Genomic DNA, 144,179 nt, shown 5'->3' with positions numbered 1-144,179 from the left:
AGGTTTTGGCGAGCCTTTTGTGCTAGGATGGGCATTGATTTGTCTTTTTCCTCGGCTTTCCATCCTCAGACAAATGGCCAAACTGAACGAACCAATCAGACCTTGGAAACATATCTGAGATGCTTTGTTTCTGCTGATCAGGATGATTGGGTGTCCTTTTTGCCTTTGGCTGAGTTCGTCCTTAATAATCGGGCCAGCTCGGCTACTTTGGTTTCGCCGTTTTTCTGCAATTCTGGTTTCCATCCTCGTTTTTCTTCAGGGCAGGTTGAGTCTTCGGACTGTCCTGGTGTGGATACTGTGGTGGATAGGTTGCAGCAGATTTGGACTCATGTAGTGGACAATTTGACATTGTCCCAGGAGAAGGCTCAACATTTCGCTAACCGCAGGCGCTGTGTGGGTCCCCGACTTCGTGTTGGGGATTTGGTTTGGTTGTCGTCTCGTTATATTCCTATGAAGGTTTCCTCTCCTAAGTTTAAGCCTCGTTTCATTGGTCCGTATAGGATTTCTGAGGTTCTTAATCCTGTGTCGTTTCGTTTGACCCTTCCAGCTTCTTTTTCCATCCATAATGTATTCCATAGGTCATTGTTGCGGAGATACGTGGCACCTGTGGTTCCATCCGTTGATCCTCCTGCCCCGGTTTTGGTTGAGGGGGAGTTGGAGTATGTGGTGGAGAAGATTTTGGATTCTCGTATTTCGAGACGGAAACTCCAGTACCTGGTTAAGTGGAAGGGTTATGGTCAGGAAGATAATTCCTGGGTCTTTGCCTCTGATGTTCATGCTGCTGATCTGGTTTGTGCCTTTCATTTGGCCCATCCTGGTCGGCCTGGGGGCTCTGGTGAGAGTTCGGTGACCCCTCCTCAAGGGGGGGGGTACTGTTGTGAATTCTGTGGTCAAGCTCCCTCCTGTGGTCATGAGTGGTACTTCGGCTGGTTCTGTCCTTGATCTTCCTCTGGTGGATGTGAGTGGGGCTGCGGTTTCTGAGTTTCCTTCCTCAGGTGACGAGGTTAAGTCGTTAGGTGCTGCTCTATTTAACTCCACCTAGTTCTTTGTTCCTTGCCTCCAGTCAATGTTCCAGTATTGGTCTTGCTCTCTCCTGGATCGTTCTTGTGACCTGTCTTCCCTGCATAAGCTAAGTTCTGCTTGTGTTTCTTTTGTTTGCTATTTTTTCTGTCCAGCTTGCTATATTGGTTTGTCTTGCTTGCTGGAAGCTCTGGGACGCAGAGGGAGCACCTCCGTACCATTTGTCGGTGCGGAGGGTCTTTTTGCGCCCTCTGCGTGGTTGTTTGTAGGTTTTTGTGCTGACTGCAAAGCTATCTTTCCTATCCTCGGTCTATTCAGTAAGTCGGGCCTCACTTTGCTAAAATCTATTTCATCTCTGTGTTTGTATTTTCATCTTTACTCACAGTCATTATATGTGGGGGGCTGCCTTTTCCTTTGGGGAATTTCTCTGAGGCAAGGTAGGCTTATTTTTCTATCTTCAGGGCTAGCTAGTTTCTCAGGCTGTGCCAAGGTGCCTAGGTCTGGTCAGGAGCGCTCCACGGCTACTTCTAGTGTGGTGTGATAGGATTAGGGATTGCGGTCAGCAGAGTTCCCACGTCTCAGAGCTCGTCCTATGTTATTAGTAACTTTCAGGTCATTTTGTGTGCTCTTTACCACCAGGTCCATTGCGGTTCTAAATCACCAGTCCATAACAGTCTCTATCACGACCCGAGCTCTATGTGCCAACTGTGCCTCCTGGGTATTAGGGCAGACAGGTGATGTGTAATCCAGCTGTCCTGCTGGTTTCTGCTGTGCCTCCTAGAGTCTGACACAACCTCGGTCTTCTGGCTACCTGAATCTGTGCTCGGCCAGAGAGGTACCCCAAACACTGCTATGCTCCCCTGGTGTCTCTCTCCTGTGCTTCCTTTTCCTGCACGCTCACTAAACACTGCTCTTCTTTTCTTGCTTTCTCAATCCTGGAGCTGCAGCACCTCCGGCTGTACGGCCCCAAACACGTCTCTCTGCCTCAGACTGCTCCAGTCTGCTGTCTGGCACTAACTAACTCAAACTCTCTTTCCCTCCAGACCAGAATGTATTTATAGGGGAGTTCCCCCTATACCATGTTTAGTTTTTCCCTTCTGGCCTGGAGTGTGAACATGTTGTATATACATAATATTTTTAAGGTTGCTGCTTGTTAGGAGTTGCTGGAAACAGGGCAAGTAAAAAAGGTTGTGAAGGTTATGGCTATGTGCCCACGTTGCGGATTTAGCTGCGGATTCGCAGCGGATTTGGCTCTTCGGATCTGCAGCAGTTTTCCATGCGGTGTACAGTACCATGTAAACCTATGGAAAACCAAATCCGCTGTGCACATGCTGCGGAAAATACCACGCAGAAAAGCAGCAGTTTATTTTCCGCAGCATGTCAATTCTTTGTGCGGAATCTGCAGCATTTTTACACCTATTCCATTATAGGAATCCGCAGGTGTAAAAGCGCAGGCGAAATCCGCACAAAATCTACACAAAATCTGCAGAAAACCCGCAGGGAATCCGCAGGTAGAACGCAGGTCATTTTACCTGCGGATTCTGCAGAATCCTCGCGAGAAAAATCTGCAATGGAATCTGCAACATGTGCACATACCCTTATGATCTAACTTGTCAACTCTCCAGGAACATCTGAGAGACTCCTGGAAGTAGAGGAGCAACCCCACCGCATGCGCCAGTCACAGACTGCAGGAGACAAGGAGGAGGAACACATCACCACAAGTGATGAGCGAACGTGTTATCTGAGCATGCTCGTGTGCTAACCGAGTGTCTTCAGCATGCTCGAAAACTATGTTCGAGTCCCTGCGGCTGCATGTCTCACAGCTATTTGTCGAGCCGCAGCAAGACATGCAGTCGCGGGGACTCGAACATATTATTAGAGCAATTTTAATCAATGTCCCAAAATATACAAAATGGCACTTCTGAATGACAAATACAACTCAAAAGGGGCAGTAAATTATGCCACCACCTAAATGAAGTGAACCATCAATATTAAAATTAATTATTTTTTATTAAAAAGAATTCAAAAATTGTATAAAAAGGCTTACGGACCTCACCTGGGAGAGGGACCCTCTATTGCCTCCAAGCCAGCCGGACCACAGCTACTCCTGCACTTGGTACCCTGGACTGAGGCTGACTGCTACCATCAGTAAACCAGGTAAAGACCGCAAACCTGTTTCCTGGTTCTTTAATATACCATTCACCACACCATCTGTGCCATATACCTTGGAAGCCCTGGGAACCCCGTTTCACCTCTGGTAAGCGTCACCGTCTTGCTGCATAACATCACCCCAGAGGACCCCTTTAAGCAGCGTCGGTCCCTACTGACCGAATACCACAGGTGGAGTCACGAACAAACTTTATTCACCAATCCCCTAAAGACATTTCCCTTTAATTGAGCGCTCAGGGACACGGACCGGGTCACAGCCACCGTGACATCTCCTTTAAGTATCGGACCCGGTACCGAGTACCCCACGGCCCTAGCGGGCGACTCACATCCATTTACCTAAAGCATAATGAATATAACACAGAGCCTCCATACTGCCCCCTATGAGTTGTTGTTGATATTTAGAGATGACATGTTGGCGGTATCTAACATATACAGGAACTTTTACAGCATATTCATCCGAGCTAGTGTTAGAAAACGGCTGTGTCATTTCTACTGTGCCACCTTCCATAATTACTAATGGCAGGCGCGGAAGTGAAGAATGCAATGAGCAATGACATCCAGCTGCAGCTCTATAAGAAAGCTGTCATGTATAATTCAGCGGGCTCCTGGGCTGCACTTTCCTGGCAGGGAAGGTAAATGTCCCTTATGAAATATTTATCCGGCAGCGTTTGTCAGCAGTTTATTATGACCAATAATTAGGATATGGAGTCATTGGTCACTGATCGTTCTCCTGCTTCATGTCACCCTGAACACAAAGCTTCAGGTTTATAGAACATTGACCATATTACAAAATAATCACATTTCAATTTGTCAATCATTCTGAGCTTGTGATCACTCATCCCCCACCAGTGCCAGTGTAACAGAGATGCTAAGTGATATGGCTCTGGAGTACAGACCAGTGTTGTTGGTCTACTATACGGTTAACTATGAAAAGGTAACGTGGCACGGGGCGGTAGCCTAGGGCAATGTACTAATTTTTCACACTCCAGCATGCTACAAAAGATGGGAGTCATGGATGGATGTATGGACTTTATCTATGGTGGCGTCACACCCTTGCAGGCTGCATGATGCCGGTAACTTTGGCTGGCCAGGGCCAGACCTTAAAAAGTTCAATGATGGAGACCACCACTTAAAAAAAGAACAGTCTTTTACTGAACAATAACTTTGTGTGAATTGCATACAACAGATCCCGAGTGCATAATTTCATGACATTTTCTCTTAAATCATGGAACATCTTCATACACATTTTCTCTATCCTTTCTTATTCAGTCCTCTGTCTTCACCACCACCCAGCACATTACTTCAGCAACTTCCCTAGTCAACAATAATGGTATTACAGTCAGTGAGAGTACTGTACTTCAACCCATGGTTCTACGTCCTTTTCCTCTTAGGGAAGCTACTTGGCCACTATGGCCATTACTGAGCTTCTCTCAGCTTCTCTGCTGGCCGAAGCCATGGAACTACCAGCCGGGGCACTCTCTTCGTCTCATGATCCCTTCTCTGTTCCATTGTTGCGGAGAGCCATAAGATCAAATACTTAATTAACTTCAAGACATAAGAGATTGAGAGAAGCAATCCATAATGTGTATTGTTTAACCTTACATAAGCTTTCTCAGATCAAAGTGAGACACTAAAGATGGCTGCCATTTCCTGTATCAGAGCCATGTGCTGGTATCCAAAATGACGCCCACCCTGATGACCTCATGGATCCATCCACAGTGACGCCCACCTTGATGACCTCTTGGACTAACCCACTCTGATGACCTCATGGATCCACCCATGGACTTTCTCATTGCCCAACCCACTAACCAATGGAATGCATCTGATCACTCCCATTTTAAAGCTAACCGAGCCCCCCTTACAGGGGTTATATAAATCTGTGTCCTGACAATAAAGCACATTGGAGCTGAGCCATAGATTGATCAAGGAGAATTTACATCTGACTGTGTGTGTCATATGTTATTTCTTTAGTGCGCACCTGATCAATATCCATTAGGCCAGGAGTAGGCAACTAAGTGAACATTTATTAATTGTTCAACCTAACATATTTGGCCGCCCAACCTGGGGCCAGCAGAGGAAGAGCCCTGAACCCTGAGGACCGGCGAGTGGAATGGCGGGACACGCTGAATACCCCGAACCTGGAGACTGATCACCTCCTTATCAGAACACGGTAAGTCTGCTGATTTTTATAATCTGTAGTCTTTACCTGTGTCCTTCGGGTTATCCTGTGCAGATTGCCTGACCGTGTCCGGTTTTCATGGTATCTGTAAGACAGCAGAAGGGTCTCTCCGCTCGCTGCTGGTCATTTAATTGCAAGAACCGTCACATGTTTTAGTTGCCTACTGCCTGTTACGTGTTGTGAAGAGGGGAGATGACTGGTAGTTAAGAGAGCAAGTGAATTTTTCAGCGTTTAAAAAAAAAAATTATTGTCTGTGGTACAGTACACGGTTGTCGCCTGTGATACGATTTTCAGTTCTGTATAGGAGAGACTAGGACCTGCAGTGAACTGACTCGGCCTAGGAGGGGCCCATTAACTTGGAGTGAGATGACTCAGTTCAGCGCCTAATAAATTGTGTAGCAGCCCATTAACTTGGAGTGAGATGACTCAGTTTGAGCCAAATAAATTTAGCTTTGCCTTGTGACTTCGAGTGAATTGACTCAGCACGGGGCCTGGTAATTTAGGAATAATTTGATTAAGTAGGGAATAATTGGTTTGTAAAGTACGGAACATGGAATTCAGACAGGGACCACGTGACAAGAAGGAATAGGAACTGAGTGCTGCAGACTCAGTTGTCTTTAGAATCTCAGGTTTGAGTCATCTCCCCCGTCTTATTGTTTGTTTGGTGTTTGTTATCTTGATAGAGATATAGATATCTATAGAAAGATGGAGAAATTAATGCAGTTCTGCCGTATTGGCACTAAGCCAAATTCAGATGGCAAGTTAGACCCGTGTACATTAGTAGCGACTCGTGAAGGGAAGAGTCATGTTAAACAATGTAAAAAGCTTAGAGAAAAAAAAAAAAAAAAAAGGGTATCCTAGAAGATAATGGATTGTTGTCTACTGCTATGGCATGGGAAAGAGTCTTTGAAAGTTTGTATAGAGAAAATTGGGTAGAAGAGGAAAGGAATAAAAAGAAAAGAGTTTTGAGTTGTGTATTACAAAAACATATCCTGTGAGCGGCCACCACCATATAATGGTGGCCCAGAGCCATGTGCTTACTCTGATGGCAGCCATTTTGTGTATGGCAAATGTGTTAATTCTGATGGCAGCCATTTTGTGTATGGCAAATGTGTTAATTCTGATGGCAGCCATTTTGTGTATGGCAAATGTGTTAATACTGGCAGCAGCCATTTTGTGGATGGCAAATATAATGCTGACAGTAGCCATTTTGTGGATGGCAAATGTGTTAATACTGGCAGCAGCCATTTTGTGGATGGCAAATATAATGCTGGCAGTAGCCATTTTGTGGATGGCAAATGTGTTAATGCTGGCAGCAGCCATTTTGTGGATGGCAAATGTGTTAATGCTGACAGCAGCCATTTTGTGGATGGCAAATGTGTTAATGCTGGTGGCAGCCATTTTGTGGATGGAAAATGTAATTCTGATAGAAGCCATTCTATGGATGGGCCATGTGCTTATTCTGATGGCAGCAGCCATTTTGTGGATGGAAAATGTAATTCTGATAGCAGCCATTTTGTGGATGGCAAATGTGCTAATTCTAATAGCAGCCATTTTGTGGATGGCAAATGTGATAATGCTGGCAGCAGCCATTTTGTGGATGGCAAATGTGTTAATGCTGGCAGCAGCCATTTTTTGGATGGAAAATGTAATTCTAATAGCAGCCATTTTGTTGATGACAAATGTGTTAATGCTGACGGCGGCCATTTTGTGGATGGCAAATGTAATTTTGGCAGCGGCCATTTTGTGGATGGCAAATGTGCTGCTCCTGGTGGTGAACATCTTAGTCTAAGGCTACACACCACATCACTAATTCCTTGTTACCCAGTAATGACCACTAATGGCTAATACCATATTCCTTCGGGAAGTGAACAGGCTTTACCCATGTTTCCCGTCTCAGTGGTTTCCAATGGGGCACTGACCCTTTCCCCTATCACTCCTGTCGTCAATCCAGTTATCCTCCCACCTGGATCGTCCCCGGCACCGACCCTTTCTACTGTCACTTCCACTGCCAATTTAGCCGCACACCCACATGAGATGCTCCAAGCAACTGCCTCTCCTCCCAATGCTTCCACTACAACAGCACTTTCATGCAGTCTACCTAACCCTATACCCGGTACCTCACAGGCTCTCTCGCAGCCAAGCGCACACCTGTATGGGACGGTGGCAACTGTATCAAGGGGGGGCTCAATCTGGGAGGGGGATACCAATAGCACAGGAAGCACAAAGGAGAGGGAATATTGGCAAGCTATTTTTGAAAAAGAACTTCCTGAGGGACCCTTGTTAGTGGTGGGAAAGGGTGACCTAATGACAATGGAAACGGACACTATTGTTAATGCTGCCAATTCTCGGCTAGGCTACGTTCACATTAGCGTTGTGCGCCGCTGCGTCGGCGACGCAACGCACAACGCACGCAAAAACGCACCAAAACGCACGCAAAAACGCTGCGTTTTGTGACGCATGCGTCGTTTTTTGCCGAAATTTGGACTCAAGAAAAATGCAACTTGTTGCGCTTTCTTGGTCCGACGCTTGCGGCAAAAAAGACGCATGCGTCGCACAACGCAACAAACAAAAACGCATGCATCCCCCATGTTAAATATAGGGGCGCATGACGCATGCGTCGCCGCTGCGTCGCCCGACGCAAACCAGCATAACGCTAGTGTGAACGTAGCCTTAGAGCACAATGGAGGTGTAGCTAGAGCTATAGTGGAAGCAGTAGGGGCGACTATTCAAGCTGACAGTCAAATCATTGTTGAGTCAGGTGTTCAGATAACTGTTGGGGACATAGCGGTGACTAAATCTGGCAATCTTCCGTGTATAATAATCATACACGCTGTAACCCCTACTTTTGACCCTATTCATCCAGACGTTAGTGCTCAACAACTTTGTGCAGCAATAACTCACATTTTAGAGTATGCGAATATTAGTGAGCAAATTGAGACCTTGACAATTCCCGCCATTGGTGTTGGCATTTTTGGTTTCCCTGTTCATGCATGTACAAGGGAAATCGTTGGAATTATAATAAACAAGTGTAGCCCCTCAGGCATTTGCTTCCTCTCTGAAGTCAGGTTAATTAGTTATGAGAACAGGTCTGTTAAAGCTTTTAAGACTGCCTGCGTCACCTACGACGGAGAAGGTGGTCAACATCTACACGGATTCAAGATATGCTTTCAGAGTGGCTCATGACTTCGGCAGTATCTGGGCAGCCAGAGGATACCTAACGTCCAGTGGAACTCCTGTAAAACATGCTGCTACCATACAAGAACTTGTGGCCGCTCTAGATCTACTTTCGGAGGTTGCAGTGATCAAGATCAAAGCTCACGGAAGGTTGGATTCTCCAGAAGCAAGGGGGAACTTCTTTGCTGACAAAACAGCAAAAACCTATGCTGCGGGTCCATTTGGGAAAGAGAAAGCAGCGGTGTACGTGTCACAAGACACTGAAGAAGGGACTAAAGGCTCTCTTATGAGGATTATTCATCTACATCAAGAAAAGACATCGGATGATGAAAAGAAGTCATGGCAAGAAGGAGGAGCTAAAAGGATGAAGATGAAGTCTGGAGGGTGAACTCTTGTAAATTAGGTAATTGTCCTTACTATAAGAACTGTCAGTAACACATGTACAAGTTTTATCATCCATTCCAGATCCAGATTCCAGTGAAGGTACCCATGCTTTCCAACCTGGTGACTACGTGCTGGTAAAGAAGTTCATCAGAAAGACATCCCTGGAGTCGAGATTTGAGGGTTCCTACCAAGTGCTCCTGACTACTCCTACTTCGGTCAGGATTGCTGAGAGCCTCCTGGATCCATCTTATTATTATTATGATTATTTATTGTTATTGCGCCATTTAATCCATCTCTCACATTGCAAACTTGTTAGACAGTTAGGGACAGAGTAGGATCTGACCTGCTTGTCAAAATCCAGCTACAAAGGGAGGTTTTCCACAAGGGAAAACTTGTCTCAAACTGGTGAAAACTCCAATTCCCCCCTCCCGGGCGAGACGGTCAGATCTAGGATGTGTTACATCAGGGTGAGTCACATATGTATTTTATGTAACCATGGAGATGGGAGATTGGAGAGTAATAGATTCAGCAGGTAGGAAAGTCCTGAGGACATGGGTAGCGCGCTCCGATATACCTCCCGATATATCCATAATTGGTCACACATTCTCTGGTGTCAATAGCATCCATATTGTCATGAAACCTCTGATGTCATAGTGACACTTAACACTGGTGGGTTAGGGAACCACGGTGGGATCAAGAAAAAAAAAAAGGTTAATAAAGTATTTAGGGGGGACTGTTGAGGAGAGCCATAATATCAAATACTTAATTAACCTCAAGACATAAGAGATTGAGAGAAGCAACCCATAGCGTGTATTGTTTAACCTTACATAAGCTTTCTCAGATCAAAGTGAGACACTAAAGATCGCTGCCATTTCCTGTATCAGAGCCATGTGCTGGTATCCAAGATGACGCCCACCCTGATGACCTCATGGATCCATCCACAGTGACGCCCACCTTGATGACCTCATGGACCAACCCACTCTGATCACCTCATGGATCCACCCATGGACTTGCTCATTGCCCAACCCACTAACCAATGGAATGCATCCGATCACTCCCATTTTAAAGCTAACCGAGTTATATAAATCTGTGTCCTTACTAAATAAAGCTTCTTGGAGCTGAGCCACAGATTGATCAAGGAGAATTTACATCTGACTGTGTGTCATATGTTATTTCTTTAATGCGCACCTGATCAATATCCATTAGGCCAGGAGTAGGCAACTAAGTGAACATTTATTAATTCTTTAGCCTAACACCATCTGGACTCGGGTACTCAGTATTGCGTCACGCTAGGTTTCCTGCCCTAGATACCATCTTCATAGAATCACTAACACCTTCTTTCACTTTCTCTTCCTTCTTTCCTGGATCTCGCTATCCTTTTCCTCAGTCTCCACTCACTCTTGGGATAACCATGTCATGAGTTTACTTATTAGACCATATGTCTGCTTCTAGGGACAGGGACACAGTCCATTAGAGACAATTCATCCTGGAATGGGCTCTGTCCTTAACGGAGGATGTAGGACTGTCTAGTAGCTTCAACTCCTTCCAATCCAGCAGGGAAAAGTACAATGAGTGCAACAAAACTAGGGAGGGAAACAATTCAGCCCTCTAGGGAGGGAAACAATTTAGCCCTCCTCGCCCACCAAGTCACTAAAGTTTCGAAATTTTGGACCATAAGTCCCCTGGACTTCGGCTCCTTGGAACCTCCAACTATTCTAGACATTGTGGTGCAAAGGGAGCAATGTAAGCCTTTCCAACTCCCGACTCATTCTGCATCTGCTCTTTCTGGCTCCTCCTCTGTGGAACTTGGAGACGATCTCTCTCCCCCTTCTGAGTCCTATTTCCTCAAGTAATTTCGGGGGCTCCTGATTCACAGGCAAAGGCCACGGCCCCCTTCACCACCTGGCCCACAGCAGACCACCAAGAAGCCAATGATTTCTCCTGTCTTGTCTCCTACACAACAGACGCACCTGCATCCTAATGGTGTCATCAGCCTGAAAGTCTAGTTCCTGTGTGGACTGTGGCACCAATTCCTCAATAGGCTGCATACTTTCTTAATCTTCCTTGACAGTTTCTGGTGAGGGACACAGGGTGGCCACTCAAGTATCTAGACACTCCCTTCTGGACTAGCTAGCTCTTCGCGCCCTTTCGTGTCTTCTTCTCTCATAATGGATGCCCATAATGGGTGGGACCGTCTTGTGGTACTGCGCCACTAACCGCCATTTTTGTGTTCAGCACCATTTTAGACCACATCTTGGTTGCCATCCTCCATGTAACTTGAGTCTTTCCCGCATTACTTAGTTCTTCTGGTTGCTAGACTCAATCCTGCCAACTACACCAAGTGGAACGTGGCATGGGGCAGCAGCGGTGGGTCAGGTACTTGTCTTTTACACCCCAACACGCTACATGTAGATGAAGATGGGGTCCTGGCGGGTGTATGGCCTTTAGCTATGGGGGCCCCATGCCCTGGCCGGCCACATGATGCCGGTCACTTTAGCTGGCCAGGACTAGGTCTTACAAAGTTCAAAGAGGAAGAGCACCACTTAAAAAGGAACTGTCTTTTACTGAACAATAACTTGGTAGGAATTATATACAACAGATAGCAGGGGCATTACTTCATGAAAGTTTCTCTTAAAACATGGAAAATCTTCATACACATTTTCTCTATCTATCCTTATAAGTCGCCCAGGCATTTTTTTGGAGTATTTTGCCATTGTTTTTGCTAAAAAAAAAAAAACAAAACAAAAAAAAAAAGCAATAATGATTTCTTCATTTTACATTGGAGTGAAAAAAAAAAATTACCAGAAAACGACAGTAAATAAAAGATATCACAAAAGCCATGAGAAAATTTTCCGAAAAAAAAAACAAAAAACTTGAAAAACGTCAAAAAGTCAACACAAAAAAACACTTCAGGGAAAAAAATGTCAGAATTTTCTGAAGCGTCTTCTGCTTGAAAAACTTATAGCTTTATTTTTTGTTTGTCCATTTTTATCTGTTTTTGATTTTTTTCCTCCATACTCATCATGCTCAAAGTTTGGCATTTTTTTAATGTGGTATCCCAAATGTTTTATTACAGGAAAAAAACATGTTAAAATAAAAAAAAAAAAAAACTCAAACGGGACAAAAATTTTTTTTGCAAGGTAAAATTACACGGCGAAAACCAACTGTATAATAAAAGAACAAGCGTGAGTGCTCAGCGTTGGACGAGATCACCTCTGGCTGGAGAGCAGCGTGCCCTACTTCTCTGTCCTGAGATAAAGGGAGAATTAACCTTTCCGTGTTTGTATTACTTGGAGTGAGACCAATATTTATCTCCTCGGAGAGAGACAAAGTTAAAACAATTTTCTGTGTTGCAGAACTTCAGGGAGAACTGGTTTATATCTGAGCTGTTATGTTCCTGAGTGGAAATATATAAACTGCACCGTATCCAGCAGAGAAAATACATTTATACGCGTATTTCTGAAACTCTGGAGCGTACACAACTGGTACAAAGTCTGCAATTTACAGCAACGTCCTGGTGACGCTGAGACATAGCCACCATACAGGGTGACTCCAGTCACAGTTAAAGGGAACCTGTCGTCTAAACAAAATGCTGTTTACATGCACAGAGCGACCTGTCAGTCAATGCGTTGGGGAGTAATTATAGCGGTGTAGTGATCAGTGATTGTAACCGCACCCTGCATGTTCCCCATGGCTGCAACTGTGTGGCTGCAGGGAGGATATGATTTCATTTTTTCCATGTAGCCGTTGTTTCAGAACATGTTTAAAATGCCATTTACACGTATATTACCACTATGTCTACAGGTAAATTGCATTTTTTTAAATCTGGCATATTCCTGTCAATAGTGCAGTGTTGGGGAACCTACAGATGTAATTTTCATTGGCCAGCGGGCAGATTCCCAAGGCCCCCAGTGCATCAGTGGCCGGTCCCGTTTGGCTGGCCACCTGCCCTTTAATTCCTCTCTAAACTGCGACCACTGGTACGCAGGATTCACTATTGAACGCTGCAGCATATGCAAAGAATCCATTGTTGGTGGAGTTAGTACGCCCTGTGCTCCCGACCCTCTGATGGTGAAGCCAGCAGCTGCAGCATCTCCTTTGTGACGCAGGCACCAGTCCCACTGCCTCCTATGTGATGCATGTGAAGGAAGGACCAGGGGGTGCTAGTGTAATAGCCATGGCCGACAGTCAGGTACGGACTGGGACTGAAATTCAGCCCTGGCATTTGAAACTGCACAGGCCCTGTCACTGTCACCAAGCACCAGATGGGATATATTACTAATATTACCCTGGATGGAGGAAAGCAAGATTTACTACAAGACCAATATATCTAATGATACCCGTGGCCTGCTGGGGTGAGTGACGGAGTCAGCAACTTTATGCTTCGTCGCAACTCTTAACAGTATGGGTAACTTGAGAACACTGATTCTGTTAACAATGTAGCAGACAAGGCAGCCCACAACCAGACAGGCCCTTCTGGCATTTGCCAGAATTGCCAAATGGCCAGTCCGGCCCTGCCGACAGTAATCCTTTTATGACTCCCTGGTCCCTTCCCCATAAAAGTTCACAATTCTCTGCTTGCGTTACCTCTATGCTGGCTTTCTGCATCATCTGGACTTGCCCGGGATGGGGATGGTTTCCTCACAGACGGCTCTGGAATAAAAGGGACACACTCCGGGTTAACTTCAACAATAACTTCTTTTCTTAACACAGCTTGATCAATTAGAGGCACTTCGGGTAACGCGTACAACACATCCTTCTCTGTCCCTACCCTGTCCTTTCCTTCTTTGCATTCAGCCTTAGGTCAGACCGCTTCTGTTGGTCCCGCAGAGTCGATTCCGTTCAGAATTCGTATCTCACATGGGGGAGTCATATACTGTTTCGCACCGGTTCTGCTGCCCAGGCAAAGATCTGCCACATGTCTTGTGTAGTGACCGTACTGACCTGTCTTCTTTCTCTATAGGGACAGATTTCCCTCAGCTGCATCCGCAGCACTTCTGTTCTCTTTTTCTCCTAGAGGAATCCTTTCTTTGTAACTGTTCTAGGCACAGCGACTTCTGGCTAGGCAGCCCTGTGAGCTGCACGGGCGCTCAGGCCCTGACTCCAACTAACTAAAAGTAGAACGCTCTCACTAACTTATGCACTGTGTCCCTCCTACTCTAACTACATACTACAGTGCCCCCCTCTAGTGGCCAACTAGGGACACTATGCCTCGGACACTAAACTGGGCCCAGGGACAAACTTTCCCTAACAACTGTGTAGATATGGCATACACATTATGCATGGAGTAATACACAGGACGTGTAGCAATACTCTGATACACGATGGTAATATACTTTATGTGTAGCAGTACCACCGTGTACGAACACGATAGTCATAGTTACATTCTTAAAGGGGTTGGGGAGAAAAGGGAACATCATGCATTTCACATCCCCTACATTTTCCCCTTCTTTAAACATGGTTGTCCCCAACCATTACAAAACTTTAATATAAATGTAAAACATCATAAATCAACAGAGATAACTCAACATGAGTCATGTCCATAACATTTTGAGGGGAGGGAAGATGACCCCCTTCCTTTAAATGTGGTACTCCTGTACTGCGTAACACAGTTCACTGGAGAGTCCTGCTTCTCCAGCAAAATGGGCACAACGGGTGCAAAAAAAAAAAAAAAAAAGAGTCCATAGGCTCTATATGTTTTTTTTTAATCTGGTTCGCAGTCCTCAAGAACAAAACAGACAAACATCAATGTACACAAGTCCTTGTGACCTCCTTTGGTCACCTAACTCCCTTTTTCACTGGGAAAACTACAGGTGGCCTCTCTTCAGTCCCGACATGACGTGGAACAGTCCCTTTAAAACATGGTACAAAAGCACCACAAACGTAACAGTTCAGTCTCTTCAACGGCACGCGCCTCGCGCCGCTCCAATAACATCAGGTTCCCTTTCCCGGTATCGGTTCTGGGGTGACTCTGCGGCCGCAGCAGTCACAGGTTGCCTCGGAGATATAATATTGAAATAAGGTGCACAAATCTAATAAACACAATTGAAGGGAGGTGCAAAAAAGCCGGTAGTAAATGGCAATATATAAAAAGGAAGGACAGAAAAGCACTACCGTAATGCCTGTACACTACACCACACAAATATAATATAAGAAAAATAACAAGCTTTATTTGGCATACAATAACAAAAGAGTATACAACATAAGTAAAACCATATGGGAACCCCACTCATAGACCCCCCACAATAGACCATATAAACATATATATTTTCGGCATCCTATATATCTTTATATGGTCTTTTGTGGGGGGTCTATGAGTGGGGTTCCCATATGGTTTTACTTATGTTTTATGCTCTTTTGTTATTGTATGCCAAATAAAGCTTGTTATTTTTCTTATATTATATTTGTGTGGTGTAGTGTGCAGGCATTACGGTAGTGCTTTTCTGTCCTTTCTTTTTATAGGTTGCCTCGGAGAGGCAGGGGTGGCAGAAACATCACGGCACTCGACCGTGCCGAGCTCAAGTCCGCATACTGTGCTATCTCTTGTGAGGTGCATAGGGCCACCGCCACTGCAAAATAGCCCCAAGGACAACGCTCTTTGAGAAAGGAGACCCAGTCCCCTTCTTCCAGCAGCCTTCCAAATTTTACCAAGGCCGCATTTACATAGATCTTGTGATGGGTCCCGACCTCGCGTATGAAGCCATAGCCCTGTCCTGTTTTAACATAGGTGAGCTGGCCATAAGTGCGGCGACCAGCCATAGTGCCACCTCCTGGCTGATGCAATTCAGCCCACACTTCCTTCTCTCTTTTTTCTTTTTCTGCTCCACGACCCCAGCGATCCAGGCCTGTTGGTCGGGGGAAGGAAAGGGACACCCTCCGAGATGAGCAGGACCCGCAGCTCCCTGGGGCGCCTGGTGACACATGGCACACCTCCCCTCTAGCACCCGGCGAGCTGTGGTGCGGCTCTGGACCTCCGACTCCCTGCGGACAGACAGGGACAGGACCCCGGGAACAGGTGACGTGGTAGAGGGCTTGCTTTCTTGGGACGCCGGTCGAGGCTCACTCATCGCCTCGCGTTGTCGCTGTCCAGGTCCGTCGATGGTGTCACTGCTGTCTTCTTCCACGGAGGTGGTGTGGACTGATCTCTCTGAAGGTAGTTCCGGCTCCGGCCTTGCTTCCAGTTCAGGCTCCTCTGGAGTCGTTGCTGGTTCCGGTATCCGCTGAGTTAACAACTTTGGTTCCGGGGTGACGAGGTTTCTCCTCCTGGCACCGCAACGCTGGCTCCGCTCGCGATGTCTCTGGCCTGTGGGACGATGTGGACTCTGCCGGCTTCCGACTCCTTGCTGTAGAACTCTCCGGGCGCTGGTAAGTGGGGTGCTTTGCGATTTCTTCCCACTGTCTGGCGGGCTGGGTTCTTATGTCCTCCTGCTGCCACCTCTTTCCAAAGCGACCTAGGCCGCCACAGCTGCACGTAAGATCCTCTTTTGGGCCTCACCTGTTCCAAGGTGGGGTCGCTTCCTGTCATTCCTCCCATTCCTTCTCAAGTAGTCTCAGTGGGGGTGGGTGTAAATTTCTTCGGCGCATCCTCCGGAGGCGTCGCTCAAAGGATTTTCACGCTGTTTCAGTGCAGACACACCCACGGAGGGTACAAGCATAGCAACAGTCCTTTTTGGTGCCACTCACCGCCATCTTGGTGGCCATCTTGGCTGGATCAGTCCTTAACAAATTCTCAGTCACATCCAAGTTTTCCACCATCTTCAGGGCATCCGTTCCTCCTGAACTTGCGGCGTTAGTCACATCAATCACAGTCTCTCTCTTCTCCGTGCTGGCTTAACCGCCATATGAGGCAGTGAGATCCTGACGACTATGCCAAGTGTAGGGAGGGCCAGGGGGTGCTAGTGTAATAGCCATGGCCAACAGTAATCCTTGTATGACTCACTGGTCCCTTCCCCATAAAAGTTCACAATTCTCTGCTGCGTTACCTCTATGCTGGCTTTCTGCATCATCTGGACTTGCCCGGTACGGGGGTGGTTTTCTCACAGACGGCTCCGGAATAAAAGAGACACACTCCAGGTTATCTTCAACAGTACCTTCTTTACTTAGCACAGCTTGATCAATTACAGGCACTTCGGGTAACGCGTACAGCACATCCTTCTCTGTTGTGAATTCCGCTCTTGGGCTCCCTCCGGTGGTTGTAAGTAGCATTTTTGTGAGTTCTGCTCTTGGGCTCCCTCCTGTGGTTTTGAGTGGTATGGCTGCTTCTTGGATTTAGCTTCAGCAGCTGTTTTCACTGATCATCTTTCTGGCTCGGCTATATTAGTCTGGCCTTTTCCCTCATTCAATGCCAGTTGTCAATTGTTCCTGCCTGGAGTCATTGCTCTTAGGACTTTCCTGACACTCTGACCAGTTCATCAAAGCTAAGACCTTGCTTGTCCTTTTGCGGTTCTCTTGTTGTGGACTTTGTTGTTCGGCGCTTTCTTTGTTTTTGTTCATTTGTCCAGCTTTTCAGTATGGATCTATTCAGCTAAGCTGGAAGCTCTGGGCAGCAGAGTTTGCCCTCCACACCTTTAGTCAGGTGTGGAGATTTTTGCATTTCTCTGCGGTGGACTTTTTCTAGTTTTTATTACTGACCGCACAGCGTTCTGTCCTGTACTATTTGCTATCTAGCTAGAAGTGGCCTCCTGTGCTAAATCTTGTTTCATACTACGTATGTCATTTCCTTCTCCTCTCACAGTCATTATTTGTGGGGGGCTAATCTATCCTTTGGGGATTTTCTCTGAGGCAAGATAGTTTTCCTGCTGCTATCTTTAGGGGTAGTTAGCTCTTAGGCTGTGACGAGATGCCTAGGGAGAGTTAGGAGCATTCCACGGCTACTTTTAGTGTTGTGTTGAGCTTAGGGACTGCGGTCAGTATAGTTGCCACCTGCTCAGAGCTAGACGTATGTCGCTCCTTAATCACCAGATCATAACACTTCTCTGTCCCTGCTCTGTCCTTTCCTTCTTTGCATTCAGCCCCAAGTCGGACCACTTCTGTCGGTCCCGCAGAATCGATTCCATCCGGAATTCTTGCCTCAGATGGTGGAGTCCTATACTGTTTCTCCCCGGTTCTAAGTACTGCCGCCCAGACAAAGATCTGCCACATCTCATGTGTAGTGACAGTGTTGACCTGTTTTCTTTCTCTATAGAGACAGATTTCCTTTAGCTGCACTTCTTTTCTCTTTTCCTCCTAGAGGAATCCTTTCTTTGTAACTGTTCTATGCTGGGCCCCTTCTTAAACATTGCGGGGCACAGCGACTTCTGGCCAGGCAGCCCTGTGAGCTGCACGGAGGCTCAGGTCCTGACTGACTCCAACTAACTAAAAGCAGGAAGCTCTCACTAGCTTATGCACTGTGCCCCTCCTACACTAACTACATACTTACAGTGCCCCCCTCTAGTGGCCAACTATGGACACTACGCCCCTGACACTAAACTAGGCCCGGAGACAAACTTTCCCTAACAACTGTGTAGATATGGCATACACATTATGCATGGAGTAATACACAGGAGGTGTAGCAATACTCTGATACACGGTGGCAATACACTTTGTGTGTAGCAGTACCAACATGTACGAACACAATAGTCATAGTTACATTCTTAAAGGGGTTGGGGAGAAAAGGGAACATCATGCATTTCACATCCCCAACACATACACCAGCTCCACTGCCTCCTATGTGATGATAAACCAGCACCATTGTCTCCTACGTGATGTCTATACACCAGCAGCACTGTTTACTATGTGACGTAAACAATGGGGAAAATAAGTATTTGATACACTGCCGATTTTGCAAGTTGGTGGGAGAAACATCATAATTTTGGGGTGCTTTTCTGCAAAGGGCACAGGCTAACTGCACCGTATTGAAGGGAGGATGGATGGGGTCATGTGTAGCAAGATTTTGGCCAACAACCTCCTTCCCTCAACAAGAGCATTGAAGATGGGTCATGGTTGGGTCTTCCAGATGACAATGACCTGAAACACACAGCCACGGCAACTAAGGAGTGGCTCCATAAGAAGCATTTCAGACTCCTGGAGTCTCCAGACCTGAACCCAATAGAAAATCTTTGGAGGGAGATGAAACTAAGTGTTGCCCAGTGACAGCCCCAAAACCTGGACGATCTGGAGAAGATCTGTATGGAGGAGTGGGCCAAAATCCCTGCTGCAGTGTGTGCACACTTGGTCAAGAACTACAGGAAACATCTGACCTCTATAATTGCAAACAAAGGTTTCTGTACCAAATATTAAGTTCTGTTTTTCTATTGTGTCAAATACTTATTTCATGCAATAAAATGCAAATTAATTATGTAAAAATAATACAATGTGATTTTCAGGATAATTTTTAAGATTCTGTCTCTCACAGGCGAAGTGTACCTACGATAAAAATTATAGATCTCTCCATTCTTTGTAGGTGGAAAAACTTGCAAAAACGGCAGTGTATAAAATACTTATTTTCTTCAATGTATATACACCAGCCCTACTGTCTCCTATGTGGTATATATACACCAACCCCAATGTCTCCTATGTAAAGTATGTGGAGCGCCCCCAAGGGCTAGGGGTACTCGGTACTGGGGCCTTTGGTTCTCAGGGGGATGTCACGGTGGCTGACCCGGTCTGTGGCCCTTGGGACGTCCGTGTAAAAGGGAAAGGTCTTTAAAGGGATATGTTCATGACGCCACCTGTGGTAGTTGGTCAGGACGACCGACGCTGCTTTAAGGGGTCCGCTGGGGTCATGTTATGGCAGCTAGATGGTATACCTTCCCACAGGTGAGGTATGTCCCCAGGGCTTCCCAGTGAGTAGATGGTGGATGGTGTGAGGCGCAGTGAAGAACGAGGACACAAAGTTGCAGTCTCTTTACCTTTTACTGAAGTCTTCAGCATCCACAGTCCAGAGCACCAGATCACAGGGCAGGCAGAGTCTGGCCGGTTTGGAGGCAAATCCAGAGTCCCCTTATCCAGGTGGAAATCAGTAGCCTTCCTCTAGCGCCTTGGTGTTGTAGTACCTTACTGCTAAACCTATCATAGGGTCCTCACAGATGTTGTAGATGTTATCGATGTTATCTCTCTCTCTGTCCCCCAGATGGATAGGACAAACCCGTATGACCGGTGGCTTGAGGCTTTTTACAGGGACTCTATCATGCCCCGGCCTCTCGTGGGTGCCACCTTGCCTCCTGGGTATGGGGCGGATCAGTAACTTGCAATTAGCTGTCCTGCCAGTCTCTGGAGCAAGGCATAAAAGACTGCTGCTCCCTCGGTGTTCCGGCTACCGGGATCATGCGCCTCAAAAGGAGGCAGCCTGTGCAGGGCAGAACTCCTTCTTGTATCCACTCCTTTGCTATGACTTCTTCTCACTCTCTACAGTACAGTTCTCTTTTCATGTCCGTTCTTAGGAACTGCCACACTTAGGGCAGGCGCAGCTCCGTGACACTCTGTCTAGGCCTCTGACAGGCTCCCACCCCTGTCAGGGACCAACTACCTGAGCGAAGCTCAGCCAGCAACTGCCTAACTTCCTCTCCAGGCCACCAGTTCTACCTAAGTGTGAAGAGTGCCCTAATAAATAGGAGCATAGCTCCCCCTAGTGGACTGGAGTATCAAATGTGTTATATGTCTGTGGTACCTGGTAAAGAGATCACTTTTATTGCCTCCAAACGTAACATCACTCCCCCTAGAGGAAAATGGCATTACTGCAACGACCAGGAACCTGGGGCACTGCACTCCAACCCCCCCCCCCCCCCCCCCCGTTAAATCCAGTACTCCTGGACTGGGAAAAGAAAACAACAATTCAGTAGCAAAGGACATGCAATTTTTAAAATGCCATAAAACAAGTTAATTTAACTGGTACTTCCCTTTATGGGAGGTGAGGACGCTTGAATGTTACATGATAAAACATATTTACATTGTGAGCTCACTTTTAGAAATGGAACAATTTAACAACACTACAGTAACTATCTATGAAGTGCAAGTACCCACACGGGTATACTATCTATTAAGTGCAAAGGCAAACGTTCTATCTTTATTCAAGTGCAAATTTGTAACCAATTATTCCTATTCTTCTTCAAATGCAGATCAATCTATCAATCCCCCACGGGCTCGCTGTATTTTTCTTCAATTTTATTCAAAGTGCATCATATCAGACTATCTAACTTCAACTCTATAATATCAGCTACATACTATCGGCTATGTAAAACACAATTCTAATCTCAACTTTAATCTGGCAAAGTGCAATAATTGAACATTCCCTTTAAGGCGAACTCAAGTCTTTTCTGAGGTAGTGCAAAGTATCAATCACAACAAGATTAGCAACAGTCTCTGTTGGAGGCAGTCTCTGTAAAAGCCTCCTGTTGTAAAACCAGTAGGAAGCACCCTTAAGAAAGTGCAAATTATTTACAAGCAGTTCAGGAATCATTCACCGTCCATGATTCTACAGTTCTTTAACGGAAACCAAAGCAACTTGTGCAAAAACAAAACACAGGATCCCTTTAACAGGGGACCCCTTTTAGAAATAACCCTGATCGGGTTCAGAACTTGGAATCCTCCTTGAACTGAAGACCCCTTTAAGACATAACCCTAGACGGGTTTTAAAGCAGGAAATGGCAAGCAGTTAACTATGTACAATCAGTGGCAGATTCACAAATTACTGGAACAGTTCTGGCGATAGCACTGACGGGGGCAGCCCTCTTGGATACGAACGATTGCCCGGCATCACATATAGTGCATCTGCACTCTGAATTGGGGTCTGCGTGCTCACAGTTATTTGCTCCACCAGGGCACCAGCACATCTGGAACACAGAACGACAGGTGCTCTTTCAGGAGCGGCTGCTGTGTCTCTCACCTGGCCAGATGAGGACGGTGTTGGGCACTGTGGAGCCTCCGATGATAACGGCTCCAAGTCTCGAGGTGACGATCTTCCTTCATCCAGTTCACGTTTATATACATGGAGGGCATACCATCCTTTGTCTCCCCAGTGCCTGGTGTAGGTGACACGATCACCAGGGTAGAGATCCCTACCAGGGTGGCCCTCCATCAAGTGCACCTCCACATCTCGCCTGTTCACAAAGACCTCAGGGTAGAGGTCTGGCTCCTTAATGAAACCCCAGCCAGTATCAAGGCGGAACACCACTACAGTCCCGCACCTCCGTGGGCCCCGATCTCTATGGCCCATTTTGCGGGCCCAGGCTTTGGCCTGCAGGTCCCGTTCATGCGCAGCCTGGCGCTTAAGATGTTTCTTCCTCTCCCACTCCTCACGCTGCAGGGCCAACTGCCGGTGGTACAGTATTCCTGCTGGGTGATGATCTCAATGCTCTCTCCCGCCTGCTGAGCCTCCCCAGGGAACCCGATCAGATCGGTGGTGGTATGGGTCCATCTGAAGGTCACCCACTCTCCCTGGATGTCCACAGTCTGCTTAGTGGGTTGCAGCGGGGCATCGGAGGTTCTCAGGGTCTCCCAGGGCCTTTCCCACTCTAGGCGGCTACACACCCGGCCGGGTGGTGGTGGTGGAGGGGAGCCGACTGGCACTAGCGGGGCAGTGTCCTCAGCTACCGGGGCAGGGTCTGCAGGCTTATCTGCGGCCACGGCATCTCTGGTGCTGGTTTCTTCCACTGCATGCGGCGGCTCCGTCGGATGGCTGCGCTGCTGCTCTTGGACGCTGGCAGCTGCACGGTACGAAGACTTCCGGAGCTGGCGGCACAGCTCCTCCACTTTCGTGCCGAGAACCTCCGGGTTCATACATTTCAGCTTCCGAATGGGGGACAGCACTGCGGGTATTATCCCCCTCCTCCTGGTGACCTCCGCTCGCCATCTTGCCAACCAGGGTAGTGTCTGCTTCCTCCTCCGGTTCCTGCTCCTCTTCTTCTGGAGGGCGGTTCCTTCTTCCTCCACCATCCCATACTAGGAGGCGGATTCCTTTGGTTGATGGGCATACTTTCCTGACGTAGTAGTATCTGTGGGGGACAGCTTCCATCTTTGCGCCGTTCTTCGAGGCTACGCCCACGATGACACGCCCCACTCCTCCTGCATGCCGCATGCCGCTATAATGGCAGCGGTTTTGGCGGGAATTTTTGGCGGTCTTTGGTAATACACAGTCCTTGAGTAAATCACAGTTCAAGCACAATTCTGTCACAGTCTCTAGGCACACATGACCCGATTTTCAGGCTTAAGTTGATTCTGTTTGTGACTCCAAAAGATTGGAGAGCCCCAAGGGCAGTGGGGTACTCGGTACTGGGTCCTTTGGTTCTCAGGGGGATGTCACGGTGGCTGACCCGGTCCGTGGCCCTTGGGATGTCCGTGTAAAAGGGGAAGGTCTTTAAAGGAATATGTTTGTGACGTCACCTGTGGTATTCGGTCAGGGTGACTGACGCTGCTTTAAGTGGTCCGCTGGGGTGATGTTATGGCAGCTAGATGGTATGCCTTCCCACAGGTGAAGTATGTCCCCAGGGCTTCCCAGTGTGAAGATGATGGATTGTGAGAGGCGCAGTGAAGAACGAAGACACAAGGTTGCAGTCTCTTTACCTTTTACTGAAGGCTTCAGCATCCATAGTCCAGAGCACCAGATCACAGGGCAGGCGGAGTCCGGCCGGTTTGGAGGCAAATCCAGAGTCCCCTTATCCAGGTGGAAATCAGTAGCCTTCCACTAGCACCTGGGTGTTGTAGTACCTTAATGCTAAGCCTCTCATAAAGTCCTCACAGATGTTGTAGATGTTATCGATGTTATCTCTCTCTCTGTCCCCCAGATGGATAGGAAAAACCCGTATGACCAGTGGCTTGAGGCTTTTTACAGGGACTCTATCATGCCCCGGCCTCTCGTGGGTGCCACCTTGCCTCCTGGGTATGGGGCGGATCAGTAACTTGCAATTAGCTGTCCTGCCGGTCTCTGGAGCAAGGCATAAAGGACTGTTGCTCCCTCGGTGTTCCAGCTACCGGGATCCTGCGCCTCAGAAGGAGGCAGCCTGTGCAGGGCAGAACTCCTTCCTTCCATTTGATATCAGGACCCGTAGAAGCGCAGTTGCACGAAATGGCCGCCGTCCTTCTGTTCCACGTTCTCCCTTCAGTTACCTGCACATGTTCTGATTAAAGGATTGTTGATTTCAGGACCAGTGAGTGCACTTCTATTTTTTCTTCGTTTGGAGAACTCCTTCTTGTATCCACTCCTTTGCTATGACTTCTTCTCACTCTCTACAGTACAGTTCTCTTCTCGTGTCCTTTCTTAGGAACTGCCGCACTTAGGGCAGGCGCTGCTCCGTGACCCTCTGTCTAGGCCTCTGACAGGCTCCCACCCCTGTCAGGGACCAACTACCTGAGCAAAGCTCAGCCAGCAACTGCCTAACTTCCTCTCCAGGCCACCAGTTTTACCTAAGTGTGAAGAGTGCCCTAATAAATAGGAGCATAGCTCCCCCTAGTGGACTGGAGTCTGAAATATGTTGTATGTTTGTGGTACCTGGCAAAGAGATCTCCTTTATTGCCTGAAAATATAACATCACTCCCCCCTAGCGTCGGTCCCCCCAATTGACCGAACTCCACAGGTGGCGTCACAACAAACTTTGAACATTTAACCCCCTTTAACGTTGATGCCCAGGGTCACAGACCGGGTCACAGCCACCGTGACATCTCCCTTTGCATCACTTATACCCGGCACCATGGAGAAAGGGTATACTACACCCTTCATGTAAAACGATGCCATGGACATCCTGATCATACCCGTGTAGCAACTGAAAAGCAGATCCAGGCTACACGAACTTTGGAACTTGAACATTCATCTAATGAGTCACCTGCTGACCCCTGTGTTCATGGACTTCCCCAGTCAGGAAGCTGTGCACACCAGGACCTGCCCTGGAAAAAGCTGAAGTAAAAGGACATTCACCTAAGTGAAATAACTGTTATACATATGTTGTTTTGATGCTTGTTTCCTTGCAGTATTTATGGACAAAATGTTCTCTGGAAACTGATTTTATAAATAGTTGGCACCTGTTAAGATGCACCCTGGTTCTGCCCACTTGCCGGCATGGGTAGGACCTTGTTTGCCTTGCTTACCTTGTTTCTTTACAGACTCAAAGCAGGACTGAATACATACGTGTACCTGTTTTGCTTTTCAGGACTGGAGCAAAGCTACCTGGAGCAGAAGAGACCAGGATTGGTCAATGCGCCTTGTTCCTTTTTAAGTTTGCACTTTAACCTGTGTGCACTTGTAATAAAAAGTTATTTTAATGTTATGTCATGCAACGTTCAAGAACTGTACCTTCCATAAAGGGATGCTGAAGTTAACCTGTTTCACATGTTGACATGCATGTCTCAAAAATTGTCTTTAACAAGTAATGTCAGTCATTCTTTTCCCAGTCCGGGAGTACTGGTGTTAACGGGGGAAGGGGGGGGGGAAGGTGGGGGGAAAGGGGAGCGCAGCACCCCAGGTTACCAGTTGCTGCAGTGATGTTGCTTTTCCTTCGGGGAAGGTAATGTCATGCTCAGAGGTAAAAAAAAGTTCTCTTCACCAGGTAAGGCACACACATACAGCACATTCTGAATCCAGGCCAGGAGGGGAGCTCAGCACCCGGATTAAGGGGAGCTTCCCTAGGCTTTATGTGTCCTGACCTGGAGGAGGAGTTAGTTAGTTGGTCCTGGAAGACCAAGCAGAGCAAGTCTAGGAGAGACACAGTGCAGACAGAGAGGCCTGGCATCCACGAGGGAGCTGCAGCCTCTGGAAGGAGGAAGAACTTAAAGGGTTGTTGTATGTGGAGTACTCAGAAGGGAAGGAGCACAGGAGAGGAACAGAGCTCAGAGGGGAACTGTGGCAGGGTACCCTCAGAGCTGAAGTGCAGTAGCCGGAAACCAGGAGCCTGAGGCTTTTGTGGGACTGTAGGACACAGAGCAGAACCAGAGGGCACGACACTATACGTTACCTGCCCGCACCACGCCTGAGACGCAGCAGCAACTAAGGAGCCCGGGGCATGTTAGAGTCCCTGTAAAAAGGCTCAAGCTGACCGTCGTGCAGGTACCTGTCCCAGGACAGGGGGGAACAGGAGGACCCTGTAGGAAGCTTCAGGCAGCAGGGACCTCACCGTGAAAGGCGCTAGTTGGAAAGGCTCACAGACCTCTACTGGTACAGAACTCTCACTTGCCTCTGAGCCGGCCGAACCACCATCACCTGTGCCGGTGCCCTGGACTGTGGCCTGTCACCAACAAGTACACCAGGTAAAGTCTTATAAACTGTCTCCTCCATTTATTCACCGGCTTTACCATCTACGCCACACACACACACCATAGGACCCCTGGGGACCACACTTCACCTGTGGGAAGTGTAACATCTGGGCTGCCGCAACATCCCCCAGGGGACCCCTCTAATGCAGCGTCGGTCCCCCCTATTGACCGAACTCCACAGGTGGCGTCACGACAAACTTTGAACATTTAACCCCCTTAAACGTTGATACCCAGGGCCACGGACCGGGTCGCAGCCACCGTGACATCCCCCTTTGCGACCGGACCCGGACCGAGTACGCCACTGCCCTGTGGGCGCATCGTATACACAAGTTCCAGTGTCCTTCATGTTATGTTTATACAGAAGTTCCAATGTCTACTATGTTATGAATATACACCAACTCCTATGTAAATATATATGCAGCAGTTTAGGTGTCTTCTGTGTGATGTATATACAGCAGTCTTGGTGTCTCCTATGTGATGTATATAGCAATCTCAGTGTCTCCTATGAGAGATATATGGAGCGACCCCATGGGGCCGTGGGGTCCTCGGTACCGGGCCCTTAGGTTCACAGGGGGATGTCACGGTGGCTGACCCGGTCCGTGGCCCTTGGGACGTCCGTGTAAAAGGGAAAGGTCTTTAAAGGGGAAATGTTCATGATGCCACCTGTGGTATTCGGTCAGGGTGACCGACGCTGCTTTAAGGGGTCCACTGGGGTGATGTTATGGCAGCTAGATGGTATACCTTCCCACTGGCGAAGTGTATCCCCAGGGCTTCCCAGTGTGTAGATGATGGATTGTGAGAGGCGCAGTGAAGAACGAGGACACAAGGTTGCAGTCTCTTTACCTTTACTGAAGACTTCAGCATCCACAGTCCAGAGCACCAGATCACAGGGCAAGTAGTGTCCGGCCGGTTTGGAGGCAAGTCCAGATTTCCCTTGTCCAGGTGGAAATCAGTAGCCTTCCTCTAGCGCCGTAGTATTGTAGTCCCTTACTGCTAAGCTTCTCATAAGGTCCTCACAGATGTTGTAGATGTTATGTCTCTCTCTATTTTTCTGTCCCCCAGATGGATAGGGATTACCCGTATGACCGGTGGCTTGAGGTGATTTATAGGGACTCTATCATGCCCTAGCCTCTAAGGGGTGCCACCTTGCCTCCTGGGTGTAGGGCGGACAGGTAACGTGAAATTAGCTATCCTGCCGGTCTCTGGAGCAAAGCATAAAGGGTCGTTGCTCGCTCGGTGTTCCGGCTACCGGGATTCTGCGCCTCAGAAGGAGGCAGCCTGTGTAGGGCTGATCCCCTTCTAGTATCCACTCCTTTGCTATGACTTCTTTTGCATGCTCGCTGCAATACAGTTCTCCTTCAGTGTCTCTTTCTGGGAGCTGCAGCTCTCAGGGCATGCACTGCTCCGTGTCCTTCTTCTTCGATCTCTGACAGGATCCCACCCCTGCCAGGGACAAACTACCTGAGTGAAGCTCAGCCAGCAGCTAAGTAACTTTCCCTACAGGTCACCAGTTTTACCAAAGTGTGCGGAGTGACCTAATAAATAGGAGCAGAGCTCCCCCTTGTGGCCTGGAGTGTGAAATGTGTTGCATGTTTGTGATACCTGGATGCAGTTGTCCTTCTTTGCCTCCAAACGTAACATCATTCTCCCCTTGAGGAGAATGACATTACTGCAACGACCAGGACCCTGGGGCGCTGCGCATATATACTGCAGACTCAGTGACTCCTATTTTATGTATACAGCAGTCTTGGTGTGTCCTATGGAGGGCCGGCTTTAGACAAAGTGGGGCCCTGGGCAAAAATGTAAAGTGAGGCCCCAACTTCTAACACATAGCGCAATCACACATAAAAATTTACATGCACTGAGTTCAGGCGATTAACCCCTTCAAGATATATGAGGTATATATATCATATGTTGTGTCTCCCCCTTTGATGCAGGCTCTGGTGCTGAGCCCGCATCTTTTCCAGCACATGACAGCTGATTTCATCAGTTGACATGTGCCTTTAGCAGCCACAGGTGGAATAGCCACAAAACAACCAAGGACTTCGGGTTTGGGACTGGTCATGCAAGTATAAGGGACTTCGGGTTCACGACTGGCCATGCAAGGACCAAGGACTTCGGGTTCAGGACAGGTCACGCAAGTACCATGGACTTTGGGTCCAGGACACTGACCACACAAGGACCAGGGACTTTGGGTTCAGGACAGGTCATGCAAGGACTTCGAGTTCAGGACACTGGCCATGCAAGGACCAAGGACTTTGGGCTGCGGACATTGGCCACACAAGGACCAGGTGACCTATCAACTCACTAGGAGAACATCTCACTCACTATGACTTTTATGCCCACACAGAGCCCCGCACGCCACACAGAGCCCTGCACACCGCACAGAGCCCCGGCACACACGCACAGAGCCCCACATGCCGCACAGAGCCCCGCACGCCGCACAGAGCCCTGCACACCGCACAGAGCCCTGGCATGCCGCACAGAGCCCTGGCATGCCGCACAGAGCCCTGGCGTGCCGCACAGAGCCCTGCACGCCGCACAGAGCCCCGGCACACACTCACAGAGCCCCGGCACACCGCACAGAGCCCCAGCACGCCGCGCAGAGCCCCGGCACACACGCACAGAGCCCTGCACGCCGCACAGAGCCCTAGGTACGCCGCACAGAGTCTCGGCAAACATGCACAGAGCCCCGGCACACACACAGAGCCCCGGGATGCTGCACAGTGCCCCGGACGCCGCACAGAGCCCCGGCACACACGCACAGAGCCCCGTCAGGCCTGCACAGAGCCCCGGCAGGCCCGCACAGAGCCTCGGCACACACGCACAGAGCCCCGGCAGGCACGCACAGACCCCCCCACGGTCACGCACAGACCCCGCCCGCACACACACACGCAGTCTCCGCCCACGCACCACCCACACTCCATTATAGTGCATCATTGCACTATAGGAACTTCCGATTCCGGTATCCGATATCGCGAAAGTATCGGAATTTCGATACAGCGAATATCGGCCGATACCCGATATTTGACGTATCAGAATGCTCAACACTACTTCTGACTATCCATCATCCTCTTGACTACATTCCAGAGGTTTTCAATGGGGTTCGGGTATGGAGATTGGGCTGCCCATGACAGGGTTTTGATGTGGTGGTCTCTTAATTTTTGCCAGAGCTGTATTTGTTCAAGGAAACAACATATGCACCCTGATACTATCTCTTGCCTTGAAGCATCTAATGAGAGGTGCAAGAATCATTGTAATCATTGTAAAGCCACAGTGGCCAGTTTGAGAATTGCAAGAATAATATTTTTTTTAAATAAAAATAGTAATATGAGAGAAAAAACATTGCTAATGTTTTTTTTAAAAAAAGTTGTGTGTAACATAGAACTTCAATTAAACAACAGGTAATTTTCTAATGATACACTCCCTTTAAACAAGCATGATTTGACTCTATGAGCAAAAAATAAAAATTTGCCTATGTAAACCTTGCGTAAGTCCCAGTAACTTTGCGTTATTGAGGGGATTAAAAGCACAATTCTGTTCTCAGATGAAGTGCGAATCTTCTATGTCCTCAATAGACAACATAACAAAAATTCATGTGAAATCTCAAGCAACCGACACAACATGAGGGCATTTCCCAGCCCCAGAAGGAAACTGGATCATTGGACGCTGTGCCCGGTGCTGACCCATCGCAGGGATCAGGTAAATATTTACCATCTGCTTGTGAAGAGGAGAGGTGTCAAACCGGCAGAGGTTCAATAATTAACAGCGCTGATAGTAACGAAGTGTCATGTGTCCTACCTGTGATAACGCCAGTCACAACACTACACCCATGGACCTGAGTCATCATTGCTTTTGCATTTTTTTCTCCCTGAAAAGTAGTTATAATGCCGGTTGCAGACGTCCGTATTTTGGAACCGCTTCTATCCATTATTTTTATGGATAGATCATGAACCCATTACAAAGAATGTGATTTTTTTTCACCTTTCCTATCATTTTTTTTTTTTCATTTGAAAATCAATTATCAATGAAAAAAATCAAAGAAAGCGTACCCGACGCACGTTTCGCATCAAGCTACGTCAGGGTGTGTGTGAAAACTGATGTGTGAAACCGGACATAGAGTGACTTTTATTTTATTTGCGTTCTATTCATTATTTAATTTACACTTTTTTTCTTTAGCTAACTTTACATGATTTCCTCGGTTTCCTTTTTTTATGTTCAGCATTATGGACATACTTCTCTTTTATAATAATTTAACAATAGGGTCAACAGCTCATAGTTTAGGGTGCTAGACACTCCAAAATACAATTCACACAAATCCCAGATAACGATACGTAATTTATGGCCTCAGGACATAGAGAGATTCCAACATTAATTTCTCTAAAACTCAAAGTTTATTAATACGTGATTAAAAGGATATACAAAAAAATTAAGAAATAAGGAAAAAAAAAAGGACTAAAAAACAGGATGGGAATAAACCTCGAAAACTGGGATGTGTTTAACCAAAAATGAGGCTGTGCCTTCCAGGTGCTTTAGTATATATCTCGTTTAGCACTCAGTAGTATAATTAGTAACAGTGATGTTCAGTATACTTTTTAATAGCAATCTTGTACCCTTATTTTATACTAGATGGTGGCCCGATTCTAACGCATTGGGTATTCTAGAATATGCATGTCCACGTAGTATATAGCACAGCCACATAGTATATTGCCCAGCCACGTAGTATATTGCCCAGTTGCATAGTATATTGCCTGGTCACGTAGTATATTGCCCAGTCACGTAGTATATTGCCCAGCCACGTAGTATATTGCCCGGTCACGTAGTATATTGCCCAGCCACGTAGTATATTGCCCAGCCACGTAGTATATTGCCCAGCCACGTAGTATATTGCCCAGTCACATAGTATATTGCCCAGCCACGTAGTATATTGCCCAGCCACGTAGTATATTGCACAGCCCACGTAGTATATTGCCCAGCCCACGTAGTATATTGCCCAACCCACGTAGTAGATGACTTCCGCAGGGACGCTCAGTGAACTGCATGTGGAACGCATGTGGGTCACCTGATATGGTGTCATCGGAAGTCTTGAGGGAGAGAGGGCGCGCGTGTGCACATCTGCATATGGCGTCCCCGGAAGTCTTGAGGGAGAGAGGGCGCGCATGCGCACATCTGCAGGTCACGGTAGCCAGAAGAAAGAAAAGTGCACATGCACACATAATCGAGAAGGAATGCCGAGCAGACACATTGATGCAAAAAATCCGGTGCAAGTGTGCACAGCTACACCCATTCATATTGAACACTGAAAGCCCCATAAGGTAGCCCAAGGTATAAGGAAAAGGGGAATAATTTCTAAAAAATACCATTTAAAATGCCACAATTATAACAATTATAAAGGCACTAGGGGATCATACATGGTCATATAACTAGAAAGAATAAAAGTCCATAAGTGAAAGGTAAAAAATGTAAATTAAAAACTGAGATAGAGAAATTAATCAACTGCCGGAAAGAAAAGGAAAAGATTCAATAAAAAAGGTCAAATAATAAGCATCTCTGAATTTGTGCCAATCCATCAAACATTGTTCACTCATTTTTGATGAATTTGACACAAAATCCACTTGTTGACAAAAAGCCAAGACCAAATAAATGACTTTTAAATACAAATAAAACGGCAAATGATGACTACTAAGTCTAAAAAATTGCATAATGATTTTGCCTACAGTACAAGAAACTGCAACTGACAATGGTATCTGGCATTAAAATGTAACTTTCCTGATCCTTTTCTTCCCTAATTGTCATCTGCCCGAAGAAGACATGGGGCTCCCATACACAATAGATAGTGGGCCACTATAATATCTACTTTTGGGAAACAAGAAAAGTCTGGATATCATAAAACAGCCCTGAACAACCCAGACAGTGAAGGTCTCAGTTTCTGTAATATCTAATATATCTTGTCATCACTAGCTGATAAATCGCAGATGGTATACAACCAAGCCCTTGGCCAAAAATATCTTTCTAGAGGTTTTCCTATCAAATTAACTTGATATCTTTACCTGACTTATTGCTTCGGGCATGGAACAAAATCCTAAGGTTCTGTTCATATGTTCACTTAACCTTTCTGTCTTTCTCTTCTGTTTAGAACTGAAGCAGTGAGACCCCACTGATATATACAGGGTCCTACTGGTTCCCATTTGTTTATTTTTTTAGAACGTTTTCCACACGGGACTTTTTTTTTCCATTCTGAAAAAGTGACACCAAATGGAAACCAGGTGGAACCCCCCCTTCATAATGGGTAGTCAGGGTGGGCACCTGACTAGAGCACTACCTCTTGACTCCCTGAGGGGGGCGCACTTTAGCGGAAAAACTGTGGCATTCCAGCCCCTTCCTCTGGCCACAGGCATTCAGCACAGTGATGTCCAGGGGTAAGCACAAAGGGGAGCAAAGTCAGTCACTGACATCATTCACCTATCTTTCTGCCTGTGCCGCCCATCGTTCCCTCCCCGCACTCAAGTATATTCACGTCTGTCAGCACTGCTGTGCTTCATATAGGAAGAGGAGACATAGCTGCCCTGGATTAGGGGAGTATAAGCTTTTTTTAAATTTATCTTACATTAGTTTGCTACTGAATGGGGGCATAACAAGAGGTGCTGGCTATGGAGAAATATGGGCCTGGCTGTGAGGACATCTATGGAACTGGCTTTGGGGCTGGCTGTAGGGACATAAATGGGCTGGCTATGGGGACATACGTGGGGATGGCTATGGGTACATAAAAGGGGCTGGCTGTGAGGATATACAAGGAGCTGGCTGTTGGGAGATAAGAGCGTTTGGCTGTGGAGACATATACGCGGGCGACTGTACATAAGAGGGGCTGGCTGTGGGGACATATGAGAGGCTGGCTGTGGGGACATATGTGGGGCTGGCTGTGGGCATATAAGGGGGCTGGCTGTGGGGAAATACGGGGGGCTGGCTGTGGGGACATATGTGGTGCTGGCTGTGGGGCTATACGTGGGGACATACTCTACATGAGGCTGGCTGTGGGGCTGACTGTGGGGACATAAGTGGGGCTGGCTGTGGGGGTCATACGTGGGAATGGCTGTGGTGACATACGTGGGGCTGGCTATGGGGGACATAAGAGGGGCTAGCTGGGGGTACATACGTGGTGCTGGCTGTGGGGACATATACAAGTGTCTGGCTGTGGGGACATAAGAGGCACTGGTGGTGGGGACATGTGAGAGGCTTGCAGTGGGGACATAAGAGGGGCTGAATGTGGGGACATACAAGGGGCTGGCTAAGGGGAAATATTTGGGTCTGGCTGTGTGGACATACGTGGGACTGGCTGTGAGAACATAAGAGGGGCTGTCTGTGGAAACATTACAAGAGGGTCTGGCTGTGAAGACATAACAAGAGGGGCTGTGGGTGACATCATATGCTATGGGAGACCGTGGTGAACATTATACTTGGAGCTGTGGGGGTCATTATATCTGGGCTCTGGGGACATCATACTATATACGATATGTTGGGGGCATCATATTGTATAGGGGGCTTTGGACGACAGTGGGGTGATAATATATCATTAAGGCGGACAGTGTCGATGCCATATACCATTGTAAACTTATTTAGGGCATAGTATGAACAGATATTTTTATTCAGAGGGCATTATAATGATGCTTAATTTTAAGGGTACTGTGATGAAATGTACTGCAGAAGACTGGAGAAGAGGGATTCTGGAGAGAACTGTGGAGGTGAAAAGTCATCATGGTGTCAAGACAAGATGGAGTTTAACCCCTTTACCCCCAAGGGTGGTTTGCACGTTAATGACAAGGCCAATTTTTACAATTCTGACCACTGTCCCTTTATGAGGTTATAACTCTGGAACGCTTCAACCGATCCCGGTGATTCTGACAATGTTTTCTCGTGACATATTGTACTTCATGATAGTGGTAAAAATTCTTTGATATTACCTGCGTTTATTTGTGAAAAAAACGGAAATTTTGCAAAAATTTTGAAAATTTCGCAATTTTCCAACTTTGAATTTTTATGCAATTAAATCACAGAGATATGTCACACAAAATACTTAATAAGTAACATTTCCCGCATGTCTACTTTATATCAGCACAATTTTGGAACCAAAATTTTTTTTTGTTAGGGAGTTATAAAAGTTAAAAGTTGACCAGCAATTTCTCATTTTTACAACACCATTTTTTTTAGGGACCACATCTCATTTGAAGTCATTTTGAGGGGTCTATATTATAGAAAATACACAAGTGTGACACCATTCTAAAAACTGCACCCCTAAAGGTGCTCAAAACCACATTCAAGAAGTTTATTAACCCTTCAGCTGTTTCACAGGAATTTTTAGAATGTTTAAATAAAAATGAACATTTAACTTTTTTCACAAAAAATTTAATTCAGCTCCAATTTGTTTTATTTTACCAAGGGTAACAGGAGAAAATTGACCTCAAAGGTTGTTGTACAATTTGTCCTGAGTACGCTGATACCCCATATGTGGGGGTAAACCACTGTTTGGGTGCATGGCAGAGCTCGGAAGGGAAGGAGCGCCATTTGACTTTTCAATGCAAAATTGACAGGAATTGAGATGGGACGCCATGTTGCGTTTGGAGAGCCACTGATGTGCCTAAACATTGAAACCCTCCACAAGTGACACCATTTTGGAAAGTAGACCCCCTAAGGAACTTATCTAGATGTGTGGTGAGCACTTTGACCTACCAAGTGCTTCACAGAAGTTTATAATGCAGAGTCGTAAAAATAAAAAATCATATTTTTTCACAAAAATGATCTTTTCACCCCCAATTTTTTATTTTTCCAAGGGTAAGAGAAGAAATTGGACCCCAGAAGTTGTTGTACAATTTGTCCTGAGTACGCTGATACCCTATATGTGGGGTAAACCACTGTTTGGGCGCATGGCAGAGCCCTGAAGGGAAGGAGCGCCATTTGACTTTTCAATGCAAAATTGACTGGAATTGAGATGGGACGCCATGTTGCATTTAGAGAGCCCCTGATGTGCCTAAACATTGAAACCCCCCACAAGTGACACCATTTTGGAAAGTATACCCCCTAAGGAACTCATCTAGGTGTGTTGTGAGAGCTTTGAACCCACAAGTGTTTCACTACAGTTTACAACAAAGAGCCGTGAAAATAAAAAATCTTTTTTTTCCCACAAAAATTATTTTTAAGCCCCCAGTTTTGTATTTTCCCAAGGGTAACAGGAGAAATAGGACCCTAAAAGTTGTTGTCCAATTTGTCCTGAGTAGACTGATGCCACGTATGTGGGGGGAGGGGGGGGAACCACCGTTTGGGCGCATGGGAGAGCTCGGAAGGGAAGGAGTGCCATTTGGAATAAAGACTTAGATGGAATGGTCTGCAGGCGTCACATTTCGTTTGCAGAGCCCCTAATGTACCTAAACAGTAGAAACCCCCCACAAGTGACCCCATATTGGAAACTAGACCCCCCAAGGAACTTATCTAGATGTGTTTTAAGCCCCCAGTTTTGTATTTTCCCAAAGGTAACAGGAGAAATAGGACCCCAAAAGTTGTTGTCCAATTTGTCCTGAGTACACTGATACCCCATATGTGGGGGGGAACCACCGTTTCGGCGTATGGGCGAGCTCGGAAGGGAAGGAGCGCCATTTGGAATGCAGACTTAGATGGAATGGTCTGCAGGCGTCACATTGCATTTGCAGAGCCCCTAATGTACCTAAACAGTAGAAACCTCCCACAAGTGACCCCATATTGGAAACTAGACCCCGCAAGGAACTTATCTAGATGTGTTGTGAGAACTATGAACCCCCACGTGTTTCACTACAGTTTATAACGCAGAGCCGTGAAAATAAAAAATCCTTTTTTTTCCACAAAAATTATTTTTTAGCCCCCAGTTTTGTATTTTCCCAAGGGTAATAGGAGAAATTGGACCCCAAAAGTTGTTGTCCAATGTGTCCTGAGTACGCTGATACCCCACCTGTTGGGGTAAAGCCCTGTGTGGGCACACGGGAGAGCTCGGAAGGGAAGGAGCACTGTTTTACTTTTTCAACGCAGAATTAGCTGGAATTGAGATCGGACGCCATGTCGTGTTTGGAGAGCCCCTGATGTGCTTAAACAGTGGAAACCCCCCAATTATAACTGAAACCCTAATCCAAACACCCCTAACCCTAATCTCAACGGTAACCCTAAACACACCCCTAACCCTGACACACCCCTAACCCTAATCCCAACCCTATTCCCAACCGTAAATGTAATCCAAACCCTAACCCTAACTTTAGCCCCAAGGGAGGGGGTGGGGGCATCATGTTGTGGTGTAAGATCGCTGATCTGACACTTTGCTGTGCACTGTGTCAGATCAGCGATCTGACATGCACAGCTCTAGGCTTCATAGAGCAGGCGCTGTGAAGCCACCTCCCTCCCTGCAAGATCCGGATGCCGCAGCCATTTTGGATCCGGGCCTGCAAAGAGAAGGAGGAGGTAAGAGACCCTCGCAGCAACGTGATCACATCGCGTTGCTGCGGGGGTCTCAGGGAAGCCCGCAGGAAGCCCCCTCCCTGCGCGATGCTTTCCTATACCGCTGGCACACCGCGATCATGTTTGATTGCGGTGTGCCAGGGGTTAATGTGCCGGGAGCAGTCCGTGACCGCTCTTGGCACATTGTGCCGGATGTCAGCTGCGATAGTCAGCTGACACGCGGCCGCTATCGGCCGCGCTCCCCCCGTGAGCGCGGCCGATCGCTATGATGTACTTTCCCATCGGTGGTCATACGGGCCCACCCCACCTCGACGGGATAGTATGTCATATGTCAGAAAGGGGTTAAAAGAAAGAAAAAACTCAGAAGATGTCAACTATAGGTACCTGGATGTAAATGCTTACTTGTTGATACTGACTGTGTCTTATCAGTACTGTGGTTCCTATATGTTCCACAGTCTGATAAATATTGATAACAACAACTCCCAGTATCTCCTTACTATTGTTAAGGTCATACTTGGAGTTGTAGGTTCATGAGATACCAATGTATATGGGCATGACTTGGTGATGTATCATGTAATGATGGTAGTTCTTGTGACGTAAATGTACTGATGATGGTACTGGTGTTGTATTTATTTACTGACGATGGTTCTCGTGATGTATTCATGTACTTATTGAGTTTTTTGTGACTCATTAATGTACTGATGGTGGCTTTGGTGATGTATTCATACATTGATGGTGGTTCTGGTGCGGTATTCATGTACTGATGATGGTTCTAGTGACATATTTATTTACTGATTACAGTTCTGGTGCTGTATTTATGTACTATTGATGGCTCTGGTGATCTATTTATGTATTGGTGATGATTTTGGTTTTGTATTCATGTACTGATGATGGTTGTGGTGATGAATACAGCACCAAAACCATCATCACTACTTGAATACATCACCAGAACCACAATTAGAAACGAAATATGACAAAAGAAACACAATCAGTACATGAATATTTGTTGAATGACTGACATAAAAACCATCATAAGTATCCCTTTATCTATAATGGGGTATGTTTAGTTTCCATTGGGTATCCACCAAATGCTGGACACCTTAATTGAAACAAGTTGGCCCCAATTATAGTTAAGTTATATTTGTTTCCATAACTGTCCTTGAGTCTGACATATAAAATATAAGATGTCAGGGATGAATATTACTATTTGTCGATGGTATTGTGTAAATTAATGATTCTATATCTAACTTTGAAAATGCACTCTTTGTTGAGCCTCACCCCAAATGTACATCACTTTTTTTTTTACTTTTGATGGTATTATTTGGTGAAAAGAGTAACAAATCTAATGGAAGTGGTTGTCAGAGCATGATAGCTGACCTATTGGAGGAGAAGTGGTGCATTAGGGCTCCCCTCACTTCAGTCTCTGACCCATTCCTTTACTTGGGGGCTTAGGGTTCATCGGGTGAGGGGGGGAAGGCACCATTGACTTCATCTGCCTAGAGCACTAAAATACCTTGTCCCAGCTCCATGCACAAGATCCTAATCCTATTTGTCTTATTAATATACCATATTTTCTGGTGTATAAGACGACTGGGCGTATAAGACGACCCCCAACTTTTCCATATAAAATATGGAATTTGGGATATATCCACCGTATAAGACGGGGGTCATCTTATACGCCCAGTCATCTTATACGGCGTGTGGTTCCCAGGGTCTGGAGGAGAGGAGACTCTCCTTCAGGCCCTGGGATCTATATTAATGTAACAAATAAAGAATAAAAATAAAAAATATAGATATACTCACCCCTCCGAAGGACCCTGGCTCTCAGCGCTGCAGGCGTCTGCCTCCGTTCCTAAGAATGCAGTGAGTGAAGGACCTTCGATGACGTCGCGGTCACATGAGCGGTCAGGTGACCGGTCACCTGACCGTGACGTCATCGAAGGTCCTTCACTCACTGCATTCTTAGGAACGGAGAGAGACGCCTGCAGCGCTGAAAGCCAGGGTCCTTCGGAGGGGTGAGTATATCTATATTTTTTATTTTTATTCTTTATTTTTTACATGAATATGGATCTCAGGGCCTGAAGGTGAGTTGCCTCTCCTTAAGTCCCTGGGAAACATCCAGGATCGCTCCATGCACCCGTACCCGGCGTATAAGACGACCCCCGACTTTTCTGACAATTTTTAGGGGTTAAAAAGTCGTCTTATACGCCGGAAAATACGGTACCTATAATATTGTAAGATAGCAGGAACACGGGATGCAGTGATGAGCAGGAGGCAGAACAAGAGTCAAAGGGTTTATTACAAGGGATACTCCACGCAGGGAGAGAAAGGGTTAAGAGGGGAGTAAAATTGGGTATAGTGTCAGGGTAAGAACAAACGGATATGAAACTGGTAAACTTATCAGTCTGATGGTTTCCGGGCTGTGGAAGCTTGAAATTCCACGGTGGCGCCGTAAGTGACGCATGAAGTCTCTGGCTGGTTCCTGAAAGAAGTTGATGCACTGTCTCCTGATGGAAGCGGCGTATCTTGGCTCTCTGAGGCAAGGTCCTGGGTTACTGGAACGATGTACACCACGTACAAGCAGTACGTGAAGCAGTCTCTGACACTGCCGGAAGGTGTCTCAGTTCAGTGGCGGTGACGGGGATGAAGCTACCCGGTTTTAGATGATTCGCCTGGTCAGATTTAGGCCACGCACTCGCGGCAGTCAGCGGAACGATGCGGGTCAGACCCTCAGTTGCAGTGGTGAGCGGGCACATGAATTTACGTCCCTCACGGTCAGTGTGCGCAAGGGCTGAGGAGCTGCAGTGCAGGTCTAGACTATCGCATAGCCCCACGGAGAGTGAGTCAACCTTCTCCTGCTGTGTGGTCTGTCTTCCCGCCAAGTGCCCCGCTTTCCCACGCACCGTCCATTTTATCCCTGACACGCCCCCTACAGTTGAGTGCAAAGGTCTGTCCAGGTCAGAAAGCTTTCCCCCCAGCAACACTGGTGACAGCCCCGATAGTTCCGAAGCAGACACGAGAGAGGCATCACCAGCCCGGTCCATCTTCCTATAATAGCTGCACAGTGATTCCCATCAAATATTCTATTTATGGATGAGAGAAGGACACCAAATGCCAACTCACTCACAAAAAAGGTCTCAAACACTATACGGGTTACAAGTTCCCCAATTCCCACTTTCCCTTTTTTGACTCTGCTCTTGTTTTATAAATGCTCCATCTCAGAAAGTATTCATTACTGGAGTCTACAGGTTTCCTGATCCTCCTCTGATAGACTATTCTTCAACTCACCTTCCACTAATCTAATGGAAAGTGGAAGGCCTGAACCCTATACCCTCAATCATTCTTTCTTCTATTGACCAGTCCCCACTTTTTCTTTCTTCAGTTGGATAGACATGCTCCTCCATACCATACATAGAGTCAAGCTACAGTAAATCCTCCATGAGGTGATAAAATGGTTTGAGAATTTGAGTAAATTTGTTTTATAATTTATGCCACTCCCTCCTTCCAGATAATTTCTACCCACTTTTCAGAAAGTTGATGGAGCTAGCCAGGACTGGTGTAAAAATGTCAAAAGTTGCAAAACTGCCTAAACTGTTTGATGAATAAGGACCTTTGCTTTTGTTATGCTGTTTTTCTTTTTTTAATGAGATTTTTGAGCTCTAAAATCCATATCACAAAATTGGTGTAAACATACCCTAAAGGTACCGTCACACTGAGCGACGTTGCAGCGATACCGACAACGATCCGGATCGCTGCAGCGTCGCTGTTTGGTCGCTGGAGAGATGTCACACAGACAGCTCTCCAGCGACCAACGATGCCGGTAACCAGGGTAAACATCAGGTTACTAAGCGCAGGGCCGCGCTTAGTAACCCGATGTTTACCCTGGTTACCATCGTTAAAGTAAAAAAAACAACCACTACATACTTACCTACCGCTGTCTGTCCCCGGCGCTGTGCTTCTCTGCCCTGTGTAAGCACAGCGGCCGGAAAGCACAGCGGTGACGTCACCGCTCTGCTTTCCGGCTGCCCGGCGCTCACAGCCAGAGCAGAGAAGCACAGCGCCGGGGACAGACAGCGGTAGGTAAGTATGTAGTGGTTGTTTTTTTTACTTTAACGATGGTAACCAGGGTAAACATCGGGTTACTTAGCGCGGCCCTGCGCTTATTAACCCGATGTTTACCCTGGTTACCAGCGAAGACATCGCTGAATCGGCGTCACACACGCCGATTCAGCGATGTCAGTGGGAGAGCCAGCGACTAAATAAAGTCCTGGCCTTTCTGCCCCGACCAGCGATATCACAGCAGGGGCCTGATCGCTGCTGCGTGTCACACTGGACGATATCGCTAGCCAGGACGCTGCAACGTCACGGATCGCTAGCGATATCGTCCAGTGTGACGGTACCTTAAAGGCCCCCATACACATTAGACCAATGTCACCTGCCAATATTGATGGGTTCAGCCAATAGTCTAATGTGTATGGGTAACACTGGCCGACTGATGATCAGGAGAGATGTCGATTGCATATTTCCATGTCACAAGTGTACCGCATCCTGCTGAGACCTTTGGGGTATCTGGGATCAGAAGGTCGCAGCTATTGCCAGATTGCAGGTCCTCTTTGGAGTCCGCTCAGCATTTAACTTGAGTGGTTCAGATTGATTTTTACTTGGTGTGGAAAGGGTTAAGATTTTCTTTTTGATCCTGCTGGGATTCCATATGACTCTAATCTTAGCTGTTGCAACTTATTGCCAATCCCTTCCATTTTTAAACTCATTCCTAGCTGTCTCTTTTGCCGGTTATAGGTTTTCTATGTTGACCTTCCTGGAGAAGTTGTTCCAGTATAAGTTTTTGAATTCCAGTTGCTTGATTTATCCCTGTTTGTCTCCCTCCCTGGGTCTTCTTACTGTAGTAGTAAGACTAGTGTCTTACTGTCCTACTCACTTGTTAGGGCTAACCAGGGCTTAGGCACGTGATCGCGAACAGGAGTAAGGACCCATCTAGGGACGATATGGAGCACAGGGTGCAGTCTCAGTTGAGTGTCTAGGGGTGTCCCTTCTCCCCTTCCCTACAGCCAGGGCACTCTTCTGCCTTCTTTCCTTGCTCCGGCATGACCGTCCACTTTCAGACTGCCAATCACATTTTGCTCCTTGAGTTAAGCCGCCAGGCGATATTTCAGGAGTCGACTTTCTCTGAGTGAATACAGGAATGAACGTAACAGTGTAAGGGAGTGCCAGCTGAGATAACGGTTAGACGAATGATCGGCTCAAGTTTAGTTTGTCTAATAGCCGATAGCTATCTAACATGTATGGCTGGCCTAATTGTATGTTCATATAGTCAGGAATATTCACCGCACACTCTTGTGATTAATGCAATTTGTTCCATTTCAAAAATCCTGTGCATGTAGTCATAAGCTAACGTTTCGACCTGGTCCCGGGTCTGGTTCATAAAGTTGTTCTTGTGTGTGATAAGCTTGTCAATGATAGGTTTTGTGGAACACTTGTAGACCCTAATTGGGTAAAGCAAAGAGGTTTGTCTTGGTTGTAGTTTAGTAGTGTGCCTCCTGCGCCTCTGAAGTGTGTGCATAGCTACACTGTGTGCAGAATTATTAGGCAAGTTGTATTTTGATCACATGATACTTTTTATACATGTTGTCCTACTCCAAGCTGTTCAGGCTTGAGAGCCAACTACCGATTAAGTAAATCAGGTGATGTGCATCTCTGTAATGAGGAGGGGTGTTGTCTAATGACATCATCACCCTATATAAGATATGCTTAACTATTAGGCAATTTCTTTTCCTTTGGCAAAATGGGCCAGAAAAGAGATTTGACGGGCTCTGAAAAGTCCAAAATTGTGAGATGTCTTGCAGAGGGATGCAGCAGTCTTGAAATTGACAAACTTTTGAAGTGTGATCACCGAACAATCAAGAATTTCATGGCAAATAGCCAACAGGGTCGCAAGAAGCGTGTTGGGCAAAAAAGGCACAAAATAACTGCCCATGAATTGAGGAAAATCAAGTGTGAAGCTGCCAAGATGCCATTTGCCACCAGTTTTGCCATATTTCAGAGCTGCAACGTTACAGGAATAACAAAAAGCACAAGGTGTGCGATACTTAGGGACATGCCCAAGGTAAGGAAGGCTGAAAAACGACCACCTTTGAACAAGAAACATAAGATAAAACGTCAAGACTGGGCCAAGAAATAACTTAAGACTGACTTTTCAAAGGTTTTATGGACTGATGAAATGAGAGTGACTCTTGATGGGCCAGATGGATGGGCCAGAGGCTGGATCAGTAAAGGGCAGAGAGCTCCACTTTGACTCAGACACCAGCAAGGTGGAGGTGGGGTACTGGTGTGGGCTGGTATCAAAGATGAACTTGTGGGACCTTTTCGGCTTGAGAATGGAGTGAAGCTCAACTCCCAGACCTACTGCCAGTTTCTGGAAGACAACTTCTTCAAGCAGTGGTACAGGAAGAAGTCGGTATCGTTCTAGAAAAACATGATTTTCATGCAGGACAATGCTCCATCACATGCCTCCAACTACTCCACAGCGTGGCCGGCCAGTAAAGGTCTCAAAGAAGAAAAAAAATAACGTGGCCCCATTGTTCACCTGATCTGAACCCCATAGAGAACCTGTGGTCCTTCATAAAATGTGAGATCTACAGGGAGGGAGAACAGTCCACCTCTCGGCACAGTGTCTGGAGGCTGTGGTGGCTGCTGCACGCAATGTTGATCGTAAACAGATCAAGCAACTGACAGAATCTATGGATGGAGGCTGCTGAGTGTCATCATAAAGAAAGGTGGCTATATTGGTCTCTAATTTTTGGGGGTTTAGTTTTTGCATGTCAGAAATGTTTATTTCTAAATTTTGTGCAGTTATTTTGGTTTACCTGGTGAAAATAAACAAGTGAGATGGGAATAGATTTGTTTTTTATTAAGTTGCCTAAAAATTCTGCACAGTAATAGTTACCTGCACAAACAGATATCCTCCTAAGATAGCCAAATCTAAAAAAAAGAACACTTCAACTTCCAAAAATATTAAGCTTTTATATTTATAAGTCTTTTGGGTTGATTGAGAACATAGTTGTTGATCAATAATAAAAATAATACAAGTTGCCTAATAATTCTGCACACTTTGTATTCTGGTATGAATTTTCAAAATAATGACACCAGCCTCACCAGGTCAAAAAGATCTATTTAAGAAGTTATGCAGTTTGTATTTGCATTGTGAAGTCCGGTGACTAATCCACTTAAAATCTCCTGCATACTGTTGTCAGGGCGGTTAATGATGACGATGATATGTTTTGCACTACCAACTAGGAGCTTGTTCTCTTCTTGGAATGCTGTATGAATCTGGACTGAACTTTAGACCTGGTTCTGCATTCTGTTCCCTGCTATGAACTCCCCCCATCCCTTCCCCCCACATGAGCAAGTCTTGGACTGCAGCTACCTTGTATTTTTTGAAAAGTACAAAAAAGTGAATAAAACCAGGCAAAAAATAGCTAGTAAAAATATACCTTTAAAAAAATAACAGATATATGAAAAAAAACCATCTCTTGCTTTTATCCAGCAGCAGAAAAGTTTCTGGCATTAAGTATGCATTGTGATGCAAGATGCAGAATTACAGCTCTGGCAAAAATTAAGAGACCACCACATCAAAACTCTGTCATGGGGAGCCCAATCTCCAGACTTGAACCCCACTGAAAACCTCTGGAATGTAATCAAGAGGATGATAGATAGTCACAAGCCATCAAACAAAGAAGAACTGCTTACATTTTTGCGCCAAAAGCAGTGTGAAAGACTGGTGGAAAGCATGCCAAGATGCATGAAAGCTGTGATTAAAAATCATGGTTATTCCACAAAATATTGATTTCTGAACGCTTCCTGAGTTAAAACATTAGTATTGTTGTTTCTAAATGTTAGGGCTAGCGGAACGCACCAAATAATAAGACTGATAGTGTACGGTGCGTTCGTAGCCCGGGGTCCACCGTGCAGAGATGGAACCTGCTGCTGAGTAATGACGGACTATATGGCGGTACTCATAAGTATACTCGCGTGGGTTAAACTTCACCCAACGTGAAGGAAGCGATCCTGTTGCGTCACAGGATCGCGGTACCGCACATAGAAGGCGAGCAAGCAGTCAGCGAACTTAACCCCAACTAGGATTGAAGTCCGATTAGACCACTTGCTGACACAACACCGCAACAGGGTGTGTTAGGCAACTTTTATAATTAGAGCACCGAAGTGCGAACTGTGCCGTGCTGGCAGGCACCACTAAGCACCCAGACGTGGGTCAGGAAGCGCACTACTGGCGCGTGGCACCGCACTGGCGGTCACAGCAATAGACGCTGATACGTGTGTGACACGTTGAGTGATATGTCGGGCGCTAGATAGCAGCCATACTCCATACGCGAACAGTCATACAATAGGGTAGGGGTATTTAATGAACGACTTGCACTCACAACAAACACACGTATTCAATTGTACACTAGCGCATGGCCGTGCGGTCATGCGCAGTTTATATAGTTGCAGCACAGGAAGTGGCCACAGAAACTTTGCCCTTCCAAGACCTGCCAAGAGGTCCAATAGAATGTGCTGCAGAGCCTGAGCACATGACCCTCGATCTCCAACGGGAGATCTTGCCCTGGGCATGCTCAGTGTGCGCAAACAAGGACTTAGTCCCAGGGAAGTCCGCTCGCCGCTGACCAGCACTGACTTTAATGGCAGGAGCTGAAGAAGCAGCAGTAACTCTCTGTACAGAGTGAGAGCGAGCAAGACACTGGGAGCGACGTCCCCGCTGAGCAGACTCCACTGCGGCCGGAGGAGAATGAGAGACCGCAGCGGAGACGGATCGAGATTCCCCCTGTGCAGCAGAGGAAACTCGACTCCTAACATTACCCCCCTCCTAGGGCCCCCCCCTCCTTGGGCCTCGCTACGCTCGAAGGCAGCAATGAGCTGTGGGGCCCGAATGTTTTCAGCAGGCTCCCAAGACCTGTCCTCTGGACCATAACCCTTCCAATCCACCAAATAAAACTTTTTGCCGCGTACCACCTTGCACCCCAAAATAGCGTTCACCTCGTAATCGTCCGTAGACGAACCCGATGTCCCGGCAGATGACTCGGAAAACCGGGACATGTATACGGGTTTCAAGAGGGACACATGAAAGGTGTCGGTGATACCCAAGCGTGGAGGAAGAGCCAGGCGGTAGACCACAGGATTAACCTGTTTGAGAACCTTGAAGGGACCCAAGTAGCGAGGAGCAAACTTAGTGGACTCAACTCGCAGCCTGATGTTACGGGCGGAGAGCCACACCAAGTCGCCAGGGGCAAAAGTCGGAGCGGGGCGCCGATGAACATCGGCGGAGGACCTCATTCTCTCCTTGGAGGCCCGAATGGCATCCTGCGTGCGATCCCAAATATCCCGTGCCTCCACAGCCCAGTCTGCCACCCTGGGATCAGCGGAAGACACAGGCATGGGCACAGGAACACGCGGATGCTGGCCGTAATTTAAGAGGAATGGAGTCTGACCGGTGGAGTCGGCTACAGCATTGTTAAGTGCAAACTCTGCCCACGGTAGCAAGGATGCCCAGTCATCCTGTCTGGCAGAAACAAAATGTCGCAGATATGTGACCAAGGTCTGGTTGGCCCTTTCTACCAACCCATTCGTCTCGGGATGATATGCCGAAGAGAGATTTAACTCAATACTGAGTAGACGACATAGCTCCCTCCAGAATCGAGACGCAAACTGGGGACCCCGGTCACTAACAATTTTGTCTGGCATACCATGTAAGCGAAAGATATGCTTGATAAACAAGACAGCCAACGCCCGTGCAGATGGTAGCCGTGGAAGAGGCACCAAATGCACCATTTTGGAAAAATGATCGGTGATCACCCAGATAATGGTGCAATTACGAGACTTGGGTAAGCCAACCACAAAGTCCATCCCGACCATCTCCCAGGGCCTGTCAGCCACGGGCAGAGGATAAAGCAAACCAGCTGGCCGTTGCCGAGGAGTCTTGTTCCTGGCGCAAGAGACACACGCCCGAACGTACTCCGCGACATCATGAGCCATATGCGGCCACCAGTATGTCCTCGCCAGTAACTCTGATGTCCTTTTAGTACCAAAATGTCCACCCACCCTGGACGAGTGCGCCCAAGAGAGAACCTCCGGTCGCAAACTAGATGGAACAAAAGTCTTGCCCGGGGGCACAGACTCCAGCGAAACCGGGGCCACGGTTCTCAAACTCTCGGTGGGGACAATAAGCCGAGGCTCCTCCTCCTCCTCCGCAGATGACACAACGGAGCGAGAGAGAGCGTCGGCCCGAATGTTCTTCTCCCCAGAAAGGAAATGGAGGGTGAAATGAAACCGGGAGAAGAACAAGGACCATCTGGCCTGGCGAGAATTCAACCGCTGAGCTGTCTGCAGATACACCAAATTTTTGTGATCTGTGAAGACTTGGAAGGGAAAACGTGCTCCCTCCAAGAGATGTCTCCACTCCGAGAAAGCCAACTTCATGGCTAGCAACTCCCTGTCCCCGATGGAATAATTCCTCTCTGCTGGTGCGAAGGTCTTGGAGAAAAAGAAGCAAGGATGCTTCCGACCTTGAGCATCCTTTTGGAAGAGGACTGCTCCAGCACCAACAGAAGAGGCATCCACCTCATTGATAAATGGCTTATCAACATCGGGGCGATGAAGAATGGGAGCGCTAGCGAAGTGTGACTTTATAGAGATAAAGGCCTTGGAGACCTCCTCAGACCACAATTTGGGATTCGCCCCCCTCTTGGTGAGGGCAACCAAGGGAGCTACCAAAGTTGAGAAATGCGGGATGAACTGGCGATAATAATTGATGAACCCCATAAAGTGCTGCACCGCTTTAAGAGAATGGGGTTCCTGCCAGTCCATCACAGCCTGTAGTTTGGCAGGATCCATAGCCAATCCCTGGGCTGAGATGATGTAGCCTAGGAAAGGTAAGGACTCCTGCTCAAACATACACTTCTCCAACTTGGCATAGAGGGAGTTTGCCCGTAGGAGGTCGAAGACTTTGCAAACATCTCTCCAGTGGTAGTCAATATCTGGAGAGTAGATGAGAATATCATCCAGATAGACTATGACCGAGGTGGAAAGCATATCCCGGAAGATATCGTTCACAAAGTCTTGGAAAACGGCTGGGGCATTACAGAGCCCAAAGGGCATCACCAGATATTCATAGTGCCCATCCCTGGTGTTAAAAGCCGTCTTCCATTCGTCCCCCTCACGGATGCGAATCAGGTTGTAAGCACCCCGCAGATCTAATTTAGTAAATACCCTTGCTCCCCGAAGCCTATCGAACAGTTCAGATATCAAAGGCAAAGGGTATTTATTCTTAACGGTGATGGCGTTAAGACCCCTGTAGTCTATGCATGGACGCAATTCCCCATTCTTCTTCTGCACGAAGAAGAACCCTGCCCCAGCAGGTGACACTGACTTCCTGATGAACCCTCCTGCCAGATTTTCCTGGATATACTGTGACATTGCCTCCGTCTCCGGGAGAGATAGCGGATAGACTCGACCCCGGGGAGGCTCAGCACCAGGCAAGAGGTCAATAGGACAGTCATAGGGGCGATGGGGCGGAAGGGTCTCCGCCGCCTTTTTGGAGAATACGTCTGCATACGACCAATACTGCTTGGGGAGAGAGGAAAGATCTGCGGGTACCTCAGTTGTAGCTACCTGAACGCACTCCCTCTGACACCTATCCCCACAAGATTCACCCCATCCCAGAATTCTGCCTGAGGACCACTCGATATGAGGAGAGTGGTACCGTAGCCAAGGTATTCCCAACAGGACCTCATCAATTCCCTCTGGAATGACGAGCAGAGAAATAATGTCCTGATGAGATGGCGACAAGGACAGAGTAAAAGGGATGGTCTGGTGAGTTATCTGTGAGGGCAGAGTCGACCCATTCACCACTCGTACCGTTACAGGTTGAGCTAGCATAACCAGAGGTATTGCGTGGCATTGGGCGAAGGCAGAAGACATAAAATTGCCCTCCGCCCCAGAATCCACGCAGAGCTCTACCGAGTGGGAGAATGAGCCTAAAGTAATTGTCCCCTTAAAGGACAATTTAGAGGCAAACGTCGCCGTGTCTAGTGTACCTCCACCTACGACCACTAGACGCTGACGTTTCCTCGACCGCTGAGGACATCTGGTGGCTAAATGTCCAGACTGCTGGCAAACATGACAGACCCTGAGTGCACAAGCGGTCCGGGACTTAGGTCCCGCTTGTGACACTTCCCTGGCCTCATGTGACTCAGGAACCAGGACCGGAGATTCCAGAGGTTTGGCGAAAGTAGGAGCCAGCCGAAACCTCTGCCTACACTGGGCTCGCTCTAACCTCCGCTCGTTAAAACGGAGGTCAATTCGAGTGGAGACTGTTATTAATTCCTCCAGTGTGGCAGGAATCTCCCTAGTGGCCAGAGCGTCCTTTACATGGTCAGCCAAGCCCCTCCAAAATATGGGGATAAGAGCTTTATCCGACCATTCCAGCTCAGATGCTAAAGTGCGGAATTGGACGGCAAAATGACTGACCAAGGACTCACCCTGAGTTAATGCCAGCAGTTGAAGCGCAATGTCATGGGTGACTTGAGGTCCTAAAAAGACCTGTTTTAAACTACTCAAAAACAGAGGAGCACTCTGCACCACATGATCGCCACGCTCCCACAGCGGCGTAGCCCATTCCAACGCCCTGTCCGACAATAGAGACACAATAAATCCCACCTTAGCCCGCTCTGTGGGGAAACGTGCAGCCAGAAGCTCGAGATGAATAGAGCACTGACTCACGAATCCCCTACAAAATTTGCTATTACCAGAAAATTTTTCTGGCAGCGGTAGGCGAGAAAATGTCGGAACAGGGGTGGCAATGGACAAAGTTGCTGCAGCCACGCTGGCAGCCTGTACAGCAACTGCGGTAACATCCACAGCTGAGGTTGCGCTCTCGAGAGCCGCCAACCTACCCTCCAGCTGCTGTATATACCGCAGGGATTGCTGTTTGTCCGTCATCACTAGCCAGACCCTGGCGCTAGTGTAATGTTAGGGCTAGCGGAACGCACCAAATAATAAGACTGATAGTGTACGGTGCGTTCGTAGCCCGGGGTCCACCGTGCAGAGATGGAACCTGCTGCTGAGTAATGACGGACTATATGGCGGTACTCATAAGTATACTCGCGTGGGTTAAACTTCACCCAACGTGAAGGAAGCGATCCTGTTGCGTCACAGGATCGCGGTACCGCACATAGAAGGCGAGCAAGCAGTCAGCGAACTTAACCCCAACTAGGATTGAAGTCCGATTAGACCACTTGCTGACACAACACCGCAACAGGGTGTGTTAGGCAACTCTTATAATTAGAGCACCGATGTGCGAACTGTGCCGTGCTGGCAGGCACCACTAAGCACCCAGACGTGGGTCAGGAAGCGCACTACTGGCGCGTGGCGCTGCACTGGCGGTCACAGCAATAGACGCTGATACGTGTGTGACACGTTGAGTGATATGTCGGGCGCTAGATAGCAGCCATACTCCATACGCGAACAGTCATACAATAGGGTAGGGGTATTTAATGAACGACTTGCACTCACAACAAACACACGTATTCAATTGTACACTAGCGCATGGCCGTGCGGTCATGCGCAGTTTATATAGTTGCAGCACAGGAAGTGGCCATAGAAACTTTGCCCTTCCAAGACCTGCCAAGAGGTCCAATAGAATGTGCTGAAGAGCCTGAGCACATGACCCTCGATCTCCAACGGGAGATCTTGCCCTGGGCATGCTCAGTGTGCGCAAACAAGGACTTAGTCCCAGGGAAGTCCGCTCGCCGCTGACCAGCACTGACTTTAATGGCAGGAGCTGAAGAAGCAGCAGTAACTCTCTGTACAGAGTGAGAGCGAGCAAGACACTGGGAGCGACGTCCCCGCTGAGCAGACTCCACTGCGGCCGGAGGAGAATGGGAGACCGCAGCGGAGACGGATCGAGATTCCCCCTGTGCAGCAGAGGAAACTCGACTCCTAACACTAAATGATTATGAACTTGTTTTCTTTGCATTATTTGAGGTCTGAAAGCACAATTTTTAAAAAGAAAAAAATGACAATTTTTCTTTTTCAGAAAAAAATACAAAATGTATTGCTTGGAAATTCGGAAAGATGTTGTTTATAGTTGTTTATAGTTTTGTTATAGATGTTGTTTATAGTTTATATAGTTTATAGTTTATAAGTTTATAAGTTTATATAGTTTATAGACTAAAAGAATAATTTTCATTTTACTCAAAAATATACCTATAAAGAGAAAAATCAGACAAACTGAACATTTTGCAGTGGTATCTTAATTTTTGCCAGAGCTGTATAAGGCGATAATCAGCAGCTCCGCCATCCCACAACATATATTTTTTTGCTGTGACACCATAGACTTGGAATCTTAAGACACGACTCCATGAAGGATATGCACTGCTCACTGATCTTAGTGAGGATTTGCTGCAGCACGCGACTTCCAAAATGAATGCTCTTAAGAAAAAAAGTATTAATGTCAGAAAGAATAACTCATCTATACATTATATTACACCTGCTCTGATAACTACATAATTATCTCCTTTTGTACATTAATATTTTATGAAATCAATGTGCGCACTATGCAGTGAGAGCTGTTCATTTGCTTATTAAAGGATCTCCACAGCAAGTGAGCTGTCAAGCCAGTGTATCCAAGCCTCTCATGTGTGATACTGTCTGATAAGTTATTGTTTTTACCCATATCATGTGTCAAGATATCTGATAAGTAATTATATCTAAGCTAGAGATGAGCAAAAGATTTTCACAACTTAGTAAACACAAGAGGCGCCCAGAATGCCAGCATTAGTGCCAGCTGACAATATTCGCACTGCCCTGGACCCGATCGTCTGGCCCTTCTCTGGCGCGGTATTCCTGTGACCTTACTCTCCATTCTAGGAAGGACCTCCGGAACCTCCGGGCCAGGTTTATTTGGGTAGGCAGCGGGAAAATACATGACCAACCTGATCGCATGAACATCAGATGCTGGTACCCACATTCTCAGTGTACCAGATACTGAATAGACCGAGGAATCAAGAGAGAATTGATAATCTAAGCTATCTAAAGCTCCAGGGTACCATCACCAATGACTGGGGAAGGTGGAGGGGGTAGATGGTTTAGGGGAAGGAATGTATTTTTTGAGTAGACATTGATGAAACATATCATGGATCCTAAAGTGGGAGGCAAAGCAAGGCGAAATGCTATGGGATTAACAACAACCACAATCTTGCAGGGACCGATACATCTGGGCCCAAATTTCCAAGAAGGAACCTTCAACATAATGTTCCTCGAGGACAACCACACCCAAACACCAACACACAGGTCAGGACCCCACAAATTTCTCACATCAGCCACACTCATATTTGAACCCATCTTCTTCAAATCATCAAGCACACCTTGCAACAATGATGTAGTGAATGAAGAAACACGTTCCTCCTCTGGTACCCCTGAAGCAGGATTTATATTGAAAGAGCAGAATTGAGGATGAAATCTGTATGCCCCAGTAGACTCATGACCGGTTATTCACAGCGAATTCTGCTAAAGGTAAGTAAGTAACCCAATCCTTCTGGTTCTCAGACACAAAACACCTAAGATAAGACTCAAGATACTGGTTAACACATTCAGACTGTGGATGAAAGGCAGAAGAAAATGAAAGATTGACCCCCAGACAAGCAAAAATGCTTTCCAAAATTTTGAAATAAATTGCACCCCCAGGTCTTAGAACATGAACAAATACTGAAGGCACCTATGTAGGGGGGTAGTACTGTTATGGACAGTAAGGAACACGCTGCCACTTTAAGAGACAGCACCCCCTTGACTGCTGTGATGGCATGTTCTGCCCCCCCCCTGCAATAGACTGTGTAAATGAACTGCTCTGTGCTAAGGGGAGGAGTTGAGCCGTGGGAGTGTGAGCAGGAGCTGGTGCAGAGAACGTCTGTGCTAAGTTTGTATCTGTAAGGCTACGTTCACATTAGCGTTCCGCTAATGTGCGTCGCTGTTGCGTCGGCGACGCAGCGGCGACGCGCCCCTATGTTTAACATGGGGGATGCGTGCGTTTTTTTTGTTGCGTTTTCCGACACGTGCGTCGTTTCCGACGCTAGCGTCGGACGCAAGAAAATGCAACAAGTTGCATTTTTCGTGCGTCCGATTTTCGTCAAAAAACGACGCACGCGTCGCAAAACGCAGCGTTTTTGCGGGCGTTTGCGCGCGTTTTTTTGTGCGTCATGCGTTGCGTCACCGACGCAGCGGCGCGCAACGCTAATGTGAACGTAGCCTAAAAGAGGTCCCACAGCCTGGGACGGAGTGGACTCGTGAAATTGGACGGACTCTTCGGGTGCAGCAAGGGTGGCTGCCCTGTGCTAGTTTGAGAAGCCACGAAGATACCGAGAAAGGGATTTACAGTTTCTAGGAGCACCTCCAGGACCCAGAAGCAAGGAGAAGACCACGTTTCACAGAGCTGGCAGAGAGCCCTGCGCACCACCATACATATGTAGAGTAGCATCATTCTTTGTTTATTGTTTGCATTTGCTTGTGTGACATATATTGAGTCTGTAATAGTTGGAGCACCGTGCTATTTGACAGCCCAGCTAAAGAATACAACTATACAAATACAATTATCTTTTGCCATTGCATACCTGTTTGCACCTTCCTCATCCACTTCATTTCTTGCCTTCCAATAAATTTACCCTTTGCTGTTTGCACCTCATCTTGTGTACGGTAGTCTCCCTGCACCGTAGTGGTCCCCCGGCCATCGCTTCACCTACATACTCCTGAACATACAGCTGAAACCCAGAAAACCAAAACAAGGTGGAGTGGGAAGATCTGTGGTGGCCTTACTACCAGGATGTCGGGGCAAGACTGAATCATGAAGTTAGCTTAAAACTTTAATTTGAAGATTCACAGGAACAAACAGTTTACCTGAAGAACAGTCAGCAGGGACGTCCCCCTGAGCCTCTATGACCTCCCTCTCCAGATCAGAACGTATAGTAGCAATAACTATTCCTTTCTGAAATATATGAACTGACTTAATATTATCTCCTCCCATAGTAAATCAACAAAATAAGGTATCCGCATTAATTTTCTTATCGCCCGGCCTATGGAGCGCCCTCTAGGGCCGTGGGATACTCGGGCTGGATCAGATGGTTCTTCAGGGGGTTGTCACAGCAGCAGTGACCCGGTCCATGGCCCTGGGTGTGCAATAACATTAATGCAATGAAGGGGAAATAAAGTCTATTGGGAGTTAGTTCTTGATGCCACCCGTGGTGCTCGGCAATAGGGAAATGGCCGACATTGCCATTCAGGTCCACTGGGGCAGATGGTGACACATCAGAGATGTTTCAACTCTCCACGGATACAGCTAGGCCCCAGAGTAGTTAAAGAGTTAAAGTCGATGATGGTGAATGTTGTGATGCAGGGCAGGTGACACAGTAAAAATTCAGAGGACACAGCAGGGTGCAGTTTCCACACTTTACTCACAGCTCTTAGATGCAGTCCCCAGCTGGGTGCTGTATCCTCTGGGTCTGTGGTCCAGCCAGCTCTCAGGTAATTTGGGGTTCACTTTCCTGACACTCCCTTTCTTATGTGCCTTCCCAGGCCGTCTCTCTGCCCTGGCTTCGCCCTCCTGCCCCTCACACAAAGTGTCCCAAGCCAGCAGCCTCGGATCCTGTCGGGCGAGGTCCTCCTGGCCCCCTTGATCCTATGTGGCTGCCATTTCGGCAAATATGTGTGGATGTGGCTGTGGCACGTACAGATACCACAGCCTCCAGCTTGCTACCTGATCCTTCCACCCGACTACGGTTGCCGTGGATTCGGCCGCCCAGGGTGGATTCCTCACTTCCCTGGCCCCTAGGACCCCTTCCTTCCTTCTCTCAGGAGCTTCTCCCCTATCTTCCTTGTTCTCTCTCTCTCTCTGTCCTCTGGTGCTGGAACTAGCTCCTCACTCAAGTCCCCAGATCCAACTCCACACTCTCCTCTCTCTGACTAACTCCTCCCTCTTGTTTCCATGACAACATCTCACAACTGCCACTCTCTCCACCCATACCTTCTACCTAGTCCCTCCCAGGCCTGGAGAAGTCTAGTGTTGGGTGCTAGTGTGTGGGTACTGGGTAGTGTCCCCTCCTTACCCGAGAGCGGAGTACCACACCTCTGGCTGGGGTGCAGCACCTTGGCCTATACCGCTGTTCCGAGTAGAAGATACCCCTATTATGGTTGCTTTTCATACTGGGGCGCAGAGTTTGGCTCTGGGGTAGCTGTAGGGGTTTTTCTTATGCTCCGTAGCTCTCCTCTAATTTCTTGCATCTCCTATCATAGCCCACGGGCCCAGTCTGGTTCGGTATCGTGATCCCCTGAGGTGGTCATTTCATGGCTGCGGACCATTCCCGCTACAGTCGAGGCCTCTTGATCTCTGACTCTAGCCTCTGCTCCATCATCCAGGAAGCTCATATTGGGGTTATACCGCAGGCAATCTTTCAGGGCTTGCCTTAGGTAGGTGCCTCTCATTCCAGTGATCGGCTGATCTCTCAATACTTCATCCAGTTGGTCTAGCCCCCTATATCCACCATCAATTTTCTTAGTAATGTGAGCCATTACTTCGTGCAGAGTATTAACGTGTTAGGTAACCATCTCTCTCTATCTCTGAACACGACATAAGAGGCGAATACGCAGATTACCTAAATTGGTTCTATCTCTGCGCATATCCTCTAGAATCTGGAGGCATCCAATGTGTGTTTGCTAAGACACTGATCTGAGCCTGCGGACATGCAGTGCTATATGGACTGTTTGTTTTCTGTTTGTTTTCACTTTGTGCGGCAGAGGGCTATCTTTTGTTTGCTTAAACTTAAAGGGAACCTGTCACCCCCCCTGGCGTTTTTAACTAAAAGAGCCATCTTGTGCAGCACTAATGCTGCATTCTGAGAAGGTAGCTCTTTTTTGGGGGGTCCCTTCCAACGTTGCAATATCACTTTTTATAATTTGCCCGCCATACCTTTAGTCTGTCCGGAGGGCACGTCTTTTCTCCTAGGACACAAACGCCTCCCAGCCATCAGTCAGCTCCTCCGTGCGCCGCCTCCTCTGCCTTCATTAACGTCCCCGGCGCCTGCGCTGTAAGTTCCCATCATGTGATGTGAGTTGAAGGGCAGCGCAAACTGCGCATGCCCGAAAAAGGAACTTACAGCGCATGCGCCGGGGACGGTAATGAAGGCAGAGGAGGCCGCGCCCAGCGCACAAAGAGGCTGAGTGATGGCTGGGAGGCGTTTGTGTCTGGGGGAAAAGACGTGCCCCCCGGACAAACTAAAGGTATGGCGGGCAAATTATAAAAAAGTGATATTGCAGTTTTACATACAATATCTATGCAACGTTCTATTACATACACCGTCCTTGTTATCTAGCAGTTAAACTGGTAATGCCTTTATGTCTCAACTTCACAGGCGTCACTCTCAGCACCAGGCCCATCCCCCTCGTAGCCTCTATAAACACCTCTGTTCATTAAACTGGTCTTGGAAGGAGTCCCCAGTACTTCACGCTAGGTCACAAATCCTAGATATGCGAGTCACTGGGTATACAATGTGCTCACTGCACTGGCAGTCTCCATTCCCTCCTACACCTTGTACTTTACTTTTGTTCTGGAAGTAACGGCCCATAGGAACCGTCCTCTGCTATAGTCGGATCGTCTCCTGAACCTGGTTCGGATGTGGTCATGGTATTCTACAGGCGCAGGTCAGACATTTCCTGGTGCTGGTCACAGACTTCTACTGGCGCTGGTCACAAACTTCTACTGGCGCTGGTCACAGATTTCTACTGGCTCTGCTCGCTGACTTCTAATTGCGCGCGTCACAGACTTCACCTGGTGTTGGTCACAGACTTCCACTGGCACTGGGCACAGATTTCTACTGGCGCTGGTTACAGACTTCAGCTGGTGCTGGTCACAGACACCTGACCTGTTGTCTTCTTCAATCTCTTCCTGTGGGAACATAGGTTCCCACTATTAGGTTCCTATCATTGTAATTTTTCCTTTACTTTCACTTTCACCCTTGACCAGAAGATGGCAGTGTTCTCTTGCAGTTACTTAGGTAGACATTAACCCTACTCATCTCCTTGCTTGCCCACTTCCTTACACACCTTACACACCTAAAGACTTGAATGTGTGAGTCTCATCTGGGACTCGGACCGAGAAAAATATTATTCATCTGAACAGCACAAGCCAATGTTAGAGCATAGATCAGATCCTGGCTGTTCTCCCCTCGGGGTCCTGAGAAGCTGGATATACTGTATGTGTTAGCATATGTTGGGCACTGTCCGCTGAGCTTGTGGCGCCCATGTCTGTAGTGCCACAAAATGCCTGCTTGTGTGATATAATTTATCTGTGTTGTCATGGTGAGGGCTAAGTTCTCTGCTGTTGTAATTGCATCCACACATTGACACCCGAACCCTTACTGAGGGACTGTGCAGGAGAATGTACATGTAACACCCCAGGTAACCGGTTGTTACAGTGGCATTGCTTTCCTCACGTGGAGTGTAATGTCATACTTGGAATCCAGGAAGGATCCCTCTAAAAGGTATTCAGCACGTACAACACTGTTCTGACTCCAGGCCAGAAGGGGGAGCTCTGGACCCGGTTTCAGGGGAACTTCCCTAGATATAGATATACTAGCTATTGAACCCGTTCTATGCCCGGGTGGTGAGCATTTATATTGTTATATGGTCTCCATCCTGGTATGTGTTGCTTCCATCCTGCGCCCCCGTTCTGTCATGTGCTGCTCCCATCCTGCGCCCCATCCTCTCATGTGCTGCTCCCATCCTGCGCCCCCGTTCTGTCATGTGCTGCTCCCATCCTGCGCCACCGTTCTGTAATTTGCTGCTCCCATCCATATGCCCCATACGCTGCTCCATGTTTATGGCCCCCATAGGATGCTCCATAGTATAAGCCTCATATGCTGCTCCATTATGGTTGATGGCCCCCATAAGATGCTCCATAGTATATGCCTCATATGCTGCTGCATTATGGTTGATGGCCCCCATAAGATGCTCCATAGTATATGCCCTGTATGCTGCACCATTATGGTTGATGGCCCCCATAAGATGCTCCATAGTATATGCCCCGTATGCTGTTCCATTATGGTTGATGGCCCCCATAAGATGCTCCATAGTATATGCCCCGTATACTGCTCTATTATGGTTGATGGCCCTCATAAGATGCTCCATAGTATATGCCTCATATGCTGCTCCATAAATGTCGATGGCCCCCATAAGATGCTCCATAGTATATGCCTCATATGCTGCTCCATTATGGTTGATGGCCCACATAAGATGCTCCATAGTATATGCCCCGTATGCTGCTCCATTATGGTTGATGGCCCCCATAAGAAGCTCCATAGTATATGCCCCGTATGCTGTTCCATTATGGTTGATGGCCCCCATAAGATGCTCCATAGTATATGCCCCGTATACTGCTCCATTATGGTTGATGGCCCTCATAAGATGCTCCATAGTATATGCCTCATATGCTGCTCCATAAATGTTGATGGCCCCCATAAGATGCTCCATAGTATATGCCTCATATGCTGCCCAATTATGGTTGATGGCCCACATAAGATGCTCCATAGTATATGCCCCGTATGCTGCTCCATTATGGTTGATGGCCCTCATAAGATGCTCCATAGTATATGCCTCGTATGCTGCTCCATTATGGTTGATGGCCCCCATAAGATGCTCCATAGTATATGCCCCGTATGCTGCTCCATTATGGTTGATGGCCTCCATAAGATGCTCCAAAGTATATGCCCCGTATACTGCTCCATTATGGTTGATGGCCCCCATAAGATGCTCCATAGTATATGCCTCATATGCTGCTCCATTATTGTTGATGGCCCCTGTTATGTTTGCTAATGACAGGTGTTATGAAGGCAATCCAGAAACACAGTGTGCATAGCGATCAGAGCGCACACAGTGATCTGACAAATACCCAAAAATACAAGAACGAGCTCTGAGACGTGGAAACTCTGTAGACTGCACACCTGATCCTATCCTAAACACAACTAAAAGCGGCTGTGGATTGCGCCTAACAACTACCTAGGCAACTCGGCACAGCCTAAGAAACTAGCTAGCCTGAAGATAGAAAAATAGGCCTGACTTGCCCCAGAGAAATTCCCCAAAGGAAAAGGCAGCCCGCCACATATAATGACTGTGAGTAAGATGAAAAGACAAAACGTAGGGATGAAATAGATTCAGCAAAGTGGGGCCCGATATTCTAGGACAGAGCGAGGACAGTAAAGCGAACTTTGCAGTCTACAAAAAACCCTAAAGCAAAACCACGCAAAGGGGGCAAAAAAAACCCACCGTGCCGAACTAACGGCACGGCGGTACACCCTTTGCGTCTCAGAGCTTCCAGCAAAACAAAAGACAAGCTGGACAGAAAAAAAGCAACAAAAAAAAGCAAAAGGCACTTAGCTATACAGAGCAGCAGGTCACAGGAACAATCAGGAGAAGCTCAGATCCAACACTGAAACATTGACAAGGAGCAAGGATAGCAGCATCAGGCGGAGTTAAGTAATGAAGCAGTTAACGAGCTCACCAGAACACCTGAGGGAGGAAGCTCAGAAGCTGCAGTACCACTTGTGACCACAGGAGTGAATTCAGCCACAGAATTCACAACAGTACCCCCCCCTTGAGGAGGGGTCACCGAACCCTCACCAGAGCCCCCAGGCCGACCAGGATGAGCCACATGAAAGGCACGAACAAGATCGGAAGCATGAACATCAGAGGCAAAAACCCAGGAATTATCTTCCTGAGCATAACCCTTCCATTTAACCAGATACTGGAGTTTCCGTCTAGAAACACGAGAATCCAAAATCTTCTCCACAATATACTCCAATTCCCCCTCCACCAAAACCGGGGCAGGAGGCTCAACAGATGGAACCATAGGTGCCACGTATCTCCGCAACAACGACCTATGGAATACATTATGTATGGAAAAGGAGTCTGGGAGGGTCAAACGAAAAGACACAGGATTGAGAACCTCAGAAATCCTATACGGACCAATAAAACGAGGTTTAAATTTAGGAGAGGAAACCTTCATAGGAATATGACGAGAAGATAACCAAACCAGATCCCCAACACGAAGTCGGGGACCCACACGGCGTCTGCGATTAGCGAAAAGTTGAGCTTTCTCCTGGGACAAGATCAAATTGTCCATTACCTGAGTCCAGATCTGCTGCAACCTATCCACCACAGAATCCACACCAGGACAGTCCGAAGACTCAACCTGTCCTGAAGAGAAACGAGGATGGAACCCAGAATTGCAAAAAAATGGAGAAACCAAGGTAGCCGAGCTGGCCCGATTATTAAGGGCGAACTCAGCCAACGGCAAAAAGGACACCCAATCATCCTGGTCTGCAGAAACAAAACATCTCAGATATGTTTCCAAGGTCTGATTGGTTCGTTCGGTCTGGCCATTAGTCTGAGGATGGAAAGCCGAGGAAAAGGATAGGTCAATGCCCATCCTACCACAAAAGGCTCGCCAAAACCTTGAAACAAACTGGGAACCTCTGTCAGAAACAATATTCTCAGGAATGCCATGCAACCGAACCACATGCTGAAAGAACAAAGGTACCAAATCAGAGGAGGAAGGCAATTTAGCCAAGGGCACCAGATGGACCATTTTAGAAAAGCGATCACAGACCACCCAAATGACTGACATCTTTTGAGAAACGGGAAGGTCAGAAATGAAATCCATCGAAATATGTGTCCAAGGCCTCTTTGGGACCGGCAAGGGCAAAAGCAACCCACTGGCACGAGAACAGCAGGGCTTAGCCCTAGCACAAATCCCACAGGACTGCACAAAAGTACGTACATCCCGTGACAGAGATGGCCACCAGAAGGATCTAGCCACTAACTCTCTCGTACCAAAGATTCCAGGATGACCAGCCAACACCGAACAATGAAGTTCAGAGATAAGTTTATTAGTCCACCTATCAGGGACGAACAGTTTCTCTGCTGGACAACGATCAGGTTTATTCGCCTGAAATTTTTGCAGCACCCGCCGCAAATCAGGGGAGATGGCAGACACAATGACTCCTTCCTTGAGGATACCCGCTGGCTCAGATAAACCCGGAGAGTCGGGCACAAAACTCCTAGACAGAGCATCCGCCTTCACATTTTTAGAGCCCGGAAGGTACGAAATCACAAAGTCGAAGCGGGCAAAAAATAACGACCAACGGGCCTGTCTAGGATTCAAGCGCTTGGCAGACTCGAGATAAGTCAAGTTCTTATGATCAGTCAATACCACCACGCGATGCTTAGCTCCTTCAAGCCAATGACGCCACTCCTCGAATGCCCACTTCATGGCCAGCAACTCTCGATTGCCCACATCATAATTACGCTCAGTGGGCGAAAACTTCCTGGAAAAGAAAGCACATGGTTTCATCACTGAGCAATCAGAACCTCTCTGTGACAAAACCGCCCCTGCTCCAATCTCAGAAGCATCAACCTCGACCTGGAACGGAAGAGAAACATCTGGCTGACACAACACAGGGGCAGAACAAAAACGACGCTTCAACTCCTGAAAAGCTTCCACAGCAGCAGAAGACCAATTAACCAAATCAGCACCCTTCTTGGTCAAATCGGTCAATGGTTTGGCAATGCTAGAAAAATTACAGATGAAGCGACGATAAAAATTAGCAAAGCCCAGGAACTTTTGCAGACTTTTCAGAGATGTCGGCTGAATCCAATCCTGGATGGCTTGGACCTTAACTGGATCCATCTCGATAGTAGAAGGGGTAAAGATGAACCCTAAAAATGAAACTTTCTGCACACCGAAGAGACACTTTGATCCCTTCACAAACAAAGAGTTAGCACGCAGGACCTGAAAAACCATTCTGACCTGCTTCACATGAGACTCCCAATCATCTGAGAAGATCAAAATGTCATCCAAGTAAACAATCAGGAATTTATCCAGATACTCACGGAAGATGTCATGCATAAAAGACTGAAACACAGATGGAGCATTGGCAAGTCCGAACGGCATCACTAGATACTCAAAATGACCCTCGGGCGTATTGAATGCAGTTTTCCATTCATCTCCTTGCCTGATTCTCACCAGATTATACGCACCACGAAGATCTATCTTAGTGAACCAACTAGCCCCCTTAATCCGAGCAAACAAGTCAGATAACAATGGCAAGGGATACTGAAATTTAACAGTGATCTTATTAAGAAGGCGGTAATCAATACACGGTCTCAGCGAACCATCCTTCTTGGCTACAAAGAAGAACCCTGCTCCCAGTGGTGATGACGATGGGCGAATATGTCCCTTCTCCAGGGATTCCTTCACATAACTGCGCATAGCGGCGTGTTCGGGCACGGATAAATTAAATAATCGACCTTTAGGGAATTTACTACCAGGAATCAAATTGATAGCACAATCACAATCCCTATGCGGAGGTAGAGCATCGGACTTGGGCTCTTCAAATACATCCTGATAATCAGACAAGAACTCTGGGACCTCAGAAGGGGTGGATGACGAAATCGACAAAAATGGAACATCACCATGTACCCCCTGACAACCCCAGCTGGATACCGACATGGAATTCCAATCCAATACTGGATTATGGGTTTGTAGCCATGGCAACCCCAACACGACCACATCATGCAGATTATGCAACACCAGAAAGCGAATAACTTCCTGATGTGCAGGAGCCATGCACATGGTCAGCTGGGCCCAGTATTGAGGTTTATTCTTGGCCAAAGGTGTAGCATCAATTCCTCTCAATGGAATAGGACACCGCAAAGGCTCCAAGAAAAACCCACAACGTTTAGCATAATCCAAATCCATCAGATTCAGGGCAGCGCCCGAATCCACAAACGCCATGACAGAAAACGACGACAAAGAGCATATCAAGGTAATGGACAGAAGGAATTTGGACTGTACAGTACCAATGACGGCAGACCTAGCGGACCGCTTAGTGCGCTTAGGACAACCAGAAATAGCATGAGTGGAATCACCACAGTAGAAACACAGACCATTCAGACGTCTGTATTCCTGCCGTTCAACTCTAGTCATAGTCCTATCGCACTGCATAGGCTCAGGTTTAACCTCAGGCAGTACCGCCAAATGGTGCACAGATTTACGCTCGCGCAAGCGTCTACCGATCTGAATGGCCAAAGACAAAGACTCATTCAAACCAGCAGGCATAGGAAATCCCACCATGACATCCTTAAGAGCCTCAGAGAGACCCTTTCTGAACAAAGCTGCCAGCGCAGATTCATTCCACTGAGTGAGTACTGACCATTTCCTAAATTTCTGACAATATACTTCTATATCATCCTGACCCTGGCACAAAGCCAGCAAATTTTTCTCAGCCTGATCCACTGAATTAGGCTCATCGTACAGCAATCCGAGCGCCAGGAAAAACGCATCGACACTACTCAATGCAGGGTCTCCTGGCGCAAGAGAAAATGCCCAGTCTTGAGGGTCGCCGCGCAGAAAAGAAATAATAATCAAAACCTGTTGAATAGGATTACCAGAAGAATGAGGTTTCAAGGCCAGAAATAGCTTACAATTATTTTTGAAACTTAGAAACTTAGTTCTATCTCCAAAAAACAAATCAGGAATAGGAATTCTTGGTTCTAACATAGATTTCTGATCAATAGTATCTTGAATTTTTTGTACATTTATAATGAGATTATCCATTGAAGAGCACAGACCCTGAATATCCATGTCCACACCTGTGTCCAGAATCACCCAAATGTCTAGGGGAAAAAAAAAAGTGAACACAGAGCAGAAAAAAAAAAAAAAAAAAATGATGTCAGAACTTTTTCTTTCCCTCTATTGAGAATCATTAGTTTGGCTCCTTGTACTGTTATGTTTGCTAATGACAGGTGTTATGAAGGCAATCCAGAAACACAGTGTGCATAGCGATCAGAGCGCACACAGTGATCTGACAAATACCCAAAAATACAAGAACGAGCTCTGAGACGTGGAAACTCTATAGACTGCACACCTGATCCTATCCTAAACACAACTAAAAGCGGCTGTAGATTGCGCCTAACAACTACCTAGGCAACTCGGCACAGCCTAAGAAACTAGCTAGCCTGAAGATAGAAAAATAGGCCTGACTTGCCCCAGAGAAATTCCCCAAAGGAAAAGGCAGCCCCCCACATATAATGACTGTGAGTAAGATGAAAAGACAAAACGTAGGGATGAAATAGATTCAGCAAAGTGGGGCCCGATATTCTAGGACAGAGCGAGGACAGTAAAGCGAACTTTGCAGTCTACAAAAAACCCTAAAGCAAAACCACGCAAAGGGGGCAAAAAAAACCCACCGTGCCGAACTAACGGCACGGCGGTACACCCTTTGCGTCTCAGAGCTTCCAGCAAAACAAAAGACAAGCTGGACAGAAAAAAAGCAACAAAAAAAAGCAAAAGGCACTTAGCTATACAGAGCAGCAGGTCACAGGAACAATCAGGAGAAGCTCAGATCCAACACTGAAACATTGACAAGGAGCAAGGATAGCAGCATCAGGCGGAGTTAAGTAATGAAGCAGTTAACGAGCTCACCAGAACACCTGAGGGAGGAAGCTCAGAAGCTGCAGTACCACTTGTGACCACAGGAGTGAATTCAGCCACAGAATTCACAACAGGCCCCCATAAGATGCTCCATAGTATATGCCCCGTATGCTGCTCCATTATGGTTGATGGCCCCCATAAGATGCTCCATAGTATATGCCCCGTATACTGCTCCATAAATGTTGATGGCCCTCATAAGATGCTCCATAGTATTGTATGCGCCGTATGCTGCTGCGATATATATAAAAAAAATAATATACTCACCTATCGTCGCTGGGCGCCGAGTGCTGGGGGGCCTGAGCAGGCGAGGACACCTGCGCGCTGTGGGGGTCAGGTGCCGGAGTCGACGCTAGCTCAGGCCCCTGACACTTGCTATATTCACCTGTCCCGTTCCAGCACTGCGTGCCGCTCCATCTTCCGGGTCCTCTGGCTGTGACTGTTCAGTCAGAGGGCGGCGCGCATTAAGTGCGTCATCGCGCCCTCTGAACTGAACGTCACAGGCAGAGGACCCGGAAGACGGAGCGGCGCGCATCGCTGGAACGGGACAGGTGAATATAGCATACTCACCCTCCTGGCATGTCCCTGTTTCTCCGTTGGAGATCGCGGTGTGCGTTCAGTGCTTACGCATACCGCGATCTCCTGGGCTGCGTCACTCTGTGGGGTCCAGACTGCGCCGGCGCTTGCGCTTGCGCAGTCTATAAAGGCTTCGGACAGAGTGACGCTCCCAGCGTTATATTATAGATATTCGGATCTGGAGGAGGAGCTAGCCAATAGCCAGTCTGTCAGAGGAACAGAGGAGAGAGGAGTGTGAGAGGAAAGCTGGGGCCCTGCAGCCACATGAGGTGCTGCAGCTCCTGGAAAGGAAGAGAGAGCAGAGCAGTCTGTAAAGAGACTGAGAGAGGAAGTCGAGCGCAGGAGAGTGAAGAGCTGGAGAGAAGCTGCAACTGAGCTTCCTCCACGCTGAGCGCAGATACCTGTAGTCAGAAGGCCGAGGTTGTGGAGGTAATTTCATGCCCCACGGCAGAAACCGGCGAACGGCTGGACTTCAATTCATCTGTCCACCATTAACACCCGAAGACACAGTAGCAGATAGAGCCTGCTTTGTGATAGAGATCCTGTAAAAAGGCTAGAGCTACCTGTCATGTGGGTAGTGTCCTACCAACTTGGGGAACAGAGAGAGAACGTCAGGACCTTGTGTGAGGCCTAAGGCAGCAAGGGACTACAACACAGCGCTAGAGGGAAGGCTTCCAACCCCACCTGGTAAGGGGGATTCCAAATTTGCTTTCAAGCCAGCCGGACCACACCAGTTCCTGTGATCCGGTACCGGTACCCTTGACTGTGGCTGCCTGAACTTTACAGTAAAGAGGTAAAGAGACTGCAACCCTCTGTCCTCCGTTTCATTCTACACCACCAACCACCTGTCCCTACTACACCGGGAGCCCTGGGGACCCAGTTTCACCTGTGGGAAGCTATACCATCCCAGCTGCTATAACATCACCCCAGTGGACCCCTTTTAGCAGCATCTCTGATCGAATACCACAGATGGCGTCACGAACAAACTTTATTTCACAATCCCCCTTTAAAGACCTTTAGTTTTTTAACATGGGCACCCAGGGCCACGGACCGCGTCACCGCCGCCGTGACATATCCCTTTTAGTACCAGACGCGGTACCAAGTACCGCTCGGCCCTGGTGGGCGTTCCATACATGATCCCTCAGAGGGGAGGAGGTTTCAGAGAAGTTGTAGTTTTTGAGGAAGAAGTAGCTTCATGGAGGTCCTGGATGCAGGAAAAAGCAGCATGCTCTCATACATCTGTAATGGTGCCCCCATAAGCCTCTGCGTGCTGTTAACCAACCCAGCAGTTTCCAGCTATATGGTTGTGGGGGCACAACGGGACTGACAGAGGCCCCATCATTTAAACACTTAGATACTTCAGTTGCTGTTCACTACAGCATCTGAGGCCAGGATCACACATGCGAGAAATACGGCCGAGTCTCGCATGTTAATAACCGTCATTTCCGACGTCACTCAGGAGCGGAGAGTGCGGCTGCACGTATTGCTATGCGGCCGCACGCTCCGGTAAGAAGTAGGTATAACTCTTCCCAACTTCTGACGTACAAATATGTCGGAAGTCATGGGAAACGGGGGGAAGCCAGGCTAGGGGGGCAGGGAAGTTTGGCACTGTGCTCTCTCCCCTCAGCTGACGGGCCACATAGCAGTCACTTGGCTTACTGCCACTGCTCCATTGTTGGTAATTATGTCTGTGAAGCCGATGTCTAAGCCCATCAGTGTAGAGAAGCGATATACAGCCAAACAGAACAAATCATCGTCTGTGTGGCTGAACCAGAATAAAGTCACATGAGACATGGAGCGCGGTGTAATGGCGCTTTGTACAGGGATATCTTACCTCAGAACACTTTATGACTCCTCATTGCCACCTACTGTCTAATTAGAAATATTGCAGTTTATAGTGTCGGGTACAAGTCAATCAAATTAGTAACAATAAAAACCTCCATGGTTGCAGCACATCCAGGCGACCATGTCTGTTTTTTGCTGCCCCCCCCCCCTCTAAAAAAAAGCAAGGATCCGTTATAAAGAAATGGCTTCCATATACCATCCATTTTTAAAGGAGCCTTCATTTAATGGCCGAGTCCGATCCACAAAACTGCATGAGAACAGGACCCGTACTGAGGGGGGAATTGTTTCAATAAATTATTATATATATTTTTTTCAATGTGAAGAACATGAGGACAAGGTGATATCCTGCTGCGTGAATTTTCCGTCCATATAGATTGTGTTTATTCTATAAGTCAGTGTTACTATGGCAACGCTCAATATGTCTACTTCTTAACCCCTTCCCGCTGCTGACGATTTTTGTTTCCGTGCATTGATTTTTTTTTTCTCTTCTTTCAAGACCATAACTTTTTTATCTCCCCCCCCCCACAGCTGTATGAAGACTAGAGTTGTAGTGTTGAGCCCCCACCATTCATTTCTCCCTATAATGTACTGAAATATGGGGGGGGGGGGAAAATCCAGGTGCGGAGAGATGGTGGAAAATAAAAAATAAAAAAACGCAATTCTGACATTATTTTTTTTTTTTGCATTTTATTTTACGAGGTTTTGTTGGGCAGTGAGAGTGACTGGCAGTGTGGTTCTCTGGGTCCGGACCATCACCGCCATATTAACGCTGTATTCCTTTTTAATATATTTTAGTGCTTCAAAAATATTCTAGAAATTTGTTTTGGCATTTTCTCAGATAAATAATTTTTATTATATTTGTCGAGGAAACTGAGTGAAGGCTTTTTTTTTTCTTATTTGCCTGGTAACATAGTTAGTAAGTAAGGCCGAAAAAAGACATTTGTCCATCCAGTTCAGCCTATATTCCATCATAATAAATACCCAGATCTACGTCCTTCTACAGAACCTAATAATTGTATGATACAATATTGTTCTGCTCCAGGAAGACATCCAGGCCTCTCTTGAACCCCTCGACTGAGTTCGCCATCACCACCTCCTCAGGCAAGCAATTCCAGATTCTCACTGCCCTAACAGTAAAGAATCCTCTTCTATGTTGGTGGAAAAACCTTCTCTCCTCCAGACGCAAAGAATGCCCCCTTGTGCCCGTCACCTTCCTTGGTATAAACAGATCCTCAGCGAGATATTTGTATTGTCCCCTTATATACTTATACATGGTTATTAGATCGCCCCTCAGTCGTCTTTTTTCTAGACTAAATAATCCTAATTTCGCTAATCTATCTGGGTATTGTAGTTCTCCCATCCCCTTTATTAATTTTGTTGCCCTCCTTTGTACTCTCTCTAGTTCCATTATATCCTTCCTGAGCACCGGTGCCCAAAACTGGACACAGTACTCCATGTGCGGTCTAACTAGGGATTTGTACAGAGGCAGTATAATGCTCTCATCATGTGTATCCAGACCTCTTTTAATGCACCCCATGATCCTGTTTGCCTTGGCAGCTGCTGCCTGGCACTGGCTGCTCCAGGTAAGTTTATCATTAACTAGGATCCCCAAGTCCTTCTCCCTGTCAGATTTACCCAGTGGTTTCCCGTTCAGTGTGTAATGGTGATATTGATTCCCTCTTCCCATGTGTATAACCTTACATTTATCATTGTTAAACCTCATCTGCCACCTTTCAGCCCAAGTTTCCAACTTATCCAGATCCATCTGTAGCAGAATACTATCTTCTCTTGTATTAACTGCTTTACATAGTTTTGTATCATCTGCAAATATCGATATTTTACTGTGTAAACCTTCTACCAGATCATTAATGAATATGTTGAAGAGAACAGGTCCCAATACTGACCCCTGCGGTACCCCACTGGTCACAGCGACCCAGTTAGAGACTATACCATTTATAACCACCCTCTGCTTTCTATCACTAAGCCAGTTACTAACCCATTTACACAAATTTTCCCCCAGACCAAGCATTCTCATTTTGTGTACCAACCTCTTGTGCGGCACGGTATCAAACGCTTTGGAAAAATCGAGATATACCACGTCCAATGACTCACCGTGGTCCAGTCTATAGCTTACCTCTTCATAAAAACTGATTAGATTGGTTTGACAGGAGCGATTTCTCATAAACCCATGCTGATATGGAGTTAAACAGTTATTCTCATTGAGATAATCCAGAATAACATCCCTCAGAAACCCTTCAAATATTTTACCAACAATAGAGGTTAGACTTACTGGCCTATAATTTCCAGGTTCACTTTTAGAGCCCTTTTTGAATATTGGCACCACATTTGCTATGCGCCAATCCTGCGGAACAGACCCTGTCGCTATAGAGTCCCTAAAAATAAGAAATAATGGTTTATCTATTACATTACTTAGTTCTCTTAGTACTCGTGGGTGTATGCCATCCGGACCCGGAGATTTATCTATTTTAATCTTATTTAGCCGGTTTCGCACCTCTTCTTGGGTTAGATTGGTGACCCTTAATATAGGGTTTTCATTGTTTCTTGGGATTTCACCTAGCATTTCATTTTCCACCGTGAATACCGTGGAGAAGAAGGTGTTTAATATGTTAGCTTTTTCCTCGTCATCTACAACCATTCTTTCCTCACTATTTTTTAAGGGGCCTACATTTTCAGTTTTTATTCTTTTACTATTGATATAGTTGAAGAACAGTTTGGGATTAGTTTTACTCTCCTTAGCAATGTGCTTCTCTGTTTCCTTTTTGGCAGCTTTAATTAGTTTTTTAGATAAAGTATTTTTCTCCCTATAGTTTTTTAGAGCTTCAATGGTGCCATCCTGCTTTAGTAGTGCAAATGCTTTCTTTTTACTGTTAGTTGCCTGTCTTACTTCTTTGTTTAGCCACATTGGGTTTTTCCTATTTCTAGTCCTTTTATTCCCACAAGGTATAAACCGCTTACACTGCCTATTTAGGATGTTCTTAAACATTTCCCATTTATTATCTGTATTCTCATTTCTGAGGATATTGTCCCAGTCTACCAGATTAAGGGCATCTCTAAGCTGTTCAAACTTTGCCTTCCTAAAGTTCAATGTTTTTGTGACTCCCTGACAAGTCCCCCTAGTGAAAGACAGGTGAAACTGCACAATATTGTGGTCGCTATTTCCTAAATGCCCAACCACCTGCAGATTTGTTATTCTGTCAGGTCTATTAGATAGTATTAGGTCTAAAAGTGCTGCTCCTCTGGTTGGATTCTGCACCAATTGTGAAAGATAATTTTTCTTGGTTATTAGCAGAAACCTGTTGCCTTTATGGGTTTCACAGGTTTCTGTTTCCCAGTTAATATCCGGGTAGTTAAAGTCCCCCATAACCAGGACCTCATTATGGGTTGCAGCTTCATCTATCTGCTTTAGAAGTAGACTTTCCATGCTTTCTGTTATATTTGGGGGTTTGTAACAGACCCCAATGAGAATTTTGTTACCATTTTTCCCTCCATGAATTTCAACCCATATGGACTCGACATCCTCATTCCCTTCGCTAATATCCTCCCTTAAAGTGGACTTTAGACAAGACTTTACATAGAGACAAACCCCTCCTCCTCTCCGATTTTTACGATCCTTTCTAAACAGACTGTAACCCTGTAAGTTAACTGCCCAGTCATAGCTTTCATCTAACCATGTCTCGGTTATTCCCACTATGTCAAAGTTACCTGTAGATATTTCTGCTTCTAGTTCTTCCATCTTGTTTGTCAGGCTTCTGGCGTTTGCGAGCATGCAGTTTAGAGGATTTTGTTTTGTTCCAATCTCCTCACTGTGGATTGTTTTAGAAATGTTCTTACCTCCCTTCTGAGTATGTTTTCCTGGGTCGTCTTTGTTCGAGTCTAATGTTTTTCTTCCCGTCCCCTCTTCTTCTAGTTTAACGCCCTCCTGATGAGTGTAGCGAGTCTTCTGGCGAATGTGTGTTTCCCAGGTTTGTTGAGGTGTAGTCCGTCTCTGGCGAGGAGTCCATCATACCAGTAATTCCCCCCATGGTCCAGGAATCCAAATCCTTGTTGTCTGCACCATCGTCTTAGCCAGTTGTTTGCATCAAGGATCCTGTTCCATCTCCTGGTGCCATGCCCGTCTACTGGAAGGATAGAAGAAAAAACTACCTGTGCATCCAGTTCCTTTACTTTCTTCCCCAACTCTTCAAAGTCCTTGCAGATTGTCGGTAGGTCTTTCCTTGCCGTGTCATTGGTGCCAACATGTATCAGAAGAAATGGGTGGACGTCCTTGGAGCTGAAGAGCTTTGGTATCCTATCGGTCACATCCTTGATCATCGCACCTGGAAGGCAGCATACTTCTCTTGCAGTTATGTCCGGTCTGCAGATGGCTGCTTCTGTGCCTCTCAGTAGTGAGTCTCCCACCACCACCACTCTTCGTTGCTTCTTCGCTGTACTTTTTGCTGTCACTTGTTGCTGTGTGCCCTTTTCTTTTTTGCTTGCTGGTATTGCTTCATTCTTAGGTGTGCCATCTTCATCCTCTACAAAGATTTGATATCGGTTCTTCAGTTGTGTGGTTGGTGATTTCTCCATGGTCTTCTTGCTTCTTTTGGTCACATGCTTCCACTCATCTGCTTTTGGAGGTTCTCTGACACTTTTTTCACCTTCTGTGACCAGTAGAGATGCTTCTGTTCTGTCTAGAAAGTCTTCATTCTCTTTGATGAGTTTCAAAGTTGCTATTCTTTCTTCCAGACCCCGCACCTTTTCTTCTAAAAGGGCCACTAGTCTACACTTCTGACAGGTGAAATTGGATTCTTCTTCTGGTCGATCTGTGAACATGTAGCACATGCTGCAGCTCACCATGTAGGTTGTCACATCTGCCATGTTGCTCCTAGATCCTGCTGACTTGCTGTGTGTTTTCCTTCTTGTGTAATCTACTCAGCCAAGCTCTCTTGCAATAATGTCCTACAGGCAAAAATTCGCGCGCCGTAAGGCGCGCGGTTTGGTGATGCTTTCAAAGCAGCTGGTCCCGGCTGTACCCAACGATCTTCTAGCTTAGGGAGACTTCGCTTCTCCCAGAAGGCACCTGGAATATGCAAATTAGCCTCCTGAAGCTTGAATCCCTGGTGAGATTTTTATGAAAGTATCAACACTGAAAATGTTTTTATTATTTTTTTTTTCAATGGAGAAAAAAAAAGGATATGATTCAGATTTATATATATATATATATATATATATATATATATATGTATATATATATATATATATATATACATATATCTAATATATAAAGCTGAATGTGTGTATGTGTGTATGTATGTCCGGGATTGGCATCTGCACCGTCGCAGCTACAGCCACAAAATTTTGCACAGTCACACGTCCGGACCCTGAGAGCGTCATAGGCTATGTTGTGAGGTGAAATTTTAACCCCGCGCGTTCCAATTCACCAAACAATTTTGCCCCTATCTACATAATGGGAAAAAATGAAAGGAAAAGTATTGGAGGCAAATTGACAGCTGCCAGATGTGAACAAGGGGGACGTAAAGAGTGAGAGCGATGGCGCCAAAGAGTATATACCGTACAGTTGCTAAGGTGGGGCCCCGACATGGGATACTCACCACACACGGGGATATGAACACACACAAAATGCGCCACACACTACCACGTGCTTGAACACATATCACCCTCAGCACACATTTCACCACAAATACACCAACCTCGCCACATAAAAGTCGAAACACAAAAGTCACCGCTCAAAACTCGCCACGCGCAGAACTCGCCACATGCAAAAACTAGGCTCTTGCAAAACTCACCTCATGGAAAACTCGCCACACGCAAAACTTGCACACGCGGAAAAATTGCCACATGCACAAAAGTTGCAACACATGCAAAATTTGCCTCACACAAAACTTGCACATACTCAAAAGGCACCACACAAAACTCGCCACGCGCAAAACTCGCCATGCGCAAAACTTGCTGCACACAAGTTGCTACACTAACCTGTCACATGCAACTCGACACACAAAAAGTTGCTACACGCATGTTGCCACACAAAACTCATCTCACAAAAGTCGCTACATGCATGTCGCCACACGCAACTCAACACACACAACTTGACAAACGAAACTCGCCCTGAAACACACACAAGTCTGGTCTTATCCTTCAAAAATAAAAATCTGATTAATAAGCAGACAAACTACAACAAATGTACCATATCGGAAATACGGCAGCTGTCAGTCACATGACCTGTCTATTATTTGTATGTGTGAGCTAATATATACTGCCAGGGGGAGGGCTTCCTGTTGGTTGGGGATTTATCAGGCTGCCAATTTAGCTTACAAATACTGAGGTAAAAATACTGAGCAAATAACGTGTGAACGAGGTCTAATACAGGAGGAGATGACACACAGGTATATACTATATACAGGGGAGATGACACACAGATATATACTATATACAGGAGAGATGACACACAGGTATATACTATATAGAGGAGGAGATGACATACAGGTACATATATATATACAGGAGGAGATGACATACAGGTATATACTATATACAGGAGGAGATGACACACAGGTATATACTATATACAGGAGCAGATGACCTACAGGTATATACTATATACAGGAGGAGATGACATACAGGTATATGCTATATATAGAAGATGACATGCAGGTATATACTATATACAGGAGGAGATGACACACAGATATATACTATATACAGGGGAGATGACACACAGGTATATACTATATACAGGAGGAGATGACATACAGGTATATACTATATATAGAAGGAGATGACATTCAGGTATATACTATATATAGGGGAGATGACATACAGGTATATACTATATACAGGAGATGACATACAGATGTATACTATATATAAGGGAGATGGCAAACATGTATATACTGAGGTGATGAGGTGAAAATGAGAGGTGTGAGGTGTAAATGAAAAGGTGTGAGTGCAAAATGAGAGGAGTGAGGAAAAATAATGGAGTGATCAGAAAATGACAGATGTGAGGTTGAAATGACAAGTGTTAGGGGGGAATGAGAGGAGTGAGGGAGAAAATGAGAGGTGTGAGGGGGAAAATGAGAGGCGTGATGGGAAAATAAGAGAAGTGAGGTGCTCTAACTAACCACAGATATTTACTATGCCCAGGCAACGCCGGGCTCTTCAGCTAATATATATATATATATATATATATATATATATATATATATATATATATATATATATAAACACTATTTATTTTATTTTATTTTTCAAATCCCCTACAAGGCATAAACCTGCAATTCTTTATGATACTATAGTATTGCAGTATATAATGAATGTAACGATCTCCTATGAAGCCTAGACAGGAAGTGTTGTCATAAGGAAACCTCGAAACTGATAGATTCTTTTTTACCATGTTTTTTTGACAAGGTCAGCCACTACATTACAGCTCCTGGAAGTGTCCTTCCCCCCCCCCCCCCCCAAGTTCAGTGGTTAAACTTTTTAATTATATGGTGTAATTGTGCACTCACTTCGTTCCCCGGAAGAAAATATATAATATCCGTATAAATTATTGCTTCACTTCACTTCTACAAACTATGGGCAATATTGCCCGTAACAGTCATGGCCGCCCTAGTCGTACCTGTATTACGTCAGCTTTGACGTAACTTCCCTGAGCGCCTTAGCGGTGACGTTCTATGTGCGACGAAAGTCTTATCCAATGGGAAGCTGTGATGGGCGTGGTCTCAGAGTCTGGGAATCGGTGATCCACGTGTTTCGGCGGAGGGGAGATGAAGGGGAAACGGAGCAAAGTGCCGGTAAAAATGCTGTATTTGGAGGCGTGTCAGTTGCCGGGCAGCTCTAGAATATTCATGTATTTGTATAGTCTGTGCAGGGCTGTGATCAGTGTGTGTTTCCCCATGTAATGGCTGTCCCAGGGCACAGAGCATTGCCTGTGGTGCTGCCATAGTCCATGCCCCCTGTGCTGGCCTCTCACACCCTCTCACCACCCCCAGTGCCCCTTTTATGTCCCATTTCACCCCCCCATCTTGGGCCCCACAGATATAGGTGTTTTTTTACCCCAATTTTGCCCACTTTTTGGGCACTTCCTGGTCAGCTCCCTCCTCCAGCCAGACCCCCACTTATCCGCCGTCCTCCTTCCCTTTCTCCTTTTCACCCCTAGACCCCCAGAAATGTTCCATTTTTACACCTTTCTCCCCCCCCCCCCCCATTGTAGATTTGAATGACCCCATATCACGTACTGAGAATTAATGAGAAAGTCGTAAAAAATAAATCCCACATGTGGTGAAATTGGGAATAAAACCCGCAAATCCTCCATTGGGTTTTGTATTTGCGCCGTTCATTGTGCGGTGGTGATCGGATCGCTTCACTCTTTAGATCAGCGCTATAACGACGACACCGTGTTTTTTTGTTTTGTAGTTCTAGTGGTGAAAAAAAGAGGTTCCCCCCCCCCCCCCAAATATGCTGAGGACTGTAACATTTTTTATTTTCCCATGTGTGAGGACTTGTGTTTCTGAGCTGACTTTTTTAATGATACAATTTTTGGGTACATACGATCCCTTGATTACTTTTTGTTGCATTTTTGGGGGATGTGCATTACCAAAAAACTACAGTTCTGGCGTTTCCCTTTTTTTTTTTTTCCTTTTCGGCTTTGAATAACTTAATAGTTTGATCTGATTTTTTTGGGGAGATGACAATTATTTATTTACTAGTTGGTGGCCGGATTCTAACGCATCGGGTATTCTAGAATATGCATGTCCATGTAGTATATTGCCCAGCCACGTAGTATATTGCCCAGCCACGTAGTATATTGCCCAGCCACATAGTATATTGCCCAGCCACATAGTATATTGCCCAGCCACGTAGTATATTGCCCAGTCACACAGTATATTGCCCAGCCACATAGTATATTGCCCAGCCACACAGTATATTGCCCAGCCACGTAGTATATTGCCCAGCCACACAGTATATTGCCCAGCCACGTAGTATATTGCCCAGCCACACAGTATATTGCCCAGCCACGTAGTATATTGCCCGGCCACGTAGTATATTGCCCAGCCACGTAGTATATTGCCCAGCCACGTAGTATATTGCCCAGCCACGTAGTATATTGCCCAGCCACGGAGTATATTGCCCAGCCACGTAGTATATTGCCCAGCCACGTAGTATATTGGCCACCCATGTAGTATATTGCCCAGACACGTATGTAACAGGTTAAAAAATAGTTAAAATAAAAAATAAACACACATATACTCACCCTCCGAGGGGCCCCTTGTAGTCCTGTCGCCTGTGCGCGCGGCAGCTTCCGGTCCCATGGTTGGTATGAGCGCAGGACCTGTGATGACGTCGCGGTCACATGACCGTGACATCATGGAAGGTCCTTCTCGCATAGCATCTTTGGCACCAGAACCTGCCGCTTGCACTGCCGAGGACAGGACGCAATTACGGAGGGTGAGAATAACGTTTTTTTTTTAAAATTAGTATTATTTGTAACATTAGATCTTTTTACTATTGATGCTGCATACATCAATAGTAAAAAGTTGGTCACACAGGGTTAATAGCTGCGTTAATGGAGTGTGTTACACCGCGGTCAGTTAACGCTGGCAATAACCCTGTGTGGGCACTGACTGGAGGGGAGTATGAAGTGGGCACTGACTGCGGGTAGTAAGGAGCGACCATTTTTCCCGGACTGTGCTGGTCGCTGATTGGTTGTGGCTGTTTTGCCGCGACCAATCAGCGACTTGGATTTGGATTTCCATGACAGACAGAGGCTGCGACCAATGAATATCCGTGACAGAAAGACAGACAGACGGAAGTGACCCTTAGACAATTATATAGTAGATTACTTTTTTTTTTAGTCCTTTAGGAGACTTGAGCGATCAGATGATCACAGGTTCATGTCCTGCATGTTTTGTGTCTGCAGCTCCTATGCGGAACTATGTTCCTCTGTGGTTACTGCTCATAGAACGCCATTACATATAAACGGTTCCCACTAGTGATGAGCGAGCATACTTGTTACTCGGGTTTTCCGAGCACGCTCAGGTGTTTTAGTATTTTGGGCATGCTCGGAGGTTTAGTTTGTGCTGCCGCAGCTGCATTTTCTTTAATTTTCGGGTGGCAGTGTATCGTGGTCTTGATGTGGGTAGAGCTTGACATTTGTGGATTTATGTGTTCATCCCATTGTTATGGATTACAGGATGGGGACCATGGTAAGGATGGTGTCCAGCAGTCCGCTGACCCTCCGACTACCAAGAAGAAAGCTAAAAAAGCGGTAAAAAGACCTTTAAAGTCTAAACCCCCAAAACCTGCAAAGAAAAAGAAGTCTGATGAGAGCAAACCCCTGAGCACCGAGGAGCTGATCCAACTGAAAGAGACGGAGCAGCTGTACCACACCAACCTACTGCACATGCAGGTACCTACCTCCCTCCGTCCATCCATCACCAGCACTGCTACTTGGGAGGGATTCAATTATTAAAGGGGCTCTCTCCAGTTAATATGACATTACAGATTCATATTAATTACAAACTAATTCGTATACAGATTGAAGAGCTGCTGAAAGAAGTAAAACTGAAGGACAAGAGGAGGAAAAGCATTGATGATTTCTTGCAGAAAATCAGTGACCTCATTAAGAAAATCCCGAAGACTCCGCAAGCAGACGTAAGGCCTGGAATGACTGCGCGCCTGTGTTACATGGTTTACTGTGCCATATAATGTATGACGCTCTCTCCTCCGCAGATCGCAGACCAGTCCTGGCTCCCCAAATCCGTGAAGGTTCCCTTCCTGCAGATTCCTTTCCAAGTAAAAGGATCGTTTCACTTCCTGCCCCCGTCCTCCATCAAGGTGGTGGGGAGTTACCTGCTGGGAACGTGCATTAAGCCTGAGATCAATGTGGACGTCGCAGTCGCCATGCCACAGGTAGGAGTCCATCGTGCGTCTACTGCTCTGCTCTGAGTTAAAGGGGTTGTCTTGACGGGTCGTAAAAGCATCATTCTGCCATACTTGAAAGGATTTCTGTCCAACACAGCCGTGTGTGTGGGTCCTGCGATCAGTATAGACTTCTCTAACCCCTGATGATCAGTCTTTAAAGCTGGGGGTAATGCAGCACTATCTCATATAATGGGGTTTGTAAGACAAAGCCTGCTAGACCAGAGCTGAGATGCTCTCTGTTCCGGCTCATAAAGGGGGTTGGTTGGTCCCCGGTGGGCACCTGGACAGGGGTAGCTGTCATCGCCCCTGTCCACATAGGAAGGCTGAATATGGCCGGCAGGAATCTATAATCTCGTAGTCTGTTATCTGGCAGGTTGTGAGACTTTCTATAACTTTTGATACATTTAGTAATAGTTTTTTATGTCTCTCAGGAAATCCTGGAAGCAAAAGATCCCCTGAATCAGCGTTACCTGAGGAAGAGGGCGCTGTACCTGGCATACATCGCTTCTCAGCTGGCACCCAACAAAATCTTCAGCAGCGTCAAGTTTGCATATATGAACAGTAATCACTTGAAGCCGATGCTGCTTCTGAGGCCGGAGGGTGAGTATTACACCTGACTCTTCAGTTCAGACCCTCACCCCTACCACATACCATTTCTGTGTAACTTTATGCATCACTCCCATCATCAAACTAATGGCACATTGCTGGGATATGCCACAATTGGGTGATTGATTGGCCAGCACTGGTTTAGCACTGCGGCCCCTTCACTGTTCTCAGCACCGCACCACCCTGGTCACCTGCCGCGCAGGGAGCTGCAGCGCTGCCGCCGTGACGTCAGCTAAGTGGGCTTCTGATCTCTGCACAACCAGGCAGGCAGGAGCAGCTTTGTGCAAGGAAAACGTAAGAGATCCGACCGATGCCAAGTCTAAAGCTACAGGACGACTGTGGCCTTGAGACTACGATGTAGCAGCTGTGGGCTGCAACCGTGCTCTGCGGATACTCCATGCTCTGTGTCAGTGATGGTAAATTCACTTTATAAGCTTGGAATAAGCTTTTGAACTTTTGTACTTTTGAACGACACCATTGGGTTTACCATGTCATGAACTTGAAAACGGGAAAAAAAATTCCAAGTGCGGTGAAATTGCAAAAAAAATGCAATCCCACACTTGTTTTTTGTTTGGCTTTTTTGCTAGGTTCACTAAATGCTAAAACTAACCTGCCATTATGATTCTCCAGGTCATTATGAGTTCATAGACACCAAACATGTCTAGGTTCTTTTTTAGCTAAGTGGTGAAAAAAAAATTCCAAACTTTGCTTAAAAAAAAAAAAAATTGCGCAATTTTCCGAGACCCGTAGCGTCTCCATTTTTTGGGATCTCAGGTTGGGTGAGGGCTTATTTTTTGCGTGCCGAGCCGGCGTTTTTAATTATACCATTTTGGTGTAGATACAATCTTTTGATTGCCCATTATTACATTTTAATGCAATCTCGCCGTAATTCTGCAGTTTTGAATTTTTTTCTCGCTACACCATTTAGCGATCAGGTTAATCCTTTTTTTATTGATAGATCGGCCGATTTTGAACGCGGCGATACCAAATATGTGTAGGTTTGATTTTTTTTTATTTTATTTTGAATGGGGGGAAAGGAGGTGATTTAAATTTTTATGTATTTTTTCATATTTTTTAAAACATTTTTTTTTTACTTTTGCCATTCTTCAATAGCCTCCATGGGAAGCTAGAAGCTGGCACAACCCAATCGCCTCTGCTACATAGCAGCTATGCTCAGATCGCTCCTATGTAGCAGAATTACAGATTTGCTATGAGCGCCGACCACAGGGTGGCGCTCACAGCAATCCGGCATCAACAACCATAGAAGTCTACAGGAGACCTGTGGTTTTTATGTCAACGCACCGATGACCCCCGATTACGCCTTTTAGATACTGACAATGGTGATTTAGTAGACTGTGTCTGGACGTCAGCTATATACCCCAGAAAATGATGCCCCACAGAGCACACATTATAGCATATGGCCCCATCGGAGCATACACCTGAATCCCGTGTTGCGGGGAGTTTGAACATAATGCTCTGACGGGACCACCGACCACCGCAATGTGAAGGCGCCATAAATGTTTAATCCTTTTGTCTGGACAGGTGAGGATGTAAAGATGGTGACCGTCCGCATTCACGTTTGTCTGCCTCCTGGGATGTTTAAGTGCAGCCGATTCCTCCCCGGCATGAACAACGTGCGGCCTACCTGGTACCTGGGAGATAAAAGTGTCCCCGAAGGTAAGAATCTCAAACGCTGATGTGCGGAGGGGATGATGGGAGCGGGGGGATATATAGTTCCCAGAGAGTCTCACGTCTCAGGTTGTGTTCATCATTCTTCCAGCCAGTTTACCACCCACCCCGCACTATAACAATGCCGTCCTGTCTGACCTGGCCATGGAGCAGCATTTTCACCACCTGTCGAGCTGCGTGTCCGACTTCCCTGCCATGAAAGATGGAATCTCTATTCTGAAAGTCTGGTTACGCCAGCGGCAGCTGGACAAGGTGATGGACGGGTTACAGTCTGTGATCCCTAAAGATTGTCGCCCCCACATTATTATATGCGCGAATAAATCATTTATATTTTTATTTCTTTAGGGTTACGGCAGCTTTAATGGCTTTGTGGTTTCCATGCTTGTGGCTTATCTGCTGTCCAGGAAAAAAATCAACAAAGTCATGAATGGACATCAGGTTCTGAGGAACACTCTGCAGTTCTTGGGTATGACGGACTCTATGCGACGCTCTGCAGACAATGTGATTGCATGTTGAACTTAAAGGGGTTATTTGGGACTATTTCATTTTTATTTTCCAAGAACCAACAGGCAGGCACATACTAACTACCTATCTGTTCTACCCGCCACGGATTTCTGCCGGCACCGAGTGGACACAGACTGCAATTCTGCGGCTTCCGCTGACGTCACGTTGCCAGAGCAGCTTCTCTTCCGCTCTCCTTTGCTGACTGCCGGCTCCCCGTCGCCTCACTGCGGGAAGCAATTAGCATGATGTTGGCTTTCATGTCTCATCTACAGAGCAGCCGGGAAGAGAATGAGCTTCTCTGTTGATGTGAAGCAGCAGAATTGGGTCAGTGTCCCGTGGCTGGTGGACATTAGGCTCAAGAAATCGCCTCCTGCCGGCACTCGCCTGCTCCTCTTTTTTGATTAGGAGGCCTGGCACGACGACGGGTCTGCATCATGTCAAAGTGAAGAGGTCGCACCAGGCCGGCTTTTCGAAAGAGGAGACGGATGCCGACAAATAAGCGGTTCGCCGGGCCCCCATCCTTACTGACCCGGCCACTGGACCAGCCTTGTGAATGGATTCACTCATCTCCATTAGGGCCTCTCTGGAAGGCTGCGGGACCTCTGCTCCTCCCTACGTCGTGCATACTGACCGCTGTGCTCCTTACACAGGGCGTCCTTGTCCTCACGAACACTCATACTTGCATTCACTCGCCCATAGTGACATACATTCAGCATCAGGGAATGTTTCAAAGCATAAACAATTGTATCGCACATTAATTTCCATGGCATAATCTACATATTCTACATGTTTTGCGTGCAGATTTGCAGTGGATTTTACTCTGCGCACCGTGCAGACTGAGATTAGTTTTAAAAATCCGAAGTATAACTTGACCTGCTGCTCATCTTAGTGTAAATGCAGATACAAAGGATTTGCCGCAACAATTCTGCTTCAGTTTACAATCAAGAATCCACGTTGGACTATGTAGACACAGGAGTTTTTGGGGCAGAAACTGAGCTAGGCACACAACACGGCTTTCAGAAGATTTTCGTCCCTGAAAACCTTTTATAAAAAAAACGTTCAAAAGAATGAACATTTACTTGTCTAAGGAAAACGACTTGTCTCGGCATGCGTTCAGTCTTTTGTTGCTTTTTTTAAACTGAATCTGTGAGTAGATTCGCCCTCCTGAGCCGTCTGTATGGGCACGCAGGTCATAGGAAGCGGAATAAAATGATGCTTTGATATCTGCGATCTGATGCCTTACCCCACAGAAATCCAAGTTTTCATTATATGTAAATGAGCTGTTAAGATCTATGGGCCGGACATAGATCTCGCCGAGAATCTGCCTGCTGTCATTTACAATAAGCTCTGCATTGTGAGAATTGTCCGGTGTCGGGAAAGGCGGTCACGTGTCTGTGAGTATGTGATACGCACGCTCCCGTGACCGCCGTTACTGGCACCGATACCGGAGAAACCGCTCCAAATCTGAAACCTCAACAACGTGGAGTTTCTTTACAGCATCATTTATTTTGCCTCTAATTTTTCTGAAACCTTTTGTCTGTTTCCGCAGCAAGCACTGATCTGACAGCCGACGGAATTACAATGTCCTCATCCACGGACCCGGCCTCGGTAGGTGTCGCTGGTTGTCTAGCACCATTTAAATGGAACTTTATTTTTTTTTACGCTTGCTGGTTTTTAGCCATTTTATGTCTTAGTAAGAAGTAGTAACTAACATTGGATCAAGTTGTGGGTGGCAATGGTGCAGAAATTGATATTTTAATTTTCCCCCTGATTTTGGTACTGACAGTCATTGTACTGCACGGCGGTGAATGGCAGCACTACATGTGCAACTGGAAATATGTTATGTGCCTCCTATAGAAAGCCATTACAATAGTGACATCTAGTGGACAAAAGCCACATTGCAATGACGTTCCTGAAGTGTTGCTGTGACATTTTAACCCAATCCAGCAGTGACATCTAGTGGAGAAAAGCAGACATTGCAATGAATTTTACAAATCGTCGCTCTGACATTTTAGGGGCTAAAACGATTATGGCAAATCCACTTTTTTTTTAACTTTTTGTTTCCCCTGAAGAAGTTTTGACATGCATGTTACTTCTTTAAATCAGATTCTGAAGGAAATTTCTCCAAACTAGGCACTGTCCAATCAAAAAGATACAAAAAACTTCTGAAAGGCTTCAAAACAACTTTAGAAAGAGAGAAATGCTTCCAAAACCTCTCAGAGAAATGGAGAATTTCCTGAAGAGGTTTCTGTTTGAAAACTTGTGGTTTTTAAACACCTGAAAAAAAAAAAAGAAATCCGCAGTGTGAACATTGCCAAAGGGTATGTGCACAGAGTCATTTTGCTGAGTTTTTGGAGCAGGTATTGAGCGGACGTTATATGTTTTTGGAGGTTTTAGGCTTAATATAGGATGACCGTTTCCAGAGCAAGTTTTGTGCAGACACTGATCAAGCAGGGAATCCTGTGAGGTGTCCGCCATGACGTGTGCTGCCCCATCTTCTGCAAATACAATATGTGTCTATTTGATGGCTCCCGTCTTGTTCCTGTTTGCAGCCCTCCATAGCGGATTTCCATCAGGCCTTTGAAGTGGTATTTGTGGACCCCCTGGGACTTGTGAATCTCTGCGCTGAGATGACGGCTGCCAAATACAAACAGGTGAGAGATGATGAAACTGCTCGTTAGTCTTCTATGCCAGCCCTGTGCCATTCCTTCCAGCCTTAGGAGTTCCCTCTCGGTCCTCTTCTCTGGCTCAGGGCACTTGCTCCATGTGTTCTGTTTTTCCTCTCTGTCTATAAGATGGAGGGATCCCTATAGAAAAAACGTGAAGTTTAGCTCAGATTTGCAGTTACATAACAGCCAAGGGGACTGAAATAATGAAAAAATGGCTAATTAACCACTTTTCTATCCCTATAGATCCAGTTTGAGGCCAAGGAGTCTCTCAGGGTCCTAGATGACGCCAACACCACTGGCTTTCTTCAGGTCCTCATGGTGCCCAAGCCTTTTGTGAGAAGCTTTGATCATGTTTTCCAGTAGGTATAGCCGGGACCTTGTTTAACCCCTTCCCGACCTTTGACGCATACGCTGCGTCATGAAAGTCGGTGCCAATCCGACCTGTGACGCAGCATATGCGTCATGGCGGAATCGCGTTCCTGCAGGCCGGGTGAAAGGGTTAACTGTAATTTCACCCGGCCTGCAGGGACAGGAGGAGTTGTACTTTAGCCCGGGGGGGGGGGGGGGGGGGGGGGTGGCTTCACCCCCCCGTGGCTACGATCGCTCTGATTGGCTGTTGAAAGTGAAACTGCCAATCAGAGCGATTTGTAATATTTCACCTAAAAAACTGGTGAAATATTACAATCCAGCCATGGCCGATGCTGCAATATCATCGGCCATGGCTGGAAACACTGATGTGCCCCCCCCACCAATCGCCCTCCCAGCCCTCCGATCTGTGGTCCACCCCCCTCCGTCCTGTGCTCCGCTCCCCCGTCCTCCTGTCCGCTCCCCCCGTGCTCCAATGCCACCCCTGTGCTCCAATCCCACCCCCCTGCACTCCGATCCACCCCCCCGCACTGCGATCCACCCCCCGCACTCCGATCCACCCCCCCCCACTCCGATCCACCCCCCGTTCTCCGATCCAACCCCCCGTGTTACGATCCCCCCCCCCCCCCGTGCTCCGATCCACCCCCCCGTGCTCCAACGCCCCCCCGTGCCCTGATCTCCCCCCCCTTATACTTACCTAGCCTCCCAGAGTCCGTCCGTCGTCTTTCCTGGGCGCCGCCATCTTCCAAAATGGCGGGCGCATGCGCAGTGCGCCTGCCGAATCGGCCGGCAGATTCGTTCCAGAGTGAATTTTGATCACTGTGATAAAACCTATCACAACGCAAACGCAACGTGATGTCCGCTGACCATTCCATCAAAGTCTGCATTTCAAAAGTCACTACTTCCCTTCTGAGCCTTGACGTGTGCCCAAACAGTGGTTTACCCCCACACTTGGGGTATCAGCGTACTCAGGAGAAACTGGACAACAACTTTTGGGGTCCAATTTCTCCTGTAACCCTTGGGAAAATAAAAAATTCTGGGCTAAAAAAATATTTTTGAGGAAAGAAAACGTATTTATTATTTTCACGGCTCTGCGTTATAAACTTCTGCGAAGCACTTGGGGGTTGAAAGTGCTCACCACATATCTAGATAAGTTCCTTTCGGGGTCTAGTTTCCAAAATGGGGTCACTTGTGGGGGGTTTCCACTGTTTAGGCACATCAGGGGCTCTGCAAACGCAACGTGACCCCAGTAGAGCATTCCATCAAAGTCTGCATTTCAAAACGTCACTACTTCACTTCCGAGCCCCGGCATGTGCCCAAACAGTGGTTTACCCCCACATATGGGGTATCAGCGTACTCAGGAGAAACTGGACAACAACTTTTGGGGTCAAATTTCTCCTGTTACCCTTGGGAAAATAAAAAATTGCAGGCTAAAAGATCATTTTTGAGAAAAGAAATTTTTATTTTCATTTCTCTGCGTTATAAACTTCTGTGAAGCACTTGAGGGTTCAAAGTGCTCACCACACATCTAGATTAGTTCCTTTGGGGGTCTAGTTTCCAAAATGGGGTCATTTGTGGGGAACTCCAATGTTTAGGCACACAGGGGCTCTCCAAACGCGACATCGTGTCCGCTAATGATTGGAACTAATTTTCCATTTAAAAAGCCGAATGGCGTGCCTTCCCTTCTGAGCCCTGCCGTGCGCCCAAACAGTGGTTTACCCCCACATATGGGGTATCTGCGTACTCAGGACAAACTGGACAACAAAATTTGTGGTCCAATTTCTCCTATTACCGTTGGCAAAATAGGAAATTCCAGGCTAAAAAATCATTTTTGAGGAAAGAAAAATTATTTTTTATTTTCATGGCTCTGCGTTATAAACTTCTGTGAAGCACCTGGGGGTTTAAAGTGCTCAGTATGCATCTAGATAAGTTCCTTGGGGGGGTCTAGTTTCCAAAATGGGGTCACTTGTGGGGGAGCTCCAATGTTTAGGCACACAGGGGCTCTCCAAACGCGACATGGTGTCCGCTAACAATTGGAGCTAATTTTCCATTCAAAAAGTCAAAAGGCGCGCCTTCCCTTCCGAGCCTTACCATGTACCCAAACAGTGGCTTACCCCCACATATGAGGTATCGGCGTACTCGGGAGAAATTGCCCAACAAATTTTATGATCCATTTTATCCTGTTGCCCATGTGAAAATGAAAACATTGAGTCTAAAAGAATTTTTTTGTGAAAAAAAAGTACTTTTTCATTTTTACGGATCAATTTGTGAAGCACCTGGGGGTTTAAAGGACTCACTATGCATCTAGATAAGTTCCTTGGGGCGTCTAGTTTCCAAAATGGGGTCACTTGTGGGGGAGCTCCAATTTTTAGGCACACGGGGGCTCTCCAAACGTGACATGGTGTCCGCTAAAGAGTGGAGCCAATTTTTCATTCAAAAAGTCAAATGGCGCTCCTTCCCTTCCAAGCCCTGCCGTGCGCCCAAACAGTGGTTTACCCCTACATATGAGGTATCGGCGTACTCAGGACAAATTGGACAACAACTTTCGTGGTTCAGTTTCTCGTTTTACCATTGGGAAAATAAAAAAGATCATTTTTGTGACTAAAAAGTTAAATGTTCATTTTTTCCTTCCATGTTGCTTCTGCTGCTGTGAAGCACCTGAAGGGTTAATAAACTTCTTGAATGTGGTTTTGAGCACCTTGAGGGGTGCAGTTTTTAGAATGGTGTCACTTTTGGGTATTTTCAGCCTTATAGACCCCTCAAACTGACTTCAAATGTGAGGTGGTCCCTAAAAAAAATGGTTTTGTAAATTTCGTTGTAAAAATGAGAAATCGCTGGTCAAATTTTAACCCTTATAACTTCCTAGCAAAAAAAAATGTTGTTTCCAAAATTGTGCTGATGTAAAGTAAACGTGTGGGAAATGTTATTTATTAACTATTTTGTGTCACATATCTCTCTGGTTTAACAGAATAAAAATTAAAAATGTGAAAATTGCGAAATTTTCAAAATTTTCGCCAAATTTCCGTTTTTATCACAAATAAACACAGAATTTATTGACCTAAATTTACCACTAACATGAAGCCCAATATGTCACGAAAAAACAATCTCAGAACCGCTAGGATCCATTGAAGCGTTCCTGAGTTATTACCTCATAAAGGGACACTGGTCAGAATTGCAAAAAACGGCCAGGTCTTTACGGTCAAAATAGGCTGGGTCATGAAGGGGTTAATGGTGGTAACCCAGAGTCAAAATCTATGGAAGGGTCTGCAGTGCCCCCTAGGGGTGAAGAAGTGGATCTTGCCGCTCTCCTGGCGCGTGTCCTCACTCTCACTGTCTCTCTGCCTCTTTTCAGCATCACGCAAGTGGACAAACTGCAGAAAACCTGCCAGAAGATGAAGCTGTTGAATGAGCTCGTAGACCGAGGCGGGGACTACGTTGCAGCCACTCTGCCCTTCCTCTTGTGTGTGCTCCAGAAAGGCCTGGACCAACGCGTGGTCCTCGTGTCGCATGCACCGATGCAGAAGCCCGAGGTAAGCCCACCGGAAGGTAATGGCTGAGGGGGATGCGGAGGACCGAGCACTTTTACAGATCTGATTGGTGACATTGCAAACCGTGCGGCTCTGGTTGTACTGAGACAAGTGATCTTTGACATTTTAACCCTGCTGTTCTGTTGGTCAAAAATGACCGACTTTGAACTTCAATATTCTTTAAAATATTCAAGATGCGGCTCTGAAACCCGTGGCCGACCGACCCATCCTCATTTAAGTCAATCAACCACAAGTTTCAGAACCGCATCTTGAACACCCCAAAAAATACCAAAGTTCAAAATAGGTCTCCCCAGACCGAACAGAACAGCAGGGTTAAAATAGTGATATCTGTAACTTGTATGTAACCCCTTCTCATGTACAGCGCCACGGAATCTATGGTGCTATATAAATAATAATAATAATAATAGGGTTTTCCCAGTGTAATGTTAATAAAGGTCAGGGGACTATTATTGATGGCCGGTCCTAAACATGTCTGTCCCCTCTGTGCAGTGGGACATAAGAGAGGAGCCAGCGCAGCACAAGGACATCGGCGCCCTGACCATGGGACTGATGCTCACTGCAGATTTTTTTTCCAGTGTTTTGGAGAAGGGACCGGCTGCAGATAACCCAGAGGTGAGTATAATACTACTACTAATAATGGATCTTTTGTAACGAGCACAATAGCAGAGAATCCATTAAAAGCTTATCCAAATAGCAAGGTAAAACTGCTTCTTGTAATGCACATAAGTCTTCCTCCGTCTCATGCTTTGCATCTTGCCCTTCACTCTTGATCAACATTCTGCCAGCACTACAGGGGCTAGAACTTCCTTTTCTCCACTTTGCAACACGCTGTTGTCCCGCCCCAAATCTGTTTGACGGGTAGCAGAGAGACAAAAACCTGACCCCACGTTCTGTAATCTTCCTCATGTTTCCTATAGCTACACTTGTCTACAGGACACGGACAGCAAGTTAGACAGCAGGGAAACCCCGATTAGCCGACAATATGTACTACATTTATCCTCCTGAATTTGCTGCAAAGGATTATGTGGCCGTTCGCAGCTTTCTTCATGACAAAAGCATTAACCCCTTTCTGACCTTGGACGGGATAGTACGTCCGAGGTCAGATCCCCTGCTTTGATGCAGGGCTCCGCGGTGAGCCCGCACCAAAGCCGGGACATGTCAGCTGTTTTGAACAGCTGACATGTGCCCGTAATAGGTGCGGGCAGAATCGCGATCTGCCCGCGCCTATTAACTAGTTAAATGCCGCTGTCAAACGCAGACAGCGGCATTTAACTACCGCTTCCGGCCGGGCGGCCGGAAATGACGTAATCGCCGACGCCCGTCACATGATCGGGGGTCGGCGATGCGTCTCCATTGTAACCATAGAGGTCCTTGAGACCTCTATGGTTACTGATTGCCGGTAGCTTTGAGCGCCACCCTGTGGTCGGCGCTCACAGCACACCTGCATTTCTGCTACATAGCAGCGAACAGCAGATCGCTGCTATGTAGCAGAGCCGATCGTGCTGTGCCTGCTTCTAGCCTCCCATGGAGGCTATTGAAGCATGGCAAAAGTAAAAAAAAAAAAGTTGAAAAAAATGTAAAAAAAAAAAATAAATAAAAGTTTAAATCACCCCCCTTTCGCCCAAATCAAAATAAATCAATAAAAAAAATATCAAATCTACACATATTTGGTATCGCCGCGCTCAGAATCGCCCGATCTATCAATTAAAAAAAAGCATTAACCTGATCGCTAAACAGCGTAGCGGGAAAAAAATTCGAAACACCAGAATTACGTTTTTTTTGGTCGCCGCGACATTGCATTAAAATGCAATAACGGGCGATCAAAAGAACGTATCTGCACCAAAATGCTATCATTAAAAACGTCATCTCGGCACGCAAAAAATAAGCCCTCAACCGACCCCAGATCACGAAAAATGGAGACGCTATGAGTATCGGAAAATGGCGCAATTTTTTTTTTTTTTTTTTTTAGCAAAGTTTGGAATTTTTTTTCACCACTTAGATAAAAAATAACCTAGTCATGTTAGGTGTCTACGAGCTCGTACTGACCTGGAGAATCATAATGGCAGGTCAGTTTTAGCATTTAGTGAACCTAGCAAAAAAGCCAAACAAAAAACAAGTGTGGGATTGCACTTTTTTTGCAATTTCACCGCACTTGGAATTTTTTCCCCGTTTTCTAGTACACGACATGCTAAAACCAATGATGTCGTTCAAAAGTACAACTCGTCCCGCAAAAAATAAGCCCTCACATGGCCAAATTGACGGAAAAATAAAAAAGTTATGGCTCTGGGAAGGAGGGGAGTGAAAAACGAACACGGAAAAATGAAAAATCCCATGGTCATGAAGGGGTTAATAAAGTTACGTTATCTGCAGATTTATTCAGAAAAATAGGAACCATATTTATAAAGCCATAAATAATATTTCTCCGCTCATGCATAACCCTGTCTATCTCTCTCGTTACCAGGCTGCAGAGTTCAAAAGTTTCTGGGGAGAAAAGTCGGAGCTGCGGCGGTTTCAGGACGCGTCTATATGTGAGGCTGTTGTGTGGCCGGCGAGTAGCGTGGAAGAGAAGCGCAGCGTTCCTGCACTTATCATTAGACACCTTCTCCAGCTGTGAGTGCGGCCGTGACCTTTCTGTATAGAATAAGGGGGAAAGTATAATAATGGGGTATGCCTGCTCTGCCACAATGGGACAGGTGACATCTGCTGATGCCTGCCGGGCCACGATGACATGTCACCTGCCCACTCGCCTGATGCAGCAGTGAATGGAGCCGGTGTTACTCCCTGATGTGATGGCCCCATAATCTTGGGGTCACCAAACAGCATGTCCATGTGGGACCCCAGTAAACAGGCACAAGCTTTGAGCCCCAGGACTTTATTATGAAGCCTCAGGTTCTAGTGATGTGACACTAACCCTCGCCCATGACTCCTAGCTTATAAAAAATTACTGTCCAAAATGTTGACAATGTTATTTTCCTATGTCTTAGACATGCCGATCTTCCTGGACCCGCCATTCGCTATGCCGGCAACCTCCTGGACTGCGTGCTAACAAAGCAAAAGAAGGTGATCACACACAACTTCACTGTCTCGAGTGTATGTTAGTGCCATTGGCTTAGATGCAGCTCTGCTATTCCTATGTACCGTTTTTTCTGGTGTATAAGACGACTGGGCGTATAAGACGACCCCCAACTTTTCCATATAAAATATGGAATTTGGGATATGCCCGCCGTATAAGACGGGGGTCATCTTATACGCCCAGTCATCTTATACGGTGTGTGGTTCCCAGGGTCTGGAGGAGAGGAGACTCTCCTTCAGGCCCTGGGATCCATATTCATGTAAAAAATAAAGAATAAAAAACATGGCTATACTCACCCTCGGACGGGCCCTGGATCACAGCGCTGCTAGCGTCTGCCTCCGTTCCTAAGAATGCAGAGAGTGAAGGACCTTCGATGACGCTAGCAGCGCTGTGAGCCAGGGGCCGTCCGAGGGTGAGTATATCCATGTTTTTTATTTTTATTCTTTGTTTTTTACATGAATATGGATCCCAGGGCCTGAATGAGAGTCTCCTCTCCTCCAGACCCTGGGAACCACACGCCGACATCCAGGATCGCTCCCTGCACACGCCGTACCCGGCATATAAGACGACCCCCGACTTTTGGGACAAAAGTCATCTTATACGCCGGAAAATACGGTAGTAAAGGTCAGAAGAACAAGGCTGCTTTTTTTCTATAGTCAGCGCGATACCTGTCCATGGATTGCTTGTGGGGCAGTTTTTGAAATAAAGCAGCCAGGTTTTTCTATTTCTAAACACCCCCTTGAAGGCTCGGGTTTCTGCCTCCTACCATTGTCATTAGGAATTGTCTTGCATGTTTCAGGCTGGTACGGGAGAGGAGCAGATGGTCAGCGTCATCCAGTCTTATGATGACCTGAGCAGGAAGCTGTGGAGCCTGGATGATTTGCCGCTCACGGTCACCGCAGTCCAGGGAACGCACCCGGCACTGCGCTACACAGACGTAAGTTCTCGCTACGTATCGTCATGGTCATGTGTCTTCTGTGTTTTTATTATATCAAGCAGGCCTTTTTTCTCTCTAAAATGCTAAAAAAAAAATCCCTAAGGTCTGCATCTTCACCTACTTTTTTTTTTTTTACACCTTCAGCCCAAGGATGTGGCACAGGATCTTGCGACATTCTGGCAGGACCAGTCTGGTGTCAGCTCCTTTCTGAAGCATTAAAGGGTTTATTCCCATCTTTATGAATGGAATATTGTCGGATAAGTGCTTGTAAATACAAGAAATTTACTGTTTATTAAAGTTTTCAGCCTTTCTTCGCTTTTGTTCACAGCTCTTTGCTTTGTGGACTGACTACCGCTGATAGCTGAAAATGCGCAGTACTTGCAAGAGACGGCAGCGGTGGTCTGTCTCCTAGGCAGTGAGCAGGACACACAAGAAACATGTTCATATCTCAGTCTGACAATATCGGAGAATGCCACGTCACCCACTCAGCACGCAATCAAATTCCCACCAATCCCCTCCACAGGGCAATGAGGTGACACCACTGCCCTGAACCCGATGCTGAGCAGAGATCCAGGATGGCTGTCATTGTGGATGGCCTGATTTCCGTCAGCTTATTAGATCATAAAAAGGAAAACCATCATGAAGTCACGGTCACGTCCTCGTCTTTCCCACTTCTGTACGGGATCTGCCCTCGCCGGAGGATCTAGTCCTTCATATTTGGGACTTTTCATGGGCTTGACACAAATTCTGTTATGGCCTTTATGTGTAGTTTATTTCTGCACCCTTAGGCTTATTCTTTTGATCTGTTCATCGAGAACTCTTTTTTTTTCAGTCCATTCGCACCGTGTACTGCCGTCTTCTTCCAAAGATTAATTGTCCCTTTATCTCAGAGACTTGTTCAGGCGTCTTATCCCCAGTCCTGCCATGGTCCCCGATGAGGCTGTCTAGGTGCCAGTGTCTGACTTTTGTTGTCAGTGATCAAGATTTCTTTTCACAGTGGAATTGTGACCTACAAATCCCACCATCCAGCCCACCAGTTCTTCTTCAGACTTCCCTTTGGCAGGTTGACTTCTCCTCAGATAGTCATGCTGGCTCTTCCCATGGTCCTGGTAGGCTTACGGGCCAGAGTAACTGTGGCTATACCATATCTCAGTGACATCTGGGTGAAGGCCCTTTCCCATTCTAAAAATCTGAGACTGTCTTTATATATCTCTAGGCACTCTTGCTCTTTCCCCACCGTGGCCCCTGGTCTTCCCAGACGCGTTCCTCCCTACTCTGTGCACCTCTCACCCTCTTTCTGGCAGTTCCCTACTGCATAGAAGGACTTTGGTTCCAGCAGGACGTCGGCAGCAGAGGTTCGGGGCAGGCTGGACCCTGGCGCCCCATTAGCTGCTGGCTGACAGACGCTCCCCAGTGCTTTGTCCCGCTTGCCTTCTATCAGCACCATCGTTGTGCCGGGGTTACCACTCTTCGCCTTTCTCTGGGGATCGATGGATAAAGTTTTGCTTTTTTCCTAACTGTCAAAAAGTAAGGGAAAAACGGTAAATAAAATAATTAATAGAATGCAGAATCTGGCATAAATTGGGGCACTCAGCTAAAACAGACCCGACCAGTGCTTACCGCCTGTGTATGAGGAGGTAACGCTCTATTCTTCAGGTCCGCATCCTTGTGGCAGCAGCTTATACCCACGAAAGGAGAACCGTATATTGTGTTTGTGGTGATTCACATGGAGCATTTACTTATAGATTATTTCTTCTAGGTGTTCCCTCCTGTCCCAGTGATCCCAGAGTGGAGTTATTATAAAACCTCTACCGACAAGAAGTTTCTCATCCCTTCACTGGATAAGCCTTGTCCAGCCTATATATCTCCTATGAAAGGTGAGCCGTCTGCTGTACAGTCCACTACTCGTCCTGACTTGCCAGGCACCAGAGAGCCAGTCGGTGACATAAGAGTTTACGGGACTGCAGGGACTCATACGTCACTGGCTTGGCTTATGATAAGTTCACAGGGCTGGTGGCACCGCAGAAACACGTGCTCCTGTGATGAAACAAATAGGGAAATGTGTTGCTTAACTGAAAGAAAGGGCTGTGAGCCCACGTTGTGTCGTCTCACTACTCAATTATGATTCCTCCCCTGCCAGGAGATGATGTATGATCACACTATGTCCCTGTACGGTCAGACACGGCCATTACACAGTACACAGCAGGGGCACATTTCTAAGATTATCTCGGCACAGGAACATTTTATTTAAACACATCCAATAGTGGAAATTATTAGTCCAAGATCTATTAATTAAAATGAACTTTAAAGAGGTGTCCACTACTTGCACAACACCTTATATTCTGCCATGTAAAATAACAGCCTATACTCGGTTCCACCGCCGGTGATGTTATGTTACATGAACCCTGCAGCCAATCAGTGGCCACTAATCGACTGCTTCCATCCATTCTGGGTACAAGATCATTTTTAAGTAAGGTGATTTTCTGATTGTCCATTTTTTACATTATTTATAAAATGAGATAAAGTTACTAAAAGAGAAGAAAAATGTACTCAGTCGCGTCAGATGGTACATTAATAATCGATATCAGCATTTTTTCACTTGTTTTTTTTTTTTGCAGTGATTTGTCACATGGAAGGAAGTGGGAAATGGCCTCAAGATAAAGAGGCCATAAAGCGTGTGAAGGCCGCCTTCCAGATCCGGCTGGCAGAACTTTTAAAAAGCCAGCATAAATTACTGTGCAAGCCTACCGCCACGTACACTGACGTCTACAAGGTCCGTCCGGTCCTCCTTGATTCTCCCCATCCCCCTTACTTTCTCGCTGTTTGTGCCTTTTTTTTAATATGGTTTAATTTGTGACCTTTTTTATTTATTTTTCCAGGATGGCTACGTTTTTCGCCTTCAGGTGGCGTATCACAGGGAGCCGCAGTTCATGAAGGAGTTTGTTACTCCAGAGGGAATGGTGAAGTCGCGCGACACAGAGGAATCCCTTCAACTCGAGCTGGAAACCACTCACCTGCCGCATCTGACGAGCACCCTACATGGGTGAGTGCGGGGCGACCCGTCCAGGCACCACATACACTGGGGCAGGTTCACGCATCCCTTCTCTCTCTGGCAAATTTTCATATTTGGGCATTCAATTTTTCATTCTGTTTAGCCAAGATTTTTTTTTTGTGTGTGCACATAGCTGTACGATTGTTGTTTCTTGTGTGTGTATGTGTGTGTGTGGCTCGTTGTTGTTTTTAGTGACATCATTCGTTTTACCATTCAGTGTGCAGAAAAGCAGGGAAAAAGATTCTGAGTGTGACAAAATGGTAAAAACACCCCCCACTATTTTGTCAATTATTTTTGCTGTAAAAAAAAATGACAAGAAAGAATATGTGTGTGTGTGTGTATATATATATATATATATATATATATATATATATATATATATATATATATATATATATATATATATATATATATATATATATATATATATATATATATATATATATATATAGTTAGGGCAGCAATGATTACTTGTAAGGGTTCTATTAAAATGAAGATCAAAACTTTGTGTAAAAAAAAACCAAACAAATATATGGTTTGTGCCATCATTTTCCATGATCTGTAATTTTTTTTTCTTACTGGCTCAATGTTGAGATATGTACAGTGTTTTGATCGCCTTTTATTGTATTTTTGGGGGGAGGTGCAATGTTTGAAAATCATAGGTCGTACTTTTTATGGACCCGGCACATAGGAGGTTAAACAGCAGTGAATGGAGCTAGCTCTGATCGCTGATGTTAGAGGCAGATGTTGGCTGTATAACGAAGATGCCACTGACCTTTTATGTTCTGGGATCAGCTCTTGCACTCGCTCCTTACGTCCGCATCTTCCCGAGGACGTACACGTACAGGACTTTGTCAAGAGGGAGTTAAAAATAAGTTTTCTAGTTTCTTTATAATGAAGTTATTGTTTTACTGATACATTGTAACGAGCCCTCAGCACAGGACTTAGATTTATGCTTCCAATTGTAGACGGAATACAATGGTTACAAACTCTCAGCTGTAGCGGGCGGTTTTCTTCTTCCTTCCTCTGACAGCTAGCGGAGATCTTAGGAAAAATACAATTACCGTACTTTGTTATAATGCAACTTCAAATAAAAGAAAAACCCCTTTTAGTTGCACTGGAAAAAGTGTTCTTCCTTTTAGAGTTTGTAAAACAGTTTAATTTAATCTTGGATTTATGGTAATAATTGGCATCAGATTCATAGCGAAATAAACTCGCCACAAATCCATCAATGTGAATATACCAGGTTGCCTAACTTTTGGAAACCATTTTTTTTTTTTTAGTTTCTTAAATGCAGACTTTTTGGGGCTAAAAAGTGTTTTAGACCGTCATAGCGAGTTCACTGATGGATTCTCAGTTAACTCATTCTGCAGCAAGCAATAAAGACGGCACAACATAGAGGCTGTAGAAAGCAAATGGTGCAACATTTTTAATGAAACCCAATGGCAAAAATAATCCAAATTTGGCTCAGCAGGAAGATGGTTCCTAATTTGATTATTTGTCTCCTCAGCCTCCACCAGCAGCTTCCGGCTTTCGGGGGCACGTCGCGTCTTGCCAAACGCTGGCTCAGCGCTCAGCTCCTTGCTGACAGCGTCTCAGAGGAGTGTGTGGATCTCCTTGTGGCTTATCTCTTCCTGCATCCTGTGCCCTTCACCGCTCCAAGGTATCGTCCTCAGCGAAGATAAAACTCTGCTACGTGTTGTATTAAAACTACAAATAGGTTGTGAAAATGCAGTGGTAAGATTGTCGGAAATTTTGCACCCAGCCCTATCAGTCGGTAGTGCTTTCCCTCCCTGACAGTCATCCGTAGGCTCGTCACAGCTCTGATGTTACTGTTGGGAAGGAGAATGACATGAACTCGACACTGTGCACTTGCTTTGAGCAGGTGTAAATTGATGCCGATTTAAAAAAAAATTTTTTTTCTTTTTACATGTTTTTTTTTTTTTTTTTAAATTTATTGTAAATCCCATCAAACTTGCGTGCAGTCATCTCTTATCATTGCGGCAACCAATCATCAGGTGCTCTGTATCCCAAAAGCCAATTGAGGTCTGAAATCCATGCAATATCCTTGTGCCATACTCGGGTGAGAGGGGCAATGTATAGTGGGGGTCACTGCTCTGATTGATGCCATTTTTCCTCTTCTTTTCTTATTTAGTTCTCCCCAGGTGGGCTTCCTTCGATTCCTCAACCTCTTGGCCTCCTATGACTGGAAGAGCAGCCCCCTCATTGTAAATCTCAATGGCGATCTGACCGGTGAGTGTTAAATTCCACAGAATCTGTATAATCCCTAACCTAAAGCTGAGCCAACCCTTTGTGGGTTCATTGCTGAATATTAAGGCGCACCTGTCCTCTTGGGTAACTTTTCAGAATGAGACATCATGTTTGGATACATACAGAATAACGCTATTTCTGTACTTTTTTTTTCTTTCTGTGTCCTGCCTTTTTTCACCAGTTTTTCCTTTGGTAGGTTCTATCTATAAGTTTTTAGGTTTTTTTTTTTAACTAGCTGATGGGAGACTAGCTGCTATCCTGTCTCACATACACAAGACACACACTCCACACTGGATTCCTGGTAACACATGTTCAGAAGCATCAGCAGCATGGAGGACATTTTTCATCATTACTGAGCTTTGTGGCTGTGTAACCAGATCTAGGATAAGCTAAACCATTCAGTATCTCAATGTCTTGTCTCCCTCTGATTGTATTCTCATTCTGCTTCTTAATAGGAGGTGTAACCTGACACCTCACTGTGCTGGGAGTCTGTCTTGCCATGAGCAAGACAGATTTGAGCTATTTGTCAGCATTACTGAGCTTTGTGGCTCTGAATCCAGCTCTAGGATAAGCTAAACCATTCAATATAGGCATGTCTTGTTTCCCTCTGCTTTGTTTCTCATTCTGCTCCTTAATAGGAGGTGTAACCTGACACCTCACTGTGCTGGGAGTCTGTCTTGCCATGAGTATATAAGAAGCGTGGTGTGCTTATCCAAAGGAATTTATATTATATTATAGCAAATGGATAAAATTTAACCTTTATTAGGTATATATTAAAAATATGCCTCTATAGGCACTTTTGACAAACCAGAAGAATACTACCAAGACAAACAAAAAATGGAAACCAAACGTGGTGTGTACCCTATTACCTACACAGAATGGGGGAACGACAAACAGACAGATACAAATAACAAAATACTCTAAAGCACTGACTGTGCTGGCAATAGATTACCAATCCACAATAATCCTTGTAGGCTCACAAAAAGTGGGCCAACTACTGTACAACCCAGCTGGACATAAATGTATTGACACTAAATAAACCACTATATCAGGATATGTGTCTGTTTAATCAAAGAAAAATGTCCACTTTTCAAGGCTGGTTTCTAAGTAAGAGAGTATACTTGTAATGTGTACTTAGTAAAAGGCTCAATATGTAATCACTCTACCAAGATATACACATACAGTTGTCTCTACATAGGATTAGAATAATGTCAGTGCAGAGTAGCAGACCACATATGCAGCATTATGGGATGCCCAACAATTAAAAACACCCTTCAATATAATTTTTGGGATACATATTAACTCATTTAAACATACTATGAGCGTTCCCTGATGGGTTCAGTTGTGACATCTTAGAGGGTTAATGATGGTGGGATATAGTCATGGGAGCGCTGTGATGCACGAGATTAGATATATGCCAACCATATGTATTGGTTAGATCTCACCGCATATTCAACTCATCACCAGCTGATCCTCTTTCATCGTCCACCTCATGTCCTGGCCCTTAAACGTTTACAACGTGGTACTGCAGGAAGCGTCTCCCGACGCGTTTCTTCCTTGCGGATTCATCAGGGGAGAATGCTGCTGCCATGAGCAAGACAGATTTGAGCTATTTGTCAGCATTACTGAGCTTTGTGGCTCTGAATCCAGCTCTAGCATAGCTAAACCATTCAATATAGGCATGTCTTGTTTCCCTCTGCTTTGTTTCTCATTCTGCTCCTTAATAGGAGGTGTAACCTGACACCTCACTATGCTGGGAGTCTGTCTTGCAATGAGCAAGACACATTTGAGCTATTTTTCATAGAGTATGATGACTTTTTTCAGCATTACTGAGGCTTGTGGCTGTGAATCCAGCTCTAGGATAAGCTAAACCATTCAATTTAAGCATGTTTTGTCTCCCTCTGCTCTGTTTCTCATTCTGCTTCTTAATAGGAGGTGTCACCTGACACACTGTATCGATAGCTTGTCTTGCCTTGAGCCAGACAGATTTGGGCTATTTTTCAGAGAGGATGATGAGTTCAGGAGATGGACGGGGAAGAAGTGGCTCATAAGTGGAGAAAGAATTAGTATTGTGTGGAATCTATAATATAACGCTGGGAGCGTCACTCTGTCCGAAGCCTTTATAGACTGCACAAGCACCGGCGCAGTCTGGGCCTCAGAGTGACGCTCCCGGGAGATCGTGGTATGCGTTAACACTGAACGCACACCGCGATCTCCAACAGAGAAGCAGGGACCGCCAGGAGGGTGAGTATCGGCCATATTCACCTGTCCCGTTCCACTGCTGCGCGCTACCATCTTCCCGGTCCTCGGCCTGTGACCTTCAGTTCAGAGGGCGCGCCGGCGCCGCCCTCTGACTGAACAGTCACAGCCAGAGGACCGGGAAGATGGCGGCGCGCAGCGGTGGAACGGACGACAGGTGAATATAGTAAGTGCTGGGGGGCCTGAGCTGGCGGCGATACCGGCACCTGACCTCCACAGCGCGCCGGTGTCCCCGCCTGCTCAGGCCCCCCAGCACTCGGCGCCGAGCAGGTCAGAGGCAGCGGGGCCGAGCGGGTCAGAGCAGAGTGTGGCAGATGTAGCAGGCAGGGTGTGGCAGATGTAGCAGAGCAGAATGTGGCAGATGCAGCAGAGCTGAGTGTGGCAGATGTAGCAGAGCTGAGTGGCAGATGTAGCAGAGCTGAGTGTGGCAGAAGTAGTAGAGCAGAGTGTGGCAGAAGTAGTAGAGCAGAGTGTGGCAGAAGTAGTAGAGCAGAGTGTGGCAGATGTAGCAGAGCTGAGTGTGGCAGGATGGGAGCAGCCCATGTCAGAATGGGAGCGCAGGATGGAGCAGCGCATGACAGGATGGGGACGCAGGATGGGAGCAGCGCATGACAGGATGGGGACGCAGGATGGGAGCAGCGCATGACAGGATGGGGACGCAGGATGGGAGCAGCGCATGACCGGATGGGGACGCAGGATGGGAGCAGCACATGACAGGATGGGGACGCAGGATGGAGCAGCACATGACAGGATGGGGACACAGGATGGAGCAGCACATACCAGGATGGGGGCGTAGGATGGAGCAGCACATGACAGGATGGGGACCATATACCAATATAAATGCTCGCCACCCGGGCGTAGAACAGGTTCAATAGCTAGTAAGATATATTACAATGTTACTTATATTCTCTTGTACTATCGATCTATTCAAAGTTTTTTGTAATGAAAGTGACTATTCAAATGGATCTTGGAGGTTTCTATCACGTGCATGAAAAATATCCATGGCAGGCATCGGATTCCAACTGCGGCATGGTCCAACTCGAAAATTCCACGTTGGCAAATTGATAGTGGCTTATGAGAAGTCTGATATATCGTGTACAGTGTTGGAAATGCATGTGACTGACATTAAATAGTGGAGTCATTTTCTTCATATATTCCAGGATCCTGTACTGACCCCGTATTATAAGTCAGAGCTGCATTTACTCTTCTTCTGGTTGTGTTTGTAGTAGAATGGATGTTCCTTCATCAGATAACTGTACAGTACATAGTGGAAGGCTTTATGACAGTTGAAAGGTTTTTATAACTTTTTTTTATTTTTCCTTTTGTTTTTTTGTGGCTTTTCTTAGATGCTGATCTCACCGAGATTCAGAATGACTTCACAGCGGCTCGTGATAAACTCCCAGTAATGTTCATCGCCACTCCAAAGGACAGGAAAATGTCAGTATGGACCAAGAGAAAGCCAACTGCTCAGGTAAGGGAATTAGCGGGGAATAGATGCTTTAAAGGGGTTTTCTGAGAATGTGATAAAAATGGCCACCTCAACATATTTCAATCTGCAACCCATCCTTGTCCCATGTCAAAATGGGTTGCAACGTGAAGAAACGCCACTTGAGACATGTCTCGACTGTCAGAGGAGCAGGATTGTGAACACACATAACTATAACCTGCTGGGCTGTGACAGGAAAAAACAAAACTTCTCAATTGACTGAGCAGGTTTTATTCCCTCTTTCTTCAGTCCTGCAATAGGATTTTACGGTGAGTACACAAAAATCCCTATTTTTTTTCTCTCCTGTCACAGCCATGCTCCGTAGCTGAGTGAGCAGATCAGTTGTGTGCTCACGATGCTGCTCCTCTGACAGATGCTCCATGTCTTGAGCGGACATTAGTGGCTGACTAAGCAGACTTGCTGACCATTTCCACTAATAACCGGCAATATAGTGAATGCTGCTCTGGAGTATTAAAGCAGTAACATGACATAATCACCAATGCAAAGTAATGGCCAAAATGGCTACAGGAAAAATGTCTAGCCTGATAACGTCAGACATGTAATGTTTTTGTGAAGGGCACCTTCAATCTAACCCTTGGGGTGAGAGGCACTTTTTCACCTTTGCTGATGTAAGAGCCTGTTGGGTAAGTCAGATCTGATCGCCTGCTGTCTCTGCTGTACAGCAACCAGAGCTAAAGTTTAGACGTTTTTAAAAAAAAAATCAGGGGAATCAATCTGTCTTGGCATGGAACTAATCTCTGACGGATTGTCATTTTTTTTTTTTTGTATTTCTGTTCCATTCCATCTGCAAGATCTTTGCTTGCTTTCAGAGAATGGTAGCAATGTCTATGACACCTAGAGGCTAAAACCCAAGTACAGTGCTCAGCCCTCTCCGGCAGTCACATAGGCAATGAATCGACCACTGCTCCAGTCAGGCGGCGCTCTTCAGAGCCACGTTCTTGGGATCGCTGTGGGACCGCCAGTGATTAGCAAGTTATTTCCTATACTACAGATAGGGGATAACTGTAAAAAATGTTTACAAACCCATTAAAGTAGTAACTCGCCCTATTTGCTGACTTCATAGGGCTTATGACCGATAACAGTGGTGAGAGCCATCAATAAAGCCTTGTGCGTCTTTCCCCCAGATCTTACAGCGTCTCATCATCCTCGCCTCCGAGTCGCTGACAACCGTGGAGAAGCAGTTAACGCAGCCGTCAGAGAGCGGTGACATCAAGGTGGGTGCGACAGTCAGACGTCACCCGATGGCAGATTCTTTTCCATCACTGTTTGGATACACTAAAAGGGATTTTCTGTGCCGCTCACTCCTGCCGCGGGAGGGGAGCGTCCCTGATGGCACGGCGTCGACAAATCGCTGGCCATCGTGCACACGACACACAGTCATCAGAGCCGCTCTCCTTCATGTGGCATCGGAGAACCCTTTTAAGATTGCGTGAGAATATTAATCTTTTTTTTAATTGTTTTTATTAAATGTATTTATTGTTTGCACATGATTTCGGGGTGGCCATCTTTCCTGAGATATCTTTAATAGCTGCCACATGGATGTAGGAAATAATAGGCAGGATGTTGAACATTGACTTCTATGGGGAGAGTTGAGGGCATGCTCAACAGAGCTGGCTGCCATTACTTCAACTCCAGTGTTGTTTCCTACAGATTTACCATTTAGGAATAATGCTGACTGACAACCCACCGTGGTAACCGGGTCATCGTACTGGTTGTCACGAAACTTTCCTGATAAAATTAACACTAAGGGGTCCAAAACTCCCATCTAATTCAGCATCGAAAAACAATTGTCCAAGTGGTAATTTTTAATTTTTTTTTTTGAGAATTTCAATAAAATGTGGAGGGAGGCACTGATGGAGCGTACGTGACCCAGGCAAGTATGGAAATGAATGTACAATACATATGGGATTGTATAACTGATGTTCTGCCTTACATTACAGCAATACAGATACTAGAGCCTCCAGCATTGTGAAAGCCGGTGCTTTGAAAAAACAATCATGACCTCAAAGAGAGTGATTGATTTGTGATGTTTGTGCATCATCTCCCATCTTTTGTTGGCCACTACTCATTTTTTTTTTCCAGCAGGAGGCGCTACAGCTTTATTGTGATGATACAGCTGGGGTATGGCTGCTGTGGAAAATGGACATCTATACTTCTGAGATCTTTTAATGCAGAAGCCGCCCTGTTTGCCAGTGCAATTTTGGGATTAGTCAGAAGTCGATGATGAAATTATGAAATGAATGATGTATGTGTGGAAAACCAGGCAGACACTTACAACAGTGCTACCGAGCAAAATCCATATGAGTAGTCAGTTTTCCATTTTTCAGGATTATATGGATTAAGTAAGTATTAAAGCGGTTGTCTGGGTCACATCATATTGATTACCTATTGGTACACCAGGTCAATTTTATTAGGATTTGAGTTGTCCGGTAACCTTCACTCCCACCGATCAGCTGTTTTTTTTTTCCCCTGGAGGCTGCCAGATGTAAACTTATGGAACGGAGCTGCAAATCTCAAATCCTTTCAATGTGTAGTGGTCACTGCAAAATAACAGGATTTGTTATGCATTATCCGGGAGCTGCGCTTACAGCAAACAACAAACAGCTTACAGCAAACAACAGCTAATTAGTGGGTCTGCCAGGTGTCCAACCCCTTCTGATCTCGTTTTGACGTCCAATCCAATATGATGTGACCGAACAACCTCATTAACCAGACCAGACGCCCAGCTGATGTGAGACGTTTTCTTCCTTCTGGAGAGGAGCTAATATGCATATTATTTCCGCATCATGCTTTGCCTGTACGTAAGTCTCCATGCGTCAGCTGGATCAGGGCTACAGCTTTTCCTCATACTGTGTGAGATTTAGAGTTAACACAAGATGACTTTTGCATCCTGCCAAGTCTTCTTGGAAAACTAAGGGATTGGCAGCGAATTTATGCTGGAGCCTTGCAAAATTCATCCTCGCCCATAATTACTTCTAATTTGGTGACAGCATATACTTACACCAGACCGGCGCAGCAATGGGAGTCTGTAAATCTCTCCATGGCCTAATCGACCTGACCTAGTGCCCCATCACATTACATTGATAATGCGGGATATGTCCCTGCACTTTCAGACAACTTGGTCTCATTTGATTGGAATTTGATAAATAGACAATCTGCAAATCACTTTATTTAAAAATTATATCATCTTACCTCCCAAAATATCACTTCAAAAATGTCAACTCCCAGGTGTCCTGTATAAATACTGCAAAAACGGCGAAAAATGGGGTGACCGATTCCCTTTAAGAGGTTGGTTGAGAGAAGTACATGGTGATTTGGCACTGCCATGTGTATGGAATAATCGCATGGTGCTTATGTTTGCTAGTGTAGCCTTATCTTCAGTTAGCCACGAAAACCGGAAGAACAAGGAGCTTCTGGCTTTTACCTATGTTCTAGGTGTGGAAGGTGATGGGGAAGTCTATGAAGGATTTCAGGGTACCACGTTTATATCCCAGTACAGGGAAATATGCCATTTGCAGTCACAGTATAGAACTTGTTACCGAGCTGCTCATGCAGAGCTACCTCTCTACTGCCCATGGCGAGCAACAGGTGGATGCCAAGTGTGACAATGTTTTGTTTGGGCTGTTGGTGTTATGCTACCTGCCATTGTGTACTGCCAGGTAAATGCGTCATTTCTGGTATTTGTTCATATTTTTAATGAAGCATAACTAATCAAAAGGCTTTGGCCTGGCACAGTAGGACCTTAATGCAAAGACAGCGAGGTGGGGTGAGCACTTGCAGGCTCCTACCCTGTTTTTGTTATGTTCCACTAGATTGCATTACATGCATGGCATTGATTTACGGTCTACAGACTTGTCAGATGGGTACACATGAGGTTTGTGTGATTTCGGCTTTGTAGATGTTAGCAGGTAGCACATACATAAAATGAAAGGTATTGGCTGAGATTGAGAAAAGGGACTTAAATAAGTCCTATCTTATTGATCAATTGTGGTCACCTCATGCTTGTCTACTGTCCTAATATTTTCTGTGCTGACATTTAATGTGTAGGGAAGGTGTGGGCACTAGCTTCTTATGTATTTTGGGAGACACTGTCACTCTCACTGTTGTTGGGAGTGGGGGCACTGCCACTCTCACTGTTGGGAAAGGGGGCACTGTCACTCTCACTGTTGGGAGAGGGGGCACTGTGACTCTCCATGATGTTGGGAGTGGGGTCACATCCACTCTCACTGTTGTTATGAGTGGAGGCACTGCCACTCCCCCTGATGTTGGGAGTGGGGACACGGCCACTCTTGTTGGGAATGGGGGCGTGGCCACTCTCACTTGTGGTTGGCAGTGGGGGCACGGCCACTCTCACTTGTGGTTGGCAGTGGGGGCGCGGCCACTCTCACTTGTGGTCGGCAGTGGGGGAGCGGTCACTCTCACTTGTGGTTGGCAGTGGGGGCGCGGCCACTTTCACATGTGGTTGGCAGTGGGGGAGTGGTCACTCACTTGTGGTTGGCAGTGGGGGCGCAGCCACTTTCACATGTGGTTGGCAGTGGGGGCGCGGCCACTCTCACTTGTGGTCGGCAGTGGGGGAGCGGTCACTCTCACTTGTGGTTGGCAGTGGGGGCGCGGCCACTCTCACTTGTGGTTGGCAGTGGGGGTGCGGCCACTCTCACTTGTGGTTGGCAGTGGGGGTGCGGCCACTCTCACTTGTGGTTGGCAGTGGGGGTGCGGTCACTCTCACTTGTGGTTGGCAGTGGGGGCGCGGCCACTCTCACTTGTGGTTGGCAGTGGGGGTGCGGCCACTCACTTGTGGTTGGCAGTGGGGGCGCGGCCACTCTCACTTGTGGTTGGCAGTGGGGGTGCGGCCACTCACTTGTGGTTGGCAGTGGGGGTGCGGCCACTCGGTTGTGGGTGGCAGTGGGGGTGCGGCCATTCTCAGTACCTGGCATTCCTTATTTTTCTCTCCAAAGTAACTTATAAGGAAAACTTAGGAATGGAGAGGACAATATGCACAATTCTTTTTTTCTTATAACTATCAGCCTGTGACTTTCCACTTTTTGTGAAACTATAAGCTCCGTAATTATGAATGATTCTTGTTGTGCGTCCGATAACCCCGTCTGCGGTGGGTATAATCTCGAGGGTGGATGTGCTACTATTGAATCTTGTTTTTAGCATTTGATACACAGTTTGGGGCTGAGGTGTCCAGGACATTCCAGAACTGATGACGCAAGATCTGCAGAGTGAGACTTTGTTTCATGGAGAACGTGTATGTGAAGAAAGTTTCTGTTTGTTCTCATTACTAGATTGTATCGTCCTCCTAATCCTTTTCTTGGCTTCATATCATTGTGGAAAAAAATTGGTGTAAAAAATCTGCATCCTGCTGCGATGATGGATCTACATGTCGGATGTGTACTGAAATTCTCAGGGGGTGTCCGAGTACATCTGCACATCTGGGCACATCTGCACCCAGTTGGAGAATCACAGTGGTGTTTGTGGTAGTCAGTTGTGCCCCCCACTTATTCCCACCATGCATATGGTGGGCCCCTGCTTGCCAGCCTCATGCCTGCAGTACAGGCGAGGATTGCACAACCTCCGGATCTGCCTGTTTGTACTGGATAGTCTCAATGAGGAATACAGTGTCGTGTTGTCACGCCTGAGCTTGCACAATGAACTTTATATAATACTGGCTGAATGCGAATGTTTATATCCTGAGCAGGGGGGTGAAAGCTAAACCTGCGCCATTCTCTGCGGTGCGGGGGTCCTGCAGTATCTGTGATGAACAAGTGTCCATCGTGTCTTGTATAATACGTCTGTTGACAGGTGAAGACCTTACTCCGGATGTCAGTTTCATGAATATATCGCTGGATTAAAGGAATCAAACTTTAGGCACGGGATAAAAAAAAGTATAATATAAGTTATTTCTTTATCGCCTCTCATTGGGGGACACAGGAACCATGGGTGTATGCTGCTGCCACTAGGAGGCTGACACTATGCAAATAAAAAAGTTAGCTCCTCCTCTGCAGTGTACACCCCACCGACTGGCATTATACTCTCTCTTCAGTTTAGCTTAGTGTCAGTAGGAGGTGGACACGGGTCTTTCATTAGACCCTTATCTACCTCAATGTGCGTCGTTCCTTTTCAGGTTTCCGGAGGGATACAGGGTGAACAGTCACACCTGTACTCCCACATTATGGACTATGAGTACGGCGTGTACTGCCACCCCGTATCCTCATAGATCCCACAGCAGGACCAAGATCCTGGCACAGAAGCGTGCTCAGAAGTCCGGTCCTGGCTCCGTCCCCCACCCACTCGCCCACCAGAGCCTGTCGGTCGGAGGAGACGAGGACGTCTGTCACCACCTACACGGACGTCTAATACCTTCCATTTCTTAAGGTTAGTACCGACGGCGTGGGAAGTTAGGTGAGTATTTGTGCCCCTATCAGTTAGGGGGCCCTGTGGATCCCCTACGTTTCCTGCGCAGTTTTCCTTTTGAGCAGCGCGGTGCCTTACTGGCAGCCGCACTGCTATTTCTACGGCCGCACTTCTCCACCTGCGGCCGCACCTTTTTCCGAGACCCACCTATCTGGGTGACACTTAGGCCCCATTCCTTCCCGCAGTTTTCCACCGCGGCCGCGTTTTCACAGGCAGTCGCACTGCCTTACCTGCGGCCGCATCCTTTTAATCTTTGCGGCGCGGCCCCCTTCAGGCAGCCGCACCGTTTTCCCCGGCGGCCGTACCTTGGGAGGTGACGCGCGGCCGCGGTCCTATCCAGCGGCCGCTGGCTTCTAATACAGGCCCCGGCTCTTCCCGGGCCTACTTCCGGCGCCGGCATCGGCGTTTCCCCCCTTTCCTGCGGCGACTGCCGCGCCTATCAGCCGGGCGGCGCCCGCACTGTTTTTTGCGCCGCTCCGCCGATTACCATCTTTTCGGCGGTCACCGGCTTCTAATTTAGGCCCCGGCTTTCCCCGGGGCCTACTTCCGGTGACGCGCTCGCCCACTTCCGGTATCATCGGGCGGGCTTTCTCCCGCCCGACAAACTCCGCATTCTCCTCCCACCGGCGCCATCTCGTCTGGCTCCGCCCCTTCCTCCACGCCGCTGCTGGACGCTTAGGGCACGAGTCCCCCTCATTCTGCCACGCTCCTGCGCCGGGAAACTTCGCAGAGCGCTCGGTCCGGGGACGCAGCACGCCATCTGCGCCGGGGATCCACAGCATCTTCCTGCAGCTCCTGGTATCCGGGTTTTTCGTCTGCCGTGAGTAGCTCTGCACTGCAGACTGACACCCTCCTCTGCCCCACTGTCCCCTAACCTGCTGGCATTTTCTTCAGGGACCTCTTCAAAATGTCTAACTCTAAAGGGGGCCGCTCTCATCCTCCGACTTCTTCATCTTCTGCCCTAGTCACCTACTTTGCATGTTCGTCCTGTAACAGCAAACTTCCCTCAGGTCAGTCCTCCCCGCTGTGTCAGTCCTGCAGCAACCCGATTGTTCCCACCGCCCAGGATCCCCCGGCTGTTCCGTCCGAGACTGACCCCCCCATCCCAGGCTGGGCCGCCTCTCTGTCACAATCGGTGGCGGATTTAACACGGGTATCTCAAACCCTGGTGTCCGCGCTGGATCGGTTACCCCTGCAGACCCCTGCCGTGGCCAGCGGGTCGCAGGAACCGCCGCCCGAGCCCTCCTTGATAAGCCACAAAAGGTCCAGACAGGAACGTCGGTCTGAGTCCTCTTCGCGCTCCATCTCGCCACTCGGCCCTCCCCTGCGGTCGGCATCTCCTCGACCCTCCTCCCCTGAGTCAGGCGAGGCACTCTCTGATGCGCCCTCGGAGGATATTTCGGAGCTGGATTCTAACCAAATCGCCACCATGAGGGAGATGGTCCAGAATCTCATTGTGGCAGTAAACCAATCTTGTGGCATAAAGGATCCCTCTACGGAACCCGCAGATCAGGCGGTTTCGTTTAGACGGGCCAAACCACCTTCCAAGTTTTTTGCTCCTCATCCTGAATTCGAGGAAATCATGTCCAGAGAGAGAGAGAACCCCACTAGGCGTTTTCAGAGGGGAAAACGCCTGGGTGTGCTATATCCCTTTTCTCCAGAAGTTACCGCCAATTGGACGGTCTCTCCCTCGGTGGATCCACCTGTGTCCAGGCTGTCCACCAACACGGTGCTTCCTCTGTCAGACGGAGCATCTCTGAAGGACTCTAATGATAGGGCTATAGAATCCTTTGCGAAGTCAGCTTTTGAAGCGGCTGCAGCGGCCATATGCCCAGCTTTTGCTTCCACTTGGGTTTCTAAATCCATCTCCAAATGGGCCAAAGAACTCCGTCGAGGTATCCTGGACGGGGCGCCTCCCATGCAACTAGCGGAGCTTGCCAACCAGATTTCCCACGCCGGTGAATACCTGGTCTCTGCCTCCCTGGATGTCGCGTCTTGTGCGGCTCAGGCTTCCAGCAATGCCGTTGCCATCCGCCGCACCGTTTGGCTCAAGGCCTGGCAGGCGGATTTATCTTCTAAAAAGTCCCTCACTAGTCTGCCCTTCCAGGGCTCTCGTCTCTTTGGTTCCCAGCTGGATCAAATCATTAAGGACGCCACCGGGGGTACAAGTTCTCTTCTCCCCCAGGCTAAGCCTCGTCGCCCTCCTCCTAGACGGCAGTTTCGCTCTTTTCGGCCCTTTCGTCGCTTCGCTGCGTCAAACTCCTTTTCCCAGCAGCAACAGAGGCCACAGGCACGTCAGGAGAAGAAGGCGGTGTCCTTTAGGCCCACTCCGTCCTGGCGTCCTCGCTATTCCCAGGGTAGATCCTCCAGGCCCAGGACTGGAAGATCCACCTCGGCATGACTCTCGGCAAGACCCCAGCCCACCTCCCAGGTTGGGCGGCCGTCTTCTCTTCTTCAGGGACGTCTGGATTTCCGCAGTGGAGGACGCATGGGTCAGGGAAGTTGTATCCTCGGGATACAAGATAGAGTTCGCCTCCCGACCCAGGGATCGTTTCTTCCAATCCCGTCCTCCAAGAGATCCCGCTCTAGTTCCGGGCTTCTTCGCAGCCATCGCTTCTCTGCTCAAATCCGGGGTAATCGTTCCCGTCCCAGAGAAAGAACGGTTCACGGGTTTCTACTCGAACCTTTTTGTGGTACCGAAAAAAGACGGCAAGGTTCGCCCCATTCTGGACCTCAAATTGCTGAACAGGAGAGTTCGCCTGAGACACTTCAGGATGGAATCTCTTCGTTCAGTAATTGCTTCCATGGAGGCCCAGGAATTTCTATGCTCAATAGATATCCAGGACGCCTACCTCCATGTCCCGGTATTTCCCGGACATCACCGTTTCCTGCGCTTCGCAGTACAACAGGAACACTTTCAATTCGTCGCCCTGCCGTTCGGTCTCGCAACCGCTCCAAGGGTGTTCACGAAGATCATGGCGGCGCTGATGGCAATATTGAGAGTCAGAGGCCTGGTCCTATTTCCATACCTCGACGACATTCTCATCAAGGCTCCGTCCTTTGCTCAGGCCCACGAAAGCCTGTCCATTGTTCTCGACACCTTAGCCCGTTTCGGGTGGCTGGTCAACCGGAAGAAGTCCTGCCTTATCCCTTCTCAGCGCATCATCTTTCTGGGCATGCTTTTCGACACTCGTCAGAGCAGAGTCTTCCTTCCCAAGGACAAGAGATCCACTCTTTGTCGGGACATACGCTTGCTCCAGGGTCCTCGGCCTCCCTCCCTCCGATCGGCCATGAAGGTTTTGGGGAGGATGGTGGCTACCTTGGAAGCGATTCCCTTCGCCCAATTTCATTCGCGACCCCTTCAGCAAGCCATTCTGTCTCAGTGGGACAGGTCTGTCTTCTCCCTGGATCGGCCGATCAGGCTCTCTTCTCGGGTCAAGCGGTCCCTCAACTGGTGGCTGATGTCACCTCTCATCTCCCAGGGCAGGTCCTTCCTTCCAGTTCACTGGCAGGTGGTGACAACGGACGCCAGCCTGATCGGCTGGGGTGCGGTTTTTCGCCACCTGACGGTTCAGGGCCGTTGGTCGTTGCAGGAGTCAACTCTGCCAATCAATGTCCTCGAGATTCGGGCCATCTTTCTGTCCCTCCGCCACTGGGAAAGGATCCTCAGGGGCCTTCCAGTCCGGATCCAGACGGACAACGCCACGGCTGTGGCGTATGTCAACCATCAGGGGGGGACCCGGAGCTCCTTGGCCCTTGCCGAGGTAGCCAAGATCCTCCTTTGGGCAGAGGCAACGGTTCCGGTGATATCCGCGGTGCATATCCCCGGCGTGGACAACTGGGCCGCCGACTTCCTCAGCCGCGAGGGCCTCGCGGCAGGGGAATGGTCCTTGCATCCGGAGGTCTTCCATCAGATTTGCCTTCGATGGGGGACTCCGGATGTGGATCTCACGGCGTCTCGAATCAACAGGAAGGTTCCGCAGTTCGTCTCCAGGTCCCGCGATCCTCTCGCAGTGGACGTCGATGCTCTGGCCATTCCTTGGTCACAGTTCGAGCTGCCCTACCTGTTCCCACCCCTTCCATTACTTCCCAAGCTGTTGAAGAAAATCAAAGCGGAAGGGGTGCCGGTCATCCTGATCGCCCCGGATTGGCCCAGGAGAGCTTGGTTCGCGGAGCTCGTCAACCTTCTCGCGGACGCTCCCTGGCGCCTTCCAGACAGGCCCGATCTGCTGTCCCAGGGTCCGATCTGCCACCCGAATTCTCGGTCGCTCAGTTTAACGGCGTGGCTGTTGAGACTGCGGTTTTAAGAGCGTCCGGCCTCTCGGACCGGGTGATTCACAAAATGATTCAGGCTCGGAAGCCTTCGTCTTCCAGGATCTACTACCGCACCTGGAAGGCTTACTTCCGTTGGTGCGAGTCCAACCGCGTTCCGCCTATGGTTTTTTCCCTGCCTTCTCTTTTGGCCTTCCTTCAGGCAGGACTGGATTCGGGCCTGGCGCTTAGCTCCCTGAAGGGTCAGGTCTCTGCGCTTTCCATCCTCTTTCAGAAGACCTTGGCCTCTCGGCCACAAGTTAAGACCTTCTTTCAAGGGGTGGCCCATGCTGTCCCGCCGTACAGGGCCCCTGTGGAGGCATGGGACTTAAACCTGGTACTGGACGTTCTGAGGGTTTCCCCCTTTGAACCTCTTAGGGAGATTCCTCTATCAGTTCTATCTTGGAAGGTGACCTTTCTTGTGGCCATCACGTCTATTCGCTGCGTTTCCGAGTTGGCGGCCCTGTCTTGCCGCCCTCCGTTTTTGGTCATTCACCAGGACAAGGTGGTCTTCCGGCTCCCACCTTCCTTTCTTCCTAAGGTGGTTTCCACCTTCCACCTCAACGAGGACATCGTTCTACCTTCCTTTTGTCCAGTTCCGACTCATCCTCTGGAGCGATCATTGAACAAGCTGGACCTCGTCAGGGCAGTGAGGATCTATCTGGACAGAACGTCCACTTTCCGGAAGACGGATTCCTTTTTCGTCATTCCTGATGGCACGCGCAGAGGCCAACCGGCTTCTAAAGCGACTATCGCTCGCTGGATCAGATTGGCAATTTTGGAGGCTTACCGGGTCAAGAACAGAGTGCCCCCTCCTGGGATTAAGGCTCACTCTACCCGGGCAGTCGGCGCCTCCTGGGCGGTGCACCACAGGGCTTCCGCCTTACAGCTTTGCAAAGCGGCAACTTGGTCTTCCATCCACACGTTCGCCAAATTTTACAAGGTCCATACCTACGCTTCGGCGGACGCCGGCCTAGGCAGAAGGATCTTGCAGGCGGCAGTGGTGAGTCCTCTGACCTGATGGAAGTCTGTCTTTCCCACCCGTGGGACTGCTTTGGGACGTCCCATGGTTCCTGTGTCCCCCAATGAGAGGCGATAAAGAAAACAGGATTTTTGGTTGCTTACCGTAAAATCTGTTTCTTGAAGCCTCCATTGGGGGACACAGCTCCCTCCCAATGTTTCTGTTATCTGTTTTATAACTGTTCTCACGTTTACAGTTCTCAAGTTTGTGGTTATGGTTTTTCAACCTTGTTCTTTTCTCCTACTGCTTTCTCACTAACTGAAGAGTATAATGCCAGTCGGTGGGGTGTACACTGCAGAGGAGGAGCTAACTTTTTTATTTGCATAGTGTCAGCCTCCTAGTGGCAGCAGCATACACCCATGGTTCCTGTGTCCCCCAATGGAGGCTTCAAGAAACAGATTTTACGGTAAGCAACCAAAAATCCTGTTTTTTCTTCTCTTGCAGGTTGGGTTGGGGGCAGATATACAACATTATAGAATACTGTATATTAGCCGTGAAAGGTGATGGCCGTGTCTCTTATCAGCCAAACCTGGTGACAGGTTCCCTTAACCCCTTAATAATTCAACCAGTTTCATTCTTACGCCTTAGTTTTTTCCTCGCCTTCTTCCATGAACCCTTACATGTTTATTTCCCCTTCATCTTATTGGGGGACACAGAACCTTGGGATAGTCGTCTGCCACTTGGAGGCTGACACTATTATAATTTATTTTTAATAAAAGTGGCTATACCTCGCCTACTGGAGCCAGCCCTCCTGTTTAGTGTCAGTTGGAGGCCGATCTGTCTCAGACCTGTCTTAGATTAGACACTGACCATGGGGAATTTAAAGAGGTATTACAGAAAGCATGGGAACACCCAAAAAAACACTTTCAGAAGCGTAGCTGTATGGATGTGTTATATCCCTTTCCAGCCGAGCTGGTGGCCTTCTAGGCTACTTCTCCAGTGGTAGATACTCCGGTGTCTCGCCTATCCATAGTGACCACGCTACCTCTAGCCGAGATTGCGGCACTTAAGGATCCCACTGATAGACATATACTGTCTCTGGCTAGGCAGCAGGTTTTGCTTTTTGTCCAGCCTTTTCTGCCTTGGGTTTCCAAAGCGATAACTGCATGGGCTGGACATTTGTGACAAAATTTGTTGGATGGTTCCCAGGATCTGGAATTGGCCAACATCGCTGATCAGCTTGCATAGGCATGGAAGTATATCTGTTCAGCATCCTTTGATGCAGCTGCGTGCTCTACCCAGGTGGCAAGTAATTGCCTCACAATTCGCTGCATGTGGTGGGTCAAGGTTTGGAAGATGGACCTAACTCAAAAAAAATCTTTGATGGGACTACCATTTCAAGGGTCTCGCTTATTTGGGACTAGGTTAGATAAAATCATGTCGGAAGCAATAGGCGGTAGAAGCATTCAGCTTCCTCAGTCCAGGGCCATACGTCCCTTCCAGAGGCGTGGGGCGTTGCAGGTCCATCCCTTTCTCCAGTTCACTGCCAGGTCGGCAGGTTAAACTGAATTTCTCCGGGGAGCCCAGGAGAGCTACCGTTAGAAAAGCACCTGCTGGAATACCCTCTGGGTCAGGGACTAGGCCCTCTCGGTCCAGAGGTAGTAGGAGGGTTGAGGATTGATGGGCGGCCCCCACTCGGGGTTTCTTCCCAGCTGGGTGGCTGCCTCCTCCTTTTTCAAGAGGCATGGCTGGGGACAGTCAGCGATTTTGGGTCAGAGAGGTCATCTCTTCGGGTTACAGAATAGAGTTCACCGCTCTACCTCACAATCGTTTCTTTTGCTCTCACCCTCCTTGGTATCCCAGTATAAGAGCCAATTTTGACCAGGCGATAGCTTCCCTGGTTTGAGCAGGGGTGATTGTGTTCCCACTTCAGAGCTCTTCAAGGGGTTTTATTCAAACGTATTCGTTATTCCAAAAAGAGATGGCTTGGTACGGTCTATTTTAGATTTAAGGCACCTGAACAGATGGAATCTTCTTCGTCACTTCAAGATAAAGTCACTCCAGTCAGTGGTCGCATTCATGGAAACGGGGAATTTCTTTTTCGGTAGATATTTGAGATGCTTATTTGCATGTGACAATTTTTCCAGCTCATCAGTGATTACTTCACTTTGTGTTCAATTAAGATCACGATTAGTTCAGGGCTCCCCATTCAGGCTGGCCACATCGCCCAGGGTATGTGGAAAGATCCTGGCCCCGGTTATGGCATTACTACTGTCCATGGGAATAATTGCTTTATCCTATCTGGATGACATTCTTGTCAAAGCGCCATCCTTTGCACAAAGTGTTGAGAGCCTACAGATCGTTCTTCAGACTCAGGCGATTTGGTTGGATTGTCAACAGGATAAAGTCTGTTTTAGTTCCAACACTGTGACTACGGTTTCTGGGAATGGTGTTCGATTTGTCGGCCGTGGGGTACGCCAGATGTAGATCTATTAGCATCGATGCTATATCACAAGGTGTTGAAATTTGTGACAAGGTCCTGGGAGGCCCAAACAATCAAAGTTGACGCCCTAGTAATCCCTTGGTACTGAGGCTATGTGCACACGTCAGGATTTCTTGCAGAAATTTCCTGAGAAGAACCGGACATTTCCTGCAAGAAATCCGCATGCGTTTTTTGCGTTTTTTTGCGTTTTTTTCCGGAGATTTCCCAATGCAATAATATAGTGGGAAATCCGCAAAATTAATGAACATGCAGCGTTTTTTACCGCAATGCGTTTTTTTTCGCAGAAAAAAACGTATCATGTGCACAAAAATTGCGGAATGCATTCTAAATGATGGGATGCATATGTATGTGTTTTTTATGCGTTTTTATCGCGCTTTTATAGCGAAAAAAACACGAAAAATCCAGAACGCGTGAACATACTCTTAGTCTGATTTATCTTTTCCCAGCTTTAACCACTTCTACCTAAAGTTCTCAAGAAGATCAGGGCAGAGGGTGTTCCAGACACTCAATGCTCCGTATTGGCCTCTGAGGGCTTGCTATTCGGATTTAAGCAATCCTGGCGGATGTCCCATGGGCTTTTCTGGACCTTCTGTCCCAGGGGGTGCGTTCTTCCATCCATATTTGCAGGTGCTCAATATGACAGGGTGAAGTGAAGAGTTGTGATAGCGGTCTTTAGGAGCGATGTGAGCCAGTCAGATGGATCTGTTCCTTCTGTTGTGAAACATATATACTCCCTTAAAAAAAACGATTTATTTTAGAAATAGTCTAAAAAACCACTTCCCAGTGAGTACAAAAAAAAGGAATACAATATCGAATCCAATAGTGCACCTCACCTCACAAATACCCTACACTGACCTGCTATCCCTTCCTAAACAGTGGAGGTTGGCACCCTGATAGATGTTTTGGCGCCCCCACTCCGCGACGGCTGACACCTGCTATCCCTATTAATAAAACTGGTCAGCTAAAGGAGGGAAAACAATGAGCAATCAAAAGGGATGAAGGAAGGTATAAGGCAAAGAAAAAACAAAGGTGCACTACAGATAGATATATGTATAACGTCATCCCTCAATGATGTCCCATATTGTACAGCGAAGAACTGAGACAAAAAACATATAAAGCCGGTGATATGCTCACAGCGTCTCAGTACCACAGTCCATCCGTATATACACACAGGACACGGTTCTATGCATGTACAGTGGGTCAATAGTGGGAGGACAGATATACACCTATCAAAAAAGACCCGGTTCAGTCTAAATTGACATAATGCACAATGGTAACCCCTTGATAGAACTATCGGTGTATTCTCAGAGTATAAAGCAATACACTTCAACTCAGTAGACCCTATAGCATAATACTATATCGGTGAAGGAGATCAAAAAAGAATATGATAGGCTACACATTGGATGCAACATATACCATATAGTGTGCTTACGCAACCGATAGTGGGTATCCATATAAATGCATAGTCAAAAACGACACAAAGAATAGATAATGTCTGCAGCAATACGTGAAGGGGGTATTGACCCAACATTTGTCACTTAGCTGTCCATCAAAACGCCCCGACGCGTTTCCCCGTTGTACGGTTCCTCAGGGGGCCAGAATGATAATACACCCGAGGTCATAGATGCAGGTGCCCTGATGTCCAGGCAGACCTCATTCTGGCCCCCTGAGGAACCGTACAACGGGGAAACGCGTCGGGGCGTTTTGATGGACAGCTAAGTGACAAATGTTGGGTCAATACCCCCTTCACGTATTGCTGCAGACATTATCTATTCTTTGTGTCGTTTTTGACTATGCATTTATATGGATACCCACTATCGGTTGCGTAAGCACACTATATGGTATATGTTGCATCCAATGTGTAGCCTATCATATTCTTTTTTGATCTCCTTCACCGATATAGTATTATGCTATAGGGTCTACTGAGTTGAAGTGTATTGCTTTATACTCTGAGAATACACCGATAGTTCTATCAAGGGGTTACCATTGTGCATTATGTCAATTTAGACTGAACCGGGTCTTTTTTGATAGGTGTATATCTGTCCTCCCACTATTGACCCACTGTACATGCATAGAACCGTGTCCTGTGTGTATATACGGATGGACTGTGGTACTGAGACGCTGTGAGCATATCACCGGCTTTATATGTTTTTTGTCTCAGTTCTTCGCTGTACAATATGGGACATCATTGAGGGATGACGTTATACATATATCTATCTGTAGTGCACCTTTGTTTTTTCTTTGCCTTATACCTTCCTTCATCCCTTTTGATTGCTCATTGTTTTCCCTCCTTTAGCTGACCAGTTTTATTAATAGGGATAGCAGGTGTCAGCCGTCGCGGAGTGGGGGCGCCAAAACATCTATCAGGGTGCCAACCTCCACTGTTTAGGAAGGGATAGCAGGTCAGTGTAGGGTATTTGTGAGGTGAGGTGCACTATTGGATTCGATATTGTATTCCTTTTTTTTGTACTCACTGGGAAGTGGTTTTTTAGACTATTTCTAAAATAAATCGTTTTTTTTAAGGGAGTATATATGTTTCACAACTTTTTGATTTTCCCTTCTTCTATTATTTTTTTTCTTGGATGCTTATCTGTTCCTTCTGGAATTATGTTGGAGGTCAAGCTCCCAGATGTTGACCCATCTATGGAAGTCACACCAACTAATACAGCTACTGTCAGTGACACTGAGACAGATAACTTCACAATCTCTCAATTTACCATTCATGATGACCAATCCCTTTCATAATTCCCTTTAAATATCACTGACACTCCTATTCCATCCACCTCCTTTGCTCCAGCTACTTCTACTCCTCCTTCACTGCTGTCTGAAACTGTAGAACTCACCAGTCTAATGAGAAACAGTTTGGTGGATTCATCCCTTATTGATACCATCGTTCCTTCTTCTAAATCATTTAGTTATAACCCTACATCATATTCCCCTACCACCACTTTTCCAAATACGAAGATCACTCACTTTTTTCAGTTGGCTTCAGGCCACCAATCAAAAAGAAAAGGAAAAACGAGGATGTACGGGGAGTGTCAAATCCCAAAAAGAGCTCCAAAATAATCTCGGACTCCAGCCTAAAGAAAACAAAAGCAATGTAGAATCTTTCATGAGCAATTCCAGCATTTTTAATTTATCAGAGTATGCACTCACTAATGAAGAAAAATCCCTTCTTGAGCGTGGTCTTTCATTTTGCCCAGATTCCCCATTAAACACTTTCGATTTGTCGCTTGATTTGAGTGAATTTATCAGAAAATTAACTATACAGCGTCATTTTTTGATAGAAAAAAAAATAAATTATTTAATTTGGGCTCAAACCCTTCCCAGACCATGGAAGATCAATTTCGGCATGTTAACCCTAAAACATCTTCTAGCCAATTTTATCCTCCATCACAAAGGATCCCACATTGAAAATTTCCAACAACTCATTTTGAACGAGGTTTGCTCATTACCATTTATTAAAAAGAAAAATTGTAATGTAAGTGTTGGGGGGAGAAAAAGCAGCTATAAAATCACTTAGAGCTAATAAGGATATTATTATAAAAAATGCCGTTGTGGGTGGTTGTCATGAATAGGAGTTGTTATTTACGGGACGGGTTTAGACTACTTGGAGACCCTGAATACTGTGAGAAATTGGAACAGGATACCACAATCTCAATTTTCCTAAAATATAGCGCACTCATAAAAGAAGCGCAATCCTCTGGCATCCTTAACAAAAAGGAGTTCAAATTTCTAAATATACCTCAATTTAAAGTTCCATTTTTTAATTTTTTTACCAAAAATTCAAAAAAATCCATTAAAGGCCGACCCATCATTTCCGGTATTGGTTCTATCACTTGCAATTTATCACATTACATTGATTTATTTCTTCAGAATTCTGTTTTAAATTTGGACTCTTATCTCAGGGATTCATCTCAGCTCATTGGCCATCTTCAAACACTACCTCAGGTCCCTAATTGCATTCTTCTCACAATGGATGTCCAAGCCCTTTTTACGAATATTTCTCATGAACTGGGTTTGGGGGCAATTAATCAGTATCTCTTAGCAGATGAACACTTACCATATCCTCAAAAGGATTTTTTTTTAAAAATGCCATCTTATTTATTTTAAATAATAATGTTTTTTTTCTTTTGAACACGGTTTCTATCGCCAATTGAAAGGCTGCGCGATGGGGACGAGATTCGCCCCCAGTTATGCTAACCTGTTTATGGGGGCACTCGAGTCCGTCTTCATCGCGCAGTCTACCCAGACACTAGGTAAAATAGCCCTATATCGCCGCTATAGATGATTTATTCATCATTTGGATTGGTTCTTTGGAAGAGGCCTCTGGGTTTGTCCAAACATTGAATGCTAACTCCTGGAGCCTCTCGGCCCAAATGTCTAAAACGGCAGTACAGTTCCTTGACCTACTGGTACATGTGGATCCATCCGGCTCATTTTCCACTTGTACACATTTTAAAAATGTTGACATCAACAGTTATTTGGATTTTAACAGTGGTCATCTCCCGAAATGGATTTTAAATATCCCATATGGTCAATGCTGGAGAATCAGAAAGAATTGCACAAATGACAATGATTTTCTAAACGAAGCAAATATCCCTAAGGACCGGTTCCAACATAGGGGTTACCGGAAGAGATTGATCCATGATGCTTTCTCAAAAGCCAGAATTCACACTCAGGAGGCTTGCATCAAAAAAAAAAAATCTAAACTAATAAAACTAATAGATCTAAAGATGTTGTAACCTCCTGACAAATGGAGTTTGGTCACTACTTAATCATTCCCACACAATTATCCGTGCTCAGGAAGCATTGGTTCATCTTGAAAGGTGACCCCATCTTTTCAAAACACCTTCCTGCTCAGCCGACAACAATTTTTAGAAAAAAACGTACTCTCCGAAATTTGGTTGCTCCCAGTAATTCCATCCCTAACATATGAACCTCTTTAATTTATACAGATCCCAATCCAGGTTGTTTTACTTGTAGAACCCCGAAATGCCTTTGCTGTACTTCCATTAAACATGAGACGAAAGAATTTCGATCTAATACCACTGGTAATAGTTATAAAATTAAATGCCATGTTAGCTGCCAATCTATGTGGTTTACTCAATAGAGTGCAATTGTGGGCTCCAGTATGTGGGCCGGACTATCCAAACCATGCACGCACGTCTTAACAAACATCGCCAGAATATTCGGAATGGGTTTTTATTTCACAATTTGTCCAAACATTTCTCTATGACACATCAGAAAGATCCAAGATCATTAAAGCTTACCATTATTGACCAAGTACCGGACAATGCTCCTTATCGTTACAGGAGTTTAATAAATAGGGAGAGCTACTGGATATTCAAATTGGGCACACTAGCTCCTGAAGGCTTGAACCTTACTATGGAAAAAGTGGCGAAACAATAACTTTATTTTAGTTTCATTTCTTGGTCACACTGCCATTGTTGTTGTTCACTATTTTAGGCATTATATTTTACTTATATATTTTTATAATTCTGCTAATCTATATTGTGCTATTTTGTGTTATTCTGTTACATTTATTGTTATTGGTAGATTTATCATGGTATCTCATTGGCTCTTTGAGCCTTAAATACCCCTTCCTGTGGATGTAACCCCACTGCCCCCTGATGAAGATGGCGTTGTCCGTTGAAACGCGTAGTGGAATAAAGATTCATCATTTTCACCTCTGATCCTTAGCGCTCCTCTGACCTTGTCTGTTTGCCATTCAATATGACAGGATGGCTGTTGAAACCACGATTTTGAGGACAGTAGGTCTGGGCTGGGCCCCAATTAGGACTTCTGCTATGGGGCCTCATGATTTCTATATACGCCCCTGATCGGTGAATACATTTTCTAAGCTTTACAGGGTGCACACTCTTGCCTCACAGATGTAAGCCTTTGAAGGAAGATGCTGCAGGTGGCAGCAGCCCAGACTTCCGCTTAAGGCATCTTTCGCACTTCCGTCTTCCAAATCTGCACAGGATCCGTCAAGACCTTGAAATGACGGATCCTGTGCAGATTGTGGAAAACGTGTGCACTGGGCCCTTCTTTCTCACGGACCCGTCGAAGCTCTGTGCACCTGTTGTGTATGGGTCTTCGCAGCGGTTTCCCGCTGTGAAAACGCATACACAACACAAACCAGGTTAAAAAAAAATAAAAAATCGCAGTATTCTCACCTACCGGCGTTCCTGCACAGCGATGCTCCCGGCAGCTAGCGTTCCTAGTAATACATTGCAAAATCTCGCGAGAAGTCGCGGTCTCACGAGATGAGATTTCGCAATGTATTACTAGGAAGTAACGCTAGCTGCCGGGAACATCGGTGAGAATATTGCGATTTTTTTTTTTTTTTTTTTTTATTTTTTTTTTTAATTTTTTAAATTACTTTTCACATATCTTGTTACTATTGATGCTGCATAGGCAGCATCAATAGTAAAAAAGAGAAAGAGAGCGAGTAAGAGAGAATTTCCCTGACGGGAAATTCTTCCACGCATGCTCAGTTTGAAAAGACGGGACCGGTCGCTGGATTCCTGCTTTTCAGTCAGCGATGCATCCTGCGCCCATAAGCTTCCATTGTAGCCAGTGACGGGCAGCGCAGGATGCGTCGCTGACTGATTTTCCGACTTGCGGGAAAAAAAGTTCCTCTGAACGTTTTCTCTGCCCGACGGACAGTTTTTTTAATGCAGGATCCAGTGAAAGACGGATGAAACGGATGGCCATCCGTCACAATCTATCGCTAATACAAGTGTATGGGAAAATGCATTCTCAAAAAACGACGGATTGTGACGGGAGCTGAAAGACAGTGATGGTCAAAGAGGCCTAAGTTACGGTGGAAGACCAGGTTGTAGCGGTATGAGATTTAATGCTATCCCTCCCATGGTTCTGTGTCTTCCAAGAAGACGAATGAGAAAAAGATTTTTTTTTACTTACTGTAAAATCTGTTTCTCGTGGTCTTCATTGGGGGACAGAGCTCCCTCTCTTGGTTACCTGGTTGGGCGTACAGTTCTGTTCCCTTTTTGCTTAATTCTTTTCTCCTTCTACTACTTTCTCACAAACCTGAGGAAGCCTGGCTCCAGCAGTCAGGGTATAGTCTGCTGGGGAGGAGCCAGTTTTATTTAAATGCAATAATAGTGTCAGTCTCTAGGTGGCAACAGACTATCCCATGGTTCTGTATCCCCCAGTCAAGACTATGAGAAACAGATCTTTTTTTTTTACCATCATAGCCGTATGAGGACTTGTGTTTTGTTTTTTGTTGTTTTTTTTGCAGGAGAAGTTGTAGTTTTGCATAACACCATTAATTTTGCCATGTAATCTACTGTAAAACAGGAGAAAAATTCCAATTGGGGTCAAATGATGAGGGGTAAAAAAGCAGTTCTGCCATTGTGTTTTGGGCTTTCTTTTTACAGTGCAGTAAAAATGATCTGAAAACATGATTTTATGTGTTTTTATTTATTGATTCAGTGGCTTAAAAAATATTTGAACTTTGTAAAAAAAAAATTATGTTGTGCTGCCATTTTCCATGACCCTTAACTTTTTTTTTAAGTTTATTTAGCTATGTGAGCGTAATTTTTATTGGTACCTTTTTGGGTTTTTTGGTTGATTGCTTTATATTGCATTTATGGGATGGAGCGGGTAGTGAAAATGGCAATTCTGGAATTTCATTTTTTTTTCTTTATTGCTTATGGGTTAAAAATGTTTATATTTTAATAGGTTAAAGTTCTATGGTCTCGTCGATATCAATTTTTTTTTGTTTTTTTTACAGTGTTGTAATTTGTTTATTTTCTTTTTTGCTGCTGTTAGATGTAGGTGCAGGCTGTTTAGCCCAGCCTGCACCTGCTCTGTATGGAGGAGTGGACATGCCCTTCTAGTGGGATTGTAACACATTGTTTTTGTCTTTTGCACAGATGATTTTCCGCCCTCCCCTAGACCTCTATGACGTTCTTATCTACTTGAACCCGAAGCACATTCCCCGGCACAGAGAAGCTGTGGATCAGCCGACCAAATCGTTTGTCCGTGGGCTTCTGCAAGCGGATAAATCATGCAGCAATTCCCGCTTTCCTGTTGTTGACTATGATCCTCCCCAGTTATATCTGAATGAACTAAGGGTGAGGAAGCGCTTACAGTCCACCGTTTCCCAACTGCATAAGAAAGAGTCACCTACCTTTAATACACTGTTACTTGGGTCACCTACCTTTATAGACTGTTACTTGAGTCACCTACCTTTATACACTGTTACTTGGGTCACCTACCTTTATAGACTGTTACTTGAGTCACCTACCTTTATACACTGTTACTTGAGTCACCTACCTTTATACACTGTTACTTGAGTCACCTACCTTTATACACTGTTACTTGAGTCACCTACCTTTATACACTGTTACTTGAGTCACCTACCTTTATACACTGTTACTTGAGTCACCTACCTTTATACACTGTTACTTGAGTCACCTACCTTTATACACTGTTACTTGAGTCACCTACCTTTATACACTGTTACTTGAGTCACCTACCTTTATACACTGTTACTTGAGTCACCTACCTTTATACACTGTTACTTGAGTCACCTACCTTTATACACTGTTACTTGAGTCACCTACCTTTATACACTGTTACTTGAGTCACCTACCTTATACACTGTTACTTGAGTCACCTACCTTTATACACTGTTACTTGAGTCACCTACCTTATACACTGTTACTTGAGTTACCTACCTTTATACACTGTTACTTGAGTCACCTACCTTTATACACTGTTACTTGAGTCACCTACCTTTATACACTGTTACTTGAGTCACCTACCTTATACACTGTTACTTGAGTTACCTACCTTTATACACTGTTACTTGAGTCACCTACCTTATACACTGTTACTTGAGTCACCTACCTTTATACACTGTTACTTGAGTCACCTACCTTATACACTGTTACTTGAGTTACCTACCTTTATACACTGTTACTTGAGTCACCTACCTTTATACACTGTTACTTGAGTTACCTACTTTATACACTGTTACTTGAGTCACCTACCTTATACACTGTTACCTGAGTCACCTACCTTTATACACTGTTAGTTGAGAGTTTGAACCCTTCAGAATTTTTCATATTTATCCTAAGTCATGTGGCAAGGCTCTTTTAAAGGTCGATATTGATTTGTAAAATTGCTACTTTCAATAGAAAGGTCTAGTCCACTTCCTCTTTGAAGAGGGAATTTGCGTATTTAATTTCCAAGAGCATTGCAAGGCTTAAAAAGCTATCCACCTTGGCATGTCAGGCTTGACATGTCACTCTACGCAAGGAGAAACGTTACCTCTTGGATTCCGGTCAGACGGCTCTCACCCAGCCAAACCAGATCTCCACTTTGCACTGACGAGGGGCAGTACCCCGAAACACAGTGTCTGCAAATTGAGATTCTGGATTGGCTTTTATGCAAGTCATGTGGCAAGGCTCGTTAAAGGGTCGATGTTGACTTTTAGGATTGCTGCTTCCAATAAGTGGCACTAGAGTTCTAGACTTCTTCCTCTCTGAAGAGACAGTTTACATACCATATTTTTGCATACATTTTACCTAAATTACATCAGATTTTCACACAAGGCCTGCAAGTAGATAAAGAGAACCAAATCAAACAAATAAGTAAAAAATATTTAGACATTGTCATTTTTTTTTCATTAGAGAAAATGATCCAAAAAAATCAATTTGCAGACACATGTTTCGGGGTGTTTGCCCTTCTTCAGTGCAAAGCATGAATATAAAAAATTCTGAAGAGTTCACAAACTTTCAAGCACTACTGTAGTTAATGTAACCCTATTCCTTCCAATATGGTATGTAATACGACTTAGGGCAAAAGATTTTGGTGACCCATGAACACTTTTGCTGGCGTACAGGAGACCCGTACACACGTAGACCCATTCAAATGAATGGGTCTATGCACATGTCTGTGTGTTTCCATGGATCGTGTGTCCATGGGCAAAAAAACGCTGACATGTCCGTTTTTTGCTGTCAGCACGGACAGCAAAACATCCAACACACGGAGAACACACTTTGATGTCCTCTGTGTGACACGGACGGCTGCCGGGGAAGAAGCGCTATTATAAGCGCTGTTCCTCGGCGGCTAGTGCTGAAGCCGGCTGTCATCAATTCCCCTACTCTGCTGGCGATCACAGGAGAATGATGAGTGTTATCCAATACTAGAAACTACAGAGATTTTCCATCTTTTCAGTATTTTACAATTTTGAGAAAATATAGAATATCTCTGCACATTGTTGAAGCTTTATTTTTAACACGTCCTAAACATGAGATTTTTTAACAACACTACTGAGTTTAAAAATGTTTACCACTTAATAGTAAAAAAAAAAATACTGGGTCATCCTTGCCCAGGTGATTAACCCCTTTCTGACATTAGACGTACTATCCCGTCGAGGTGGGGTGGGCCCCTATGACCACCGACGGGATAGTACGTCATTCGTGATCGGCCGCGCTCACGGGGGGAGCGCGGCTGATCGCGGCCGGGTGTCAGCTGCCTATTGCAGCTGACATCCGGCACTATGTGCCAGGAGCGGTCACGGACCGCTCCCGCCACATTAACCCCCGGCACACCGCGATCAAACATGATCGCGGTGTGCCGGCGGTGCAGGGAAGCATCGCGCAGGGAGTGGGCTCCCTGCGGGCTTCCCTGAGCCCCCCACAGCAACGCGATATGATCGCGTTGCTGCGAGGGTCTCCCTACCTCCCTCCCTGCAGCAGGCCCGGATCCAAGATGGCCGCGGCATCCGGGTCCTGCAGGGAGGGAGGTGGCTTCACAGAACCTGCTCAGAGCAGGCACTGTGAAGCCTGCAGTGCTCTGAGACATATCGGTGATCTGACAGAGTGCTGTGCAAACTGTCAGATCACCGATCTGTGATGTCCTCCCCTGGGACAAAGTAAAAAAGTTTTAAAAAAAATTTTCAAAATGTGTAAAAAAAAAAAAAAGTTCCTAAATAATGAAAAAAAAATAAAAATATTATTCCCAGAAATACATTTCTTTATCTAAATAAAAAAAAAAACAATAAAAGTACATATATTTAGTATCGCCGCGTCCGTAACGGCCCGACCTATAAAACTGGCCCACTAGTTAACCCCTTCAGTAAACACCGTAAGAAAAAAAAGAGAGGCAAAAAACAACGCTTTATTATCATGCCGCCGAACAAAAAGTGGAATAACACGCGATCAAAAAGACAGATATAAATAACCATGGTACCGCTGAAAACGTCATCTTGTCCCGCAAAAAACGAGCCGCCATACAGCATCATCAGCAAAAAAATAAAAAAGTTATAGTCCTGAGAATAAAGCGATGCAAAAATAATTTTTTCTATAAAATAGTTTTTATCGTATAAAAGCGCCAAAACATAAAAAAAATTATATGAATGAGGTGTCGCTGTAATCGTATTGACCCGAAGAATAAAACTGCTTTATCCATTTTACCAAACACGGAACGGTATAAACGCCTCCCCCAAAAGAAATTCATGAATAGCTGGTTTTTGGTCATTCTGCCTCACAAAAATCGGAATAAAAAGCGATCAAAAAATGTCACGTGCCCAAAAATGGTACCAATAAAATGTCAACTCGTCCTGCAAAAAAACAAGACCTCACATGAATCTGTGGACCAAAATATGGAAAAATGATAGCTCTCAAAATGTGGTAATGCAAAAAATATTTTTTGCAATAAAAAGCGTCTTCCAGTGTGTGACGGCTGCCAATCATAAAAATCCGCTAAAAAACCCGCTATAAAAGTAAATCAAACCCCCCTTCATCACCCCGTTAGGGAAAAATTTAAAAAATCTATTTATTTCCATTTTCCCATTAGGGTTAGGGCTAGGGTTAGGGTTGGGGCTAGGGTTGGGGTTAGGGCTAGGGTTGGGGCTAGGGTTAGGGTTAAGGCTACAGTTAGGGTTGGGGCTAAAGTTACGGTTAGGGTTTAGATTACATTTACAGTTGGGAATAGGGTTGGGATTAGGGTTAGGGGTGTGTCAGGGTTAGAGGTGTGGTTAGGGTTACTGTTGGGATTAGGGTTAGGGGTGTGTTTGGATTAGGGTTTCAGTTATAATTGAGGGGTTTCCACTGTTTAGGCACATCAGGGGCTCTCCATACGCAACATGGCGTCCGATCTCAATTCCAGCCAATTCTGCGTTGAAAAAGTAAAACAGTGCTCCTTCCCTTCTGAGCTCTCCCGTGTGCCCAAACAGGGGTTTACCCCAACATATGGGGTATCAGCGTACTCAGGACAAATAGGACAACAACTTTTGGGGTCCAATTTCTCCTGTTACCCTTGGGAAAATACAAAACTGGGGGCTAAAAAATAATTTTTGTGGGAGAAAAAAAAGATTTTTTATTTTCACGGCTCTGCGTTATAAACTGTAGTGAAACACTTGGGGGTTCAAAGTTCTCACAACACATCTAGATAAGTTCCGTGGGGGGTCTAATTTCCAATATGGGGTCACTTGTGGGGGGTTTCTACTGTTTAGGTACATTAGGGGCTCTGCAAACGCAATGTGACGCCTGCAGACCATTCCATCTAAGTCTGCATTCCAAATGGCACTCCTTCCCTTTTGAGCCCTCCCATGCGCCCAAACGGTGGTTCCCCCCACATATGGGGTATCAGCGTACTCAGGACAAATTGGACAACAACTTTTGGGGTCGAATTTCTCCTCTTACCCTCAGGAAAATACAAAACTGGGGGCTAAAAAATAATTTTTTTGGGAAAAAATTTTTGTTTTATTTTTACGGCTTTGCATTATAAACTTCTGTGAAGCCCTTGGTGGGTCAAAGCGCTCACCACACATCTAGATAAGTTCCTTATGGGATCTAGTTTCCAAAATGGTGTCACTTGTGGGGGGTTCTAATGTTTAGGTAGATTAGGGGCTCTGCAAACGCAATGTGACACCTGCAGACCATTCCATCTAAGTCTGCATTCCAAATGGCGCTCCTTCCCTTCCGAGCCCTCCCATGCGCCCAAACAGTGGTTCCCCCCACATATGGTGTATCATCGCACTCAGGACAAATTGAACAACAAATTTTGGGGTCCAATTTCTCCTGTTACCCTCGAGAAAATACAAAACTGGGGACAAAAAAAATAATTTTTGTGGGAAAAAATTTTTGTTTTATTTTTACGGCTTTGCATTATAAACTTCTGTGAAGCCCTTGGTGGGTCAAAGCGCTCACCACACATCTAGATAAGTTCCTTAGGGGGTCTAGTTTCCAAAATGGTGTCACTTGTGGGGGGGTTCTAATGTTTAGGTACATTAGGGGCTCTGCAAACGCAATGTGACACCTGCAGACCATTCCATCTAAGGCTGGTTTCACATTGGCGTTTTTTGGGGTGCGTTTTTGCGGTAAAAAACGCAAAAAAACGCATGGTGAAAAAACGCATGTAAACGCGTGTAAACGCTGCGTTTTTTTGACGCATGCGTTTTTGCATGTGGTAAAAAAAACGCGGCGTTTTGACGCGTTTACATGCGTTTGCGTTTTTTAAATGCATGGAAATGTGTGACAGCTGCCAATCATCAAAAAAAAGTAAAAAACCCACTATAAACAGAAACAGTTAGGGTTAGGGGTAGGGATCATAACCCTAACCCTAACCCTAAAGGGATCCTAACCCTACCCCTAACCCTAACCCTAAGGGATCCTAACCCTAACCCTACCCCTAACCCTAACCCTAAGGGATCCTAACCCTACCCCTAACCCTAACCCTAAGGGATCCTAACCCTACCCCTAACCCTAACCCTAAGGGATCCTAACCCTAACCCTACCCCTAACCCTAACCATAAAGGGATTAGGGGTAGGGTTAGGGGTAGGTTTAGAGTTAGGGGTAGGGTTAGGGGTAGGGTTAGGTTCCCTTTATCACCTTTATGTTGGGGGGTGGCATATCAGTGTGTTTTCTGGTTTTTTAATAAAAAAACGCATGCGTTTTTTACCGCAAAAAACGCATGCACCAAAAAACGCATGCGTCCCCATTGACTCCAATGTATATTTTGACCCCAAAAAAACGCATGAAAACGCATGCGGTTTTTTTTGGTCCAAAAAACGCTTCTAAAAATACTACAAGTAGCATTTCAGAAAATGAACGCATGCAGTAAAAAAACGCATGCGTCAAAAAACGCGACCAAACGCGTACACAAAAAAACGCATGCGTTTTCAATGTTAAAGATAGGGAAAAAAAACGCATGCGTTTTTTTGAAAAAAAACGCTGCAGACAAAAACGCAAGTGTGAAACCACCCTTAGTCTGCATTCCAAATGGCGCTCCTTCCCTTCCGAGCCCTCCCATGCGCCCAAACAGTGGTTCCCCCCACATATGGGGTATCAGCGTACTCAGGACAAATTGTACAACAACGTTTGGGGTCCAATTTCTTCTCTTACCCTTGGGAAAATAAAAAATTGGGAGCGAAAAGATAATTTTTGTGAAAAAATATGATTTTTTATTTTTACAGTTCTGCATTATAAGCTTCTGTGAAGCACTTGGTGGGTCAAAGTGCTCACCACACCTCTAGATAAGTTCCTTAGGGTGTCTACTTTCCAAAATGGTGTCACTTGTGGGGGGTTTCATTGTTTAGGCACATCAGTGGCTCTCCAAACGCAACATGGCGTCCCATCTCAATTCCTGTCAATTTTGCATTGAAAAGTCAAACGGCGCTCCTTCCCTTCCGAGCTCTCCCATGCGCCCAAACAGTGGTTTACCCCCACATATGGGGTATCAGCGTACTCAGGACAAATTATACAAAAACTTTTGGGGTCCAATTTCTTCTCTTACCCTTGGGAAAATAAAAAATTGGGGGCGAAAAGATAATTTTTGTGAAAAAATATGATTTTTTATTTTTACAGTTCTGCATTATAAGCTTCTGTGAAGCACTTGGTGGGTCAAAGTGCTCACCACACCTCTAGATAAGTTCCTTAGGGTGTCTACTTTCCAAAATGGTGTCACTTGTGGGGGGTTTCATTGTTTAGGCACATCAGTGGCTCTCCAAACGCAACATGGCGTCCCATCTCAATTCCTGTCAATTTTGCATTGAAAAGTCAAACGGCGCTCCTTCCCTTCCGAGCTCTCCCATGCGCCCAAACAGTGGTTTACCCCCACATATGGGGTATCAGCGTACTCAGGACAAATTATACAAAAACTTTTGGGGTCCAATTTCTTCTCTTACCCTTGGGAAAATAAAAAATTGGGGGCGAAAAGATAATTTTTGTGAAAAAATATGATTTTTTATTTTTACGGTTCTGCATTATAAACTTCTGTGAAGCACTTGGTGGGTCAAAGTGCTCACCACACCTCTAGATAAGTTCCTTAGGGGGTCTACTTTCCAAAATGGTGTCACTTGTGGGGGGTTTCAATGTTTAGGCACATCAGGGGCTCTCCAAACGCAACATGGTGTCCCATCTCGATTCCAGTCAATTTTGCATTGAAAAGTCAAATGGCGCTCCTTCGCTTCCGAGCTCTGTCATGCGCCCAAACAGTGGTTTACCCCCACATATGGGGTATTGGTGTACTCAGGACAAATTGTAAAACAACTTTTGGGGTCCATTTTCTCCTGTTACCCTTCGTAAATTAAAACAAATTGGAGCTGAAGTAATTTTTTTGTGAAAAAAGTTAAATGTTCATTTTTATTTAAACATTCCAAAAATTCCTGTGAAGCACCAGAAGGATTAATAAACTTCTTGAATATGGTTTTGAGCACCTTGAGGGGTGCAGTTTTTAGAATGGTGTCACACTTGGGTATTTTCTATCATATAGACCCCTCAAAATGACTTCAAATGAGATGTGGTCCCTAAAAAAAAAATGGTGTTGTAAAAATGAGAAATTGCTGGTCAACTTTTAACCCTTATAACTCCCTAACAAAAAAAAATATTTGGTTCCAAAATTGTGCTGGTGTAAAGTAGACATGTGGGAAATGTTACTTATTAAGTATTTTGTGTGACATATCTCTGATTTAATTGCATAAAAATTCAAAGTTGTAAAATTGCGAAATTTTGATAATTTTCGCCAAATTTCCATTTTTTTCACAAATAAACGCAGGTACTATCAAAGAATTTTTACCACTATCATGAAGTACAATATGTCACGAGAAAACAGTGTCAGAATCACTGGGATCCGTTGAAGCGTTCCAGAGTTATAACCTGATAAAGGGACAGTGGTCAAAATTGTAAAAATTGGCCCAGTCATTAACGTGCAAACCACCCTTGGGGGTAAAGGGGTTAAATCTGCCATTTTTGGATTTCTGAGGTGCAGCCAGAATAACCGTCATCTCTGCTCCCTGCAGGGGCGGACATATCATTGTTTCAACCTGTGTGGTCACACAGGGGCCCAAGAGGTAAGAGGGCCCATTTCTGCCTCCAAAGCAAGGGTAATTTTGCATATGTAGGAGCTTTTGGTCTGGAAAGGGCCTGTATATTGTTCTTGCACAGGGGCCCTTTTGTGTGTGTGTTTGCCAGTGGCTCCCGGCACAGTTTTTCCAAACTCCCGAAAGCCACAATTTTCTGGTAACGGTTTTTTGTCACCCAGGATATAAAGGAATCATCTCTAAATGGAAATGAAACAGAAAACTGTCTTGTTTGGTGTAGAACTTGCTGATAGTTCTGGTTCTTTCCTCTGTAGTATGAGCTCATGGCTGTGTTTCCTGTGTCTCATTCTAGGAGTCTTTTGGGGAATTTGCATTGTTTTTCTATGACACTCATGGAGGAGAAGTCATCGGCGTCATCTGGAACCCATCTGGCTTTGCGCCAAAGCCCTTTAAGGTGAGTACTGTCCTCGGCCCGTCGGGTAACAATCGCATGGTTCGTATTACAGAACAGATTCCTTCTGCCAGGGCTGCTGCACATGTGAGATGCTCTGATACAGACCCACTGTCAGAGGGTGAGTGTATTTGGGGTAAATGATACTGTTAAACCTGCAGATTTATCTCCGGCGATGACTTGTGTATTAGGAAAGTGCTCCATCCTGTATAATCCGAGCTCTCCGCGTTACATAATCGCCGGCAGGGTGGAGCAGGCTGTACATACGGCTCATTAGCTGCGCTGTGAATGCCCTCGTGGGCTGTGCACGGTCGTTAATTATAACCTGCCTGATATGATCATATGTGTCATATGCCATTAATTATACAGGGTGAATGGGAGAGCGCACACATGCAGAATAATACGTCTGTGTAGTGTATATGCACCATACAATTCCCAGAATCCAAACCATCAGAAATTCTGGACTTTTGGAAGCTTTTTCTCTTTTACACACTTATTGATGCCTAAGTATTACAGCCGTAGACTGTCTACTGTTAGTCTACTACTTGCTGTTATCAGTCATTTCAGGCTCGAGAGAAATTGCAGGGTCTTTTAAGGAGACAAGTGATGTTAAATAATAATAAAAAATAATATAGTCCGGTTATAATGCTAAACTGAGTTTAGCATTAGAATAAGTTTAGAGGCGAGGGATTGTTTTTAGCTTTTAGGCTGTGTGCACACAGGGCGTCTTTTCTGCACGGAAATGGGCCAAAAACGCTATGGAATCCTTATGGAAGCTAAATCAATGACAATCCTGAAGTGTTGTGCACATGATCAGTAATTTTCTGTACGTATTTGCAGTGTTTTTTTTTCTGCAGCATATCAATACTTTGTGCGCATTTTTAGCGCTTTTCACCCATTGGCTTCAATTGAGTCAGTCAAATCTGCAGCAGAAACGCTGGTATAAAAATGTTTGCGGATTTGCTGAGTTTTTAGGGACGTCTTATGATGTTTCCCACGCTGTCATCTGTGTGACAGCGTGCAAAACATTGGCGGTTCTGATAGGTAGTAACGTTACCGCTGGTAAGATCGATACTGTCGGTCAGAGCACTGCGGGGTCAACGCGGTCAAATGTCAGCGTGACCCCGCGACTGTGATCCGTGGTAAAAAGCTTACAGCTGGTCACCAGGAGTCGGCTGATGAGAGACTACTACTCTAACGGTGATAGCAGGAGCCGCTGATGGGAGAAGTAGTCTCTCGTAAGCCAGCGCCTGTTCTCACCCTTTAATTATTTAACTTTTTTTTTTTTAAATACATATTCAAATAAAAATAAAAAACACATTATACTCACCAACACCAAATCCCTGATTCCCATGTCTCCTGTAAAAAATCAGAAAGAATAAACCTCAGAGAGGTTTGTACGCTGCAGTCAGCGGCCTCTCGCCAGCCGGATACTGCTGATAACAGAGGGATATACAGTGAAGGAAATAAGTATTTGATCCCTTGCTGATTTTGTAAGTTTGTCCACTGACAAAGACATGAACAGTCTATAATTTTAAGGGTAGGTTAATTTTAACATTGAGAGATAGAATATCAAAAATAAAATCCAGAAAATCACATTGTATAAATGTTTTTTGTAGTTGATGAGGTTTGCGCACATGTCAGGAGGAATTTTGCTCCACTCCTCTGTGCAGATCATCTCTAAATCATTAAGATTTTGAGGCTTTCACTTGGCAACTCGGAGCTTCAACTCCCTCCATAAGTTTTCTATGGGATTAAGGTCTGGAGACTGGCTAGGCCACTCCATGACCTTAATGTGCTTCTATTTGAGCCACTCCTTTGTTGCCTTGGCTGTATGTTTTGGGTCATTGTCCTGCTGGAAGACCCAGCCACGACCCATTTTTAATGTCCTGGTGGAGGGAATGAGGTTGTCACTCAGGATTTTACGGTACATGGCTCCATCCATTCTCCCATTGATGCAGTGAAGTAGTCCTGTGCCCTGAGCAGAGAAACACCCCCCAAATATAATGTTTCCACCTCCATGCTTGACAGTGTGGATAGTGTTCTTTGGGTCATAGGTAGCATTTCTCTTCCTCCAAACACGGCGAGTTGAGTTAATGCCAAAGACTTCAATTTTTGTCTCAACTGACCACAGCACCTTCTCCCAATTACTGAATCATCCAAGTGTTCATTGGCAAACTTCATACGGGCCTGCACATGTGCTTTCTTGAGCATGGGGACCTTGCGGGCACTGTAGGATTTTAGACCTTTACGGCGTAATGTGTTACCAATGGTTTTCTTGGTGACTGTGGTCCCAGCTGCCGTAAGATCATTAACAAGTTCCCCCTGTGTAGTTTTAGGCTGGTCTCTCACCTTCCTCATGATCAAGGATACCCCACGAGGTGAGATTTCGCATGGTGCCCCAGATTGATGTCGATTGACAGTCATTTTGTGTTTCTTCCATTTTCTTACTATTGCACTAACAGTTGTCTCCTTCTCACCCAGTGTCTTACTTGGGGTTTTGTAGCCCATTCCAGCTTTGTGCAGGTCTATGATCTTGTCCCTGACATTCTTATAAAGCTCTTGCCCATGTTGTAGAAGTTAGATCAGTGTTTCCCAAACTCCAGTCCTCGCGGCTCCCACAGGTCATGTTCTCAGGATTTCCTTAGAATTGCACAGGTGGTGAATGTATCATCAAGGCATCAGGAATTCTCTCTCCTGTGCAACACTATGGAAATACTGAAAACATGACCTGTGGGGGACCGTGAGGACTGGAGTTTGGGAAACACTGGGTTAGAGTCTTGACTGATTGAGTCTGTGGACAGGAGTCTTTTATAAAGGTGACTATGTAAGACATCAGTCTTTAGTGCAGGTAACGAGTTCATTAGGAGTGTCTAACTGGTCTGTAGGAGCCAGAACTCTTAATGGTTGGTAGGGGATCAAATACTTATTTCTCACTGCAATTTGCAAATTTATATAATTTATGCAATATGATTTTCTGGATTTTAGTTTTGATATTCTATCTCTCAATGTTATAAATTAACCCACCCTTAAAATTATAGACCTGTCTTTGTCAGTGAGCAAACTTACAAAATCAACAAGGGATCAAATACTTATTTCCTTCACTGTAGATTGCATTCACCAGTCCTACAGCATCTCCGCAGCCTGAAGTGGCTGATAACAGGGAACAGTGAGGGACATTTAATCATTGTATTGGCTCCAAAATTAATGTGCAGGTTTCGAAGGTTTTATTGTTGTAAATGCCTAATCCAAATTTATCATTGTTTTAATATTTTTTTTTTTTTTACTACTTATGCCAAAACTTAAAAATTATGTGAAAAGGGGGATGCTCATGAAGTGCGACATATTTATGCGTTCTTTTCTATATAAATGTTACAGAAAAGTTGCGTTTTGTAGGCAGGTCATAGAATTTGTTGTTTTCGATTTATTTATTTTTTATACCTTATACCTTTTTTTTTTTTCCTTCAGATTACTAGAGTGAATGGAAGAGTAATGGAAAAGAAAGGTAACAGCACGCTAATGATCCCCAACGTGGAGGCCATATTGGAGGATTTTAAGATCTTAGGGGAGGGACTGGTCAAGAGCATCGAGTGTCGATCTGAGAGGTGGAGCATCTAAACGTAGGACACCTAGGACCAGGAGACAGCGGGCAGTAATAAACTTGTAAACTTGCTCGGTTAGGAAGTGATGGACTCCAGGGACTGATGGGACACTATGATAAACTGTTCATTAAAATTATATTTTTCATGTATGTATGGAGCCCGCCGTGGACTCTGTGATCATGTCATTTCAGATATAGCTAAATATTGTATATTGAAGGGCGTTAGAGGCGTTTTTTTATTTTTTACATTTATTGTGACCCTTGTTGTCAGACTCTAGAATGCTAATATTGTATTTTTGGGTGAGGAAATAAAAGCATCTGCATTTGTGTATAAATAAATGTAACGTTCCTCCATTGCGTTGCTCGTGGTTTTCGTGTATTTATTGTTTGCCGTCGAGTATTAATTGAGGTGTCTGATTTATTATGAAAATCCCAGTAAAAAATGACAAATGTACTAAATGGGTTTGTACTTTCCGCCGTGTTCATTCATCAGATAATCAGTATTGTGTTTTAGTGAATGTAGAGCTCAGAACCTTCGGCATTATTATTTCCTGATTAACACCCGTCATGTTGGGAGTCGTATTTTCATGACTGCTTGAGCGCCGAAGGCTTCAGATCCCTTCTGTGTGGGGCTAAGGCACTGAAATGAATGTTAAAGGAAAACCTCTTTAGGGTAGTATGGTGGCTCAGGGGTTCGCACGGCAGCCTTGCAGCGCTGGAGTCCTGGGTTCAAATCCCACCTTGGACAACATCTGCAAGGAGCTTGTATGCTCTCCCTGGGTTTGCGTGGGTTTCCTCCGGGTTCTCCGGTTTCCTCCCACACTCCAAAGACATACTGATAGGGAATGTAGATTGTGAGCCCCAATGGAGACAGTGATGATGATTTCTGTGAAGCGCTGTGGAATATATTAGCACTATATAATCAATGCATAATAATAATAATGCTCATGCCTTCTCTGCCACAAGACGTTAGTGGTGTTCCAGTATATGTAAAGGTGATAATCATTACATCGGTTTCCGTCCAACCACTGGGTCCTCCATCAATTAACAAATACAAGTTTCCCGTTCTCCTCTGGATGCAAATTGTGGCAAGAGGTAGCTGAATGAGCTGGCTGGTCATACATGAACCCAGCTCCAATATTCTAATTTTTTGGCATTAAAAATAATAATTTTCCTCAGTTAGTTGAGAAATTAGGTAGACCGGAATACTCCTTTAAATTGCAACTTTGCATCTTCTCACTAATCTGACTAGCAGAGTGGCTTTCTGGATGAAGAAGTGTTAGTTCCCAAAAGAATGGGCCTGTCGTGCTGAAACCGCTGCATTGGAGACATTGCTAGAACTAGGGTTTTACTTAAAAACCTAAAAAAAAAAAAATTTAAATTAAAATAAAGTGCAGCGTGCCATCACAAAAGTGCACAAGGAAGCATGAATTTGGAGTTCCCCAAAAAGAGGCATCGGTTCCCGTTATCCTCCTCAGTTTGGTGTTACACATGGTAATCCCACACTTCTGCTCATATGCACTTATTTGCCAGGAACAGAGGTCCGCCAGTCTGCTAGTCACAGCATAGAGATCTCCAACGCTTAGATATACAGGTTTGCACCTAAAAGCATTATTTTGGCATGTGGCGTCATGTGCTTGCACTTGGCATAAGTAGCCCTTTACCTGACATGCCTGTAATAGACCAATAAAAAGATAAAAGCAGCGCTGCTAAAATCGCCGCAAGCAGTTTGGTAAATTGCGCAACCTTCTGAGGTACGAATAAGACTCAATAGGATCGCCCCTGCCCCCATAGTGACGAATTTACCATTGCATCTGGACAGGTTGTGACTCCTGTCAGCCCCAGAGCCAACTTTCCAGTGGAAGCAATAACCCAGGTGACGCCTTGAGACTAAAATTTTGCATTTGAAGTGGGATTGGCGCCAGAAATCGGCATCTTGGGTGCGGCAGCCGAGGCAATGTGTCTGTGCCAGCTCCTGTAATAATGATTACATGCTGCCATTAAGAAGACGCATTCCCGCTCCTCGCTTTGTACCACTCCTTTGTCTGTGTCTTATCTTCCGATTATTATTGCGGTGATTTTAGAGAAATTTCATAACGACATTTTCTGTATCTGAGATTGGGAGATGCAATAACAGAAAGCAAATCCTACAAAGCCCTGCCGGTAATGTAACTTACATGGGTTGTCCCATCTCAGACACGTAGTCCTGATATACAGAACATGCCGATACGAAGCAGCCCACCTTAGATGCTAGACTTTGCTCTAGAAACATCTGTTGCTTAGTTTTCAATAAATCTTTCATTGTTCCAATGTATTAAAGAGGTTGTTCACTACCTGGACAACCCCTTTTTTTAGAATGAAAATAACATATACTCCTCTGCTGCATCAGTACCATTCCATCGATGTCAGCGCCGGGGTTTGCGTGGCGTTATTATCCTGCGCGAACCTTGCAGGCAATTATTGCCGGCTATTGGGCTTGTGCCCTCTTGCTTCACTTAGACAAAAGAAGTGAGAGCGCCAAAGCCCCATAGTGACCGCTGATTGGCTGCAGGGCTCACGCGATAACCTTAGCAGACCTAGGGCAGGAGTTGAGTATATGTCATTTTTATTTTATAAGAGGAACTGCATCCATTAAAAAAGAGGTTGTACAGGTAGTGGAGAACATCTTTAATTAGGTGCTTGTTGCACCTTGGGTGTGTCCGGGCAGTTTAGTTCCCATATACATTTGTAAAGCAATCTTCACCCCTCGATGTGCCTGTTGTCAGAGTACCCCGTTCTGCATATGCTTGAGATTTCAGCAGGGCTGTCAAATTAAAAGGGGAAAGATTTCATTTTCTGACCATGAGTATGTTGGTGTCCTGACTGTCCCTGGATAGCAATGTTGGGGAAGGAAGCATTGTGCATGTTGGATTTAAGCATGTCTGACCTTTTTCTTTCAGTCCTTCCCTAGCTAAGCATACACACATATAGGGAGGTCAAAGAAATGAAGTCGATTTGTCCGACTGCGATCTAAAGTGCATGGGTTCTGGACTGCCCTCCTCCCCATTAACAGCACATGTAAACTTGGCTGAGCGACGCATCCCACGATTGGGGTTACCCTTGCCTGCTGGACTCCTCTCCCCATGGTCCACTCTCAAATCTAACCACAATCCTCTTCAATGTATCCTATTTTGGGCAAACCACTTTCCACTGGTCTTGGAGGATGAGTTTTTTTGCTGCTTGCTAAAGGAGAGTGGTCATTAGAGTATCCCACTCTGGAGTCGGACATACTTGGCCCTGGACGGAACACCTCCTTGACCTCTTTGCTCCCTGCCCACAAGGAATCTGGGGGGACATGACAGCTTACTTTCTACACTCTCTCCCTTCTAGGCAGTTTAACAATGCCAACAAGACCGCTTTCTAAATAGCTTGCTCATACACGGCCTTTACAGCAGACGTCCTTTTCATACTCTATTGATTGAGCCCTCGGACTGAACGAACATCCATTTTCAGACTCAATAGGAGAATGATCTGAGTCTTGTGTTGTCAAAGGACCAGTGACAGCATATTTCTTATTCTAACATACAAATCCTCTTCCATAAAGCCTGATATAAATTACTATCGTGTTGGTATAGGGTCCCTATTATATTCGATCTTCCCAATAGAAAGCCCCATGTGTTGGAGATGTGAGGAGGAGGAGGTTCACCTGATACACTGTTAGAATAATATTGTATATATTACATCAACTACTATTTTCTACTGTTTGATGGTGCACGAGTTTCTGTCTCCAGTAATATTGTTATAATATCAGTAAAGCACTGTTAAAAAAACACAAAAAAAGGAAGTTCCTGTTCACTGTGTGTGTAGCTGGAGCATATTTTACTTTCACTTTGCAAGCTGACAGACAACAGGCTAAGATCCTAAGCTATAAGAAATACCAGTTGTAAGCTGTTATCTATGTTAATGAATAAATATACAGTACAGACCAAAAGTTTGGATGCACCTTCTCATTTAAAGATTTTTCTGTATATTCATGAATATGAAAATTGTACATTCACACTGAAGGCATCAAAACTATGAATTAACACGTGGAATTATATACTTAACAAAAAAGTGTGAAACAACTGAAATTATGTCTTATATTCTAGGTTCTTCAAAGTAGCCACCTTTTGCTTTGATGACTGCTTTGCACACTCTTGGCATTCTCTTGATGAGCTTCAAGAGATAGTCACTGGGAATGGTTTCAATTTCATAGGTGTGCCCTGTCAGGTTTAATAAGTGGGATTTCTTGCCTTATAAATGGGGTTGGGACCATCAGTTGTGTTGTGCAGAAGTCTGGTGGATACACAGCTGATAGTCCTACTGAATAGACTGTTAGCTGCTTTTTTCTTGCCATAATACAAATTCTAAGTAAAGAAAAATGAGTGGCCATCATTACTTTAAGAAATTAAGGTCAGTCAGTCCAAAAAATTGGAAAACTTTGAAAGTGTCCCCAAGTGCAATGGCAAAAACCATCAAGTGCTACAAAGAAACTGGCTCACATGAGGACCGCCCCAGGAAAGGAAGACCAAGAGTCACCTCTGCTTCTGAGGATAAGTTTATCCGAGTCACCAGCCTCAGAAATCACAGATTAACAGCAGCTCAGATTAGAGACCAGATCGAAGCCACACAGAGTTCTAGCAGCAGACACATCTCTACAACAACTGTTAAGAGGAGACTTTGTGCAGCAGACCTTCATGGTAAAATAGCTGCTAGGAAACCACTGCTAAGGACAGGCAACAAGCAGAAGAGACTTGTTTGGGCTAAAGAACCCAAGGAATGGACATTAGACCAGTAGAAATCTGTACTTTGGTCTGATGAGTCCAAATTTGAGATCTTTGGTTCCAACCACCGTGTCTTTGTGCGATGCAGAAAAGGTGAATGGATGGACTCTACATGTCTGGTTCCCACCGTGAAGCATGGAGGAGGAGGTGTGATGGTGTGGGGGTGCTTTGCTGGTGACACTTTGGTATTTATTCAAAATTGAAGGCATACTGAACCAGCATGGCTACCAAAGCATCTTGCAGCGGCATGCTATTCCATCCGGTTTGCGTTTAGTTGGACCATTTATTTTTCAACAGGACAATAACCCCAAACACACCTCCAACCTGTGTAAGGGTTATTTGACCAAGAAGGAGAGTGATGGGGTGCTGGGCCAGATGACATGGCCTCCACAGTCACCAGACCTGAACCCAGCCGAGATGGTTTGGGGTGAGCTGGACCGCAGAGTGAAGGTAAAAGGGCAAACAAGTGCTAAGCATCTCTGAGAACTCCTTCAAGATTGTTGGAAGACCATTCCCAGTGACTACCTCTTGAAGCTCATCAAGAGAATGCCAAGAGTGTGCAAAGCAGTCATTAAAGCAAAAGGTGGCTACTCTGAAGAACCTAGAACATTTGACATATTTTTAGTTGTTTCACACTTTTTTGTTAAGTATATAATTCCACATGTGTTAATTCATATTTTTGATGCCTTCAGTGTGAATGTACAATTCTCATAGTCATGAAAATACAGAAAAATCTTTAAATGAGAAGGTGTGTCCAAACTTTTGGTCTGTACTGTATATTCACTGTTAAACGGCAGGACAGTACAGAGATTAATCTTCTGCCAATAGGTTATGGGCTCAGAAACCCAGGGAACAGCCCAAAGGAGAGAACAACAGTGTACTAAGAAGAAGAAGCAAAGATGGCTATCAGCAGCCACTCTGTGAAATTCATAGTGCAGAATCTGACTAACCAGAACTACTAGTCTTGGAAAGTCAAGGTAAAGATGCCGCTGATAAGAGAAGGTATGTGGAAATACACACAGGAGTCTAGACCTGACCCACTACCAGAAGACTCAGTAGAGAAGGATCAAAAAACACAAAGCACCATCTCCCTCAGTATAAATGATGATCAGTTTGTGCATATATGTAAATGTGAAACTGCAAAAGAAATGTGGGAATAGCTGTGGAAAGTGCATGAAAGGATACATTTCAGCAATAAACTATTTAACGAGAAAATTGTATCAGTCTAAATTAAATAAAGGCTAAGATATGCAGGATTACATAAGAAATACTCTAGAAATTGTGGAGTGCCTGTGGGGCATTCAAGAAGAGCTAAAGGATTTCCATGTTGCTGCACTACTACTAATTGGTCTACCAGAAAGCTATGACACACTTGTAACTGCACTAGATACGCGTCCAGATTACGAGCTTACATTGAAGTATGTTAGAGGAGAGCTTGTAGATGAGAATAAGTCAAAGACAGAAAGTGTAAGCTGCAGTGGGGTCTTCAAAGCGGAATCTGCTTAAAAAACTCAAGATCTTCCCAATAATAAGTGTTTTGGCTGCAAGAAATCAGGGCACTGAAAGGCTGACTGCACAGTCTGGAAAGCTAGAATGAATTAGCTGAAAAAGCAAAATAATCATCAAAGGGTTGCCATTGCTGAAGAATATGACACTTCAAATACTGAAGCTGTGCTTACTGTTAATGCAAGTACATCAAAGCATGCATAGTATATAGACTTTAGAGCAACTAGTCATATGATTAATGACAGATGCTTTTCCTCTAACCTTGACCAAAGTAAGTCAGAGAAAGTTATCTTGCCTAATGGTATATGAATTCAGAGGAAATAAAATATGTTTACATTAATTGTCAAGTCTCCCCAACACAAAGCAGAACGATCCCAGTAAAGGACATGCTATATGTCATTAGTCTTGAAAGCAATCTGTTATTTATTAAGAAATTCACAAGACAAGGAAATTAAGTTACTTTTAAATATGACAGCTCTGTCATTTCAAAAGAAGGTCACACACTAGCAGAAGGTAAAATCAAAGATGAGTTGTACCAGCTAAAATGCAAGGAAAGGGTATACACTGTTACACATGAACAGCTCAAGAAATGTATCCATGCACAAGCATCTTGCACTTAGAGACCCAGAAACAATAAGAAAGTTATTTAAAAATTAACTTGCTGATTGTACTACAGTCAATCTGAGTATTCAGACAATGACTAACTGTCTTAACAGGAAACGCCAAGAAAATCCTTTCCTAAGAATAGTACTACAAAATCAGAACAGCTTCTGGACTTAATACACACAGATGTTTGTGCTCCCATGAGTACTCAAACTCCTGGAAAGAAGAGATATGTTCTCACATTTGTCAATGATTATTCAAGATATACAGTTGTCTCTGCTTCACAGCAAAAGATGAAGGTCCAGAGAAACTTGAAATATACCTCACTGAACAATATAACAAATTTGAAAGAATGCCAAAAATTCTGTAGGCAGATAATGGAAATTAATATATAAGTAATGAGGCACAAAGTGTATGAATTAAAAATGAAATCTTATTTCAGACCACCATACAACCCTGCACAAAATGGTGTAGCGGAAAGAAGGAACCTGACACTTTGTGAAAGTGTAATAAGTATGTTCTTTAATGCAGATTTGCTAACAACATATTTATGAGAAGCAATCATGACAGTTTGCTATCTTCAAAACAGACTACCAGGTCAAGCTACTGAGAAAACTCTATTTTAGGAATGGAACAGCAAGAAGCCTGAACTATAACACATAAGAATATTTGGATGTAAAGTATTTGTACATATTCCCAAATAAAAATGTACCAAGTGGGAATTTCATGCAAAAGAGGGTATCCTGGAGGGCTACCGTTAAACACAGAAAGGATATAAAATCCTGCACTCAGAAACGAACAAGGTCACAATAAGAGATTTAATGATTGATGAGCACTATGCATCTCTCAAATTTCATGACATCATACCAGTTGTCCAATTGAAACAACAACAAATCTCAGTTACAATTTCAAAATAACAAGAAAAAGCATGTAGAAGTTTGGTTAGGTTCTTCAACCACTGAGGTAGCAACAGTAAAATGAGAAGAACCTGAAGTCAGGAGATTGTCGAGATCAAACAAGGGTATACCAGCTAAACACTACATGTCAGATCCACAGTCATGGGATGAGATACAACAACTACCTCTCCATGATAAACTGAATTGGATTAATTCTGCTAATGAGAACCAAAACGAAAGCAACCCAAAAAATGTAACTTTTAATGCTAAAAATTGTTAAAAACATTCATAATTTTTTGAAAATAAACAAAAGTAGCACCTTCCAGACCCTTGAAATAGGGGAATATTGTATGGATATTGGGCAGGGGGATAAATACAGTGTGATGTAGCAATCCTACACTGGCCCTAAGGGGTCCCTTATACACTGATAGCCTACCTAGCAGCGGAGGTTGGCACCCTAAAATTCGATATGGCGCCCTCGCTCAGCGTCAGCAGTCCCTTAACGTCCCTGCATGCCCCTATTCTAGACCCGTACCAATAAACCAACATGCACACATGGCCGAAGGAGGAGAGGAAAAGTCTGCAGAGAAAGTAAAAGAGCAAGGAGAAGGCTCAGAAGGTGATATGGTACAGGGGGAGGAAGAATGGCGGAAAAAGAGAGTGTGGAGCAGGAGACAGTGGAGGAGCCTATAGTAGGGGAGCCCACATTGCAGGACATACAGTACAGACCAAAAGTTTGGAGACACCTTCTCATTTAAAGATTTTTCTGTATTTTCATGACTATGAAAATTGTACATTCACACTGAAGGCATCATAACTATGAATTAACACATGTGGAATTATATACTTAACAAAAAAGTGTGAAACAACTGAAATTATGTCTTATATTCTAGGTTCTTCAAAGTAGCCACCTTTTGCTTTGATGACTGCTTTGCATACTCTTGGCATTCTCTTGATGAGCTTCAAGAGTTAGTCACCAGGAATGATTTTCACTTCACAGGTGTGCCCTGTCAGGTTTAATAAGTGGGATTTCTTGCCTTATAAATGGGGTTGGGACCATCAGTTGGGTTGTGCAGAAGTCTGGTGGATACACAGCTGATAGTCCTACTGAATAGACTGTTAGAATTTGTATTATGGCAAGAAAAAAGCAGCTAAGTAAAGAAAAACGAATGGCCATCATTAGTTTAAGAAATGAAGGTCAGTAAGCCCGAAAAATCGGGAAAACTTTGAAAGTTTCCCCAAGTGCAATGGCAAAAACCATCAAGCGCTACAAAGAAACTGGCTCACATGAGGACCGCCCCAGGAAAGGAAGACCAAGAGGCACCTCTGCTTCTGAGCATAAGTTCATTCGAGTCACCAGCCTTAGAATTCGCAGGTTAACAGCAGCTCAGATTAGAGACCAGGTCAATGCCACACAGAGTTCTAGCAGCCGACACATCTCTACAACAACTGTTAAGAGGAGACTTTGTGCAGCAGGCCTTCATGGTAAAATAGCTGTTAGGAAACCACTGCTAAGGACAGGCAACAAGCAGAAGAGACATGTTTGGGCTAAAGAACACAAGGAATGGACATTAGACCAGTGGAAATCTGTACTTTGGTCTGATGAGTCCAAATTTGAGATCTTTGGTTCCAACCACCGTGTCTTTGTGTGATGCAGAAAAGGTGAACGGATGGACTCTACATGCCTGGTTTCCACCGTGAAGCATGGAGGAGGAGGTGTGATGGTGTGGGGGTGCTTTGCTGGTGACA

At 45.8% G+C, this 144,179-nt stretch overlaps 1 protein-coding gene across 1 annotated transcript; it reads left to right on the top strand.

The window, feature by feature from the left end:
- Nucleotides 1-74,368: 74,368 nt before the first annotated feature.
- NOL6 (nucleolar protein 6) lies at nt 74,369-134,980 on the top strand. Its single transcript, XM_069747542.1, has 26 exons — nt 74,369-74,461; nt 76,861-77,076; nt 77,205-77,321; nt 77,400-77,579; nt 78,023-78,191; nt 79,740-79,874; nt 79,978-80,138; nt 80,232-80,352; nt 81,940-81,998; nt 82,943-83,044; nt 83,303-83,418; nt 86,778-86,955; nt 87,463-87,585; nt 89,435-89,583; nt 89,958-90,033; nt 90,846-90,983; nt 92,743-92,860; nt 93,602-93,756; nt 93,863-94,026; nt 95,546-95,698; nt 96,191-96,288; nt 99,912-100,036; nt 101,197-101,286; nt 122,172-122,372; nt 130,924-131,025; nt 134,491-134,980. The coding sequence occupies exons 1-26, from the start codon at nt 74,435-74,437 to the stop codon at nt 134,638-134,640; spliced, it is 3,423 nt and encodes a 1,140-aa protein (XP_069603643.1). The 5' UTR covers nt 74,369-74,434; the 3' UTR covers nt 134,641-134,980.
- The last annotated feature ends 9,199 nt before the right edge of the window (nt 134,981-144,179 follow it).

The sequence above is a fragment of the Ranitomeya imitator genome, chromosome 1, assembly GCF_032444005.1.
Source record: "Ranitomeya imitator isolate aRanImi1 chromosome 1, aRanImi1.pri, whole genome shotgun sequence".
In the NCBI taxonomy this organism is placed as follows: domain Eukaryota; kingdom Metazoa; phylum Chordata; class Amphibia; order Anura; family Dendrobatidae; genus Ranitomeya; species Ranitomeya imitator.
Note: the sequence above shows the minus strand (reverse complement) of the source record. Positions and strands in the feature narration are given on the sequence as shown.

Coding starts and splice junctions, on each gene's coding strand:
- NOL6 (XM_069747542.1), top strand. CDS start 74,435: ATGAAGGGGAAACGGAGCAAAGTGCCG. Junction 77,077..77,204: donor CCAACCTACTGCACATGCAG/GTACCTACCTCC, acceptor ATTCGTATACAG/ATTGAAGAGCTGCTGAAAGA. Junction 100,037..101,196: donor AGAGAAAGCCAACTGCTCAG/GTAAGGGAATTA, acceptor TCTTTCCCCCAG/ATCTTACAGCGTCTCATCAT.